At 32.3% G+C, this 143924-nt stretch overlaps 15 protein-coding genes and 3 long non-coding RNA genes across 27 annotated transcripts; 10 read left to right on the top strand and 8 right to left on the bottom strand.

Annotated features, from left to right (window-relative positions):
- The first annotated feature begins 3484 nt into the window (after positions 1-3484).
- Positions 3485-4299, top strand: LOC117129312 (trihelix transcription factor ASIL2-like). The gene is made up of 3 exons (XM_033282882.1): positions 3485-3488; positions 3721-4077; positions 4286-4299. Exons 1-3 carry the CDS (start codon positions 3485-3487, stop codon positions 4297-4299), a joined length of 375 nt encoding a protein of 124 aa, XP_033138773.1.
- A 1995-nt stretch (positions 4300-6294) lies between these two features.
- Positions 6295-7389, top strand: LOC103832641 (ethylene-responsive transcription factor ERF025). Its single transcript, XM_009108703.3, has one exon. The coding sequence runs from the start codon at positions 6406-6408 to the stop codon at positions 7117-7119; it is 714 nt and encodes a 237-aa protein (XP_009106951.1). The 5' UTR covers positions 6295-6405; the 3' UTR covers positions 7120-7389.
- Positions 7390-8587: 1198 nt separating this feature from the next.
- Positions 8588-11443, top strand: LOC103832651 (dehydration-responsive element-binding protein 1D). Its single transcript, XM_033281785.1, has 2 exons — positions 8588-8838; positions 8928-11443. Exon 2 carries the CDS (start codon positions 10447-10449, stop codon positions 11107-11109), a length of 663 nt encoding a protein of 220 aa, XP_033137676.1. The 5' UTR covers positions 8588-8838; positions 8928-10446; the 3' UTR covers positions 11110-11443.
- An 8593-nt stretch (positions 11444-20036) lies between these two features.
- On the top strand, positions 20037-22041 carry LOC103833487 (zinc finger CCCH domain-containing protein 63; the record flags this gene model as incomplete). The annotated part of the gene is made up of 8 exons (XM_033281786.1): positions 20037-20513; positions 20603-20692; positions 20792-20893; positions 20970-21116; positions 21189-21308; positions 21397-21456; positions 21531-21628; positions 21709-22041. Coding segments are annotated over 8 exons (1242 nt in total), but the record flags the coding sequence as incomplete, so codon positions are not given.
- On the bottom strand, positions 22011-23675 carry LOC103832662 (sorbitol dehydrogenase). The gene is made up of 5 exons (XM_009108722.2): positions 23420-23675; positions 23281-23348; positions 22665-23192; positions 22405-22592; positions 22011-22326 (listed from the first exon to the last, which is right to left on the bottom strand). The coding sequence occupies exons 1-5, from the start codon at positions 23535-23537 to the stop codon at positions 22134-22136; spliced, it is 1095 nt and encodes a 364-aa protein (XP_009106970.1). The 5' UTR covers positions 23538-23675; the 3' UTR covers positions 22011-22133.
- Positions 23676-23916: 241 nt separating this feature from the next.
- Positions 23917-25011, bottom strand: LOC103832672. Of its 2 annotated transcripts, none has more exons than XM_009108734.2 (3): positions 24788-25011; positions 24410-24601; positions 23917-24332 (listed from the first exon to the last, which is right to left on the bottom strand). In XM_009108734.2, the coding sequence occupies exons 2-3, from the start codon at positions 24593-24595 to the stop codon at positions 24219-24221; spliced, it is 300 nt and encodes a 99-aa protein (XP_009106982.1). In that variant the 5' UTR covers positions 24596-24601; positions 24788-25011; the 3' UTR covers positions 23917-24218. The 2 variants fall into 2 exon arrangements, with proteins under 2 accessions (XP_009106982.1, XP_018509754.1); XM_018654238.2 differs by having other exon boundaries at positions 24410-24597; positions 24788-24930.
- Positions 25012-28882: 3871 nt separating this feature from the next.
- Positions 28883-36489, top strand: LOC103832682 (protein HOTHEAD-like). 2 transcript variants are annotated; one of them, XM_033282377.1, is made up of 5 exons: positions 28883-31496; positions 31616-32244; positions 33647-34047; positions 34151-34710; positions 34793-36489. In XM_033282377.1, the coding sequence occupies exons 1-5, from the start codon at positions 31432-31434 to the stop codon at positions 34854-34856; spliced, it is 1719 nt and encodes a 572-aa protein (XP_033138268.1). In that variant the 5' UTR covers positions 28883-31431; the 3' UTR covers positions 34857-36489. The 2 variants fall into 2 exon arrangements, with proteins under 2 accessions (XP_033138268.1, XP_009106994.2); XM_009108746.3 differs by having other exon boundaries at positions 28884-31496; positions 31603-32244.
- LOC117129032 lies at positions 35282-43305 on the bottom strand. The gene is made up of 2 exons (XR_004452604.1): positions 43269-43305; positions 35282-40762 (listed from the first exon to the last, which is right to left on the bottom strand). It is a non-coding gene; the product is annotated as an uncharacterized LOC117129032 (long non-coding RNA).
- A 2463-nt stretch (positions 43306-45768) lies between these two features.
- LOC103832692 (peroxidase 66) lies at positions 45769-49989 on the top strand. The gene is made up of 3 exons (XM_009108756.3): positions 45769-48867; positions 48964-49152; positions 49260-49989. The coding sequence occupies exons 1-3, from the start codon at positions 48655-48657 to the stop codon at positions 49824-49826; spliced, it is 969 nt and encodes a 322-aa protein (XP_009107004.1). The 5' UTR covers positions 45769-48654; the 3' UTR covers positions 49827-49989.
- Positions 49962-51226, bottom strand: LOC103832702. The gene is made up of 4 exons (XM_009108768.3): positions 51035-51226; positions 50566-50813; positions 50262-50487; positions 49962-50193 (listed from the first exon to the last, which is right to left on the bottom strand). The coding sequence occupies exons 1-4, from the start codon at positions 51209-51211 to the stop codon at positions 50071-50073; spliced, it is 774 nt and encodes a 257-aa protein (XP_009107016.2). The 5' UTR covers positions 51212-51226; the 3' UTR covers positions 49962-50070.
- Positions 51227-59032: 7806 nt separating this feature from the next.
- Positions 59033-59794, bottom strand: LOC103832712. The gene is made up of 2 exons (XR_626013.3): positions 59705-59794; positions 59033-59419 (listed from the first exon to the last, which is right to left on the bottom strand). It is a non-coding gene; the product is annotated as an uncharacterized LOC103832712 (long non-coding RNA).
- Positions 59795-61169: 1375 nt separating this feature from the next.
- On the top strand, positions 61170-67962 carry LOC103832718 (MADS-box protein AGL71). 5 transcript variants are annotated; one of them, XM_009108785.2, is made up of 8 exons: positions 61170-61494; positions 61722-61915; positions 64813-64897; positions 64993-65054; positions 65144-65243; positions 65312-65353; positions 65445-65486; positions 66262-67962. In XM_009108785.2, exons 1-8 carry the CDS (start codon positions 61393-61395, stop codon positions 66403-66405), a joined length of 771 nt encoding a protein of 256 aa, XP_009107033.1. In that variant the 5' UTR covers positions 61170-61392; the 3' UTR covers positions 66406-67962. The 5 variants fall into 5 exon arrangements, with proteins under 5 accessions (XP_009107033.1, XP_009107038.1, XP_009107045.1 ...); XM_009108797.3 differs by having other exon boundaries at positions 61212-61360; positions 61730-61915; XM_009108792.3 differs by having other exon boundaries at positions 61275-61360.
- Positions 67963-68776: 814 nt separating this feature from the next.
- Positions 68777-72967, top strand: LOC103832740 (MADS-box protein AGL72). 3 transcript variants are annotated; one of them, XM_009108828.2, is made up of 8 exons: positions 68794-70010; positions 70297-70585; positions 71575-71659; positions 71811-71872; positions 71982-72081; positions 72200-72241; positions 72325-72366; positions 72674-72967. In XM_009108828.2, the coding sequence occupies exons 2-8, from the start codon at positions 70404-70406 to the stop codon at positions 72767-72769; spliced, it is 609 nt and encodes a 202-aa protein (XP_009107076.1). In that variant the 5' UTR covers positions 68794-70010; positions 70297-70403; the 3' UTR covers positions 72770-72967. The 3 variants fall into 3 exon arrangements, with proteins under 3 accessions (XP_009107084.1, XP_009107076.1, XP_009107059.1); XM_009108811.2 differs by having other exon boundaries at positions 68795-70585; XM_009108836.2 differs by lacking the exon at positions 72200-72241 and having other exon boundaries at positions 68777-70585.
- Positions 72968-86555: 13588 nt separating this feature from the next.
- On the bottom strand, positions 86556-96646 carry LOC103832778 (muscle M-line assembly protein unc-89). The gene is made up of 3 exons (XM_009108864.3): positions 88232-96646; positions 88066-88133; positions 86556-87974 (listed from the first exon to the last, which is right to left on the bottom strand). Exons 1-3 carry the CDS (start codon positions 88392-88394, stop codon positions 86724-86726), a joined length of 1482 nt encoding a protein of 493 aa, XP_009107112.1. The 5' UTR covers positions 88395-96646; the 3' UTR covers positions 86556-86723.
- Positions 96647-105226: 8580 nt separating this feature from the next.
- Positions 105227-107345, bottom strand: LOC103832788 (probable fructokinase-7). The gene is made up of 7 exons (XM_009108881.3): positions 107096-107345; positions 106646-106851; positions 106364-106576; positions 106089-106286; positions 105867-106007; positions 105663-105779; positions 105227-105582 (listed from the first exon to the last, which is right to left on the bottom strand). Exons 1-7 carry the CDS (start codon positions 107115-107117, stop codon positions 105448-105450), a joined length of 1032 nt encoding a protein of 343 aa, XP_009107129.2. The 5' UTR covers positions 107118-107345; the 3' UTR covers positions 105227-105447.
- Positions 107346-114666: 7321 nt separating this feature from the next.
- On the top strand, positions 114667-119287 carry LOC103832797 (phosphoglucomutase, chloroplastic). 2 transcript variants are annotated; one of them, XM_033282079.1, is made up of 22 exons: positions 114667-115056; positions 115119-115184; positions 115616-115660; positions 115725-115817; positions 115895-115947; positions 116049-116100; positions 116183-116269; positions 116374-116442; positions 116561-116683; positions 116772-116824; positions 116923-117001; positions 117089-117153; positions 117228-117295; positions 117375-117493; positions 117580-117654; positions 117748-117863; positions 118070-118211; positions 118285-118366; positions 118445-118491; positions 118581-118658; positions 118764-118869; positions 118952-119287. In XM_033282079.1, exons 1-22 carry the CDS (start codon positions 114838-114840, stop codon positions 119017-119019), a joined length of 1905 nt encoding a protein of 634 aa, XP_033137970.1. In that variant the 5' UTR covers positions 114667-114837; the 3' UTR covers positions 119020-119287. The 2 variants fall into 2 exon arrangements, with proteins under 2 accessions (XP_033137970.1, XP_009107139.1); XM_009108891.3 differs by having other exon boundaries at positions 114670-115056; positions 116183-116251.
- Positions 119288-126646: 7359 nt separating this feature from the next.
- Positions 126647-128140, bottom strand: LOC117129013. The gene is made up of 2 exons (XR_004452572.1): positions 127697-128140; positions 126647-127655 (listed from the first exon to the last, which is right to left on the bottom strand). It is a non-coding gene; the product is annotated as an uncharacterized LOC117129013 (long non-coding RNA).
- A 9066-nt stretch (positions 128141-137206) lies between these two features.
- On the top strand, positions 137207-140253 carry LOC103832808 (gibberellin 20 oxidase 2). Its single transcript, XM_009108902.3, has 3 exons — positions 137207-139246; positions 139426-139747; positions 139824-140253. The coding sequence occupies exons 1-3, from the start codon at positions 138696-138698 to the stop codon at positions 140091-140093; spliced, it is 1143 nt and encodes a 380-aa protein (XP_009107150.1). The 5' UTR covers positions 137207-138695; the 3' UTR covers positions 140094-140253.
- Positions 140254-143924: the final 3671 nt, after the last annotated feature.

Here is a 143924-nt window from a genome sequence, read left to right as displayed (position 1 = left end):
ATGCATTTATAATTAAGTTTTAATATGTTTTATTAAAAAGTATGAAAATTCTAAAACATGTATTATTTTCAAACGGAGAGAGTAATTCGAGGCTAAGCTGTCCTTTATAAAGATATATCTCAATTTTTTGGTAGAGTGAACAAACATATGGGAACATGTATGCGTTATTGGTGATTTATTGATGAATACAACAAAATTGATTCGACAAGTGATAAGTTTTGTTTTTGAAAAAACACAAGCGATAACTTTGAAATTAGTTTTTATTTTATAGGATCTTTTGAGTTAAAAATGTTAAAATTGGTGTGTACAATAAAATAACACATTAAAATATTTATTTAGATGAGGCTACGATAACACGACTTTCTTTTGTACACTGGATGTGAGCTACCGAAAAGATTAACCAAAAAGATTTAGCTGAGATGTTATATGATTTGTTCACCATTGATCTTAATGTTACATTTATTTATCTTGGAATCAGTTTTTAGTACTGGAATTCAGAATTTGGTCGCATATAGAAACCACTTGCTTCTAAAAATATTTTTTTTTTACACAGTGAGACGAAACACCAACAATCATATGTAGCAAGTATGAGTATTTGTAGTCTTTCTTGAATTTATTTTAGGTTTAGGATTAATTAGGAGATTTCCACTGGAGAAAAAAAAAGGAGCTAAAATATGTAGATCGATTTTGACTATTATTTTTATCAGAATATTTTGTCTACCTTTTAAGTATTTTTTTCTTATTATTCGGTTAGTGTAAGAAGAAGAAAAAAAACATGTTGATTATAACAGTTTCTCAAAAGATACTGTGCTAAACCAAAACATGGTTTATGCAACTAATAAAAAAATTATTGACATTTATTATGTTGACAATCAAAACGTTTGACGTTCGCAAAACGGTTTGATTTTACTGTACAATTAGTATAGAATTAAGTGGTTTGTTTGACAAATTCCAGAAATATGGATTAGGTCCACGATTAGTAAATTAGAGAAAGATGTCGATGTCTGCGTTGCATCTAGCCAGAAATATGTCGATATCGACTTTGCATCTAGCCTAACATCTACAGCCAATGACTATCTCGTTGGTTTTGAGTGATTTTGTGGGCTGTAATTTTACAATAAATAAAAAATATGAAAACAAGCCTATGAGAGAGTCCTACCGTGAATCTCATCGTGTGGGGGACTTTCACACTCATCGTCCTCTGACCAAAGCTTAGCTGGCATTCTTAAGTGCTCAACATTACCCCCATTAAGGCATTAATACTATATTTTGACTTTCATACTTTTTTTTGCCTTTTTGGTTCACCTTAGTAATTTAATTATTATTTTATAAAAAAAGGATGATCATTGTTTTGTTTGTTGTACAGTATTAGTTTAATTTTATTTTAAAATAAATGAAATCGCGCAGAGTACGTGTTCCATTCGCAGCCTCGCTTTTGGATTAATTTTTAAAACTCGTTGGCAAACGTAAAAGTAAATACATTCTGGTACAAGTACAACTCATTGAAGTGGAGTTTATACGGAAGGCTATATCAACAACAAAAAGTTCTGATTTGTTCAATTTATTCATTGTATTCCTTATACAGTATTCCTTTTTTGGTCAAATCCTTAATACTAGATTTAAATACAATTTAGAAAAGCATATGAAAATGTCATAGTTTTTTTTTTGACGTTGATTTATTATGACATTACAATTATGAGAAATATTACATAGACGATTTAACAACCGGCAATACTACCTGCCTTATGAGGATCTACGCCTAATTGCATCACCTGAGCCGTCTTATGAAGATCCATGACTGGGTTTACTTGCACTATGTTGAACATCCTTTGTAAGTCTTTCTTCCGTAGTCTTCAGTATTAAATCGTTTTTTCCGAGACTTAAAATTTGGATTTTCTGTATTCGAACCCCAGATCTGGGTGTAGAAACCTTTAAACCTTAATCATTAAACCTTAACAGTTGAAAATGTAGTTCAATGGCCGTTTTTTGTTTTCATGTTTGCTAAATGCCGTTTTTGTTTAAGCTTTGAATAATGGCATTTTGTTGCTCCTGTTAGAAGTCACCACATCCACAATTATCATCATTAATATTTTATTCAGCTCGTATACTATTTTCTATTTTCTGAACATTATTTTTTTAGGATTTCTAAAGTTTTAATATTCACTTTATATTTTGTTATTATTTTATATTCTATTATTTTGAGATATTTTTTTCTTTTACTTTCCGTAAAAATGTTTCTAAACTATAAAATAATGTGTTCAAAAAGTCAAATGAGTAAAAAAAAAAAATCAAGTACTTCAGTGTACTGAATAGTTTTCTCGACAATTTTGTATATCTAACAAAAAAAGCTATGTTTATCAAAATATTAAATTATTCTAAGTTCGTAGTTATTTATGTGTTATTCTCGTATAAGCTTCGAATGTTACGAACCGCTCTGTTCTGCAACGCAGTTAACAGTAACAAAAATCTTTACATATATCATATATCTATACGTTTTTATAACTGTTAAAACCGCACCGCAGTTAAACCGTTTGTCCCACCCCGCTCAAACCCCAGTTACCATTCGGAGCCATACTTGCTGAAAACAAATGATTATTTTTTCCTTGTTTCCTTTCTTCATGTTATTTCGTACTTCTTCCTCTAATGTATACCATTTGTACTACTACAACCATCGACATTACAAATATATATACTGCAAACATTTTTTTTTTGGTAAAATATACTGCAAACATTTGATCATTCGTAACGTGAAATGTTGTTCTTCTGTCCCATCAATTCTCTATTTGTTAACTAATAACTTTATAACATTAAAATATAATTGTTATTTAGTAACATTTTTCGTTTGGCTGAATAGATAATCAACTCAGTTTAATATACACGATTTAAATTTATTTTTATTTGCGATTTCTCGTTTATTTTATTTGGTACAGCAATAAATTACCTCTAAAGTAGTATAAGTATCGAATCAAGAAGTGTTAAGTTAGCGATTTGGTCATCTTAAGTGGCTGTTCTACATGGGGTTCACATATCTACTTTTAATTGGCAAATCTTGGTTGACATTCTAAGCAATCTATACTATACTAAAAGCCCTATATACTCAATGGTGAGGCTGCCACGTCACCAAAAATAATCAGCCAATGAGAGATAACATTTTTGCCATGTCACTACTGCTTCCGAAGAATAAAGCTCGAAACTGGACTTCCTTTTGGGCTGTCCCTACATTTACGTACGGCTCATATCAAGTCCAATCTTGCCTAGCTCTAACTTTGTCTGAAGCATCCAGAGTTCATCTTCCCGTCTCTTCCACGTCGTCTTCAACCCCGTTACTGCAAGCTCCTATCAATCATTTATGCTCTTTAAATGTCTTCTTTATTGTAAATACCAATTTATCCATTAATCTAAGCATTTACGAGTTCTCCATCACTACTTCTACTCTCTCGCATTAAAGTGGAATTAGCATCCTCCACCGTAGCTCCGCTTATAAATGGGTTCGTTGCCTGCGTTGAACAGCCACACCACTGCGAAATCTCGAAGATCACTCTCTGTCAAGCATCAACTCTATTTATGGCTGATTCGTTCACTCTTCGTCCCGGCCCCATACTATTGGATCGACTTCTATTGATTCCGTATGATGTTATTTATTGCAATTAATCATACCTTTGGTTGTCGACATTTTTTTGGTTGATGAGATTCAGATTTGTGTTTAAATTTTGAAACCAGCATTGAAGAATGCGGCCGGATCTAAATCGAGTGGGAGCTCTTTGGACGATGATGATGAGGATGAGGACGATGACGTCTGTGATTGGGGGTTTGTGGTGAGGAAGAAGAGTGGAGTGGATGAGGTATATCCGACTGGAGGTGAAGGGTCGTCGTGTAGGGAGCTTGCGAGAGTGATTCTGAAGTTGGGAGAGGTGTACGAGAGGATCGAAGGTGCGAAGCAGAGGATGATGGTTGAGTTGGAGAAACAGAGGATGGAAGCTGCTAAGGAGATTGAGTTGCAACGAATGAACATGTTGATGGATATGCAGATGGAGCTTGAAAGATCCAAGCTTGCCAAACGTAGATCTGCTGCTTCAGGTAAAAAAAAACTTAAACTGGATTGGTCTCTGTTTCTACTAAGCAATTGTGAGTATATGGTAAAACTTACATTTATTAATGTACTTATAAAGATTGAAACTTTAAGCTTTTGAGGTTTCAGATTGTTGATTTGGAACCATATCTATGAGCATCTACTCAATCGAGTTACTGAAAACTTGAATTGTGCATTGTTGTTGTTGTTGTACAGTTAAGAAGTTGTAGGATTAAAATTGTGGAGAAGCTATACTGTGGTAGAGCAAGGGAGCAATGGTTGGATCTGAGAGCTCATTTTGAATTGGAGAAACTGTTATTATTCTTACTCACTAGGTTTCATGTTAGAGCAATGCTTTTTTTTTCTTCTTCTTATTTTGTTTCCTTCTCTTAAAGCAGGTTGGTGAAAGAAACTCTGGTAGTATCCCACAGACATATCAACGTGTATTTGACACTGTCAAGTGTTAATATATTATGGTTTCTGTATCAATACCTGCGGAGTGCTCTTTGCTCTTTTTGTGTAATCATGTCTCAGAGTTGCCTACAGATTTCAGAGCCATTCATGTTCTTCCATAATTAACATTTGGAACAGATCAAAACACACCAAGCTATTGATAGAGCACAAGTAGTGTATTATTATTGAATTGGAAGGAGTTATAATCTCAGGAGCACTAATGAGACCTTATCTCAGGATCCCATACACATGAGATTTCTCTCAGTTCATCAACCGGCCTTAGTCACCCGAATAAATATCAAGCTAATCGTCTCATTACTTATTGGTATTATACGGTTTCTTTGAACACTCAGACTCCCATTTCTTAAATAAAAATCATGACGACAAATCAGCGATTATAGTGACTAAATGCCAGGTAGAAAAATGGTTTTCAGAAAATTACTACATTTTCATGTGAAGCTTAAGATACCAGAATTGATGAAAGTTAGGACAAAGATTATGTCAAGACATACAAAATCATATATATAAAGATAAATAGAGAATTAATATCAATATATCGACCCTCATAATAATTAAAAGAAAATTAATTTCAAATTTAATGTATATTTTTATTTATAAAATATTGGTATTAACTATAAATAATTTTATACATTTAGAGTATTTCCACCCCTACCTATTTCTTTTTATAAATTAGCAAAATAACAAATAAAATTTAAAATTAGATAAAAATACATAATAAAGGCCAATACCATAATATAACCTAAAATGTATAAATTTCAAGAATAAACAATGCAATATTAATGAATTACAGTAGTTAAAATGAGATAATTTGAGAACAAATTGTTGCAGAAAGTTTAAAACAAACCAAATAAATATAGAAATAATTGTAACACATCAAAACTAAAAATGAAATTTAAAAAACACAATATCAGCAAAACGAAATACAATGTGAATAGGAAAATTGTCAAATACACCACATTCATAATGCCACTTTTCATATTTACACTAATTATTTTTACCTTCATTTTTAAAAAGGAAAAAAAGACATTTATAACCATAGAGTTAACTAATCTAGACTTGGAGTTTTTAGTTGACGGATGGGGTAGAGTTTTTGGAGTGTGAATTTTAGGATTCTAATAAATATATAAATAAATACTTAAATAATATAAAAAACTTTTAGAAAATAGTTTCAAAAATCATTTCAGTTTTCAAAAATTCAAAAAAATAAGTTCGAATTTCAAAAGTATAATTTGAAACATAAATTTATTTATTTATTTATTATATATAGAGAAAATAAATGTACAAGAGTCTTTTGACTCTTAATAAAGAACATATTTTTCAAGATGTATCTTTAGTAGTGGTAAACATGAATAATTATATCAAAAAAATGGTAAACATGAAAATTTTCCATGTGAATAACACAAATATCAAAGTCATACAACATAATCACAAAACAAACACATCCTCTTTAACATATTTCAAAACAAACTAATACACTACTATCACTAATCAATTATCATATGAATCAAAAAAAAATTTAAATTCATTAGAAACTAAAACATACGAACCCGGCGCTGAACCCGGCGCGTAGCGCCGGAATGCCACTAGTGAGTATAAAAGGGGTTTAAAATTTATACTATATAAAGTTACGATCATAAACAAATCATCTAAATTAGTATTTATGTCTAACAGCTAACATAATCAATCAAACACAAACATAAAACGGATGATCTCACGAATTCCCCACGGGTTTTCTCTCTCTCCTCCAAGAGCACGCATATATATAAATATATAAACACACATTGATCCAAAAAAGCAGAACACAGACACTTTAGTAAGTTTAATTATCAGACAGAACTTTAAGCTTCTTTGTGTTTCTTACTATGTCGAACATTAGCGATTCTCCGACCACGGGGAATAAACAAATGACGACGTTTCCTCTAGCTTCAGTCGCATTGCCTTCCAAACCTTCTGATCATCAGTCTCCTCAATCCTCTCCAGGCTCATCTTCTTCCCCATCTCCGTCACCGAGACCTTCTCACTCCGCCGGTGGATCTTCCACGAAGAGAACGACGACCGGATTATCCGGCCGGCACTCATTTTTCAGGGGGATTCGGCTACGGAACGGAAAATGGGTGTCGGAGATTCGAGAGCCGCGTAAAACGACGCGAATTTGGCTCGGGACTTATCCGGTACCGGAGATGGCTGCCGCCGCTTACGACGTTGCGGCGCTGGCTCTGAAAGGCCCCGACGCCGTTTTGAATTTTCCTGGTTTGGCTTTGACGTATGTGGCTCCGGCTTCGAACTCTGCTGCGGATATAAGAGCTGCCGCCGCGAGAGCCGCCGAGACGAAGCAACCGGACCCGGGTGGAGTCGAGAAGGTAATGGAACCGGGTCAACCCGGAAGGGAGGAGGAGGAAAAAGCAATGCTTTCTTCGTTGGAGTTTATGGACGAGGAAGCCATGTTGGATATGCCGAATTTGTTGACGGAGATGGCGGAAGGGATGCTGATGAGCCCACCCAGAATGATAAATCCGACGATGGAGGATGATTCGCTGGAGAATCATGAAGGAGATAGTCTCTGGAGTTACAAATGATTCCATCTAAGCGGTCATTTTCTTCTTCTCTCTTCCTTTTCAGGTCCTATGAGATTTTTGTTTTTGTTTTTGTTTTTTTTTTGCTTTTTGGGTCGTTGTTGTTGTCAATCAAAACAGGTTATTAAGATCTAATATGCTGCATGCTGAATTGCTCTATGATTGTTATATTTTTTTCTACTTATGATTTATATGAGGCAAATATAGTCACAGAATTATATTTTTGGTAGACTGTGTTTCTTTTTGTGTATAAAAGTTCTACTAAGTTGTGTATGGTGTTTTTGTTTTTGCTGGTCAATTGTTTATGATGCCTCTAGATAGAGAAATGTTTGTTTTAGGAAACAAAAGTATCAAATTCTAGAAGCAACGGTAAATTGTTGTGTACATGGTATAGTTGGATGCTTTGCTATTTTGATTTATTGTATAGGGTGTATAGCAACTCCAGTAAACGAGTTTTCTGGCTGATTAACTCTTACTTGGCTGAATGGACCAAGATAAGTGAATCATTCACGTCTTACTTGAGCCGAGTTAACCAAGTCAAGTGGACTGATCAAGTCTTACCCAGCTAGTGTGTTGATTTTGATAGGACGTTTCAGAGCAATGTGGAGAGCTGAGTAATAACCGTTAAACGGTTACTAGAACCTAAGCAACGCGCAGACACCCCATTAAACGAATGGAATAACACACTTTGCTGAGGGCAATTGCTTGTTATCTTACATTAAATGGACTACAAAATCCTTACCCATCCGCATGCATCCTATCAATTCTAGTTGATAAACTGATAGAAGATTCATTGACGTATTTGGTGTAAATACATCATTTGTTGCATGTGTATTGAAGTGAAAACAATTGGTTCCAGTTGTTAGAATTTTGTCAAACGTCTTCGTTTTTTAGTTATAAAGAAAAAAAAGTACACTTGCTTTTAATTTTAACGAAGAATTATAGATATTTATACAAAAAAATATACTTAGTTGATTTGAACAGTTTGTTATTTTGTAGATATCTTTAGAGAACAGGTCTGTTTCTATGCTCCTCTTGGTTGCACAGTCTTTTTCCCCTCCTAGTGACCTCCTGAGCTTCCGGGAGTCATATTGGTAGTGAGGGCCGGGGGAGGCGGTGAGTCGTTACGGTGGAGAGGTTTTGGTGATGTTTAAACTGCAGGGTCTGATGAGTAAGCTCGTCGTTTGGAGGACGACAATGTTGTGATTTATTAAATCTATGTACAACTCTATATTGTCCGATTAGTACGATATTGTTCACTTTGGGCTTTAGGCAAACCCGCATTGTTTTATTTTTAGTTTCCATCTCAAAAGGTCTCGTACTAATAGAGTTGAACATCTCTTTATATATTAGACTTTCATTTGTCTAATCTCCAATGTGAGACTTTATTTGATATTTCACATTATCCTCCTCAAACTAAGGATCACACTCATCTCGTGTGTTTCTTTCCTTTGAGAATGCGTCTCCCACAATATTTCGGTCCTTTGAGAATGTCATCACAGGTTCCATAATCATCTTGATTGTTTCTGCCGAACCTCCCTTATTCTTACTTAAGAGAATTTTTGGTCTTCTTGCAGATCTTCGTCAACCTAGTATTCTGATACCAATATTGGGATTTATTAAATTCATTTACAACTCTATATTGTCCGATTAGTACAATATTGTCCACTTTGGGCTTTAGGCAAGCCCGCGTGGTTTTACTTTTGGTTTCCATTCCAAAAGGTCTCGTACTAATAAAGTTGGACTTCTCTTTATATATTAGATTTTTTTTGTCTAATCTCCAATGTGAAACTTTGTTTGATATTTCACAGAGAACGGGTTTTGAAAGGGGGCTTCGACAGTGGCTGACTTCAAAGCAGGAAGAGACGACTGGATCGGCACCACCATCTCTTTCCACCTCTTAATGACTCTCCCCATTCACAGTAATTCACTCTCGTTTTTCCTTCTCGTGTATCTTAGGTTGCGGTCCTGTCGGTGTGCTTTTGCGCTGGTTCTACTCATGCTTCATCTCTCCTTGTTTTGATGGTCGTCTTGGTGGTTTCCGTTTTCAAAGGATGTGTACTCTTCGGCGGTGGCTCTGACCAAGGTGATTGTTAGAGTTTTCAAAGTTTTTACTTCTATTTTGTAGGTCATTTCAGTTTAGACCTCATTTTACCTGAGCTTAGTAAGGATTATGTGAGCCTTTTGTATTTTTTAATGTTTTTCTTATGTCTTTTATATAACAATATATAAGCGAAAAAGTTTATATAAAAAACCTATAAAAAATAAATCAAAGCAACATAAAATTTAGAGTAGATATTTATACTCTATATTAACCACAGCGTCAAATTCTAATTAAAATTAATTTAGAGTAAATATTTACTCTATATTAACCACATAGTCAAATTCTAAAGATATAAGAGTAGGTTCTATTTGTATGCTTTTTCCACTTTAGAATATTAAAGCGCCAAATTTAAGCAAAAATAACATAGTTTCATGCGAGCTCAAACCTAATATAATGTTCGAGTGCAAGAAAACAATAGAATGATTTTACCCAAAAAAAAAAACAATAGAATGAAGCCTCAATTCAGAAAGAAAAAAAAAACAATAGAATGGCTTTCTTACCCTAACCAAATAGCACCAAACCAATTTACACGGTCTTATTTCCGGATGTACGTTTCATAAAGGAACTATACAAACTGAAAAGCTCAGTGTCGAGTGTATTCCAGTCTTAACGAAAGAAACTAAAGCAGACCCGTACACGTATTACGTATGTATAGTATGCCAGTTGACTAGATACCAAAAAGATCCATAAAACTAAAATAATATCTCAAAAATAAACATTACGGGTCCCACAAAAAAGCGTGTGGGGTCAGGCTCAAAAAACCAAACCCAAACCGTGGCTTGACAGCGAACACACCGTCCATCTTAACGTGGCGCGCCTCCCGAACCAAAGAGAAGCAGTTACAATCCAACTGTCAAAACCGTGTTCCATGACGTCATTTTCTTTCTTTTCGTTTTAACTAAAGCCTCTTTTGTCCTTTTCTCCAAATCGTCCCCTTTCCACGAACATAACTATTAAATAAACTGAATCATCAAATAGGTGCATCACACAGTGCACAATAACTATATATATATACACAAGACTAAATACATAAAGAACACGTGTAAGCCGATAGACATGGGACAGCTGTCGTTACCAGATACTCCGTGTTCCCCTTTTTAACACCTTATAAAAACAACAAATCTTCCTCTCTTTCTCTATAACTAAAAACACTTTAAAATCCAAAAAAGAAAGAAAGAGAAATTAACACCTTATCCAAAATCAAGACTCTGTTTTCGTTTTACTCGATGGATCCATTTTACACTTCTTTCTCAGACTCGTTCCTCTCGATCCCTGACCACAGATCTCCAGTTTCCGACAGTAGTGAGTGTTCTCCGAAGCTAGCTTCGAGCTGTCCGAAGAAACGAGCAGGGAGGAAGAAGTTTCGTGAGACACGTCATCCGATTTACAGAGGAGTTCGTCAGAGAAACTCAGGGAAATGGGTTTGTGAAGTTAGGGAGCCTAACAAGAAGTCGAGGATTTGGTTAGGGACTTTTCCGACCGTCGAAATGGCCGCTCGTGCTCACGACGTCGCCGCTTTAGCCCTTCGTGGCCGCTCCGCTTGTCTTAATTTCGCCGACTCGGCGTGGCGTCTCCGGATTCCTGAGTCTACTTGTCCTAAAGAAATTCAGAGAGCTGCGGCTGAAGCTGCAATGGCGTTTCAGAAGGAGACGGCTACGACTGAGACGACTATGGTTGAGGCAGTGAAACCGGCGGAGGAGACGGTTGGGCAAACGGGTGGGGAGACCACGGAAGAGAACGGTGTGTTTTATATGGATGAAGAAGCGGGTTTTGGGATGCCAAGGTTTCTTGAGAATATGGCGGAGGAGATGCTCTTGCCGCCGCCGGAACTTGGATGGAATCATAACGACTTGACCGGAGATGCTGACGTGTCACTCTGGAGTTTTTAGAATTTGAATATTCTTTTGTTTTTTTCAATTTTGTAAGATTTTCTGAATTTCTAGGATTGGTCAAAAGTTCAACTACCTATTTTTTATTGGTAGACTAGTAGTACGATACGGATAGAGAATGGAGATATACGAGTCTAATAAATACTATATTATTATTCTTTCTAACACAATTTGAATATCTTCTTGTTTTATGTTAATTAACTGAAACTTTGAAGATAGTTTTCTTGATTTCCATTTAATATTATTCAGAAGTAATGTTACCAACTGGCTTCATGAAGTCTCAAGGGATTAGAGCTAGGCTACGCCTCTGTTTCTTCAAAGATAACATGATTGTAGACTATATATGCTCATCATGGAAGTAACATGAGCCGGAGACTGAGGGATCCAAATCCGATTACTAGTAATAGGGTAAACACAGGAGGATATGGGCAGATGGTCGCTTGTGTGAGGTTGTTGATCAAACAACATACTTACATATTCTTTTTCTTTATACATGCTAATAGTTTGATTCAAACTCAAAAACTATAAATTCTCATTGGCTACAAGTCTACAACACACTTGCACTCTTTATGCCTGCTTTGCTTATAGTTTATTCAGACCACAATTTTGTTTCTTTTGTTAAAATTTATATTGGTTTGGACTAGACGAAGCGTATATTTGTATCCTATAATTTTTTTTGCCGATCGATTGTGTTACTGTTAGATTCATATATTGTTTTGTAACAGGAAGGATAGATCCTACTTTAGAAGCTCACTGAGAATTCAAAGACGTGAGAATCAAAGCATAGAAGACGACTACAATGGATGATGGTGTTTAATGATGATGAGATATAAGAAGATTAGGTAATTAGGTAATGATCCACGCACGGCGCTAAGTGAAATAATTGATTAGATTATTTATTTTACGCTATAATAAATTTGTCGTATATCTTTTTCAAGGGATGAGCATTCAAATATCCGTTCGGATTCAGTTTATCTATTTAGATTTTGATTTTTAGTTTTAGAAATTTAAATATGATTCGTATATTTACAAATTTTTGTTTGAACTTGGATTGGATTTGGTTCGAGTCATTGCAAGTTTGGTTCGGGTTCGAGTCCAGGTATCTATTTTAAGTATGTATTTTTTTTAACAAAAATCCAAATATACTTAATCCTCAAAATCCAAAAATAAAAATAATATAAAACATATAAATTTGAATAATTTAAGACTAAATACTTAAATTTACATAAAAAATAGTTCAATTTAAATATTTAGATGGAGAAAATATATATTTTCAGTATTTTGAACATATTTTGTTATTGTAGATATTTTCATATTAATGAATATTAATAGATATAAAATTTAAAATAGCTACTATATTTAAATATATAATTGTGTGTTTAGATATTTTTGGTATCCAAAATATTTCAGTTTGGATCGGATTCAGGTCTAGTTATCCGGATATTAAACTTTTAGATTCATTTAAGTACTTAATCAGTTTTAGTTTATGTTTAATATTACTTTCAAATCATGTTCGGTCCGGTTCTTCAGATCCAAATATTTTACCCAAACTTACTTTCTTCTACAAATATAAAGAAAAATAAATAAATGTAAAACTGATATGTTAGGCTTATTTTACATACATAATTATTGGAACATACTTTAAGAATACCAATAAAAATGGATAGACGTCATGTCAATATTGTTGGACATATTAAAAACTGACGTAGTCTATAACCAATAAAGTGTATTTTTTTATAAAAGTTCTTGGTAAATATGATAAAAACACGATATAATCGAGTGAAATAAGTTAGAGTTGCGTTAAGAATAATGTGAAATCTTCACTCGGTACATAAATTATGTTTTTCAATTGATTTCGTGAGTTTTCTTTTCTTTTAAAACTTTTATGATTTCTGAGTTTTTTCTGATAATCTCATTATGTTTTTAATTCTTGGTCTGATATGAAATCTCTGTACAGAAAAACAATATTTGGCTAAACTAAAGATCCAACTTTGTGTGTGACATTTTTCATCTTAGTTTTCTTAATTCATAACCAATCACAATTATTTGTTATTTTCGTATGCAAAAACCTCAAACATGGCCAAGTTCGGCAAGATACGAAACTATCAATTTCTAAAAGCATTCTCATTTCGGCATTTTAGTTGAAGTGAATCTTATACAAAGATTAAAAATACGAAAACTAAAAATGAGCTGATTAAAAAAAATAGTGTGTAAACACATTAAATTGTTTGCGATAGAATTAAAAAATTAGTGTGTAAACACATTAAATGATTGTAAAACTGATACGTCAGCATTCAAAAGTTGAAATGGTTGCGAAACTGATACGTAGTTGCCAAAGCCTTACATATACTAGGTTAAACCGTAGCTGAGATAACAAAACCGGCAGACATGTTTAAACCAAATTAAAGAAGTAAACCAAGCATAACTCCTGTTACATGTTAGCAGAATTAACGGGTTTGCTTGCGTTTGTATTTACAAATTATAATGGTGAAGCTTTATTGAGGATGTTAACCAAATTTTATTTGCACTGTACTCTTTAATCTAGAATGTAATCGCAGTACGCCATTCTTATCATTTTTTCCACAAAGCACAACCGGTATGTTCGGAAATAAAACAATCTTACAAGTCCAATGTACTCATATTTCAAACTGAAGGTAAGAAAAATAACTTGTGGTTAAGGAAAAGAAGGTAAGAACAATAACCGGTTTTAACCGACATTCCGACAAACAGACGAGTAAGTAAATTTGTAAAATAAAATAATATCGTTAGGGGTAAAATAGTACCTTAAGTTACTGTCGTCAAGCTGACGCAACTCTTTACTTATTCTCTCTCTCTCTCCTACTTGTGTCCTCCTCTTCAAGAAGATCCGAAGCTTTTTTTTTTTTAACACAAAAACCTACTTTTGTTTGGTAATTTTTTCTACGGTTTCCTCGAATTCATGATCGAATTCTACTGATCAAACTCCGTTTCGTTACGGTAAAAACATTAAACGATAATCTATAGAAAAAGAGCGAGCTAGGCAGATACAAAAGGCCTATGGATTTCGATTTGAACGGAGGCAGCAAGCGAGTCTTCGACCGACTCTGTGAGTGTTTGTCGTCTCATCCAAGCTGGTTTTAGAACTTGGGCCTGTGTCGAGGCCCATCAGCTACACCTGCGAGGAAAAGGTTCAGAGCCCATTAGCAGAAACGACACAGTTTCCTTTAATGAGGATATGTTATCGTCATCATCATCATCGAGCAGAGGAGAGTTTGTTACAGAGGCTAACGAACTAGAGAAACAGAATCGGAGAGAGAAAGAGACTTATCTCGGCGACGATCGCGACGGAGACGGTGGAGAGCTGCTCGCGATCTAGCCAAAGGAGTATCTGATTACCGGTGGTGTATTTCAGAGGTTATCTTTGCACTTGTCACTCGGTGAGATCCGTTTACTTGTGCAGAAAGAAACCGAGTCTTTGTATTGATTCTGAGCTAGTGATTGCTTGAGAGTTTTGATCTCTCCCCAGACAGTAGGCAACGAAGTCTGGGTAAACAATTCTCGTGTTGATTGCGTTTTACTTTTCTCGATAGAACTGAAGTAGAGATACAACGCGAACCAACTTCTCAGTCGAAATCGTATAGATATAATCAAGATAAAACACTAACAAGTGGTATCAGAGCGCAAGGTTGTTGTGCAGGAGGTGATTGCGAGTGATCGTGATCTAGGGCGTCAGTCGATCCTAAGTGTTTTCTGTGGATCTGTGTGTTACGAGCTCGGATCTTGATAATGGAGTCTGTTACGAAGTTCAAGATGGAGAAGTTTGATGGTAAAGGTGATTTTGGGATGTGGAAGTTCAAGATGCTTATGCAGCTTGAGTTACAGGGACTCGGTAAGGTGCTGCAAGCTGAATCAAGTGAAGAATCATCGGAGAAAGATGATGAGGACTTGAAGCTGGAAGCCAAAGAGGAACCTGATCCCAAAGCTAAAGAAAAGGATACTAGAGTGAGAAATCTAATATGCTCTAGCCTTACTAATATTGTGTTGAGGAAAGTGATGAAAGAACAGACGGCCATGGGGGTTTGGAAAGCACTGGAGGCTGATTATCAAACTAAGACTCTGCCAAATAGGATCTACCTGAAGCAAAGCTTTGCAAGCTTCAAGATGTCAGAGCAGAAATCGATTGAAGAAAATTTAGATGGATTTCTAAAGTTGGTGGATGACTTGGCAAGTCTTAACATCATTATATCTGATGAAGATCAAGCCATACAAGTGCTATCAAGCTTACCGTCTCAATACGACTCCCTGGTTCACACCTTGAAGTATGGGAACAGCAAAGAGACACTGACTTTAAAGGAAGTTACAACTTCCGCTTACTCAAAGGAAGCTGAGTTAAGAGAAAAGGGACTAGTTGGAAAGTCAAGTTCAGCTAGTGAGGGACTCATGGCATCTCAAGGAAAAGGTGATAAGCACCAAGGAAAGAAACAAGGGAGAGGAAGAAGTAAGAGCAGAGATAACGGTTCTAGAAAGGGCTTTAGGTCACAGACACCAGCTAAACCAAGAGAGTGTTGGGTCTGTGGCAGAGAAGGTCATTTCAAGAGGGACTGCCCGGAGAGAAAGGAAGGGAACAAACAGCAGAATGCAAATGTTGCTCAGAGACAGGAACCTATGATCTTAACGGCAAGTATTCATGATACGCGTGATCAGTGGGTCCTGGATTCCGGTTGCACATTTCATATCACACCAGATAAAGAAGCTCTGTTTGACTTTAAAGAAGTTAATGGTGGGAAAGTCCTAATGGGGAACAATACTCATAGTGAAGTGGCTGGAATTGGAAAGTTGAAGATAGTGAATCCAGACGGGACAGAAGTGATTCTGACTAATGTGCGGTATATGCCCACGATGGGTAGAAATCTGATATCTTTTGGACAGTTAGAAAAGAGCGGGTGCAGTTATGAAGGAGCTGGATTCAACGTTACTTTCTCTAAAGATGGGAAGAAGGTGATCACAGGGACATACAAGGATGGTTTGTACTTTCTAAATGGAAGTGTGCAAAAGGGAATTGCTGCAGTTGCTAGACCAGATGTTGATACGACAAAGAGATGGCATTCGAGGCTAGGTCACATGGGGTTAAAATGCATGAATGAATTAGTCAAAGGTGGCTATCTTGATGGAAAAGAAGTGCATACGCTTGATTTTTGTGAAGAATGTGTTCTCGGAAAAGCACAGAAGCAGAGTTTTCAGGAAGGAAAGCACACGTCTAAAGGGCCATTAGAGTACATCCATTCAGACTTGTGGGGTTCACCAAGTGTTGAAGAGAGTCTTGCGGGCTGTAAATACTTCATAACATTCATTGATGACTATTCAAGAAAGGTTTGGATTAATTTCCTAAGATCTAAGGATGAAGCATTTCAAAGTTTCAAAGAGTGGAAGCAACTTGTTGAGAATCAAACCGGTAAGCGTGTAAAATGTTTAAGGACAGACAATGGTTTGGAATTCTGCAACAAGGCTTTTGATGGATTGTGCAAGAGCTCAGGGATTAAACGTCATAACACTTGTTCCTATACTCCTCAGCAAAACGGAGTAGCAGAGAGAATGAACAGAACGATTATGAATAAGGTTCGAAGCATGTTAGCTGAGACAGGGTTTGGAAAACAGTTTTGGGCAGAAACGGCATCGACGGCAGTATATCTGATAAATCGATCTCCAACATCGTCATTGAGTTTCAAGATTCCAGAAGAAGTTTGGTCAGGAAAGAAAGTGGTTTTTGATCATCTTAAAAGGTTTGGTTGCGAAGCGTATGTTCATGTGGTTCAAGATAAAGTGAGTCCAAGAGCTTTAAAGGGTTACTTCGTAGGATATCCCCAAGGCGTAAAAGGCTACAGAGTGTGGTTACCAGAGGATGGTAAGTGTACAATTAGCAGAAATGTTATCTTCCATGAAGATAAGGTGTTTAAAGATTCTGTTGAAAAGAGCCTTGAGAAGTCTACAAGAGAAAGGAAGGGAAAGAAAGTTTCCTTTAGCTTTGACAAAACCTTTGAGGATTCTAGTTCAGGTGGAGCTCTGTCAGAAGTAAATGAAGCTCCTAGTTCAGAGTCAGAAGAAGAAAATTCAGAATCTGAAACAGAGGAACAGAATGAAACAGAGGATACGCCAGGGGAAACTTCTACAGAGAACTTGAGTGATTATGTTTTGGCTCGAGACAGAGCTAAGAGAACCATAAAGAAACCGTCAATGTACGAAGAGGGGGGAGATTATGTTGTTGCTTATGCGTTGATGTGTGCAAAAGATGTTGACATACAAGAACCCAAGACTGTGGCGGAAGCAATAAGAGGTAAGCACTGGATACATTGGAAGAAAGCTATGCAAGAAGAAATTGATTCTTTGGCTAAGAACAATACATGGTTGGTTGTTGATAAACCAGGAAGGAAGAAAATTGTTGGTTGTAAGTGGATATTCAAGTACAAGGAGGGGATTCCGGGAGTGGAACTACCCAGATTCAAATCTCGTTTAGTGGCTAAAGGCTTTACTCAGATAGAGGGTATTGATTACAACGAAATTTTCTCTCCAGTGGTAAAGCATGTGTCAATACGGCTGTTGTTGTCAGTGGTTGTTAACTATGACATGGAACTAGAACAGCTAGATGTAAAGACAGCTTTTTTACATGGAACTCTAGATGAGGAAATCTACATGAGTCAGCCTGAAGGATTCATCAGGAAAGGAGATGAGTCGAAAGTGTGTTTGCTCAAGAAATCTTTGTATGGTTTGAAACAGTCTCCTAGACAGTGGAATCAAAGGTTTGATGAGTTTATGAAGAGACAAGGCTACACTCAGAGTATTCATGATCCTTGTGTCTATTTCAAAGGAAAGACATTAGAAGAGAAAGTGTTCTTACTGCTCTACGTGGATGATATGCTAGTGGCATCAAAAGATATGAAGAAGATTCAAAAGTTGAAGGAAAGCTTAAAATCTGAATTTGAAATGAAAGATTTGGGAAGAGCTACTCGTATCTTGGGGATGGACATCATACGTGACAGAAAGAATGGGGTTCTAAAGCTTTCGCAAGAAAAATATTTGAAACAAGTACTGAAAAGTTTCAATATGCAGGGAGCAAAACCAGTTGTTACACCAGTAAGTTCCCAGCATAAATTGAGAAAGTTAACTGATGCAGAGATCAAGGAAGAAGCTAACTACATGGACAAGATTCCGTATGCTAGTGCTGTTGGAAGCTTAATGTATGCAATGATTGGTTCTCGACCTGATTTAGGATTTGCTATTTGTCTGATCAGCAGATACATGTCTCAACCAGGAAGAGCTCACTGGGATGCAGTCAGATGGGTTTTCAAGTACTTAACAGGAGCGTTGAATATGTGTCTAACATTCACTAAGCAAGAAGTGTTTGAAATTGTTGGCTACAGCGATTCAGATTACAATTCAGACTTGGATCGCAGAAGATCAGTTTCAGCCTATCTTTTTCAAGTTGGGGGGAATACTATCAGTTGGCGAGCCACACTGCAGTCTGTAGTTGCGTTATCAACCACAGAAGCTGAGTATATGGCTCTCACTGAAGCAGCTAAGGAAGGTAAATGGTTGATGATAATTTGCGGTGAATTGGGGTTCAATTTTAAGAGTTACAAGCTATACTGTGATGCACAGAGTGCTATATGTCTAGCTAAAAATGCAGTTCATCATGGCAGAACGAAGCATATGGATACTAAGTACCATTTCATTCGAGACAAGGTCCACGAGGGTTCTGTTAACCTAATCAAGGTGCATACTACCCTAAATGCAGCTGATTTCTTGACTAAGTGTCTACCTGGTCCGGCTTTTCAGAAGTGTCTGGAGTTGGCCAAAGTCCTCGCCTGTTAGGTTGAGGTGGAGCTCGGGGTAGTTTTGTCGGTTGAGTTACCTCGAAGATAAAGAAGAAACAGGGGTCAGCTAAAAACGAATCGACTTCAACTCGTGTGGTGAAGTACGAGTAGAAAAAAAAAAGAAAAAAAAGGGAAGCAAAGAAGGCGTCTTACACATGCATACAGAAGATCTGATGGAGATTCAAGTTCTTCGTGTGAGGGGTGTATGGAGAGTCGGAGCTTGGTTCCTTGAAATTTTCTGTCAATAATCTGAAAGGGTTAAGATGGAGGATAAGGTTTTCACGGGTTTATGTGGAAAAGGAAGAAGAAGGTAGAGCAGGATTTAGGTCTACATGTTTCTAAGTCTCGGCGGTAAAAGTTGAGGCGTTTGACTGGTTTAAGTCAAAGAGAAGAGGACTGGAGATGAATCGTCAGGAAACTGATTGGTTTCGGTGGAGCTTTTCATCAAAGGTGAAAGGGGCTAGGGTTTCGTATCGCAGGAGAGAGGTGGAGCTTCAGACAGGAGAACCGACAAAGGTGGAGTTTGTGAGTGTTTGTCGTCTCATCCAAGCTGGTTTTAGAACTTGGGCCTGTGTCGAGGCCCATCAGCTACACCTGCGAGGAAAAGGTTCAGAGCCCATTAGCAGAAACGACACAGTTTCCTTTAATGAGGATATGTTATCGTCATCATCATCATCGAGCAGAGGAGAGTTTGTTACAGAGGCTAACGAACTAGAGAAACAGAATCGGAGAGAGAAAGAGACTCTCGGCGACGATCGCGACGGAGACGGTGGAGAGCTGCTCGCGATCTAGCCAAAGGAGTATCTGATTACCGGTGGTGTATTTCAGAGGTTATCTTTGCACTTGTCACTCGGTGAGATCCGTTTACTTGTGCAGAAAGAAACCGAGTCTTTGTATTGATTCTGAGCTAGTGATTGCTTGAGAGTTTTGATCTCTCCCCAGACAGTAGGCAACGAAGTCTGGGTAAACAATTCTCGTGTTGATTGCGTTTTACTTTTCTCGATAGAACTGAAGTAGAGATACAACGCGAACCAACTTCTCAGTCGAAATCGTATAGATATAATCAAGATAAAACACTAACAGACTCGGCGGGTCGATCGTCCGGCGGCGGCAAAGGGCTCACGTCAGGAGGTTTGTTCCTACTGGCGAGCGGGACGGTGCAATCGGAACCCTTGCCAGTTTCTACACCGAGAGTTACCGGGTCCGGGTTACTCGAACAAAAGGGTCGCCGACGAATCTGGGTTTGCGGGTCCGAGTCACCGGAGAGGACCCGGGTTTAACGGGAACTCTAGTAATAACTGGGGGAGGTTAGGTGGGAACAGGACGGTGACCAAGACGGAGAAGGTTTGCAGATATTGGGTGGATGGGAGCTGTAGTCACGGTGATAAGTGTAGATACTTGCATTGCTGGAGCATAGGAGATAGTTTCTCGCTGCTGACTCAGCTTGATGGGCATGAGAAGCTTGTGACTGGGATTGCTTTGCCTTCTGGATCTGATAAGCTTTACACTGCGAGTAAAGATGAGACCATCCGTCTCTGGGATTGTGCTTCTGGACAGGTCCATTCTTTTTTATTTTCTATCACAGACAGGGAGGGCCTTGATGACTTTTTTGTTTAAGCTTACCTATTGTTTTCTCTTTCGATCAGTGTACAAGCGTACTCAATCTTGGTGCGGAAGTTGGCTGTGTGATTAGTGAAGGTCCATGGCTATTGGTTGGCATGCCAAATCTTGTGAAGGTAAGTTATAAATTTGGATGCTATTAGCATTGTCTTCCTTGACAGTCACGCTTTATTGCTTCGCTTGTTGAGTTATAGTATTGTTGATAAATAATACAGGCTTGGAATATAGAAACCAATGCAGACCAGAGTCTCAGTGGACCTATTGGCCAAGTCTATTCTCTTGTTGTGGGTACGGATCTACACTTTGCAGGCACACAGGTAAAGTTCTAACTCACAAGTGTGTGTTAATGACTTTTTGGTTAAGTAAGTCAGAAGTTGTTTACTTTGCGTGCAGGATGGGTCTATATTGGCATGGAGATATAGTGCTGCCACCAACTGCTTTGAACCAGCGGCATCATTGACTGGCCATACACTTGGTGTTGTTACCCTATATGTTGGGGCCAATAGGCTCTATTCCGGGTCCATGGATAAATCTATTAAAGTCAGTACTAGTATTAAAAGCTTCCATTGTTTTTTGTTTGAGCTAATTTTGTTGGGTCTATTGTGTTTGTAGGTTTGGAGCCTAGATAATCTTCAATGTATACAAACGCTCACGGATCATACATCAGTTGTGATGTCTCTTATTTGCTGGGATCAGTTTCTTTTGTCTTGCTCATTGGACAACACTGTCAAGGTCAGGTTCATTGATAACTATCTATCAGAGAATCTTGTGAACATTCCCCTGTTGACGTTTATTTTTTCTTTCTTTCTCGGCTCTATAGATATGGGCTGCAGTTGAAGGAGGCAACTTAGAAGTTACATACACTCACAAAGAAGAACATGTATAGTTTCTCTTTAAACGTGTTATCCTAGTCTCTATTATGTAATGTAACTGAACAACTTGTGGAAATGTCAGGGAGTGCTAGCTTTATGTGGTGTACATGATGCAGAAGCAAAGCCGGTTTTGTTGTGCTCTTGCAATGACAGTGCCTTACGTCTCTACGACTTGCCATCGTAAGTCTCGCAACACTTGATTGATTTCTGAATCTACAATTCTTCATTCTGTTTGCTGAAAGCTGAGGTGCATTTATTAGATTTACGGAGAGGGGCAAAATCTTTGCAAAGCAAGAGATACGGTCGATCCAGATAGGTCCAGGTGGCATATTTTTCACGGGTGATGGAACCGGCCAAGTTAAAGTATGGAAGTGGTCCACTGCTCCAACAACCGCGGCTATGTCTTGAAGGAGTTCGAAATCTTGTCAGAGTTCTTTCCTATACGATCTTCTTGTACCATTATATATAAGTTTCTCTATGCCATGTTAGGAGACAACTGGGAGAGTTTTGTCCAATTTCAGCATTGTCTATCTTGTAACACTTTGTTTTGTATGGTCATATCTGTCATAATAAAAGATTTATCTATTCAAGAAGAAGGATTACGAAAGTGATGATACAGAAGCATTCTTATTACAGAAACACTGAAATGTTCTTAGAAGAGCAAATAATACTTTTTTTATTTGTTTCAGAGATTGAACATAACTTTAATAGCATTACTTCCACGAGCACTGGTTTCAAAGGCATCTTCCACTTCCTTCTGAGAGAAACCAAATCTGTGGGTTATGAGTGGCTTCACATCAATCTTACCACTTGTAAGGAACTCCAGACATAAAGGCCAGGTGTTCTTGTACCTGAACACACCCACCACATCTACCTCCCTGTCTCAAAACCAAACTGTTTCAGGACCATAATTGTTTTCAAAGTTTCTTAATGTGATGTTCAAAAGAGGTTATTACCTTGCAGCTGCAGGAGTGAGAGGGACAGTCATTATACCGTGACCCATTCCGACAAGGCAGACTTTACCACCGCATCGAGTGGCTGCTAATGCCGTCGACATGGTTTTGTTGAAACCCGCACAATCGAATGTCACATCAATGTTTGACCCCATAGTTTTCTGAATTTGTTCAACCTCAGAACCAACATCCTGCAAAGGTAAAAGGGACAAATTCTTATCATTATGTTTCAGAAAGATTCCAAAAGTAAAAAGAGTAACAACCTCTAAGCTTGTTGTCACTTTAACAATCCCATATGCACCTAGCTGTTTGGCTACAGATAAACGGTTATCATCAACATCCACAATGACAATCTTTGGCACACCAAAAGCCCGAGCAGCCAACATGGTGACAAGTCCAATAGGTCCGGCTCCCATTACCAACACGTTTGTCTCAGGACCAACCTCCGCTCGGCGACAAGCATGCACGCCAACACTTAGTGGCTCACACATTGCTCCTTCCTCAAGACTCACATTCTCAGGCAGTTTGAAGCACAGATCCGCAGGGTGAACCACTTGGTTAGCTAGAGAGCCATGAACCGGTGGGGTTGCAAAAAACTTCATCTCAGGACAAAGATTGTATCTCCCTTCCTTGCAGAGGTTGCATCTCCAGCAACTAATCCCAGGTTCAAGAGCCACTCGGTCACCGACCACTAGATGCTTCACTTCTTCACCTACCTCTTCAATGATCCCAGCACACTCATGTCCAATCACCATGGGTTCTTTCACAATGAAATCCGCACATCTCATGGTCTTTGTTTTGTAACATCAAAAACTAATGTTAAGAAGACCCCATAACCAATCAAGAAATAAAAGATTTAATTCTAATGATTACAAGTACCTTGAGGTAGTGAACATCACTTCCACAAATTCCAACAGCCTTCATCCTAACTCTCACATCATGAGGACCTTCAAGGATTTGAACAAAAGGGTCACATGAAAATCCAATCAGATCCCATGAGAAGAAGAATAGGCTTTACCAAGGGAAGGAAGAGGAAAGGGTTGGATCTTGAGAGTGTTGAGACCAACCAACCAAGCAGCCATGTTCTCTTCTTCCACCTTTGAGCCTTCTCCCTGAGACATTCCTCCTTTTCCCATAACTCTTCTCTGCTCAAAGCACCTGTACTGATCTCACCTTTTAGATTTAAGGGAAACTGAAACCAAACCCACCAGAGCCTTAAAGATTGATTAAAGGTCAGCATCGAAATCACCATCAAATAAATAAATAAAGAAATACTTAAAAATACATTAACCAGAAAAAAAAATTGAAGCGGTGGATGGATGGCTTTTATTTGATTTGGATAAACCCAAAAGTCTTTTTCTCCTTTCTCATCATTATCTCGTAATCTAAACATAGACAGAACGAGAACACGGTTCCTATGTACTATTGGATAACGTTACACATCAGATTAGGATGCTCATAAAAATCAAAGGCTATTTCAAGCACAAAAGGTGGTTTTTGAAGACAAATGAGACGAGTTCGTGATTTGATCATATTATTATATCATCACTTCTTTCATTTTGGTGGTTTGATACAACATATATTGTATATATATCAAGAACCTGAAAATATGTTCTTGGTAACCATATTATTTTGTCCCAAAACGTAAAGTGGTAAAGAACACACAAGGAGAAATTGAAATGAATGCATCTCAGATCTTTGAATGCAAGAGCTGTCGTCTGGCTACAAAGAGGATCACACTTATTCCAAGAAAAAGAAGAAGAAACCAGAGTGGCTGGCTTAAATCCCCGGAAAGAAAAGGAGGAATGTGTAATGATCTAAGGCTGGTAAACCTCGGGAAGACGAAGCCCCACACTAGCTGCAGATTTGCCAAGCACCCGTTTCATTTCTTCAGTTCTATCAACTGCAATGTTGTATGAGAACAACAGCTCCTGCAATAGCCAATTTAGCTATCGACGTGAGAGACTAAACACAAGAAGCAGCCAACTAAGTCGTGTTTCTTTCATACCTTGTGAGAGTGAATGCTATTAAGAAGATAAGTGTAGTTGCGGGCAAGGTGGAGTGAGTTTGAGTTGTTGCGAAACTCGCGCTTGACAAAGTCGGTGAAATGAGACTTGTGGTCTTCTTTCCCAACATGTTTCACCACTGCTTTAAGAATGTCTCGGTAAACTCTAGCAACTTCGCTGCTCATCATCCCTCCCTTAAGGAACAAAATCACGAATTGACCCAAACGCTAAATTGTTAGACATAAGAGGAAGTATCAAAAGAGATGAATAAACCCCCAAATTTTAGAATAACTTCGTTGCATAATGTCTAACAATACACAAAAATGATATCTCGTAACCCATTCGTTATTAATCAATCAATTAAAGATTGGAAAGCGTACCAAAAGGTTCCGAGAGCAAAGCCAGGAGGAGGATGAGAGTGGCGCTGATTCTTCCGGATCGGTCGAGATCAACTAACTCTCTCCTGGTTTAAGACGAGAAAAATGATGAGAGATTGATTAACCTAAATCTTTAACCGGGTCTAAACCGATGAATCAATTTTGGTTCGTCCGATTAAATCAATTGGACCGCGAAGAGTTCATTCTGTGTTTGACTGTGAGTCTCGACCTAGCTAGTTTCGAATCTGTATGGGGAGAGTAGTCGGTAGATTTTTTTTTTGTCACAGGACTAGTGAGTAGATTAGTTTTTATTTTCCACCTTTAATTCAGAACTAGATGCTAACCCCTGCATGGTGCTGTTTTTTTTTTTATACCAATGTTTGTTCTTTAAATGGTTTAAACATTTTGCAACACTACAATCTTTATCGATTGTAAAATGACGAGTACAAATGTTGGTTTCTTAAATATATCATTGATGTTGAAGAACTAATATATTACAATTCATTTTAATTATTTTTAGAACTTATATGCACAAAAAAAATTAAGTTTTGCAGGTGACACAAATCACCAAAACCAAATAGGCAACATCGATTATAAAATGACGAAAGGGGATTACGTTTTCTGCTCTCGATTTGTTTATTATTGACTCTCCATAAGTTATTTCATTTTCCACCTCTATAAAATTGTGCTTCCTTTCTGGTTTCCGAGTCACTGATATGAGTTTTGTTTCTTTTTTAACTTTTGCTGTAAATTCAGTGAATTACATAAGTGTTAATTCAAAAAGATGGACATCTGTAAAAATTAGTTTCACTCCAAATACATATCTAAGAATCAAATATTTGAAGAAAATCATTGGCAATCTATATTCACAAGTAAGTGTTCAAATCTAATATATCAAGCTGTTATAGAATATCAGTACAAACAAATATAAATGTCTGTCTAGTATATATTCACCAGTTTGGTCTAAAAATCATCTAATTCTAGAACAGAAAATTAATTACTTATTTTATTAACGTACACTTTGAGGTTTAGTTACGTAAGAGTATACTAATAAAAAAAAGATAATACTTTACCATTCTAGTATATGTAAACTATGTATAAACTAAGAGCTGTTTGATATATTAAATGATAAACCATAAACTTATAATAAATTGTTCAAATCTCTCATTCTTACAATTATAATAGTTACTAGAGCTTCACCGGTGCGACAGCACGGGTGTTTATGTAACGAGTGTATATCATATATTTTGTTACTGCTACTGTTTCGTGTTATGTATATATTTATTAAATGTGTGTTGGAGCAGTTATGTAACTATACAAAAAGATTGGATACATATATATATATATATATTAATATACTTTGTTGGATCAAATTTATATTGATCTTTTTATATTTAATTGTATAATTGAAATGTATTATTAGTATATCATGCGTTTGGGTCAAACTGAAAATGAGTTACAACTATTCTAAAAATCCAATTGGGCGGGATATAAATTGACCCGCCTATTTTAACTAAATCATGAGAATAAAGTTAATTTTATATTCAAAATATGAAGTTGATGTTGCTGGAATATTCCTTTTTTTATCAAAAAATGATGATTATATTCCAAAAAAATTATAATAAGGAAGGTTGAAACATAAGTGAATCACGTCTAATATATATGCAAAATATTTAATTGGTAAGTTATAGTAATAAACATTAATTTTGTTTATATATGGTAATATATACGTATTATAAGACCAAAGGCGTGGAAACTAACTTTTAAATTGTTTTCATAGTTTATGTTGTTTCAATAGTTTGCTAATATATGTATATTTTAAAGTTGATTTAATTACATTTAATTTAAATTTATTTAAGGAAACAACATTAATCTAACTGAAAAAGACAAACATTAAAATAGGAAATTCAATTTAATTCTCAGTGGCATGATAGTGTAATTAAATTTAAAACTAAGGAGTATTTTTAATGGGTATTTCTCTTTTGATAATATAGATATAGGGTATTAAGGAGAAACAATTATTAGATGATTAACGCCTATAGCTAGTTTCTCTAGATTTGGACCCTGATGGTTTTTCCTATCGGATGTGGATGTTTGTTTCGAGGACGACGAACTGAGCTCGATACAGTGGGCTGTTGGAGGTGGTGGAGGCGAGTGGGTTGCCAGATATGGTCTTTATCTATCCAAACTCATGCTCCATACGGCGATATATACTGGATCCGGTGGTTTCCTTAATCTTGTAGTGTCTTTTCTTTTCTTTTTCAGCTTCTCATCTTTGCTGTGCCTTTCTATTGCGTCTGATAGTCCATGCTCACTACTTTGGTTTTCTGATTTTCTCCCGACGAAAGTTACTCCATCTTTCGGTTTCCTTACCAATGGAAGCTTCTCAATCTACTGGCTTGCTTCAGCTCTGGTGCTCCAATTTATGCGATGAACCGCAGTCGATATAGCGTCTCTGCGGAAGAAGATTCTGGCGGGTTCCATTTGATGGTAGCGATCACTACTTTTGTCCTTCTCTATCGATTAGGGTTTCATGGTCTATTACGGTTTAGCAAACAGATTGTTTAGCGTTTGGTTCTGTTTTTTTTTTTTTTTTTTAAATCTTAATTTTCTGCAGTTGTCATTTAAAAAAAACACACAATTTTTTAATATAAAAACCGTTTAAATATTAAAAAAAACATTGTTTTTTTTCACTTCTTCTTCTTCTTCTTGTAAATATAGAAATCAATATATGCAAGTGAATCGCTCAAAATTTTAAACAGTAAGAACAATTCTAATTTTAATAAAAAGGTTTTATTTTAAATAATACAAAAAATATTCAAAAAAATATTTATTAAATGCTAAAGATAAAAATATACACATATTTTTATGATTAACTAATATATCAAAATAAAAAATAAAAATAATTAATTATACGATAAATATTTAAGGATGTAGATTAGATTTATTATTTAATATTTAAGGATGCAGATTATAATCAAGGTTTAGGGTTTAAGATAGTTAATCTTTTCTTATTTAATTAATACTATTTTCAAATGTTTTAGTGTTATCGACATGATTTGCCGAAAAATAAAAGATAAGAAAAAGAAAACCAAATAAAATATTAAAAAAATTTGGATATTCATATATGATGATGTATTTTCTTATAATTGGTTTACTTTTTTATATTTAAAATTAATTACATAAACCAAATTAAAATTGTATAGGTTAGATATCTCATGAGATATATCCATACTAATAATAATGCTCCAGGACTACGAGGAGTAACAATAATTTTCTCTATTAAAAGAGAAGTACCATTTTTATCTACCATAAAAAAGTCATACTAGCCTTATTTGGTTCATTTCATTAATTATATTTATTTAATTATTTACATTAATTTATTAAATATATAAAGATATTAATAATAAATCAATTTTAACTGTAAATTTAAATTTTATCTTTAGTTATAACAAAATGTTGAGAAAAAATCTAACAAAATTTTTCTAAAAATTTAAAATATTTTATTTAAATTAGTACCATTGATTAATTTCGTAATTAATAATATATATTATTATAAGTTAATTTAAATAAGATTTTATTATAAAACAAAATAAAATAAAAGTGTATGCTATTTTTCAAATTTTATAATTATATTCTATATCATCTTTATTAAAAGAAATACCATAAAAATTCATACTAGGTCTATTTCATCAATTACATATACTTGATTATTTAAGTTAATATATTTAATATATAACAAAATATGTTGGAAAAAATCTAACAAAATCTTAATAAAATTTAAAATATTTTTAAATTAATGCAGTGATTGATTTAATAATTAATAATATAGTATTATTATAATCTATTTACTTATAAAATCCCACAATATACTAAAATAAATAACATAGAAATATAATTTATGCTAAGAAAATATCAGTTCTATAGTAACTAAATAAAATTTTAGAATATGTTGTATTCAGTCTGTAAAAATTATTAATAAAATGAAGGAGATTTTCAATTTGTTTATTTCATACTATGAATTTATTTTACCAAACTCGAAAATATATTAATATATAATAACAATTAATAATAAAGTAAAATGTATAAAACAAATCATTATACATTAATAATATCGAATAATAAACATAACCAATAACATTATAGATTTACACAATATATAACACTAAAATGTAAATTATATCTTTGAAAGTTTTGCGATGGTATCTGTTATATATTAATAAAATGAACCGTGCGGGTGAAAAATCTAGTTATAATTAATTAACTTACGAAATAGAGATTTTGTAATAGAGATTTTCTTACGAAGTTTTATGTATAGAATACATTACAAGCTTTTATTTTAACTCACCTACGAAATCTTCACATGAAATTATAAAGCTCTAGCTGCGGAGAAGAAATAATAACTGGCACTTGTCCCTACTCCCTAGCTTAGGAAGATTATAGGTATCAGACTTATTGAATTCAATTTTTTTTTTTATAAAGCTCGACAACAGAAAACATACGTAGGGTCATAATAAAAACGAGTGTTGCTCCAAGCTCCTCGACCTTTTCAAGTTTACAGCGTACTAGTAATTAAGTAGGCTCATTTATATGTTCCATCATATTTTTTTTTTTGATAAGTATATATGTTCCATCATATTCATAAAAACCCTTCTTTCAATAGAGATAATCAGTTAATGACAGTGTACCATTTCCACCAAATTAAGTATAGTAGTCAACTAAAAGTTGTTGATTATATATACACAAATTTATGGGTAGTTCGCAGTTGGAACTACCTTCTTTCTAGTTGTGACGGTGTTATAAGTTAAAGAATCCTTTTCGTTCTAAAACTTTCAAGAATCAATTAACAATTTTTTTTTTTACTGAAGTTAAAAGCGGAGATGCGGGGGACACCAGATAATTTCTCTTTCTAGATGATGCTAAAACATCTGAAGATTAGGGGTGGACAGACAGACACCATCATTTTAGTATCTGTATTTTTTTTTATTAATTAGTTTTAGCACCTGCCCTTTTGGAAGACAATACTAATAACTAGTTCATTTCCGAGTTTCTAATAAAGTCTTGGACATAATCTCATTTTTGTTGGTTAAACAACTTAAGTAGCCGTAGAATAAAACAACTTAAGTCCACCATGAATCGCTAGAGAAGAGGTGCGAGACTGTGAGTATCTATGTTTGGTTCAATTTTAATGATGATTATAATGTTGATCATTTAATTATTTTGCTAATGGTGATTATAGTTTTTATGATTACTGACTTTAGTATTTCAAGTCTAACAAAGACTATAGTAATAGTCTAATAGAATAGACCAACTCAGTGGCAGATTTAAAAAATATTTTAAGTGGGAGCATAAATTAATTAATATTTTTATTTAATAATATTATATAAATATGTTTTATATTTTTCAATAAGAATACATTTTAAAGAAAAATAAATTAATATCACTAAAACTAAATGAAGAAAAAGAGTGAATTTACTAACAAAACAAAATTAAAGAACTACTGGAACTGAAAATATTTGAAAACAAGGCTTTTTAATGAAAAGATCTTCTTCTTTTTTAACACTAATGAAAAGAACTTAGGAATAAAAAGACCTAGAAGAAAATAATATCAGGAAAAGAATGAAAATAACACCTGGCTAAAAAGAAATCAGAAAGAGGAACGAAGAAAACAAGGGTAATTAAGAGGGCGGAAAGGAATTGAACGTTGGTTCAATGGGGGCAGAAAAAGGGTTTTATCCAACTGGGCTGTAAAATACTTACTTAACAATTCAAACGTAATTAAATTCACTTATAAATTTTATTGGGGGAAGCTGCATCCCTGCTGGGTAACTTAGATCCGCCCCTGGATCAACTGAATGTATATTGCTCTTAAATTAATGCAGAAGTTTTTTTTTGAGAAAAAAATAAATGCAGAAGTTGTTAGCATGATTAACGGGGTTATTAGGGTAGTGTTCTTACTGAAATATAAGAAATCGTCTCTTAACTTTTAACTAAAAAAAAGTTAAGAATCGGTTCTTAAATAAGATATTTAAGAACCTGTTCTTAACTTTTTAGTTAAAAGTTAAGAGACGGTTTCTTATATTCCGTTAAAAATTATATACTAAAAACCCTTATTAATCATGCTCTTATATATCTTTTCGTGCACCTGGGTATTTATAGCTACGTCATTGCGATTTGCGGCAACATCTTTGCAAGTAGAAAAACAAATATATATTTTTTATAAATGTTTTTGTGTTACTACTTTGATCTAATATTAAATAACTTTTTATTATATAAACAAAACATGTAGTCGATCACATTTACTTATGACTGAGTTTTTTTTTTGATAAAACCTTTAACTGTTAGTTTAGCTGTACGTATTAAGCTTGACAAAAACTATAATGCTACGTATCAAATACATACGAGACACAAGAAAATCCCATCTTCATAAAAAATAATTACCAAGAGCCTAAACTCTTTGTATGATGAAGTCTAAGACCAATAAATAAGTGTTGGTGAACCATCAAATCTTCCTCTTATTCATAAAGATGAACGAAAAGAGGCTCATGCTTCATCTTATTATATAAACCCCATCAAACCTACTCATTTTTGGCTCTGATCTAAATATAAAGAACCACACATAATCTATCAATGAGTTTTCAAATATTATGGCTCTGTCGCATTATTCTCATCGTAACATTCATCTCCCATGGCTCGTCTTTTCCAGATCAAGGTACAATATTTATTTGTTTCCTTACGTACCATCATTCACTGTGTTACTAGAATATTTGGATTTTTAGTACTAATTAATATGGTGAGTTTTTTTTTTTCACGTGAAGTTGGGTATTATAGTTTTATGAAAGATGCAACATTCGCACCAATGTTCGCTCGCTTCGATTACATTGTCATCGGAGGAGGAACCTCCGGTTGTGCCTTAGCCGCAACACTCTCTCAAAACGCTACAGTTTTGGTTCTTGAACGCGGCGGCTCGCCTCACGATAACCCGACGGCAACTGATATCGGAAACTTCGCCACAACACTCTCAAACACATCACCTAAATCGTGGTCGCAGCTCTTCGTATCCGAAGACGGCGTCTACAACACACGTGCGCGCGTCCTCGGTGGAGGCTCGGTGCTAAACGCTGGATTCTACACGCGTGCGGGGGATGACTACGTGAAGGAGGCCGACTGGATGAGCGATGAAGTGGAAGCTGCTTACGAGTGGGTTGAGAAGAAAGTAGCGTTTAAACCGCCGATGTTGGGATGGCAAACCGCGTTGAAGGACGGGCTTTTGGAGGTTGGAGAGTTTCCTTACAACGGTTTCACGTACGATCATATCAACGGGACCAAGATCGGTGGTACAATCTTTGATGATGCCGGTCAAAGACATACGGCGGCGAACCTGTTGGAGTATTCTAATCCGAACAGCATTGCTGTCTATTTGCATGCTACTGTTCACAAGATCCTCTTCACCACCAAAGGTATTTGATTTTTTTTTTTTTTTGAGAGAAAAGGTATTGGATTGTTCTACACTACTTGTTCGTTCTTTCTTTCTGTTCTTTGGATTAGAAGGGAACAAACTCCAGTTACTTTGCTTTGTTTTGGCTTAAACATTTCGCATGGCCGAAGTTATAGTTTGACAATATAGGGGCTATTCAACCTATAAAAAATAACTTTATAAAATCTGGGAGCCAAGTCAAATGTTTCTTGTGTCCTAGAACTGGTGAGTTCAGTTTCGATCTAGATATTTTGCTGTCGAATATAAACCGCATGTTTAGAACTTTTTTTGTTGCTGTGGATTATAAGTTGTAAGTTTTCGTAATGTAGTTATAGAAACTGGATTGCGAATTTTTAGTTGTATATAGTCAATTAAATATTAAGTTGTAATTAATTCAAAATTAGAGCCAGAATGATAAAAATTAACAAGCTGAAATATAATTTTTAGTTTTTATTTTAAATGATTATCGTAAATAGATATAATTCGTATATGATATTTAATCAATGAATGTGAAATTTATATTTATGTGCTATACATAATCTTCACAAAGTAATTATAATATTCTAGTCATATACGTACATATATTTTGTATATATTGTAAATATACAATAAAATCTATAAATTAATAATGCCAGGACTATAGTATTTTATTAATTTACAAAATGTTTTATTTTATTTTATTTTTTCTATTTTTCTATTTTTATAAAATAAGAAAATATTCTATTTTACCGTATATACATAAATTAAATTTTAGAAATTTAACTTTCATATTGTTTTTATATTATTTGGTATATATTTTTATGTTTCATAGAATTTATATGTGGTTTTTAATATAATTTTAATAAATATTATAAAAGTATATTGAAATGTTAAGAAAAATAGGGGTATTTTCCTTGTGAATATAAAACCAACAATATAATGTTTAGTTTGTATTTATATAAAATGTATATATATACATATATTATTAAATTATGATTTTAATGGGATCATATATTTGTATAAGACTTTCTAAAAAAACTATTATCTTATTATTTTATCGATTTGTGTCATATTTTGAACCGGCCCAACTTGAGACCAAATTATTTTTTCAATTTCATAGTCTTTATTAATTTATAGAGTTTCTACTGTATTATGATTATTATTTATTAGAGAAAAAGAAAAATATTTGTCAAAGGAAAGAAAAGATCTATTCTCAAAGTACTTGAGATAATGTTTTAAGAAAGTTATTTTTCAAACCCGTAGATTTGTGAAAGAACTAATTATGGCAGCTGTATTTTAATAAAAAAAATATTAGTTTGATTGCTGTAATTTTAGTACCGTGGAAAGAAATGAGGTAGTGCATAGCACCAACGGCTCTCACCAATCATCGCCTATGTTTTTGACAGGAAGGCCAAGGCCAAAATCATACGGAGTGATATTTCAAGACGCAAATGGAGTGTTACACAAAGCGGAGCTGGCGAAAAACACAATGAACGAGGTGATTTTGTCGGCGGGTGCCATTGGGAGCCCGCAGCTGTTGATGCTTAGCGGTGTGGGTCCTATGGCTCATCTTGTGGCTCACGGGATTAAACCGGTGGTCTTAGACCATCCAATGGTCGGGCAAGGGATGGCAGATAATCCGATGAATGCCATCTTTATTCCTTCTCCTACGTCCGTAGAAGTTTCTCTAATACAAGTCGTTGGGATCACAAAGTTTGATAGCTACATCGAAGGAGCTAGTGGTGTAATCTTCTCTTATAGTTGGACTCGTAATTTTTTCGATGGCGTTTTGAATTATCTTAACGAGGTATAATAAACATAACCTTATTACACGTTATTACAACGTTATTATTTACTAATGAAATAACTATATGCTAATGTTTTTTTACCTTGTTTTGTTTTGGATGCAGATAAGCCGTACTACCACTTCCACTTCACTCTCGACTCAGTCCATCACCGACTTTTTTAAATCCATAAATCCATTATTAAATGCAACCATAAAAGCTGGTTTAATCCTCCAGAAAGTCGCGGGACCAGTCTCTAGAGGTCACTTGGAGCTAAGGAACATAAACCCAAATGATAATCCTTCAGTGAGATTTAATTACTATCAGGAGGCAGAGGATCTAGAGAAATGTGTTGAAGGGATTTCAACTATCATTAAAGTGATTAACTCGAAGGCATTTTCCAAATTCAAATACCCGGAAGCGACCATACATGGCTTGCTCGATCTAATACGGAGCGTTCCAACTAATCTGAGACCGAGGCATGCAACCTCGGTGCTTAATTTAAAACAGTTTTGCATCGACACTGTGATGAGCATTTGGCATTACCACGGAGGTTGCCAAGTTGGAAGAGTGGTAGACAAGAATTACAAAGTTTTAGGTATTCATGGTTTAAGGGTTATCGATGGATCAACATTTCTCAAGTCTCCGGGGACTAATCCTCAAGCTACGATTATGATGCTTGGAAGGTAAATGCATAAAATAAATGAAGAAGTGATCCAAAACATTAACCATTAGATTAAGAAATGATAGTTTGATTGTTGTCTGTAGGTATATGGGACAAAAGATTCTTCGAGAGAGGGATGCTTTCCACAATAGGAACGAAGAAACATGAGATATTACTTTTGAGATATATGCTAAAAGAATCATGGACTTGAATTATTTTAATCAATGTATGATGAGCTAAAATAGTCTGAACGTGTACATCAATCCATGTTCTGTTTCTATTATGTATAATAATGGGGGAATCTTTGAAATTCAGATGGTTAGTGTGCATAGTATATGCTTTGATTTTAATCTTGCCTATTACACTTTCAAAGAAGTGGCTTGGAAAGTGAAGCATCTTCTATATGTGAGGATAATACTTAGAGCATATGCGGTTGTTCGAATGGTTTATTCTTGGTTATATAAATTGCATAGACGTTGTTACAAAAATCTCAGGAGAAAATTATTAGATGAAAGAAACGAGTGAAAGGGAAACTCAACATTGGCAAGGAAACTATAATCAGTGAGACAATATTATTGCTCACAAGATTGAAGTTGAGTCTTTGCCAAAGGAGGGTTGCCCTTTTACTGTTTTATCTTTTGAGTGTGTTCATTGTAAATTTGCAAATTGTTACGTATGATTATCCATATAATCCCACGTAGTAGGACACTTTTCCACTCCAAGTTAATTTTGTACATCATCACCTTCTTGTTTTGTCTTTTACTACATATGAGACCGACCTATTGTGCTATAAATAGCACTCATCCTCTTTACTTTATACGTACAACAAGAAGAAGAGTTTATAATCAAAAGAATCATTTGCTCTCATCTCTCATTACTCTCCAGCATAAATATATATATATATATATATATATATATATATATATATATATATATATATATATATATATATATAAAAGCAAAGCTATAGTTATTTGTTTACTCTTTTTTATTTACAACACGTTATCAGCACGAAGCTCTGACCAACTGAGGTTTATTAATCCGAAAGTTTTCAAACCAGTCGAAGTAATGTTTAAATTTATGTGTTCAATAAAATTAATTTATTTAAATTTTATTATTATTCCGGAGTTAGAGGCTAGGCCTTCTCCGTTTATTATTCGGGATGATAGGTGTTACTTTTCCCGACTGATCGTTATGGTAGGCTATTCCTTCACGATCAGAGAAACACGTGGAAGGCTTTGCCTCCATAAATAAAAAGAAAAGGTCAAAAATGGTAGACTAAGTCTCCTCGGACCTTGAAAAAAGTAAAAGTCAAAATGGTAGACCATGTCTCCTCGGACTTTAAAAAATGATCAATATGGTAGTCTATGACTCCTCGGATCATGTGGTAGGCTGAGCCTCCCGATTTATTTATGCTATTTAAATTTAAGCATTTATTTTATGCCTTTAATTTCTGCGTTTAAATTCTCGTCTTTATTATATTATTATTCTATGAATACGGTTATCATGTCAAATTTGACAAAGCTCAAAATAGATGCCCTTGATATTACGAGAAATAATTATAAGACTTGGGCAGTGGGTGCAAAGATGCACGTGAGAGAAAATGAGCTTTGAGAAATCATTGATAAGTTGAAAACTATATCGGATGAGAAAAAGAAAAGCTATGATATTTACACCAATTCAATGATGGTTTAAAAGATGAAGTGTAACATGAGAAAAGATCTAGAAGATCTTTGATGATTAAATCCTTGAAAGAAAGGATCGGAGTTAATGTAAATCTTCCGAATAAACTGGAAAAAAATGAAATCATGATACTAAACCATCAAATCGGTCCTATTAGAAAAGGACGAGGGTGTAGATGCGGTTGAAACCGCTATCGTGGCCGTGGAAGAGGACAAGGAAGGCGATTCCGTCCTTAAAAAAAAAATTAGAACTTCCATGAAAATGAAAGTGGTCGGGTAATAAAAGGCTAACAGAAAAAGTTTGCTATAAATGCGGCCAGAAAGAAAATTGGGTACGTAATTGTCGTACGCTAAATATTTAGCCGATCTATATTGAGAATCAAAAAGAAAAAGAGAAAGGAAGTATATTAGACTTCATCTCTTATGAGCCCGAACCATTTTTCATAGCTTGAATACTCATCTTGATGATTCAGATTTTCTGGTTGATCCAGAAAATGAAAATAAAATATCAATGTGATATGAGAATTATCTTCCTAAATAAGATTTTGAGATTTAGGATGGAGATAGATATACCTGGCTGATATTGGATCATCGTACATGACTACTAAAGGTAACAAATATTTCTCCTCTCTCAAAATAAGTAAGCATAATATATATTACTATAAAAGATACTATTAGCTCTAGAGGAACTTATGATGAAAAGACATGCATAAGAAAAAGATGCCAAAATTATAAATGAGTGGTAAACCTGGAGTTTACTGATATATAGCCATCTCCAATAATGTTATCAACATTATTGTGAAATTCTTTTTCACATATATCATGTCAAGAAAATAAAGAAAACCATCATGGATGATGAATCATCAAACAAATTCATTATATGTGATTTCTTTAAGCAGCCCCCAAATTAAAATCTCACTCAAAGGATTTGAAACATAATTCATCTCAAAATGGGAAAACTGAATATGTTATTGGTTCTAGAGTGGGATTCAGTACGAGATTTTAGACATGGAGTGTCATCATCTCGAGGGGAAGAATTAAAGAATCCTAGTGAGTGGAACATTGAAAAATTATGTTCGCACTTGAAAAAGAACTTGATAAAGTAAATTCAAGTAAGATGATCCCCATGATTAGGTGTAATGCAGTTGTGCATGTAATAAAGACATATACAATCCAGAGGGATAAAGTATATGAATAATTAGAAATATGCTCGCAAGTTTGCTAGAAGCATATGATAAGCTGATGGAATGAGATATGTGAAATGGATTACAATGAAAAGTAGGATAATCCATTTCCAAAATGCATGCCATACATTTTGATGAAATAATGATATCTCATATTCCAGCTGAAAATGCTCCAATATGAAAATGTGTCCTAAAAGGATAATATATGAGTCTATAACACGCTGGAGACGTGATAGACCACTTTGGTTCCAAAGAATCCTCGAAAAGGAGCAAAAATATGAATAAAGGATGAATCTCATGATGAGACCGTTGATATGGTTAATATAATAGTCAAGTACATGAGTAAATCATCGATGATAAAGAGATCTCGATTAACCATATCAGTACGGATAAAAAGATGGAACCAAAGAGAAAATAGATTGTCGATAATAAAATGAAAAAGTGCTATATAAATAAGGATTATGAATCTACCTCTATGTATGAGACTAGAGTGAATTGATTGGCCATCAATTCGATATAAAGCTCGTTAGAAAAACGAGAGATTTTTTGGACCAAAAGTCCAAAGTATAGTTCTCCAGAGAATGAAATGAAAGATGACCTTCAGATATGAAAAAACGGCTTGTTCCAAGGTCACTGGAGAAAATTTAAAATAGATGCAATATATTGAAATGTCTGGCAGGACAAAAATAACTTGAGTTGCATCTTGATGTTTAGTAGTCCCTGGAGAGTTAAAGATAATCTCGGGAATATATAAAACTCTGAAAGTGTTAGAACAAGCTGTATATAAGGTATTTTGAACCAGTAACTGGTGATTTTTTACGGCACGATTTGCCAGAGGATGAATTTCCAGCGTTAGGGGGAGGGATTTGAGAAATTCCTAAAGAGATTACATGGTGTACACATTCGTTGTTACACTTTGTTCCCCTTACAAATCAAAGAGAGCTGGAAGTTCAGGAAATTATGCATTTGCATAATTTGGCAAACCAGTTACCAAATGTGTTCACAGATACGACATGATATACCCGCTGAAAATGTTCCATCAAGAGTTGATGTTCCTAAAGAACAAAGTGATGATAACAAAATAAATGAACCTATGGTTCAGTTAAAAAGGGGGAGACTAGCGGGTTCTAGAGATATAAATCCCCGAAAGAAATTGGTTGAAAGGTTCAAAGAGAACCTGATAGTGAAAGATGTCTGAAAGAAGGCATAAATGGTAAGGTTCCAGAAGAACATGATATTATAATATGTCTGAAAGAAGGCATAAGTGGAAAGGTTCCAGAAAAACCTGATACTGAAAAATGTTTGAAAGAAGGCATAGATGAAAAATGTCAAGATGAACCAAATAAAGATGATCCAGATGACGAAAAGAGAACAAAAAAGTATGAGATTTCCATCAACTACACCCTTGATGAAAAGTTATATGATAAAAGATGTTGATGGAATGTTCTCCTTTTCTGTCCAAAGAGATCGATCATAAAAGTGATGATCCCGATTCAAGGTCTATTTGGAATGTTAAAAAGACATGATTGGGAGGAGTGGCAGAAAGCCAATCAAATTGAATTATTCTCCCTAAATAAAAGGAATGTCTTTGGACCTATAGTCATAACGCCTGAGAATATAAATCTTGTTGGGTATAAGTGGGTATTCGTGAGAAAAGTAACACGATATAAAACCTGATTAGTTGCCCAAAGATTTTTCCAGAGACTGGAAATTGATTTTGAGGAAACGTATTCCCCGGTAATGGATACAATTACGTTTAGATTTTTGATGAGCCTAACAGCATTTAAAAATCTTCAGATGCATCTCATGGACGTTGTGACTGCATATTTGTATGGATCGTTGGATAACGATATATATATGAAACTCCCTGAGGGATTAAAAATACCAAGGGCATTGAAAGAAAAATCCAAAAAGATTTGTTCGGTCAAGTTACAACGATCACTTTACAGAACATTCTCCCGCATAGCATGGTCAATAACTGAAATGACTACATGACCTAGTCACTAGATCTAATTTTAATGATTATTTTCAAAGCTCACAAAACTTCGTATTAAAATTTCTTTTATAATATTTAGGCGGGGGATTGGAAAAGTTGGTAAGTTTTAAGTTATTTGGTACTTGGGTAATTTACATCTTTTATTTGCTAAATAGGTAAATCTTCTTTTAAGTCAAGATGAAAGGTCCTCTAAGGGCTTTGTCAAATCGATTATTTGCAACTATTTCATTACAATCAATTTTTTTATTCCAGTTAATGGTAAATTTACCCACCTAAACTTTCCAACAAATTACCCACTAATTATCGATAACCACAATGCTCAAAACCAAGTCTAAATATACTGATTCTTTGATTTTGTTCCACAAAACCTTCATTTTCCTTTTTGTTTATTCTACTTCAAATTGTTTCCCTAAATTCATTACACTCGTCACACATCCTCCCAAATTACATCGAAGATTATCAAACAAACTAACATTGCCAGGCGAAAGTTCCAAGTATGGTTTCTCAATTGTGAAGCTAAACGGCGATGACTTAGACAACCCATAGAGTCTCATCCGACAAACCCTCCACCTTGATAAGCAGGTAGTATATACCTTTTCCTACACCTCGATATACATGTAAGAAGTCCATTTGTGAGTGTAAAAGTACCCACATTTTTTTATACTTTTTTACGCGCTTCCGCGTGTACAGTTTATCCAAGCGCATGCGCATGTACACTTTACCCAAGTTTTATGGATACAAATTTTTGTTGGACCAATGAAAATAGTGGATACAAGTTTTATGGGTGAAAAACCTAAAACTGGCACATAAATTTTTTTCTCTTATCCTAGTTACGTATTCTTACAATTACAAACTTAAAAATGCCCAAACCTATAATTCACTTAATATTTTTATGATAATTTCCTTAAGTACACTGCTTGCAGTGCAGTACACGTGATAAGCAAAACAAATTATACCCAAAGGAAAAAAATAGTACTACAAATCCTTACCAACCGTACCGCTAAGCCAAGGCATTGAAACCAAATATTGATAGGCATAGCTCAACAGTAGCAACTCTTTTTGACCACCTTCTCTTTTAATTCACTTCTTTATTCATTTTTAATCTTACTCTGTCCTCACGCACACCATTATGCATATTCTAAAGATACCACCTCATCCTGTGGTTGGCGCTACCCGGATTCTATCAGAAAGTCTTTCCATCGTAAGAGTTTCCTATGTCATTTAGGTTCAAGTCACAAAAGAAAAATAATATTATATGCTTTATCAAAGTTTCACGAAACTAGAATTTCTTTTAAGCCAGTCTTTCATTAATTAATTTACAAAAGGTTCGGCTTATCTTAATGTTTTCATAAAGGAGACTAAGTTGTTTTTTTCTTTTTTCTTGTCAACGATATTGTTAAAAACAATATTGTCCATCTTAATCAATATATGGGTGTCACCAACGTCACTGTAAAACGAAAGAGGGAAAAATAAACAATAAATAATATCAATATCACTATTTTAATTATATTAGTTTGAATAAATTGAACCAATACGTTACATGGGTTATAAGAGTTTATCAAAAATGATAAATAATTTTTTTCCTAGTTTTTCAATTCTCTCATTTTTTTTTATCAGTGAATGTATATATTAGAGATTATGAATAACAATAGTCTAAGATTTAAAGGTTTTTTTTCAAATATGACTCCAAACAAAAAGTCAAACACAAAACTAGCCAACGATTTTTTTGGAACTTTTATTTTCCCTATTCATCCAGAAGTTCGGATTATTCACGAAATTGTCATTTTTTTTTGTTTTTTGAAAATAAGTGTTTTACTTTATCATCCTCATCTTCATCAAGTATTTACAATATTGTCATTGCCATCAATACACCAATCCACCGTGAACAACCAATTTGAACCTTTAATGCACCAAAGTTTCGATTTTTACTCTTCATATCTTATTACTTATGCACACAAACTACATCTCTTTAACTTTTTGTCTATATTCATTAAAAAACCAATATTTTGATTCTAAACTTTGTAAGGTTCAAACTCATGATTCTTGGTCATTAGTGGGCCTGTTTTGTGGTGAAGTTCTGTGTGATAGGAGAAGCTAATAAAGTTATCTCACTTGTTGAAAGTATGTAGTTGATTTTTTTCAGATTTGTTCTTTAAACTACTTCCATGTAAGTCTTCTGGTCGTAGAAAACTTACGGAAGTCTTCTGGTCAATACATATGTTAGTTTTGCAATTGACTTTATGTGTGTGTTTTAGAGACGACTTCTCTCGAAGTCTTCCAACTTTTCTTTGTTAAAAAAAGATCTCGAAAATACCAGAGAAGTCGTTTAGGTTATATAAGTTAGTTTTGCAATTGACCGGATTGTGTCAGAAGTTTGACTTTCTCTAGATGACTTACACAGAAGTCTTCCGAACTCTCGGTGGAAGTCTTTTCACTATCTGTGAAAGTCGTCTCGGTTTTTTTTTGCAATTTAAAAATAAAACTTCCTTGTAAGTCTTCCGAATTCTCGGTGAAAGTCGTCTTGGGTTACTTTTGCAAATAAAAATAAAACAAATATTTAATTAAATAATTAGACGACTTCCATGTAAGTCTTCCGGAAGAGGACTTACACAGAAGACTTCCAAAATTTTATTCCGAGATTCTTCTTCCATAATTTTCTTTCTGAAAAATTTTGCATATCCAAAAACGTTCAAATGGCTTCAAAATAAAGAAACTGAGGGGAAATTAGATAGATCTATCTTTATAGAACACAAAAAAATAAATAGATATCCAACATTTTGGAGAGAAAAAAAACGATAAGAGTTTTATGCAACAAGAAGTCACCTAATGAAGAAAAATCAGACATGGAGACTTATCAAAACGCTCAAATCTGTTATGAAGGAGAAAACATGAGAGAAGACTCTGTCAGAAGACTTCCAGGAAATCTTACATGAAGTCAGAAGGTGCATTATATTTTAGAAGACTTTCGAGAAGACTTCCCAGAAGTCTTCCAAAGTTAGATCCAGATGTTAAAAACCTGAATATCCAAATCCAGATATGAAAAATCTGCATATCCAAACCAAGATGTAAAAAACATGCATATCCAACAATGTTTTGATGGCTTCAAAATAGATAAAATGAGTGGAAGATTAGATAGATTTACCTTTATAAAACACACAAATATATATATATATATATCCAAAATTTATAGATTTACTTTTAAATGAATGGAAGATGAGAATCATGTGATAAAAAATCTGCAAAAACAAGATAAATTAGTGAGAAAGACATGAGATAAAAAAGTGAAAATTTGATAAAAATTTTGTTGTTTGTAAGTTCAAAGAGATTAGAAAGATGTTGAAAAGTATTAGTTTGGGAAAAGGTAAGAGGTTTATGCAACAAGGGATTATCAATTAGAAAAAAAATTAGACATGAAGATTTACCAAAACGATCAAAATTGTTATGGAAGAAGACTCCATCAGAAAAATTCCAGGAAGTCTTCCATGAAGTTGGAAGACTTCCATGACGTCTTCTAGCGCATAATATTTTTTTAAAAACTTCCAAGAAGTCTTATAGAGTCTGACCAAGATCTAAAAAATTGCATATCCAAACTCATATCAGAAAAACCAACATATCCAAAAAATGTTCAAATGACTTTAAAGAAAGAAAATGAGCGGAATATTAGATATATCTACCTTTATAGAACAAAAAAAAATAGATATCCAAAATTTATATTTACCTTTAAGAAGTGGAAGATGAGAACCATGTTGTACAAATCTGCAAAAATAAGATAAATTAGTGAGATGAGACAAAACAAAATGAAAAATTCATATAAAGTTTGATATTTTGTAATTCAAAGAGATTAGAGAGAGGTTGGAGAGTTATAGTGAAAATTATTACATTTTTGTTGCAGCCATTTGAAAGAAAAAGAGAAAATGTGTATATTTTCTTTATGTATGGAGACAAAAAAATTTATTTATGTTAAATATTTTCGATTCAGAAGACTTTCAATGAAGTTTTCTATTAGACAACTTCTTGTAAGTCTTCTACATCTAAATATACTACTCTCACAGAAGATTTTTTCTAGACCTTAAATTTATACCATAAAATAAAATAACTAACTAAATAGAAATAAAACACTTCATTAAACTTAAAATAAATTTGAAATTGTTTAATATACACGAAACTAAACACATAAAGATCAAATTTCAATTTTCCAAAAAAAATGTTTAGCTTCCAAAATCTAACCCTAAAAATACAAACAATAATACAATATTTGTTACCAAATCTAAAACCAAGGAATACAATGACTTACTACATCCACTTATCTGTGTTGAAAACTTTTCAAATTTAGTACATCTTAATTTATATCATTTATAAATGTTTATAATTATATTATTTCAATTTTTCCTCAATCAAAACATTTTTTAAAAAATTTAAAAATTATTTTTAAAATCTACAATATGAAAAAACTTCATGGAAATATTATTGCAGAAAACTTCTAGGAGTATTTTCGTAAAAATATTAACTATTAGTTGTAAAAAAATTAAAAAGATATTAATATATTATATAAGTATAATCCTAATATTAAACTAAATATAAATTAAATTAAATAAATCAATACTAATTATTTTATACTAAAGCTAAATTTAAGCAAGTACGTTGACAAGACAAGACAACACACGTTTACTCTTTGCAAATAAACTTAATCTTTTAAAAAGTGTATTATAAGAGAAATATTTAAATTACGATTAATCAAATTGTAATTGTAAAATTAAATATTTGCATTCGATCAACATCTATTTTACTTGAGAAACAAATACGAAAAAATATACTATTTTATTATGAGGTAGGTTGGGTTACAATTGGTTTTATACGAGTGTATATTTTTCCTTCAAACGTATAAAATCTAGAGTATTGTGAAATGAGTTAAAGAACATGTTATCTCATTTAAATTATCAATATGATGTGAGTTAAAACAATGTGAGATAAAGATTTTATCGTTCAACAATATTTTTTCCAATAATATTTTTGTTTTGGTTTTTCCAACCCTGTATTATAATAAGTTACTAGATTTTGGATTATATTATAATACAAAGTTTTATTATATCGAAAAACATATTTTTTAACAGCTATATAATCTACAAATTAGTTTATTTAAAATTTTATATGTACACTTTTACGTAAGTTTCTTTTCGACATGAGAATTATATCTGGATCAAAAAAACAAACCGAACCGACCCAAAATTATAGGTTTAGTTCAGGTCCATAGAAGATAACCTATTGGGTTTTTTTTTTTGACCTGCAGGTCTTTGTTTGAGTCCGGATCCTACCCTAGACCCGATCATAAATATGTGTTTATTAGGTATATTTGGATATTCCAAATATGTTTCCGGTATTATAGATATTATTTTTAAGTTTTTGGTTTACGATTAGAGTTTTGATTTCAGGTAAATTTTTCAAATTAAAAAAAAAAATTGGGTATTTGGATAAAATTTTGGATATTTTTCAGTTCATCGTGTCAGATTTTGAATAAGATTTTAAATTTTTAGGTATTTGAATATTTTTTGGTATTTGTTTGGAGTTTCAAATATTTTTCGTGTTTCGGATATTTTTCAGATTTTTCATATATTTTAAATTCTTTTAGGATCTTAAATACCCGAACAGATGTAGACCCATTATGTACATATCAGGTCCAACAACCTTTTGATATAGATTTTTAACGTTATTATACAAAAATATGGTTGATGAAATATTTTTTTGAGTAAAGGTATCATAAGAAATAATATTAAGATTTGTTAAAAGTATTTAAAATATTGTATGTTTAGAATGATTAATGTATTATCAGAAAAATAATCAATAGTTATACATAACTCCAACAACTTTTTTATATTAGATTTTTTAAAACTCTTTCATTTTTAATAGCATTGATTCGTTTTAAGTGAAAAGTATATAAAAGTATAATATCTAAAAAAATAATTTTCAAAATCTTGAATAATCAATACTGATATCGTGAAGTCATTTTAGCTTTAATAGAACCAATGAATTTCTTCATTTTTGTGAAGGTAACATGAATATTGAGAAATTTTTTTTTAAATATGAAAATATTATCAAACTATAGACGGTTGAAAGTTTAGTATATGATATGATATTTTAGTGGGAAAGTTTATATATGATATGATTACTTTATTATAAACGAAAGAGGAAGTTAGAACGTACACATATATGTCTTGTAATTTATCTTGCTTTAAATCATATATTATATGAAAAAAGTGATAATATAAAACATTAGTTTCAATGCTTTTACAATAAAAAATCAAAATGATAAATATGGTAATAGTAAAGATTAGGATTTAGGAGTGAAATTTAAATAAAAAAAAGAATTGACTAAATTATTGTTAGAGAAATATATGGTAATATATTGTTAGTATAAATTTAAGGAAGACCAAAAAATAGTGAGTTAAATGAAAAGGTCCAAACAACTTTTATAGGTAGATTTTTTTAGACTCCTTCCCTTTTAATAGTATTGATAAATTAATAATTTGAACTTATAATTCTATTAAACACACAATAATTTTTTCATAACAAACTAAACGTTTTTATTATATAAAATCTAAAATTCAAAATAATTAAAATAACGTTGTTAATTAAACTAAATTTTGTTAAAATAATTTCGTGCTTAGAAAGCATAGCTAAATTCGAATTGAATTCTAACTGAATTTTAGGTATATTTTGTACATTTTAATTGAAAGTTAACTTGTTTATATTGGTTACTTATGCACTTTGCCATAAACTAGTTTAACATAATTGTAGTTAAAGCATTAATGTAGTTACAACTTATGACAAATTTACTTAATACTTCAATTAACAAATAATTAAAATGTCAAGATTGTTTAAAGACCATTGAATAATTTTATAGAAAATCTACATTTTTTTTAACTCTTGATAATTATGCTATTTCAAAATATAAAAGACGATTCTACAACCGATAACTCTACGTGTCTTCTGAGGAATCACGTTTGTATCACCTGAGCCTCTCTATCTGATCAACCCTTGACGGTATTCCTTGCGCCATACTGCATAATTTTTGTAAGTTTTTTTCTCCATTAATTCGCATAATTATACTTTATTTGGGATACAAAACTCAAATCTCATAATGTAAAAGCTGTGGAACCGAAATTCGCACTGTCGATTTCCGATAAAAATAGGAAAGCTAAGTAAACTTGACTTTTCCAGAGGTCCCAGATATCTGCTAAACCACACGCCAAGCGATCAAACAATGAGAACAAACAAAATAACAAATCAGTAGAAAACGAAAAGAGAGCAAATAAGATCTTATTCCGAATTGAGCGAAAGAGCGTTACAACATGTAAAGCCTCGGCGGTTAGAGCCGTCGGCGAGTTCGTAGTTCTAACCTTGTGAGACTTGATTAACTTAGTTGAGTCGCAGCTCGTAAATAGAAAAACAGAAATATGCCTAAGTTGCCTTAAATGCTATGCTTTGCTCTGAGTAAAAAATTGCCTCCCTTCAACATCTTCAACCTCGACATCCTTATATACTCCTCCTAGAGACGGTTTTCTCTTTCCCCTTTTTGCCCTCGGTCGAGCTTATCGCTTCGCGGGAATATTTCATTTTTCTTCGATCTTCATGGTTATCTTTGGAAATTTCACATTTATCTTTCGAACTTAACATTTATCTTCTCCTGCAAAATAAAAGATAGACCATCATAATGATTGGGCTTGATTTCGTATAAAACCGCGAGTGGGCTTTTAGCCTCGTTTTGGACCTTCTCGGAGCATTTTTCGACAAGCTTTTTTACGATTTATCGAAATAGCACTTCCGAAACGACGTCGATTCCGAAGAAAATTTGAGTTTCTCGTATAGTCGAGGCAGCTTAGGGTGTTTAGATAACCGTTTCCGTTTTATACAATCAATTCGGGCTTCATACGAGAAAACAAGTTCTTACGATTCGTAAAGTTCCAACGGTAACTCCGATCGAGATGAAACAAGAGCGGGTTTGATCCGATCTCGAAGAAGGAAGCTACGAGGGTGGGATGAAGACGGATCGGTTGATCCAACTCGCCGAGCGGGCGAGTTAGACTGCTCGTTCGGTCCAACTCGCCGAGCAGGCGAATTAGACTGCTCGTTCGGTCCAACTTGCCGAGCAGGCGAGTTGGACTGCTCGTTCGGTATAACTCGCCGAGCGGGCGAGTTGGACTGCTTGTTCGGTCTAACTCGCTCGCTTGGCGAGTTGAACTGATCCAACTCGTCCGTTCGGCGAGTTGATTTCGTTGTGCGTCCAGCTCACCCCGATGGCGAGCCGGATTGATCGAGCCTTATGCTCGTTTCGTAGTTTTGACGCGCAGGATCCATTTGTCCGAGGATTCGGCGAGTTGGACTGCTTGTTCGGTCTAACTCGCCCGCTTGGCGAGTTGAACTGATCCAACTCGTCCGTTTGGCAAGTTGATTTTGTTGTGCGTCCAGCTCGCCTCGATGGCGAGCCGGGTTGATCGAGCCTTATGCTCGTTTCGTAATTTTGACGCGCATGATCCATTTGTTCGAGGATTCGAGTAACCTTTCTCGAATGCCTTATCGTATGAATCCTTTTCCGAATTCATACAAAACTCAATTTCGGTTTTCCCGCTATTTTTAAACTATTGTCTCTTTCTTTTTAAAGAGAGACATTTTCGAGAAGTTTCAGTTATTGATTTCATCGTAACCGATTTTGACTCTAAGAAAAGCATTAATAAACCCTTAGTCAAACCACTAGACCAAAGGGTTTCTGCAACGTTCTTTATAATAGTGATATCAAATAAATACACATTTTTATTGTTTACCAATAAAACAGTATATATTCCGTCCAGCTCGGCTTCACATATTATAAACAAAGTGCATGCTTAGACTCAAAGTACAATTTTATAAGTTAGGAAATTTGGACACCGGAATATATGCACGTTTGCTCCAAATAATTAGAGTAACTTTAAAGCATATTTATACACATAACATTTTCTAGAAAGTTAAACAATATATAAGCCAAATAGTCCAGCATTTTCTTTATCATCAAATCCTCAAACAACTCTAAGAACAAAGAGAAGCTTTTGAGGCTTAAGCACACAAAACTTAAAATGGCATTCTCTAAGAGACTCGTTTTGGCGATGATTTTTACAGTTTTTGTGATAGCTAAGCCCTCAGAAGCTGCTCTTAATGCTCATTACTATGACCGATCGTGCCCTGCGGCCGAGAAAGTCATACTTGAAACGGTTAAGAAGGCTATCTTGCATGATCCCAAAGTGCATGCTCGTCTCCTCAGAATGTTCTTCCACGACTGCTTCATCAGGGTGTGCATCTTTCTTTCTTTGATAGTTGATATTTAATTCAACTAGACACGAAGTTTATGAAGATCGTTTGTAAATGATTTGGTTGGATTGTTGTAGGGGTGTGATGCGTCTATTCTACTAGATTCGACCAAGTCAAACCAAGCTGAGAAGGACGGCCCACCAAACATTTCGGTACGATCATTTTACGTGATTGATAATGCTAAGACAAAGCTTGAAAAGGTTTGTCCACGTACCGTGTCTTGCGCCGACGTGATCGCCATCGCAGCTAGAGATGTAGTCACCTTGGTAAGTCTTCGTAATATAGTGATCCTTTTTATGGTTTAAAAACATTTGGTTCGGTTTGATTTGTTAACACCTCTTACAACATATATGCAATATTTCTTATTTCATAGTCCGGTGGTCCTTACTGGAGCGTACTAAAAGGGCGAAAAGATGGGAGAATGTCGCGAGCCAACGAGACAATCAATCTCCCAGGACCAACATTCAACGTGTCTCAACTGATCCAGAGCTTTGCAGCAAGAGGCTTGTCAGTGAAAGACATGGTTACACTCTCTGGCGGCCACACAATAGGATTCTCTCACTGTTCTTCTTTCGAGGCACGTCTTCATAACTTCAGCAAGTTCCATGACATTGATCCTTCAATGAACTTTGCATTTGCGCAAAGCCTGAAGAAGAAATGCCCGATATCTAACAACCGAGGCAAGAACGCAGGGACTTTCTTGGACTCTACGACCTCGGTTTTTGATAACGATTACTACAAGCAGATACTGTCAAGAAAAGGTGTGTTTGGGTCTGATCAGGCGCTTCTAGGAGATTACCGGACTAGGTGGATCGTTGAGACGTATGCTCGAGACCAGAAGGCCTTCTTCAGAGAGTTTGCAACTTCCATGGTGAAACTTGGGAACTTTGGTGTCAAGGAGACAGGAGAAGTGAGAGTCAACCCTCGATTCGTCAATTAAAAGAAGTATACAGAAAATATATGCAACAGAGAGTTTTCATTTCTGAAAGTTTGATTTCATATAATAATGTATTATTAATAGCATTATAGTTCCCTATGAGTTGCAGCGTTTGCTCGACATGTAAACTTGTTCTGCTTCAGTGAACTTAAAGTTATATGCACCAGCTTAATCGATGGTTCAAAATGTTGAATGAAAGTAATCAGTTTAAGAAACACAAAACACATAGAATTTGAATAATGTTTATTTATGCAAAAACAACATCAGAACGGAACACATACTTGACTCCCTTGGAGACATTTCTTCCTTCGTGCAACATACACTTGTCTCCATGGATATGAAAGAGAGCCATACCTTCCATTGGAGCTACCTGCAACGACAAAACAAGTTTTACACCGAAACAGAAAGGTCAAAGAAAAACTATTTGGGAGTTGTTACCTCAGCTACGATACTGTTCCTTGAACCATAAAAGACAGTTTCTCCACCAACTAAAGGCTCAGCTGAAGCAGAATCATTTGTCTTGCTTGAAGAACTGCTCTTGGATTTTGATTTTGCGTTATTGTTGCCGCTTAGATATATCAACAATGTGTAAAAGGTCCGCTTCCCATCTTCAAGATCAACACTTTCATCAATGTGACGACCAAAATGCTGACCAGCACTATACCTGAAAAATCAACAAAGAAACAAAGAATGAAACTTTTAAAAAGTAAGAAACGTTTATGAATGAGATAATATGCAAAACCTGTAAAAACGAATGTTTGGATTCAAGCCAACAGCTACTTTTCTCCGAATCTTGATATCAGTAAACAAATTAGAAAGCCCGGATTGCCATAAAGTATCGGCAAGGAAAGGATCGTTCACAGAGATCCGATGGTTATCTCTAAACGCTTCACCATAAGCAGGGCCACGGCTTCCTTGGTGAGTGAAACCAAGAGACTCTGCGATTTTAACAAAGCCCTTTGATTCATCACTAGTGAGACAATTCTCCACCTGAAATCAATCATAAATCTATTAACAGAACCACTTCAACAATCAAAGATTCGGACAAAGCTTTAGTTTTTACATGAACTAAACATCTTTTTTTTCTGGTTGGCTTACGAGTAACATAACATGGAATCAACTGAATCAAAATCGTTCTGCAATTCATAACTCATGGGCTTAACCTAAGACTGAATCGAACCAAGTTAACAGCTAATTGATTGTTCATTTACCGTGAAGAGATCAAGATTCTTGAGATACGAGACACTGAGATTGGGTTTGGCTTTGATCTTCGGCCACTTTATTGTTGCAGACAATTCTGCTTTGTCTCCCATCTTCGCGATTTGGGGAGGATGTAACATCAGAGCATCTATATTATTATTTGAGAAATGAATTTGCTGATTTGTCATATTTGATTTTAGTTAATTTGATTATTTGTCATATTTTCCATAATTTTAGGATATTTAGCTGATTTGTCATATTCTCCAAGATTTTAGTTTATTTATTTACTTGTATTTTTTTCCATAATTTTAGGATACGTCATTAGTTTAATTAATATTATTATTTAATTTTATTTTGATATCTATATATTTATCATGATATTTAATATAATTAATAAATATTTAACTATTCAAACGATATATATATATATACAATTTTTTTAAATGTATATTTAATATATAATTATTATGAATAGATATTAACAATATCTAGCGATAATATCATCGTTACTTTTATCTTATATTAATTTTATGAGTTTAATGACTAATATTATAGTCAATTTCTCTGATTTTTATTAGAATTATTGAGCAAATACAGATTATTAAAATATTTATAAATAAGTATAATAATATATCTGAATTAATTGGTTTATTCGGTTTGATTGCTTAATATATTGAACCATATTCATATACTGCACTTTCTTAAAATAACATCCATTTGATTTATTCAGTAGAACTAAATCCAAATTATTTTCTCTATTTCGGTTTGGTTTGGTTTTAAATAGTTCGGTTTTACTATCATCCTTTCAGTACCACATGATTTCATTTCAGTCAAAATACAATATATGTTAATTTCAATACAAATTTCGTAATTTAATTATTACTATAGAAAAGATTTTAATCTAAAATCTACTTCTTATAAATAAAAATATGAAACAAAAGAGAATAATTTAATACATTTATTACCAATATGAATATTAAAATTTTATACTTTATAATAATTTAAATTTTTATCTAATTGAATTATTATTATTATATAAAAATAAAAATAAAAGTTAGAATTAAAAATTGTTAAATATATTAATCCGCACAAAGTGCGGAACATCAACTAGTTTATATGTATCAAATTCATTTTGTTTTTATTTTTGTCAATTTCATTCAATTTTAATGAAAATAATGTTATTCATTTTTTCCAGACACATAGAAGCTTAATGAGCAGGCCCATTCAAAATGTTAAAAGCCCAATTAAATATCTCGGGAACATAGAATCCGGTTTGTTAATCAGTTTATATCTTTTACTAGTTACTAAAAGCTATCAAATTCATTTTATTTTTATTTTTCTCAATTTGATTCAATTTTAATCAAAACTAGATTTTGACATGCACACCTGGATGTATTTTTTTGAAAAAATGTTAATATACTTTTCTTGTTACTATTTAGGATTAGACAAAATATCCGAATTCGAAAAGCCAAACTGATCCCAATCCGAAAAAGTAGTACCAAACTCAAACCAAAATAGATTAAATATTCGAATTATTCAAAATATTGTTATTTAGAGAAGTGAAATCTAATCCAATCTAAACCGAAGTATTTTAGGTATCCGAATGTAACCGAAATAGATTTATATACTATATATATTAATTATTTTTAAATTTAATGTATATAAAAACATCAAGAATATATATGATCCTTTTAAGTTGCTTTAAGTACTTGAAAATATATACAAACTAGATATAAGCCCGTGCGTTGCAACAGTTTTGTTTGATGTTTTAAGGGAAAATCGCATAAAAAACCTTGAAAGTGTCACTTACTAGCACTTTAAACCTTGAAGTTTTTTCGCTAGCACTTTTAACCTTCAAAGTGACATTTTTATCATAAAAAACCTCCAAACAAGAAAAATGACCTGTTGAACAGGTTAAAACAGTTTTTTTTTCAAAAAATAATTATTTAATTAATAAAATAAACAAAAAAATTACTAAAAATCGAAAAAATTTAACAAAAAACTCACAAATTAAAAAATGAGAAAAATAAATAAATATTTAAAAATTAAAATAAAAAATAACAAAAAAATTCAAAAAATAAATAAGATCAAATTAAAATGGAGAAAAATAAAAAAAACATAAATTTAAAAAAAAAAGTGAAATTTTTTGAAACTGTTTTTTAAATTTTTATTTTTAATTTTTTAGTATTTATTTTTTATTTTATAAAATTTTAAACCCTAATTCCAAAACCTCACCCCTTAACTCTAAACCCTAAAGTTTGGATTAATTAACCCAAGGGGTATAAGTGTATATTTACCTCTTTAATGAAACTTATTTTTGTGACTTTGAACCTTGAATACTAGTTTGAGAACAAAAACTTGGTTTGGTGTTATCTTAGTCTTTTTTTTATCAACACATATCTCCAATGATAATTTCCGACATTATATTTGAAAATGAAAAAAAAAACTTTTTGAATTTTCAATTTTTTGAAATTTATTATTATTTTTTCTGTATTTTAATTTCATCTTATTTATTTTTTAATTTTTAGTTATTTTTTATTTAATTTTCTAAATCTTTATTTATTTTTCTCACTTTTTTTTAATTTATGAGTTTTTTGTTAAATTTTTTGATTTTATTATAATTTTTGTTTATTTATTAATTAAATAATTATTTTTTGAAAAAAAAAACTGTTTTTAACCTGTTCAGCAGGTCATTTTTCTTCTTTAGAGGTTTTTTATGATAAAAATGTCACTTTGAAGGTTAAAAGTGTTAGTGAAAAAACTTCAAGGTTTAAAGTGCTAGTAAGTGACACTTTCAAGGTTTTTTATGCGATTTTCCCGATGTTTTAATTTAATAAAGAAATAAAAGTAATAAATCATTTTATTATACTTTTAGGATTGTTTTTGCATATGTTGTATGAGACTTTTATAATTAAGAACTCGTTTTTGCACATAAATTCCAGTTAATATTTGTATTTTATAATCATGGTGCATATGTGAATTTTTATCAACTTTCTACTTAGAGCTAGAAAAAACACTCATACCTATTAATTTAAACCCAAACCAACCCGAATTAAGAATTAGAATGGAAAAAAAATTAAAAGTTAAATACGGCCAATCGAGTCAATGACAACATCATACACTTTCTTATGTAATAATTTAATATTTTATTAAATTTATTTGATGCTTAATAATTTTCTTAATTCATTATTTCTTATGATATATTTTCATAAAAACATTTTAATTAAAAATGAAGTAGATAAATATTACATAGTAAAAACAAAAAAAAATGTAATAAGATGGCGATGAAATTTTATTTTTTGACAAAATACATATAAAAATCACTTCGGTGACAATAATAATAATAATCTTTATCTTATGACCAAACATGAAAATATATATCAAACATGTGTATGATTTGAGTTTACACAAAAAAAACATGTGTATGATTTTCGTATGACCAAACACATATAAATAGCAATCATGAAGACATCCTAATTTTTTATTTTTGTTAATTAAATATTTTTAACAAACACATTTTTTCATATTCATATATACTCATGTACGAAAACACATCATGATTGAAAAACAATTGCGTTAGCATCATAAAATGTAATAAGATTATAAAATAAAATGGAGTTGTATCAAGAAATTAAAAAAAAATACTTAGGTAATATTTTTTTTTGTAAATAATATTTTTTTTGTGAAAATAATATGTGGAAGCTTAAACGTAAAATGTTTGTGAAATATTTGTAGCTATTTTTTGGTTTATAAATTTTTAACATAAAATTATCTATAAAAAGGAAAGGTTTTATTTATAGTAAAATAATAGTAATACTTTTACAATTTTCTTTTGTTTAGGCTCTTAAAAATAAATATTACTTATTTTATAGTTAGTTTTAATTTATGATTTTTATTAAATTCTTGTACTTGTACGATTTTATAATTCGTTTTTTTTAAGATTTTTTTAATATTTTTCTTTCTTTATTATCTTTAAAAACTAAAATTATATTTTTTTAAAGAAAAATATTACTTTCAAATAACTTTTTACAATTATTTACTTGTTTAGGATTTAAGAAAAAAACTTACTATTAAATAAAATTTACAATATATAATTGTAAAAGACTATGTAATAGTAATTGTTATTTTCCAAAATCTTTAAAAGAATCGTAAAAAGATATTTTTTGACACATGTCGCGATCATGTTAATTAGCAACTTTGAAGAACCAAACTTTAAATCCCTTTTAAATCCTAAGAAAATAGATCATATTTTTTTGACACATGTCACAATCTTAAAAAGTTTATTGACACATGTCACGATCATGTTAATTAGTAACTTGGAAGAACCAAGTTTTATATAATAAGATAGTTAAAAGTAAATATCTAAAATAGTTAAAGTACTCAAAACACCAAAAATGCTTAAAATAGTTATTGATTTTCTATCCAATAGTTAAAACAAATCAATTTATATGTTAAATTTAGGTACTCTAACATATGTTATTCAAATTGATATGTAATATATTATTTTAGTTATAGATTTTGAGAAATTTAAAGTATATAATGAATTTTAAAAAGTAAAAATAATCTAAATGGGTTATTCGAATCTGAACCGAACCCGCCGATAGAACATGGATTTGACCCACTTTTACCCATGGTTTATAAGTGTTTTACAATGATGATGCTGACATGCCTGAACTGATTGCGAAGGAATATATGTGTGAAGCATATGCTTTTTGATAATTTTCAGTATTTGTTTGATTTTTAGTTGTTGTGTCCTTTGTTTGTGATTGGTCATTGTTTAACTTGTTGTCTGCTTGTTGTGTCCTTTGTCGATGTGTGTTTAGTTGTTGTATCATTTGTATTTTATGTGTGTTTAGTTGTTATGTCCTCAGTCTGTGATGTGTGTTTGGTTGTTATTATGTTTAACTTGTTGTCTGCTCTTGAGTTATTTGGAATAGAATTAGTTTTTCTTTTCATAATTTGTTTATGGTGAATTGAGATGGGATATCCAAAGAAAGGAAGGAAGAAATCACCAAAGAAAGTAATCCAGACAGATGAAAAGGTTGAATTCGTGTGTACTTTATAACCACTTGCAGTTGAAGAAAATGTAGTATACATAGAAGAACCTATCTAGGCACATGAAGTACCAGAACAAGCACAACCAAATAATGTGCCAGGAGAGCAGCATAATGCCGAAGAGCCTGAAGGTGAAGTCGAACTATGTACAGATCAAGAGCTTGTAGTTGGAAGATCCCGTAAGAGAAAGCATGGACCAACAAGAATGAAAGCCCTAGCAAAAGATCCAAACACCAGAATTTATGTTGATTTCAATTTATTGGGAGAACCTTATGGTGATGGTTCAATGAAGTTGTTTTCATATCTAGGTCTGTTGGTAAGGGAACACATTCATGTGACACTTGAAAGTTGGAAAAAACTAATAGAAGAAGTCAAGACAGTGCTCTGGAAATCGATCCAGGTGACAATTTCTATACACCGAGCACGAATAAATGACAAGAATCAAATAATAGATATTTAATTTGTCTTATATGTGATTGCAGGCGAGGTTTGAAATAGATGATGACTACCAAAGGGATGCATTGCTTAAGCACATGGGAGCCTTGTGGATCATCCAAGTCACGCCTAGTCACTCAAATTAGTGAAGCGGAAAATAACCAACAAAAGATGAAGCTCAGACCTAAGAATGTTACTCCAGTTGAGTGGCGCAAATTTGTTAAGTTGAAAACTAGCCAAGAATTCAAGGTATGGTTGTTGACTTGAGTAAGATATTTGCACTCGAGTGGATTATGTATTAACAATCATATGATAGGTTGTGAGTGATAGCTACAAGGAGAGAAGACGCATACAAATTCCTCACACTTGCAGTTGGAAGGGAATGGTTAGACTTGCAGAAGAAATGGTCAGTATACATTCTTCCTGCTGTTTCCTTTTAAGTGGTTAGTTAAGGATGTTAAGACATACAATATTTGTTCCGGTTGTTTCTTAGAAAAAAAAAAGTTCTGAAAACCCATCTGGAGTGACAAGGCTTAAAATTTGGATCAAGTCACGTACCAGATAAGATGGAACTCCTATCAACACAAATGCGGCTGAGAAGATTGTGAGTTTAAAACAAATATTTACTTGTCGTGATTTTGGTTGAGAGTTTTCTATAACTGAAGATGCTTTTGTTATTGGTTTATCTTCTGATGTGAAGGAAAAGGCAGCTGAGCTTGTTAATGGTGCTAATCCATCATGTGCTAAAGAAAGAGATGAGGATACACTAGTCCAACAGTTAGGACCTGATAATCATGGTCGCTTGAGAGTAATGGACAAAAATATGAGTAAGACAAAATTAGCTTGCTTCCAAGTGAAGAACAAGACTATGTCTGAAATGCAAGAGAAACAAATTGAACTACATGAAACGGTGTATCACTTAAAAGTTGAATTTGCCAAAGTGAAAAACCAGATGGGAGAAGAAAATGAAGTGGGTGAAAACTCAGCTGCTAGAGTAAGTCATTAATATTACATCAATGATTTTTTTTACAATATTGCTATGTCACATTTTAACTCATGACACTATGTAAAAGAGTGTGAATAAAAAATCACTGAAGAGGTGTCTTATTATTGATTGGGCTCATGAAGATGGAAACGTTGGTGAGGGGTGTATTCTCTCTTCCGACCCAAGTGATATAGTTAATGACAGTCGATATTGGGCCCTACGGATGTTAAAGTCTTGGTTGATTCTGCTACTGAACCAGAAGCTTACCTCTGGAGACCTGCGAGAAACATGTTCACCATTAAGGAAGCTGTTGGCCATATTATTGCATGGCCTAAGAATAAATGTGTTGAACTTGGTCAGAGCCTCCAACCAGAAGACATTGCACCAATGGTAAAGTTTTTTCTGCTGTCTTACTAGTATAAGGTTAGACCAAAGTATACTGATTTGGCAATATTATTATATGTCTGTGACAGGGTTCAAGAGCAAATTCTCTCAACAAATGCCAACTACTGGATTTATCCGATGATAGTGTGGTTGTTGGTGAGGGACGTTAGCAAACTACTGAACCAAAAGCATTGGTTAATGGAATTCCACACGGACCCAAAGCAGTTAAAGTCTTTATGGATGTGATACCTGAAATATTTTTATGGAGGCCTACTTCGTAGTTGGCATACCTTGAGGACTGCTTAATGACGTTTATATCATGGCCTGCTCGCAAAGTTGTCTTCGAAAATGCACCAGACGGAACAAGAAAAGTATCTCTTACACGAAACACTGCATCGTCAGTAGGAAACGCAATAAAAACAATTCTAAAAATTCCATCTCTCAGTTCTAAGTATCCTACAGCAACAAGTGTACAAAAAGGTCATAAAGCTCCTACTAAGAAGTATCCTACTGCATCAAGTCGGGTAACATCTTTTGTTTAGCTTTTAAATAATATTGTAACCATTACTGTCTGAGTATGATTTGGATTTGTATGGGTAACATTGCTATATGTCTGTTCCAGCAAAATGATGGATCTGAAGCTATACAAGTGAACCAGAAGTGCAAATTGATGGACATTGGTGGAAGGAAACATGTTGTTGCCGAAGGACGTGTGCATTCAATAGACCCAGATCAAATGGTCCACTTTGTACGATTGGGTCTGAATGCATGGCCAATTGATAAGTTGGTCATCTTTTAAGATGCACATGTAAGTGTCTGATTTCTGGTTTCAATCTTTCATATGCAACTGCTAAACTAATGGGAGTTTTTGATTGTTGCAGCATGGAGGGAATGAAGAACTTTGTTCCAGAATTAGCTAGTTTTAGACTAGGCTAATGAACTTGTTTCTTAAGACTTTGCTTTCTGTTTTCAATATGTGTTTCTGCTCAAACTTATGACTTATGTATTTTCCACTTATGAATGTTGGTTGCTATGAAAAAGGTTGGTTCTTATTGAGGTGTTTCTTATTGAGCAAAAGAAAAAACAACGATCGACAAAAAAAAATGTTATTCTCTAGTAGCATAGCTTTTAAAATGGCCTACGAATTAGATTATCATAACGTATTATAACTCATTACAAAATTAAATATAGCAATTACAAACAGCTATTGTAGATAACCTATAATAGCACGTAATATGAATCGTAATCAATTTTTATAATTAACAAATCGTGTTATAATAATATTAATCACAACGTTCATTTATTGCCATCGTATCTACACTTAACGTAGCGTCAAAAATGCTATCGTAGAGTGGGTACCTATGATGGCTGCCGATGACATAACATTAGCAGTTTCGCTATGAAAGCCCAACGATAGCGTTTATCGTGACTTAAGAATGTACATATTTCTTGTAGTGGCCTCTCCGATTGATATCTCTGAGTAAAGTAGTGAAACACAGAATCATGTAACCACCACGATTATCTCGTCAACCGCCGCCTCCAAAAACCAAAGGTAGGTAACCATTAGAACGTTTCAAAGATGAACCGATGACAACAGAACATGAACACAATTGAAATCGATCTAACACCAAAAACTAGTCGACAAAGCTTATGAGGTAGGCCGGAAATGATAGCCAAGAAGTAAAAACGACATGAGAGAGGATGAGCGCTGGAGAAGCCACAAGGTGGTCGTAGACGACCACTCCGAGAGCAACTCTTCTTGACGCCACACGCCTAAACTTGAAGCACCATCACACAATAGAATACCGCAAGCAGAACTCACCTTAGAAGTAGTATGACCTTCTGAAGCTCTCATGGCGGCGATTACAGTGAACAATACAAGCTGAGACACTAAGGCAAAGTCAACAATCCACGAACCGAAGCCGCCGCAAACCCACCGGGACTGAGCAGATCCAACCGCCTAGACATCGGATCTGAAGACGAAGTCGTCTCTTCGCCATCACGTGTTGTCACTGGTCGAGTGAGTTGAAACCCTATGGATGAAAATGGAGACCCACTCAAAAGCCCAAAAGCCAATTTCTTGACTGTCACCATCACTCCAAACTCACGCTGAAACCAGAAAACCAAGACGAGCACCGGAACCAGCCACGGTTCCTTCGCCAGCGAGGCTCTTCTTCCAGGGTAAAGGGTATATCAAAGGGAGCAAAGGACAACAGAGAAGGAGTAAAGGGGAAAACTGAGTATGAGGAAAGAAGGGACCTCCGGCGACGGCGGAGAAGTCCATATAAGCCAAAAAAAAATTTGTTCAAAAGCTGTGGTCAAGAGAAAAATAAGATAAGGTGAGAGAAAAGTCTATTGTTCTAACTTGTAGTCTTCGAACAACTAATTTATATCTATTCAAATACAGAATTAAGGATGAGTAAAATGACTCTCCTAGAGCAATCAAAATGTGTCTACATTCATGAATTAAGTGACATGAATGAGAAGCAATTTTAACAGAGAGTCCTACGACAAAAACCAAAAACAAAAGAACAAAAAGATGACATTAATATTCCCTTATCACGGATTTAGATTTTGGACACAATACAAGTTACTTTATTCCACTTTATTATGTTTCGACACATACTGTATAGTTTTTCTTTCAACAGAAAAGAGGAGTATTAGTAAAGATTTCAAATAACCGAGTAAAAGAGGAAAAAAAGAAGAGAAAAAGAATCTCCGTAATCTTTAAAAGACGAGGTCGCATTACACAGAAGCTGACTATGATTTGGGAAAGGTGAAAAGGCATACTTGTCGTAAAATAAATGGTTAGCAGTGAACGTCATTGTACGATGATGTTGACACGCCGATCGAAGAACACTATTCTTTGTCGATGTAATAATTATTATTATTATTCCACCCACTCTTCCTTCACACACAAAAGTAAATTATTTTCATTTTCTAATTGCTTAGAGCGTCTTTAAGAGGGTCTTCAACATGTGTTTCAAATATATTTATGTTTTATTGTGAATATTTTAAAATTATAAATTTTTATTTCAAAATATTTAATTTAAATAGTTTGAGGTAGGTTTATAGTTATAGTATTTTGAGAACTTTTGTGAGATCCCAATTATAAAATTTGTTCAAAAAATAAAAGTCTCTTGTATTTCCCAAATTTATTTGAAGAAACATTTCTTTTCTAGTAAATTAAAATGTGTCCTTTTGCTATCAATTCTTAATTTTACCAAAAACAGATAAAGTCATGGAGATTTCTTTAATCAAAACCTAGGACTCACTTTTTATTTTTTTAAACATTATTTTCTCTGTTTTATTGGTGATTAATTATTAAATCTCTGTTGTATTAGTGACTGATTAGTTATTAATCCAACTAGCACCACCAAAAGAAGAAAATAAAAATCTCTTATCTTCCTACTTTCCTTTTTTCTGTCAAGAAAAAGCAAACTTAGACTTTAGGGCTTGTGGCTCTTGTAACACAGAGGTAAACACAGAGCAACACGAGATCTATAGCTCATGCATTTCTCAGAAATTTTCGTTATAGGGTTTTACTTTCCACACCAGTTTTATTCTTCTGTTCTTTATTTTAGTTGTGCTAATTATTCCTCATCTGTAAAGGTAATTTTTCGGCTGATTTTCATCTGAATTTTTGTGTGTCCTTTGGTGTTTCTGATACGAATCTAGATAAATCTGGTCTTGAATCTCCTCAGTTTCCTACATATTCCTCACATTGACTTCTGATTTTGAATCTCCTTGTTTTCTTAAGAATCCATTTCTTGGGTTTGTCTGAAAGAAATATCATTTCTTGGCTTTAGTAAGAGTCTCAATCTCAATCTTGAAATTAGTATTGTAGGAAGATGGTGAGAGGAAAGATCGAGATAAAGAAGATCGAAAACGTGACAAGCAGACAAGTCACGTTCTCAAAGCGAAGAAGTGGTCTATTTAAGAAGGCTCATGAGCTTTCAGTTCTATGCGATGCTCAAGTTGCCGCCATTGTCTTCTCTCAGAACGGAAGATTATATGAATTCTCTAGCTCCGAGTAAGATTCCTTTGCTAATTATTTTCATAATTTACATATGTACTAATTCCAAATCTTTCTCTACATATAAGATTGATTGAGTGCCTAGAACTTCTGTAGTGAATAGTTCTCTCTCTTTCTGTCCAAATCGTACCTAGAGATTTGCAATATACACACGTTAAAGATTTGCCCTTTTTTGCTACCTAGTTTCTGACTTTTCTTAGAAATTCATTATTTCTCAAGTTTTAGTTCTAGATGGTTCTTCTTTTAGTACTTCTGGATTTTATTTAATGAGCTAAAACATAAGGATACCAATTAACTGCCAACTTGAAAAGTTTGACTAAATGTTTGTTCTTCAACCACGAGCAAGTGGATTAGGGTTTTTAGAAAAGAGGTTTCTTGATCAGTGAACATCGTACACCTTGGAACTTAAACAGATTCCCACTTGGCTTCTTAGTTAGAACAATTAGAGAGAGAAAAAATCCGACAGTATAACTACATTGTAAAACAGAAAATCATATAATATAGGTATATATATGTGAATGAGAAAAGATCATAAATTTTCTCTTGGGCTATCCAAAACTTTTCTGTGGGTTATTTCACGATTATATATTCAAGTTTGTCCTACTTTGCAAAGCCATCTAGATTTGATACATTTTCCGTATTATAATTTCCCTTTGTTTTAATAAGTATTCCGTGCTTAACAACCCCTTGTGCATACTTGGATTTGGTGAATAGAGAAACGAATTCATACATATATATATATATATATAATGATATCAAAATTAACATCTAGATTTATTAATCTCCTTTGACAATCATAGTAGTCTGTATTTATATACTTTTGAGAAAATTCACATATACATTCACGTTATCAAAACAAGATACCATCAAATACATGCGGTGTACAGTATATTGTATGCAGTAATAATAAGTAAATAATATATGATCTTTTCTTATTCCAATTGCACATATATATTGTGATAAATGGTATACCATTTTTAACATACTCACGGTTTGAAAATAATGCTATCATTTACCAGTTAAAATCTCCATCAATTTTCACTTTTCCACTATATTTTACAGCGGTTTTACCAAAATTAGCAAACATCACAAATACTAAAATTAATTTTCAATTTTTTTTATCATTATTACGTGAAAACTGTACCTTGTTCATCCGATTATTCCGCTAATTTTCATTTCAGCTAACAGTCAAACCCATAACTAATTTAGATAAACTTCAGTCATCTAATAAATATTTGTTTTTGCGTTATAGCAATATATTTTTATCACAATTCTATTTTTAGTTTATTAAGAATTTTCTATCTCTATTATTAAAAGAGAAGTACCCATTAGAAAATACCCCTTAGTTTTTAAAGTTAATTACACTTCTGTGCCACTAAAAACTAAATTGAATTTCATATTTTAATGTTTGTCTTTTTCAGTTAGATTAATGTGTTTTCTTTATTCAAATATAAACTTAATGTCATTAAATGAACCTACCTATTTTAATGCTTGTCTTTTCCAGTTAAATTAATGAGTTTTTCTTAATCAAATTTAAACTTAATGTCATTAAATGAACATAAAAATACATCATATTTAACGTAGCTTATTACGGACGAATTCAGCCCAATAATGAACTTGAATTTTATTTTTACGAAAACGTGAATCACTTGACATATGTAATATTTAAAATATATTAACTACAATATAACAAATGCATATAACCTAACTATACTTTAGTTTGAAATGATAATGCTCAAGTTTTATATAGTCAACTTACATCATGCATCTATAGATGTACAATATTAAAACCACCTATAGTTTTCGTTTTCTTTATAGGATGTATCAACCAACCAATCATTCTATTGATTTTCTAAGCTTTATAAAAAAACTAATCAATAAATACAAACTCGAAATCCAATATCTTTTATTAATCAAAACAGAATATCTTCAATGTCGTATCTGTAATGTACCTATTAAATATAGAAACTGTAACCATAATTACACTAATTATAAGAATAGATTTGATTCCAACCAATTGATCTATTACTTTGTTAATTGATTTGCTTGCAGAAGAGGAAAAAATAAATTTAAAATTTGTAAGAATATAAAGATATAGAGATTCCAACCAATTGCCTAAATTTGCGTATGATTTTTGAATAATAAGCTTCAAATTGAACATTGAAAAATATATAGAGATTTTTTTTAATCTTTTACCGACACAGAACTTAAACAAAACAAAAAGTTAAAGGTAATTTTTTTTATTACACTTCCCGGAAAAAATGGTTACAACATGGGCTTTCATAATACGGTCTTTTAACATATTAATTTATGGACATTTAATAATTATCTTGACGAAAAACAAAGACTATAAACAATTTATTATTAATAAAATTATGAAATTATTTATAATTTGATGACTAATTCATCGCCCTTTTTATATGTTAAATTTTTCATAGAAGTTTAAAAATCATTGTATTTCTTTTAAACATGTATAACTGATTTATAATCTTTTATAACATACTAAGTCATAATATAATATTTCTTCATATCTTACATTAATAACCATACTTTTTTTTATATATCGTCTACAATTCTCTAATTACACTCTAATTACGTCTATTTGAATATTCGTCGTAAATAGATGGTTTAAGATGCCAAAAAAATATTTAGTTGGTGAATATAATATATCAAACATTACAAATACATCATTTAGTTAAATAAATAACCAAAAACCAAAAATTCATATCCGCGCGGGTCAGGTCTAGTTTCTACTGATTTTGCTGTACTTCGGTTCAGCGTATTTAACCATTATACTATTCATGTAGCATATCAGTTATGCCCATAATACTTCAGCTCATGATTTTATCATCATCACTCGATAATCAAAGCATCACCTGTGAGTTACCTTTCAGGATGGAGAAAACGATAGAAAGATATGGAGATTTTAGTAATGAGTACTTTGTGCTAGGGAGGCCCCAAGTACAACCATACCTGGAGGTACTTTGTGTAAACCAATTCTTGATTTAAGTTTTTTCTTCAGTCAAACAAAATTTGATATATACTAAATACTCCGCATTTTTTGGGATGTGAAGGAGCTGAAGAAGGAAATGGATATAATGGTTAAGAACATTGATCTCCTTGAAGTTCAGCAACGGTTTGTATCTCACTATTACTACGGTTTATTTAAGCTAAAAATATTTTGTTTGAATCCTAAAATCTATTTGAATGCCACTATATATGAAGGAAGTTAATGGGGCAAGGTTTGGGTTCGTGTTCAGTGGCAGAACTTCAAGAGATAGATATTCAGATTGAGAAAAGCCTTCGTATTGTAAGATCAAGAAAGGTACAATTACAAAACACACACACACACCTATTGGAATAATGCCTTCATTGGTTCATTTTGGTACGTAGGCTGAGTTATATGCAGATCAACTAGGAAAGCTAAAAGAAATGGTAAATTTTCACTTAGTAAGATATATAGAGATTTAAATTGATGGGATCGTTTGTATGCAATTTTTATTGATCTTTCTTTATTTGATTCTAGGAGATAAAAGTCTTGGACGAGAGAAGAAGGCTACGTGAAAAGGTAAATACGCATACACTCATCACAAGATACATATTAAAAGTGGTATGAATTTTAACATTTGCACCAAAAAAAAGATACATATAAACTCACATATAACTTATATAGTTTCTACCTCGACGTTTCGCAAGAAGTTTAGTTTCGTAGAAAGTCCCATCTCATTTTTAAACCTTCTTCTTCTTTTTTTTTTATACCTTTTTCTTGTGAGCAGAATCATGGTTTACTTAAAGATTGGTTGGTTTGAGTTTGAGTTTGAGAACTATACAGGCAGTGATTAATGTTTATTTGAGTTTGCTTTTGGGTTTAATTTCATCGTTAATTAACTTATTGAAAACTTAACACTGTATGCAAACGGAAGGAAAAACCTTCCATTGGTGTTTGACATTTGAGTTCGCATATTTCAGAACTGTTTTTGCAAATTGAAGAATATTTTGGTTTTAGAAAAACTATAAAATATTGCGGTAAAAACAACTGAAACCTAGTTTAATCCATATATGACCCTCTATATATAGAGAGAAGGGCTTGATTTCATTAAGAGCTAGTTTTTTACTAACTTCCCACTCTTGATTCTCCTATTTAATCATGATTCGTTTTAGTACTCGCATCAGTTGGCACTTGGCAGTTCCATTGTTAGGAATGCTTCCTCTATATCATAACATATACTAGTTACTCTCTTAAAATTTGATTGTTTCACAAACGCTTGTTTGGTGTTGGTTGAGTTAATAACGTACAGCAGTGTTTTAGCCATACATGTTACGCAAAAATACTATGTTTTCAGGAAATCAGAGAGAGGTTGCTACGACCACTGCTGCCAGTAACATTACATACAGAGAAAGGTGAACCCGAAGGTGGTTACAGAACCAAACATTCATCAGAGGTCGAAACCGATCTATTTATTGGATTGCCTGTGGCTCGACCATAATATTTCACACTTTCCTTAAGTTTGCTTATAGTGTTATAACTTCGATTTGTTGTTTGTAAATTACCCTATAATTTATGAGCGATATCACCATCTCTTGTGTATAAAACTTGAAATAATTTGACCTGTATAACATTTTAAGTTGTCACTTTAGTTTGTTTTTTTGGAAATAATGATACATTTTGTTTCTATGCAGATCCATCGAGAGCCATTAAGATGGTAAGTCCATGTGTATTGGCTGGAAAAATTATTCGGCCCACAAACTAATTTCTCTAGAAATTGTGTCAATCTGGCATCGTTTTAGCTCAAAAACATGAGTGAGTATATGAACTTTTTAGTTAACAGGAGTCCAAATTAGACAACCAAACAAGAGGACAGTGTGACAACCTGTCCCGTGGACCACCCGTTCCGTAGACCTCAGGCTCACAGCACTGCAGCGCATCGACCTCAACTCCTCCCTTATGAGTTTTCACTAACTCCATAATTAGGTTGTTGGTGCGCTTTGAACCTAGGATTTCACCCTTTAACAACTCTCCCACAAGACAAACTGTCACCAATTGAGAGAATATGGTTATATTGGCGAGATTATGCGTGTTAAAGTTGACATCAAATAAGTATTAAGAAAATAAAATGTTAAGAGTCAATAAATTGATGTCAAATAATTTTTATAATTTTAAAATTTTCAAATAAGTATATATCACACAACTAATCAAACTAGTTACAAAACTTTTATTAAAAGTTCATAACAAAAGAGGTTAAAATAATTAAAAACAAAATTAAGTAATATATATTTTAATTTTCATTAATATAAATACAAATAATATAATTATATAGTTTTCAAATATACTAAAATAAAAATGTTATAACATTAATTATCACAGAAATGTCAAAATATATTGATTTTGTGAATGTGATTTTATTTAAAAAAATATTTATGCGCTTTTAAGCGCAGATCAGAATCTGATTTGTCTTAAAACAAGAAATAGATTCACAATACATAAGGAAACGGAAAAAAGAGAGAGAAAATGAGGCCCTTGTGTTTAAAAAATAAAAGGAGGCCCTTCAAGAGAAAAGAGCATAAATGAGTAATAACTTATAGCTTAGATATTTACATATTCAATAAACGAAAGAAAAATATTTGAATTCCTTCTTAGCTTAAGGCAAAATCATTTTTCTACATCTTCAAAGAAGAAGAAAAAAACCATAAATAAACTGAAGACATTTACAACCAACTCCATTTTCTACTCCAAACATCAAAATAGAGTAAAATATGCTATAACCTCATTCTATTTTCAATTACAAAATGACGTTATAATTAGGGTTACTCCATTTTTTGAGTAAACCTACTCTTTACTCTATTTTAGAGTTAAACTTTTTTTTTCATTAATAGGATGCTCTTTTAAATCTGATTTTAGTTCGTACTTAAATAATATTTAAAAATAATACAATAACATGAAAAGAAATATGATATTTCATAAGAGATTATTTACTAATTTTACATAAAATGCATAAATTGATAAAAAAAAATACCAAACTAAACGTGAAAATATAAAATAAAAATAAATAATAAATAACATAATTGATTTAATAATTCGATAAATTATTTCTGGAACCACCATGATCGATGAAGTATTGCACAAACGATGAAAATGTACAATTTTAAATTTTTCTTGCTCACTTTAAGAAAATCATGGTAAAGAAGCTCATTATTCATTATGAAATGAATTAGTTGAGCATTTGTGAGAAAAAATATTTTAATGCTTCATTTTGAGCCAAAATATGCTATACTATATAAATTTTATGATTTATTGTACTTTTTAATAATAAATGTCTGATAAATTATATTTTATAAACATAACATAGTTGGGTTAGTTGATAATCTTTTTATAAATAGAAAGTTTTAGTAACAATTATCCCCTATATATTAATTTAGAATAATTTAAAAAATTGTAACCTTAGGTTTGTACTAATTAAAAAGAAACCATGCTTAGGTGTCACTTAATTAGGATGACAATTTAGCTTACGTGGCATCTTAAGAATCAATTAAAAAAATATTGGTCCAAAATCCAATTACTATGATACATTATATTAACCCAAACTATAAGAAGCGTGTATTGTTTCTTATAATAAAAACTACAAAATTACCTGATATGATTAACATATATATGATAATTAATGATTATGAATAATAAAGATTTGATAACAATAGTTACATCATTCCTTTTAATATTATATTATTAAAAAAATAATTACATTAACCATATAATAAAAAAATTGATTTTTTTCTTATATATTATATTTTGAATTTTTTAAAACGACTTTAAATTACAATAATATTAAAATTATTTTTGAAAATTTTGTGATCAATGGCTTAGTCGTTTTGTTATAACAAGATACAATTGATCATACAATCGTATTAATATGATTTTTTAATTTAATAGATATTAAATAATATATATATATATATATATATGTATATATATATATATATATATATATTAATGATTAACTAAATGAGCAATGTACATAGTAAAATGTGTTTTGGTTTAAAAAACTATTACATACCCAAAATCAATATGAACCATCATCATTTTCGTTTAAAATTTTGTCACAGTAAAAATATAGGATTGGACAAAAAATTCTGAATCCATAAAAACCGAACCAAGGCCGATCCAAAGAATAGTACTGAACATTAACCAAAATTGGTTAGATATTCGAATGGGTTCAAAATTTTGTTATCTATAGAACCAGAACAGAACCCGATCCAAACTATAATACTTTTAGGTATCTGAATATATATGAACAAGATTTATATACTTAAATATATTAATTATTTTTAAATTTGATATCTAAAAGACTATACAAAACGTATAAGACGTTTTTAAGTTATCCAAAATACTTGAAATATATACAAATAGTTATAATTACATGTTTAAAATAGCTAAACGATACTTATACTACCTAACATACTTAAAATATCTATTGATTTTCTATCCAAACATTTAAGCTGAACCAATTTTGATGTTCAGTTTAAATATTTTGGCATACATTATTCAAATTTATATGTCATATATTATTTTTATTTTTAGATTTTGAAAATTTTAAAGTATATATGAACTTTAATTTTTGAAAAAAAAATTAAATAGGTTATCATAACCCAAATCCGAACCAAACCCGCAAAGATCTGAACCAAACTCTCAAAGATCTGAATCGACCCAAATGTTACTCGAATGTTCATCTCTAATCAAATGTATAAAGGTTGTTGATAACAAAATGTATATTGTTATAATATTTAAGTACAATATAATTTTAAAAAAATCACCATATGCAGGGTGAAGATTATCATCTAATTAATTAAATAAAATGGAATCATTTTAGAAACAATTTCTTTGGAATAAAAAATAGAGTAAATACATTGAAATAAAATCCTACTCTATTTTGGCCCGCACCATTTTAGATTAAGAAAATGGAATAATGCATTGAAGTTGCTCTTAATACATTTTCATCTAAACAAAAGCTGATTTTAATTAGAATAGACAGAAAAGAAGAAAAGAAGGAAGATTATTTCTAAAGATTAGGGCTGCGACTCCGCTAAGAGCCCATGAGAGGTAAACACGAAGCTTTCTTGTTCATTGTTTCAAGATTTCACTTTCCATTTATTCTCCTTTTGTCCGATTGCTTTTTCTTTACCTTCTGGTGTAAAATATTCCTTATCCATCCTTTCTTTTCTTCTTTGGTTCAAGCGAATCTCGACAAAAGCCAGCTCTCAAACGGGCTTTGCGAGTTATCTTTAGTTCACCAGATTTTCCCAAAGTTATCATATGAACTAATTTCGATGTGAGTTTTCTAAATCAAGAAACCATTTCTTGATTTTGACTTTTGGTTTCGTTTCAGTGATCTGTTTTTCTTGGTAGACAAAGCAAACTTTCAAACTTTAGTTAGGGTTTCCATCCCTTGAAAGATCTCATTCGTGGGATTCGATTTTGTGAGCACAAATTAAAATGGTAAGAGGAAAGATCCAGATCAAGAAGATCGAGAACACTACAAGCAGACAAGTCACGTTCTCTAAGAGAAGGAAAGGTCTCTTTAAGAAGGCTCATGAGCTTTCTGTTCTTTGTGATGCCCAAGTCGCAGCAATAATCTTCTCTCAGAAGGGAAGATTATATGATTTCGCCAGCTCCGAGTAAGATTCTTAATTTCAGATTGATTAATTACGCCAGTCTATGTACTATTCAGTAAATTTTTATGTTGAATGTGTTGTCTTAAAAAAAAAGATTTTTTTTTGTCAAAAAGGAGTATACTTATGTATTGAATATCTCTCTGACCAAATAGTACTAGAGATTTCTCAATATACTGGTAAAAGATTTTGCTCCTTTTTTTTGTCTATAGCTTTTTTTTTTTGCTGAAGTTTATTGTTTAATAGCTTGTTGCAGTTGATAGATATATTTTCCCAAAATATGCCTCTTTAAAGTCAATCTATAGTTCGACTTCAACATGAGGGCTATCTTATGAATTAATTAGGGTTTTTCTAAATACGATTTTTTGAATATTGAGCCTTTTACCTGCGTTGGAACTCAAAAGTGAAAATTATTGTATTTATCCAAAATGACTTGACTTTAAAAATCAAGAACATAAATCAAACCAAATCAAATTATACATATATGAATCCAAGTGTTGGTGTAAAACAAAAAAGACACCAAATGTTTTTCCCCAAAATTATAAATTTGTCTATATGATTTTTTTTTGAAGTGTGTCGTTGTTTCTGAGTCCAAGTTCGATATTTAATGCTTCCAGTGGTCTAATTCGTTAAAGTCGGACGACTCACTATGTATGCATGGGGTCGGTTGAGAATACTAAGAATAACATATATATATATATATATATATCACTTCATCAATTGTGGATAATTGATTCATTTGTAGCTAGGTTATGTCTAAAATTTGTATATATATACATTTTTTTTTTTGAGAACTGGCATTCTATTATATACATACACATATATGTTGTCCAACAAAAGTCTAGTTTTTCTAAAGAAAGATATAAGACATGTGTATGTACTTATAAAGAGCCGTAATGGAATATGATTAGCTATGGGAGAGAGTATTTCACATATTTTCCAAATAAATTCACAAATCAAACCGTTAATGTCTTGACTATTGAGAATTCTCTTAGTATCCAGAAGACGATCAAGCGATATGCCGAGTATAAGACAGAGTATTTCGTTGCAGAAAGTCACCCCATGGAGCAATACGTGCAGGTTTCTTTTCGTATACCTACACTCCTAATTTTTCGTCTCATTATTTACAAACCTTTTGTATTATGTCAAACTCAAGTTGAAAAATGCGTCGGTCACATTTCATTTGATTTTTGTGACACTTGGACTTGGTACAACCACTTTGGGTTTACAGGGACTAAAGAAAGAAATGGTAACAATGGTGGAAAAGATTGAAATGCTTGAAGTGCATAACCGGTTTGTATCTCAGTTGCCATATATGTTTTCTACATTGTTTATTAACGGCATGGATTTTCAAGTGGTTCCTAAAGGAATTGTGTTGATTTTGAAAATTTGGCTTTCATAGGAAGTTGATGGGGCAAAACCTGGCTTCTTGTTCGGTGAAAGAACTTCAAGAGATAGCCACACAGATAGAGAAAAGCCTTCATATTGTTAGATCAAGAAAGGTAAGAGACAAAACATACATTAAAGAAAAATATATATTCAAATATAAAATGACTGATATGTTTTTTCATTGTATGATAAATTACTTGTCTTTTGGATCCTATGCTGGATTATTCGTAGGCTAAGTTATATGGAGATGAAATAGAGAAACTAAAAGCTAAGGTTATAATAATAACAATTTGATTTTGTTTACTTTTTGTCCTTTGCCGTGTGATATTTATTGATCTCTCTTCTTTGAAAATTAGGAGAGGGAGCTCAAGGACGAGAGAGTCAGGCTTTGTGGAAGGGTATGTACCATATGGTCCATATCACTATATTACCTATATGTGCATATATAGACATAGAGTCGTCAGTACGAGCTTTTCGATTTACGCATTGCAACTTGAACCCACTACAAAATCATAATAACTTGAGAAGACTAAGTGGAATATGACATATTATGCATGTGCTATATCTTTTCACCAAAGAATGTTTGTTTTATGGTTAGTTACTTAAATATATACATGAGAATAGATAATTAGTAATTATGTTTCTCTCTTTTTCTTTCCTTATTAACCCAAGTCAATATAATAATTTATATTGTTCTTATGTCAGGTTGGAGAAAGACCAATGGGGACGCCATCAAGTAGCAAAGAGAAAGAGGATGTGGAAACGGACCTAGTTATCGGATTTCCGAAGAGCCGACGGTAACATCTTTCTTGTTCGTTTAACATGATTTTAGCTACTTATTATCTCAATTAATGTCTGTAAATCAATAATGTATCAATCACATTTATTTATATATAAACCCAAAATAATGTGTCAGAGTGTACTAACTATACTTTTCTTTGTGGATGTATGGTTTAATTACTTATTTCTTTATTTTTGTTGATGGTTTGATTTTATGGTGGTAAAGCAGTTGATGTTTATGGAACACACCAATTTAAAATTGTTCTTTGTGTGAAGAATCAATATAACAGCTCAGTGCTCATTAATTGATGGACGTCAATATCATTAAATATCACACTTTTTTATTGTAGAAAAACAATAGACTAAATATGCCTTTTTTTTTATTAATAACAAGATATGAGCCAGGTTTTTATTTGATATTTTAATTTAATAAAAACTATAAAATAATAAATCATTTTATTATAGTATTATGATTTTTATATGCATATGCTGTTTGAGATTTATTTTATAATTAAAACGTTTTCACACATAATTTTAAGTTAATATTTTTTTTATAATCATAGTGCTTATATGAGTTGTTATAAACTTTATACTAAGGATTAGAGAAAATAATGTACATAAACATTTAAACTGGACATAATCTGAAATAAGAAATGAAAGTTAAATACACCAATCGAATCAATGACAACATTATACATGTTCTTATGAACTAATTTAATGTTTTATTAAATAAATCTTTAAAATTTTATTTTGCTAAGATTTTTTTTTAAAAAAGAAAACATTCTATTTTATAAATCTCCTTTTTATTTACAATTAAAAAATAAAAAAAATATTAAATACTCTTTTACAATTTTGTTTAAGATTTTAGAAAAGGTAAATTATTGTATTATAACCTATTACAATTATCTTATCTTTAGAATTTCAAAAAAAATATTGCTATCAAATAATTATTTTTAGTTATTAATAAATATTTTTAAAATTGCTATTTTTACAGTTCGTATCAATACTAATTTTACACTTTTTTGTTAATTAAATAATTTTTAGTATCATTTTCAGCATCAAACACTCTCTTAAAAATAATATCAAATAAAGTTTTACAATTCTTTTTGGGTTAGGACTTAAAAATATTATACAAATTTCTTTTGTTTAGGATTTTTGTTTTTTTTTTAAGGAAAACAACTATCAAATATTCTTTTACAGTTTTGTAGGATTTTAGAAAAGGAAATTAATATTACATAATCTTTTACTATTATATTTTGTTTAGGATTTAAAAAAATAAAATTTCTATCAAATAACTATTTCCAGTTAATATTAACGATTTTTAAAAGTTGGAATTTTCAAAATTCGTTTTTTCAATATCATTATTATTCTTATAATTTTTCTTGTAAATTGAATAATTATTACTATCATGTTAATCATTAAATTTTTGAAGTAAAAATTACTATTAAATAACACTTTACATTTATCTCTAGTCAAGATTTAAAAAAAAAGAAAAATCTTTAATTGGTTAAGATTAGAAAAGAAATTTCTTTTAGAAATCGCTTTTATTTAAGATTTTAGGAAAAAAATGTTATTTTCATATAATGGAAGTTTTATTGACACATTCACAATCTAATTTTTAAATTGAAACATATCACAATCATATCAGGTGAAATATTTGAAGTTAATTTTGGTTTGTATTTTTTAACACAAAATTATTAAAAAATAAAGTTAGTTAATTATAAGAAAAATAAGATTACTTTTACGTTTTTATTTTATTTAGACTTTTAAAAAGGAAATTAATTATTCTATTTCTTTTAGATTTGTATACAACTATTTTATTTTTAATAATGAAATTTTGTTTAATTATTTATATATTTTATCTTATACATACAAACACATATTTATCATACGCACACATACGACAATAACATCAAAATTTAAAGTTATGCTAGCATCATAAGATGTAATAAGGATAATAAAAAGTTGAGTTGTATCAAGAAATTAAAAGAAAATACCCAGGTAATACTTTTCATGTAAATACTATTGTGTTTTGTAAAAATAATATGTGGAAGCTTAAACCTAAATATAGATGTGAAATATTTGTAGCTAGTTTTTGTCATAATATTTTATAATACAATTATTATCTATTAAAAAGAAAATTTATTTACTTATAAGAAAAGAATAAGAGTGCTTTTACGATTTTCTTTTAATTATGCTTTTAAAAAAGTAATATTAATTATTTTAAAGGTGGTTTTTCTTCATGTTAATTATTTATTGTACTTGTAGGATTTTAGAATTTGTTTTCGTTTAATATTTTTTCTTGAAAGTTAATATTTATATTTTATAATTCTCTATCTTTAATATCTTTTAAAACAATTGTTATAATGAAAAATAATAATAAAAATAATTATAATAATAATAGTAATAATAATAATAAGACTCTTAAATAATATTTATAATTATTCTAGTATATATATTTTAGATTGTGATATAGTTTAACATATATCACATTTTTAAATATATAACTACCATGTGTCACAATAATGTTAATTAGTAATTTTGAAAAACCAATCTCAATACAATCTTTTATAATTATGTTTTCATTAAGAGTTTAGAAAAGAAAAATTATATTAAATAAATTGTTTTCAAATCTATTTTTTAGGATTTTGAAAAGGGAAAATTTCTAAAAAATTACTTCTAAATATTTTTTAAATCGTTTTTACTAATAAATAATTTTTAAAAGTAATTTTTTCAAAATTATTTTTTGTTATCTCATTATATATATTTTTAATCTTTTATATATTTAAACACATGTCACAATATTAGAAGGAAAATTATTATCAAATAATCTTTTGCAATTATCTTTTGATTAGGATTTAAAAAAAAGGAAAATTACTATTAAATAACATATATAATAAGATTTTTAATAAAATTTATTTTTGTTAATATCTTAGTATATATTTTTAATTATGAGATAGATTAATACATGTCACAATCTTAAATATATAATTGCTATGTGTCGCGATCATGTTAGTTAGCAACTTTAAAGATTCAAGCTTTATATAATTAAGATATATCTTTTGATTAGGATTTTAAAAAACGAAAATTACTATTAAATAATATATATATAATAAGATTTTTAATAAAATTTGTTTTTGTTAATATCTTAGTATACATATTTTAATTATGAGATAGATTAACACATGTCACAATCTTAAATATATAATTGTTATGTGTCGCGATCATGTTAATTAGTAACTTTTAAGAACCAAGCTTTATATAATAAGATGATTTCTGGTATTCAATTTATTTATAAAACGTGTAAATGTTTTGTATATATCTTAGCAATACACAATAGTTTGTGTATAAATCAAAATAATAATTTTTTTAATACAAAATTGGTAAATTTGTATGGTACTATGGTCCATTAATGTATGTGTTTTGAGTTTTCCCCTATATGTTATATATAAAGTAACATGATTATCATATAAAAGAACAATTTTGCTATTCAAACAAGCAAGCTTCATGAGCTAGCCTTGCAGGAACCTTATCATCTGAGAAACTGAAGTTTGGAACTAGTGTTCGACCTGCCTTTGCGAGACAGTCTGCACAGACATTATCAGATTTAGGGATAAAACAAATAGAAAACGCTATGAATTCTGAGCTAAGAGAGTCAATCTCATCGAGTTCTGATCCAAGAGCTGGCCAATCCTTTGGATCTTGTATAAGGAGTACCAATTGTTGACAGTCTGACTTGAAGCACTCCTTGGTAGGGGTGGGCATAATAACTGATACCCGAACCCGACCCGAAGTAAATGGTTCGGTTCAGGTTCGGTTAGTGCCAAATACCCGATCGGTTTTTATCCTGGCCGTTTTCGGTTAACCGAACCCGATCGGTTATTACCCGATATCCGAACCTACCCGAACATAACCAAAACTAAATAACCCTAACATAGTCCTTACCTTTTATGATTTTATTTCCTTTCCCAAAATCTAGTCTAGCAATCTACTCCGTCGTTTAGAGTTCCCGAAATTAACGATTCCCAAATCCTTCATCTATTAAATTTAATTTCATAAATTGACAAACTGGAAACCCTTAATAATCTTCCCTCTTCTCCGTCTCACTCGGTGACATCGACATCGAGAAAACAATCTGAGGTTTTCTAATTTTTTTTATTGATTTTGTTTTGATTTTCTATGTATGATGATTAGAGGTATGATTTTGTTTGATTGTGTTGCTGCTTAGAATTTTTATTTACGATGATTAAAGCCTTAGAGTCTGATTCAGTTTTGAACACGTGCGTAAGATTCTGTTCAAGCTTGACTTGTTTCTTGTTTTGTATTTTAGTATTTTTCAGTTAATGGTTTTAAACTTGATGTACTTGTTTTGTTCAGTTTGTTGTGTGTAGAAAGAATCATTTGCACGACTGCTTTGTTTTACATGACTTATTTGTTTTCTTTGACTTATAAAATATTTTAGCGAGTGGAGTGTTTAATTTCTCTGTGATTTAATATTAACAGATGTGTTCATCATCATCTCTTTTTCAAGATAGCAGAGGCTTACATGGAGATGAAGATAGAAATGATTTCATGGCTCAAGATACTGATCATAGAGGGAAAAGGAAGCAATTTGATTTAAATGAAAATAATAGTGAAGCAGAAGCAAGTAAAGCCAAACGTGTACAATAGGGACTAGAAGACACAAGGTACAATAAGCAAGATACAAGGTCAGACGTGTGGAGTCATTTCAAAAGACTAGAAGACAATAGGGACAAATGCATCTGCAATTACTGTATGAAGCCTTTCGCATGTCCAACAAAATCTGGAACAACAAACTTGCGCAATCATCTTCAGAGTTGTAAGCAGTTTAAGGCATGGGAAGATGGTCAAAAACATGGGCAAAACCAACAAGCTATAAGTAAAGAAGGTGGTCTCAAGAGTGCCAAAGTTTCAGAGGCTGTTTTTTGGGAAACAACAAATAAATTGATTGTACTTTCAGAGTTGCCACTCTCTTTTTCAGAGAGTGTAGGATGGAAACACTTCTGTGATAAGGTAAGAAATTACCAAGAAAAAATCATAATGCATTTTATGATTCAATGTGTGATTAATATATATACTAGATTTTGACCCGCGCTTGAAAGCGCGGGTTCTTTTGTTATAACAAATTTTGATATATATTAGTATTTTGTTATTGTTTTATATTATTATATTACAAAGTCGAATTATATAAAAGAACTAATTTTTTAAAAAAATTATATAATTCATGAATTACTTTATTTGAAATTTTGTATACATCTTATGTAATTCTCTCGTACGCATGGGTATTTTACATGGACTCCAAAAACCAAACCAAAATCAACTCAAAAATACTGGTTCACGTCGGGTCCAGAGAAAAATACGTATTTTTTTTTGGAAATGCGGGTCTCTGTTAGCGTCTGAGACCTATCCGAAACCCGTTTGTGAGCAAAAGTACCCAAAATGTTTGTGTATATTAGTTATATTTGTGTATTTTGGATATGTTTTTGATATACATATATTTTAGAGTTTTTGGTTTGAATTTGCGGTTATAGTGATTTCGAGTAAAAATTCAAATTTTAAAAATAAATTTTTGGGCATTCAGATACAATTTTGGGTATTTTTTTGGTTCCTCGGTCAAATTTCGAGTACAATTTTAGGTTTTTTGAGTATTTTCTGATTTTTCAGGTATTTTGTTTAGATTTTGGATATTTTTCGTATTTTTCGTATTTTTATGTTTATCGAGTTTTATTTGAGTCCTAAATATCTGAACGGATCCATACCTGTTACGTACAAAAATAACATATATTTTATAGGTATTTGAATTATGGAGTCGAAACCATCCATATCCGAAAAAATCGATAACCCAAATAATTTTTTTTCTAAATACCTAATTAGGTCCAAAAACCCAAAACCTAGCAAAATTCATTGATTCGTTTTATAAAATTATGGGTGAAAAATACTTTTCAGGTTTGATCAATAATGTTTAATAGGACATAGCTCATTTATATTTCAAAAGTTGATTTCGTAAGAAAATTTTGATCTAATGGAGGAGGATGGTATATATGACAATGACTCCTACATATTGAAATTTCGATACTGTTTATATGTATATATGTTAAATTGAAGGAAGTTGATTTAAGTAAAATAACCATTTGAAACATTCCATATATGTTGTTATGATCTTACTAAAGTGGGTGAGATTTATTTAAATGTTAGAAGATATTATTTAGTTGTTATATAATAGGGGATAGTTATTAATATTTAGTTGTATACAATAGATTAGAGTAAAAAATAAATAGGTGCAACAACCTTGTATAAGTAGATTTTTTAGGACTCCTTCCCTTTTAATAGTATTGATGTGCTTTGTGTTTAGATGAACTTGGATGATCCTCAATCACGAAGGACAGTGACAAGAAAAATTGTGGAGATGTATAGTAAGAGAAAGGCTGCTCTTAAACAATGGTTCAAATCTAGCAAGCAAAGAGTGTCATTGACCACAGACATTTGGACAGCAAAAGTAACAGGTAATGTTTCTCAGTCACCAAAAACAATTTTTATATGTTTCTAATTTTTATTAATGGTTTTACAGGTTGTAACTATATGGTTATAACAGGCCATTACATCGATGTTTACTGGCGCTTAAAGAAATTGATCATCGGGTTCAAGTATGTCACGGATCACAAAGGTAAAACCATCTCATCTACTCTTTCAGAATGCCTAGCTGAGTGGGGAATAGATAAGGTTTTCTGTGTGACAGTCGACAATGCTACAGCCAACATCAATGGTTTGTTGCATTTTGAACATAGTTTCTCTTCTCTCTCGGATGAAGCATTGGTCATGAAAGGAGAGTTTATGCATATGAGGTGTGCTGGTCACATAAGTAATTTGATCGTGAAGGATGGATTAACTGAAGTAGATGAAAGTATTGCTGCAATTCGCAATGGTATTGCCTATGTTAGATCAGGGCCAATTAGGCAGCAGACTTTTGAAGTAAAGGTGGACTCTGGTAAGATGAAAAGGGGAAGCTTGCCACTAGATGTTCCTACTAGGTGGAACTCCACATACTTGATGATGCAAAGGGCACTGAAGTTTAAGGTTGCATTTGATAAGATGGGTTTTGAGGACAAACCGTACAATGATCATTTCATGGAGTTTGATAAAGGCAAAAAGAGAGTTGGACCTCCTACCATGGATGATAGAGAAGTTTCTCATTATTTTCTACAACTCCACCTTAGTAGTCTCAGCTTCTACAACTCTAAATGCCCACAAGTGTTATAGTGAGATAGTTAACATCACATCAAGTTTGAAGCTGCTTTGTAATAGCTATGATGCTCAGTTAAAGGTCAAAGCTGAAGAGATGAGTAAGAAGTTTGAGAAGTATTGGGATGGGGTGAAAAATATAAACAAGATGTTGATCGTGGCTAGTATCTTTGATCCTTCTAGAAAGATGAAGTTTACAAAGCTGTGTTTTGAGGAGCTTTAAGGGGAAGATACTGTAGAGGCTAAGCTGCTCCATGATTCAGTTCTGACCCTTATGAGTGACTTATTTTCTGAGTATAGTGAGAGGAGTAAGAAGGCCGAAGGGGACCATCTCCTTCTCAGTCTCAGTCTTATCAATCTTCACAGTCTTCTCAAGAACAGTCAGCACACATTGTTGAAGATGAAATCGGCTATAATAGAATAAAGAAAAGGTACAGCAATATGTTAAAGGAGATCAGAGTGAGAGACTTAAACGAGTTAGATGTTTATCTTAAAGCTGATGTTGAGGTACCTAACCTGATGTTGGGAACAGATTATGATGTGCTTTCTTGGTGGAAAGTCAACAGTGGCAAGTATCCAATTCTTTCACAGATTGCTCGAGATGTATTCGCTATGCAAGTTTCATTAGTTGTATCTGAAAGTGCATTCAGCACTGGTGGCAGAATAATAGAACCATATAGGAGTTGTTTGACTCACTACATGGTGGAGGTTTTGATGTGTACAGAGCAGTGGCTGAAACAAGACCTTAAACTGGAATCAAAGATTCTAACAAATGCTCAAATACTTGCAGAAGTTGAAGCAGAAGATAAGCTTCAGAGAGGTTTGTATATTTACTATTTTGTGCTTTGCTTTTCCTTGTTGTATAAGTTAACAACTTTTTTATTGTTTTAATAAAATATTGCAGAGTATGAACCTGCAACACATCAGGATGAATAGAAGAACAAAGAAAATTATTGCTTGGTTTTGAAGGTATTACAAAAGTTACATGAATTTGTTACTAATTTGTGCTTATTGTTCAGTTTTATAATTTGACAAATCTGTTTTTTTTTTCACTTACAGTGTGAAGGATACAAGGAAGCTTTTTGGTTTGTATCATCATTTATGCTTGGAAGTAGAACTTTTTTAGCTTGTTTTGGTTTGTTTGCTTAATCTAGGAATTTTTTGATGTTTTCACTATGTTTATGGACGTATTACTGTTGTTTTTTTTTTCATTTCATGTGTGTTTTAGACTATTTATATTATCAGGAATGATTTGAAGGAAAAACAAAATATGCATTTCAAATTTTTTTTTTTATGTATGGAATTCGGATATATCCGAAATTATCCGAACCCGAAGTGAAAATACCCGAACGGGTTTTATATCCCTTTACTGAAATACCCTAATATCCGAAATACCCGATCCGAACCCGAACGGGTACCCAAACGCCCACCCCTACTCCTTGGTAAGGCCATGCGTCTCGTCTCTTTCATTGCCCAGCTCAATCCTTCTGCTTTGGCGTGGAACAATGTTGTTGTACAATATAAAATAACTGTACTGCACCAGCCGAGAACACATCTTTCATAATATAACAATGAAATTACACAGTTTTGGTTGAGATGTTCTTAATCAGTTAAACTTATTTTAAAGAGTCAAAAGAGAATCTTTTTTGTTAAACCATGATTGTTTTTTTCGAACAACATTTTCATTGAAAAAATGGTCTAATTACCCTGCAATGGAGACATAAAGTGCATGTTTCGCAAGAGTATCAGCTAGAATGTTGATTGTGTGAGGTATGAAGATAAAAGAGATAGAAGAAAAACAACAAAATGGCTCATAAATGTCTTGGAGAATCCCCACAAGTTCCTTGATGAAGTCTTTCTTTTGGATGACTTTGGTTAGGGTGTGAGAGTCTGAGTTGTGGGGAAAGTTAGCAATGCCAAGTCCCGAGCTACCCTCAATCCATGTATAATAAGCTAGTGCTTTTTCCATGAGTGGTGAAACAACGAATTCCTCAAGTTTGTTGTCTTGAGATATAACAAGGTTTTTGTTGGTCAGAAAAGGCCCATTCCAACCCTGCAATCAATCCTGATTCATTCCAAGTCGCATCAGTACATACCATTTTCTTAAGAAGATATGTTTTTATGTGTGGTGTAACCATTTTAACGAGGCCATAGCTACGTAGCGACCGAGCGGGACGGACGTTCGGTCGCTGCGTAACGACCTGTTTCGAGCTTTCGTCGAACATCTCGATTCTTTCTTCCGTAAAGCTTTTTCGTAAGGAAGAATCTTTTTCGAAAAGTACTCTTCGGAGAAATTGTTATTTTCTTCCTCTGACGTTTTGAATGTTAAATTTGTCGTAACCGTTTTTGACCCTAACATAGTTACTTATTAAAATCGAGTTCTAGAATTGAATCTATAAACCATTAGCATCCTTGAACTGTAGTTTTGAATCTCTTGATTGATAAATCCCTAGATCTAGCTATTTCCATAATTGCTTACAAACTTTAATTAACCAATCGAACAACTGCGTTGTTCACCTTGCTTTCATTAATTTACTTCTTATTAAACTGTTTGCCTAACTTAACCTTTATTTCTATAGTTTATTGTGTGCATATGCTCCCTGTGGATTCGATCTCTAAGTACTACAATTGAACATCTTATTTGACAGAGTAAAATCACTCCTTCGCGTAATTTGAGTGATATAAGTTAGATAAGTGACCACTAATCTCTTTTAACAAATGGTTACACCACACATAAAAACATATCTTCTTAAGAAAATGCTACGTAGCGACCGAGCTCAAGCCAAAGCTCGGTCGCTACGTAGCGACCGGGCTCGAACCGAAGTTCGGTCGCTGTGTAGCGACTGAACTCTTCCGAACATCGACAGACATCAATCCATGCATTCTCGTTAAACCTTCGAATGCTATCTCCCGAAGACCGTAGCAAGCTCAGTTCATGTTTTCCGCTATCAAAATTCATTGATCAAACTTCGCGGATTAGAAACCGCGGAAAGTTCGTCCTTTATCAAAAAGATATCGTAGTAAACGTGTCGAGTCGGAAGACGGCCCAAAGGGACCTAAAACACGACTCGAGGCCCACCCTACGATTTCTTAACCAAAAGCCCGTAAACCGCAGCACGGTTTACGCTTGGCCCACAAGGAAGGATAAATGTCAAGTTTTCGCAGATAAATACGGAAGTTTTGAAGATAATTGTGAAGATCGGGAAAATGGAATATCTCCATTTTTATGCTATGACGGCTTAAGGGCAGAAGAGTAAAAGCGTAAACCGACCTTGGAGCTAGTATATAAGGAGTCCTAGGCGAGGAGCATGAGGAGAGAACTTTTTCAGAGCAAACTTAGCACTTAGAGCAATTTAGGCAATTTTCCGTTTTTGTTATTTCGAGCTGCGACTCAATTAGGTTTAGCCGTCTTAGGGTTACTAGAACTAGGAATATCGCCGACAGCTCTCGAGCCCAGGCTTATACCTTGTTGTAAACGCTCATACGCAAATTCGGAATAAGATCTTCTTTGCTCTCTTTTTCTCGATTTATTATACTTTGTCATTGTTATTCTCGTGTTCTGATTGCTTGACGTGTGGTAATTAGCAGATATCCGGGTCCTCTGGGAAATTAGGATTTTCCTAGTTTCCTTATTTAAACGGAAATCGACAGTGTGAATTTCGGTTCCCACAAACTAATCCATCTCTCACATGCAATTACTAATCAGATGTCTAAGTCTTTGTTCCAGCTTTCGCATGTGAACAAGGAGTGAGCGTCAATCGATGCTATGGCCTGAGTGTCGATCGATGCTTCCTCAGACAAGCATTAACCCCCTAATCGATTATGTTCAACTAGATTCCTAGACCAACTATCATATGCGCCTAGGTATCTAATCCAGCAGAGTTCGGGTTCCGTTAATTGACTGCACTTTTTGCATGTCAATTGTCATATGATTCTAGGTTCAAGCAATCAATCATACTGTCGTGCTTTCTAACTACTCCAGATCCTAGTATTACAAATCATCCTGGTATAGAGATCTATAGATATTCTAGCAATCCTAATTGATTATCAGTTTGACATTAAGCTCATGAAATCCCTAAACCTAACAAGATGACTACTCAGACATAGAATCAATAACACAAATCATAGTCTGAATAATATAATAGATAAATAAATCAATGATAAAACCAATGGAGTTTCATTAAATCTCTGAATGAAAATTGATCTTCTCTCCAAACCTAATAGAAAACAATAGAATAGGATAATAGAAAGCTTGTAGCCGTCAACAATGGATTAAAAATAAATAAATAGGGTTTCTGGTCGTCCATGTGTATTTTGGTAACTTTGTGTGGCTTATGGGCTTATGTTGGTCTTAAAATATGCTTGGCGCGCGTTCTGGCATTACCGTCGATCGACACCAAGGGTGCACCGTCGATCGACAGTCCTTCATTTCCTCGACAGCTTCGTCTCACGAGACAGACTGACAACTCTTCATTAAAACAAGCATAACTTCTGCTATATGATGCTGATTAACCTCAAACCCGCGGAATTGGAAAGCTAACTAAAATATCTATCTTTTGTCAAAAGATGGGCTCAATCTAACGGTAGAAAGGTCTCCATCCATAGATAAATATCTGATGCGTATGTGCAGCTCTGCACTCAAAAGGTTCCAAAAGACACCAAAATCATCACTTTCCTCCAAATCGTCTTTGAACCTGTAAACACTCTAAATAGACTCTATATCGTAGTAAATCTATCTTAAAACACCTATATACCATTGCTAATAATGAGTAAAATCCATGGTATATCATTAACCAACTGATAATTTGAATTCAGTGATTTCTGTATATCATTAACCAGCTGATAATTTGAATTTAGTGATTTCTGATCATTATAAATAAACCCGTTAAGTACCAAACATGTTACACTATTTCAAATATCGCCTAAGAAAATAGTATTCGTTTTGATATGGGATATTGGCCATGTTATTTTGTGTGTCACGACTTACGACTTTAACCTTATACGATCAAATGTTGTTCGTTTAGTTATCACAAGTTTCTGCGACCAACGACCTTATTTGTTTTGTTGTTGCTGATTCCTGTGATTTGTGATTCTATTTTTTAAGAAAATTATTCGCTATTTTCAGCAATTGAAATTGCGACTTGCAACTGGTTGCGGACCAGTTGTGCGACAACAAAATGAACAACAATCTGTGACTTGTGATATGCAACTTGATCGCGCGACAACCAAACAGGCAACAACCTGCGACATGCGACTGGTAGCAAGTCGCAGATTGAGGTCGCATGTCACAACAACACGTAAACGGAAAAAAAAAGCTATTATGGCTCTTATAAATTAAGGATTTGTAATGTTCGCTTACTCTTTATGTTTTAAAATGATACATGTTTTAGATTATTCAGAAGAAGTAATAAAACATAATCCCTTTGTTTCCAAGTAATGCATGTTATTGAATTTTCACACATATTAAATCTTAGTTATAAATGCATTTTTGTGATTATCTATTTTCAGTAATTCTAAGCAAATAAGAATTCAAAAATGTTATTAATGTTTTTGAATTTTACAATATATCATTATAAGTTTACAAAACCTGCATTAAACACACAAAAATATATTTTTGAAATTCTTTTTTCTCTAAAATGTACATCTTTATAAAAACGCATAATTGTAGCTATAAATGCATAATTGTTTGATTATCTATTTTCAATAAATCTAAACCAATAAAAGTAAATAAATGTAAATATTATTTTTTGAATTTTACAACTAGTTATTATTAGTTTTATTAAAATACACTAAAAATATAAAATATATCTTTTTGAAATAATAAATTTAAAATTTTATCTTTTGAAATGATTTTTTTTTTCTAAAACATGTATCTTGATGAAACTGAGAGAGTATCTTTTAACTTTCATTTCTTCTTTCTAGAGAAATATACTGATTCAATTTTGTAAAAAAAAAATATATAAATGATTAATGGCCTCAGTGAATTACAAAATTAATACAAATGGTCCAAATAAAGGTTTTGTCTTAGTGAATTTAGAAGCTGTTATTCAATTAGTGATTAAATGATTTAAAATCAGTTATTAATATTTTGTAATCTATCAAATTTTGAAATAGTTTAAGTTGATGGATTTTAAAATCTCTGCAGTATATATGGGATTTAGAGTTCAATCATTTATTCATGAGACTCCATAAGAAATTATTTGAAATCAATCCAAAATACAAAAAAAAATATTCTTAAAAGTTGTTACACTGAATTTTAAAAAATGAATTTAAATCATTCATTGAATAAAAGTAGATTTTTAAATAGAATTTATAATCATTATTCCAATAATAATAAATTGTGTTTAGATTAAAATACATGATTGAATAACACCAATTAAAACCATCTCTAATGGTTCGTTCTATTTTTCCAAAATAGAGTAATTCTTAATAGCATTGGATTCTACTCCAAAATGTTCTATTTTAGAGTGAACACTAGAACGATGAACAAAAAAATAAATAAATTATTCTATTTATAGTGTAAATCTATTTTTATTCTATTATAAAGTGAAAATAAAATAGTAATAAAATATTTTTACTCCAAACTTTAATTTATAATGAAAAATAGAGTGGGTGCTAGTTACGGGCGAATCATATAAGAAACAGATAATCCTTATAAGCCCATACATTTAAAGTTTTAAACCACCGAATAACTAAGTCTTTTCTCCGATGTCGTTTAGCTTCGTCTCCGCTGAATATTCAATTCAGACACCGTTTCTCGCACGAGCGCTTCAACAATATCCCGCTCAAACTCTGCGACGATCTCTTCTCCTTCTTCTTCGAGCTTCTCTGTCTCTAGAAGACTATCAATATCCACTGCAGCAATCTCTCGGATATTCCAACAACGCTTATTGCTAACGACGGAACAGAGCTTGCCTTTTTCCTCCGATCCATGATAGTTCCTCGCTGCAGCTTCTGGACCAATCTCCTCAGTTTCATTCGCTTTTATTCCAGCTTCTTCGTTTATATCTTGAGAAGGTACACGATGTACGTGTTTCTGAGGAGGTTTTGTGACAAAGATGTTGTTGTCAACATCACTTGACTTTAGTATTTTCTTGAACTTCTTCTTGTGTAAGGGATTGGTAGCTTTAGAGCCTGTTGTAGATTCAGACAAGAAAGCCTTGTTTCGAGTATCTGGTGTCTGAGAAGGTTTTAAGGGACGTTGAGTGAACCTTGTTTCGCTCTTTGCCTTCTTGCATTGTTTGATGGGTCTTAGCTCCTTCTGTGTTACTCTCTTCTTGCTATGTTTCTCTCCAGGGGGTTCTGACACGGGAACAAGGATCACCTTCGTTTTCTTTGGCTCCGGCTTTGGCTTTGGCTTATGTGTGGTTTGTTCTGGTCTGAAAGAAGATGAGGTGCTTGGTTTGTTTTCTTTATTTGAAAACCTGGTTCTTGGTGAGCAAGAAATTGACGTGTCTCTTCGAAGCTCGTTAATGTCTTGTAATGGTCTTGCTTCTTTGTTCTTCACCGAGTTTGTAATATCCATACCCACGACTCTTCTGGTGACGATTCTCTCTTTGATTTGTTTCAGAATCTGCCTTGGACTCTGAATCTCCTCTTGATCTTGCTGTTTCATTAGTTTCAGCCTTGAACAGCTAAACTCTTCACGCTTGCTCTCTTTGTTCAGCTGGAGAGAGAGGCGATGGATGTCGAAATCAGATTTTCGAGCAGAGGAGACTCTGGGACTCTCCGGTAAAGATCTGGTCCCACCTAGGCGTGTGCCTTTCTTGGAAAGTGTGTGGCTTGTGAGACGACTTGGGAGTGACTTGTTAAGGTCTGTTTTCTCAGGAAGAAGATCAAGACCCATTAGTCTAGCCACCAAGCTTGGTGTTTTGCTGCCTGGTGAGTTGCACATTTCAGATGAAGTATCGGTCGCAATGAGTCTTGAACTCCTTGTCCCTGTCTCTATTCTCACTCGTATGCTTACCTGCAATTTTCAAGATCCTAATCAGATACATTAGCTCTATAAAGACTAATTACTAAAGTTAAATCCATTTTTTTTTAAATGTTTGACTTACAGGAATGTTCAAACTTTGTTTCTCCTTGTAGACTGTTAATGGTGGAGACTCTTCTATTAACTTCAAGCCTACAAATTTCACAACAATAACAACTACTTTCTTTAGTATCTTCTGCTCTAATCATCTCCCAAGTGAACTTATGTTTTGAGAGAGAAGGAGCAAATACCTTTTGACCTGGAAGGAGAATCAATGGTGAGATTATGATGAGAAGGGAAGTAGAGATGTTGGAAATCAAACAAGTGATAAAAAGCAGCCATGCATCCATTTGCTTTTCTCTTTGACTTAGTGGAAAAGATTGCTCCACCGCCTTGGCCGCAGTTTCGTCCCATTTGCAGTAAAGAAAAAGCTTACTACAACCTTCAAAGCTTTAACCTTATTTCACCTCCTTCAACGCAGTGAAAAGTGACTGTCAGATAAAAGTTTACAAAAGAATCAAGAGCTCTGCCTGAGCAAAGAGTGGTTTTTGTATTTGTGCAAGCCTACCTCTTCCTTCTCTCTCTCTCTCTCTTACATTGGGAATCGGATAGAAGAAGGTGGTGAAGAATATTTAATGTGACAGAAATGTTAGTATTTCAAATAGTTACTGATAATGAAGCTGTAGATAGTTAGGAGTCTAGTGTATTTATTAGATAACGATGGCCACGCATCTCTCTATGAACAGACAGCTTGAGTGTTTACAATATCATTATCCTTCCACATTTCATATATCTCTCTCTTATAATTTTTGAACTTAAAATCTTTTTGACAAAAAAATGAATAAATAAATATTTTTAATTATTCTTTGGGATTTTCAAACTCGTGAACCCTTTTTCTTTCTTAACATTGTATATTGGAGAATTTTTGTTGGGCATACGTAACAGAATATTCTCACTATATGTAAGCAGTTTGTTTCGCGGTACCAAGATATAGATAGTTAGGTTAATGTACAATACATCACCACTATTTTTCAACTATTGTAGAGCTTCGATGACTTTGTAATTTCTAGTCTCTGTCTTTTTTTATTATCCATATTTTGAGTGTTTTGGGTTGATCCTTTTGTTTTCTTTGGAACACAAGTTCTATTACTCTTAAAAAAAAAAAAGTTCTATTACTCTTTAATATTCATACCAGAAAAGGTTCTCTTACACATACTTAGATATAATAAGTGTTTTAGCCTTTTAGGCTCTTTTGCTAGGTGTATATAAAAATCAAAATGATATCAGTTCGTCCACTGTACTATTGAACTATTAATGATCGAATTGAGAGCGTTGACAATAATCAAAGCTGTGTCTAAATCATATTTAACCTTTGAATCTAGTTTCCACGCTTTTAGAAATATTAAACAAATATTTTTAGAAAAGAAATCACAATCTTAATTCATGTGTGATTCACCTAAACAAAGAATTCACAGGGTTAAATGGGAGAAAATGTATGCACCTCAAAAGAAAGGAGGGATTGGTTTACGCATGATCCATGAATTTAACTTAGCTTTTTTAGCGAAGCAGCTTTGGCGTCTTGTTCAACTTCCAGATTCGTTAGTGGCAAGAAATCTTCGGGAAAGATATTACCGTCTGAGTTCGTCTTTACGAATTGGCGCACTGGATACTCCATCTTATGTGTGGACGAGTATTATAACCGCGAGGAAGCTATTACTTTTGAGTATTATGAGCAAAGTACATTCATGATGTGAAATTAATGTATGGCAGGATCCATGGATTCCCTCAACGCCAGCAAGGCCAGCTCGACCCCGAGCTCCAGTAGTACATCCAAAGATGACCGTCAGCAGTTTATTAATTTTGAATCAAAGGAGTGGGATGCTCAATTATTGGAACAGTATGTAGATCAGGAGGACATATAATTGATTCAGAGTTTGGCCATAAGTCATACCCATCGACGAGATACATTTTGCTGGAGCTACACCAAAAATAGTCAATTTACAGTCAAGTCTGGACATTGGGTTGCTACAAATTTGATGAAAGCTGAGTAGGAAATAGAAGTTCTGCAACCCAGTTTGACCAAACTTCAAGCATTTGCTTGGGAAGTTAATGCACCACAAAAGATTTTTCATCTTATATGGCAATTAATCTCAGGACAGGTAGCAGTAACAAGGAATCTGGTACGCCATAATATGTGATGCGATAACTACTGTCCAAAATGTGGAGAGCCGGAAGAAACTGTCACTCATGCGATCTTCGAATGCCCACCGACTTTTCAAGCATGGGTATTATCATCAACACCGTCAAGCTCTCAGAATTTTCCTATATCGAGTATATACGCCAATATGGACTATCTCTTTTGGAGGAAGAATAGTATTATGAAGCGAGAAGATGACAGAGATCCTTATCCTTCGATAATCTGGTATATTTGGAAGGCTAGGAATGATAAGCTATTTAGAAGTATAGATAGAGACCCTTTGGAACTTGTCAAGTATGTAGAGAGTGAATGTCAAGCTTGGTATAATGCAAAGGATACCATACATGTTCTTCCATAGGCACAGACTGTTGAAGAAGCACAAGCCTTATACTTAGGTAATATTTGTATGGTGGATGGTTCATGGACCTCCATAGCTCAATTTAGTGGATTTGGATTGGTTTGGAAAGATAGCATGGGGAAGATTCAAGTTATGGGGACACGAAACATGAGGAGGCGTGAGACAGCATTAGACTCGGAACTGGAAGCGTTAAAATGGGCGATGGAGAGCATGATACAACATTCGACCTTTCAGAGATTTGGAACAGACTGCAAGGACATGATTGCAATGATAACGGACCCACAAGCTTGGCCAAACTTCTCAACTGAGCTGGAGGTCATTCAAACTCTTCAGCTGTGTTTTTCGGACTTTAAGATCAGCTATTTCCCAAGGACGCAAAATGAGATTGCTGATTCGCTAGCTAGGAATGCCTGTTCTTTTCATAGATCTCTTTGTTTTATTGGTTGTTATATTCCGGTCTGGTTATCCAGACCACCTCAAATTTGAGTAATAGAATAACCGTTTGTTGCCAAAAAAACAAATTCATGTGTGATTTTTTATAAAAATGGACCTATTACTAGAAAGTCCTTTTAGATTTAATCTTTAATCTTATCAGTATCATAAGTCTAAATAACTCACTTTCTAGATTATAGAAACTAAATAACTATCAATCATTTTCAAGCAAACAAACGTGATTTGGAAACCATGTTATCAATTTTTACTTCCATATCCTGTACCATCGTGTTTGAAAGAAACTGCAAGGAGCAGAAATATTTCTCGAGACTTCTACACCTAATCAAGTACATTTTTAAAACTAAATTGATTTCACATTGATTTGTGTTTTGTATATAGTTCATTTACAAAATATAATTAAATGTTTAATTAAATTCTTTATAAAATTTACACATGAAGCTTTAAGTTTAGTTTTTGTTAACTTTCTTATTTTGTGAAATGTTTGATTATCTTTGGAGATGATAATATTTTAATATTTTCCAAATTATATTTCTATTTATTTAATCAATAATGAAATACTAATCCAACAAACAAATATATATATATATAAGAAGAAATAAACATGTGAAAGTTTGAAACAATCTATTTGATGGAGAACAAGTATAATCTAATATTATTATGTTTGAACAACCTTAATATACTCGACAGTATAAATTTATGAAGCTAAAAGTTTAATTTTTTTAATAACTTGTGAAAATTTGAAACAACCAATTCAATATAAAATATGGTAAAATTATTATGTTTTAAAAGTGATGACACACCTCATATATATATATATATATATATATATATTATAATATATACCAATTAAGAAATGAAAACAAAATGTTCATATAAAAATAACTGAAAACAAACATCCGCGCAGTTGCGCGGGTCGAGATCTATTACATTAGTTATAAAATTTGTATGAAAATAAATTGATTTTTCAACTTATTTCAAATTTGTAACATATAACCAATAAAATTTTAAAATATAAAGAAAATAATACGAAAAAATCAATTTAATTTATCTGATACATACATTAATGATGGGATTTAGTTTCTATACACTTCATTTAACAATTTTGTAAAACCAATCATTGTTAATGGCTCATTAGTTCAAAACCTATTAATAACAAAACGTGTCTTGGCAACGTGCTAACAACCACATCTATCTATGTTTTCTTTTTTTATATGTCGGTGAATCCCTTTGCTATCTCTCTATATTTTTCGATGAAGTCGATGTTAATCAATACACGAAACAACCATGAAATCCGTTAATTATCTAATCACTAATTATTATAAAGTCAATATTGGGCTTTACTTTTCCAGCAACTTTTCAATAGGAAGGTTACATTGTGTCCGAAATACATGAATTTTTGTGCATGATGCATGTATTTTACCATCCTGAAAAAATTTGAAAGCGTATTAGAAACCATAATTATGAAAAGCATACAAAAATTAAATGGCTGTAGAACTTACTGCTTCATAAAGACTATTTCAAGTGTCTCGTCAGGGGTACGGGGGTTTTGTTTCGGGGAGTGAGTGAGTTTAACTTGCACACGCCATCCGTTTTTGTAAGGTTTAGTCTTGTAAAGTAATGTAAAACTTTTATTTGTTGACATGATGGTTTGTCTTTGCTATAAAAAGTGATATTGAAAGGCTTTGGAAATAAAACTATACTAGGTGATAACCCGCATCCTGCACGGAGTGAGTAGATTTAAAGATATTATCACTTTGAATTTGTAGATATTATAAAATTAAAAGTCATAGAAAAATACTATATGTTATAAAGTATTGCTTCCACAATCGAACAATACTCACCATCACTCTCCATATACTCTTAAAGGGTTTCAAGTCGGCAACGGAGTTAAAACAATTTTTGTGATTGCTAGAATGTAAAGCTAAAAGTGTTTTGAGAAGGAGACAATGGTGAGGAGATGTAGAATAACACGTCTAGTATTCATATATGAAAGGCGCCTAGATATAGGATCTGCACGATATCATTAATTACGAAACGATATTTCAGTATTCAAAATAAGGCGCAAATATATTACTTGACATGTTACATAGCAGTATATGTTTGCTAAAGTAAAATAGGAATGCTACATTCGATCTGGTCACACCAATTAAGAGTAAGAATCAAATATGGACTATTACATATTTGTTTTCAATTTGTCATGATGATATCGTATCAATCAGCAAAGAAAACATATCTGTCAAGGGCCATATATAGAAAGCTCCTCTTTTCACGTCCACCATGTTTTGTCACGTAATTCTTGGTGATTGGCAATAATTTATTTCATCCGTGATCGACAATTCACATTTGATTCAGGAATTATGGCAAATAACGTATCAACGTATTTAAGTAGCGTGCCTTTGATGCTCAGTATTGACACAAAACTATAATAAAACGATCTCTAATGGTATATTGCATTTATAATTATGGAAATGATAAATCATGGTTAACGTGTACGAACATTTGAAATTGTAATCGACCTCTGGAAAAATATATTGGACGTATTAAAAATGTGGACGTATTAAAAAAGTTCTTGAACTTTCTCATATAAAACTTCTTAAATTAGTCATATAAAAATGTGATTTTGGCATTAAGAAATTTCTATTGCATTTATATATATGCAGTCAAAATTGTTTCAAAAAATAAAATATATATATATGTGGGCTAACTATATAGAAAATGCTATATGATGCATGATAATGAAATAAACTATGAAGAATCTCTGTGTATTCCGTAATGAAATAGTTGTGTATATTCTCAGCGAAGTTAAAGCTGCTTACGTTTAAACAATGAAAGCGTATGTAGTTTCCATGTAGGTATGCATTTTGTTAGTCAACGTTTAAGCATTAAATGTTAGGGTGGTAAGGTTATTTATTTTGTTAGTCACGAATCTTATAGTATATCTCGTTTTTGTAATGTAATGAGCAATGACAAATATCGTAATTAATCTAGTTAACTAAGGGTTCTTGCATATATCATGTGAGAGAACTTGTGGACCTGCCACGTAAAAAATGACATTGTTGAACTAAACACATGAAGTAAATGTTAGTTCTCTAGAATGCTCCTCAAATAATAATAAGGGGATAATGGCAAACTAAACTCCTTGGGCAATGTAATATTTGCTAACCACGTGAATTAAATTGCACAATATATTGGGTGTATTAAATATTATGGTTAGCAAAATTTTAGTCAATAGTTTGGATTCTAATGATTCACAATATTCGATATAGATATTTGGAGAATTAATTATTTGGTGTAATTGGACAAAAAAATTGGATATTTATTTTACATTTAATCCTTAGAATTATTCTAGATTGGAGAGCAAGTGAACGCAGAAAGAATTATTCTATTCAAACAAATTAGGTGTTTCAGTTTCTATATCTTATAGCGATATCAAATATTTCTCATTGATTACATATGATAGACTTATAAAGATATTATTGTTCTGATTTTGAATTTATTTATTTATTTTTGTTAAAAAGGTAGAACAATCAAATTGAGGCTAATAATAACAAAACAAATAATAAATTGATCTTTGAGGATAATAATAACAAAACAAATAATTTTGTTTGATTATAAAAGGTAGATAATTTAGTAAATAGTAAATTGATTTTTGGTAAATAGTAATGAAATTAATACAAACTTATGAACATACTAAATCAATAATTGGTTTGAATTTTAGTTAAATAAAAAAAAACGTAAACCTCCATTTTTTAATTTGTCATGTTTGTCTATCTATATTAATAAAATAAAAACTAATGGTAATTCTTCATTGCTTTGTATACATATGGATTAGCTATAGGTAAGAAGAACAAATATATTTTTATAGGTTATATTAAAAGAAAACTGGAGGTTATATAGTTAAGTGATGCCATAATATTACCGATTGTTTTTCATTGTTTCCGTTTTTGTTGGTTAAATTAAAATTAGAAAAATGCATTTATTAATCGGAAAAGACAATATTAATTTAGGGAAAGACTATTTATAACCTCAGTAGCATTATAGTGTAAATAACTTTCAAAACTAAAGGGTAATTTAAATTTGTACTCTCCTTTTAATAGATTAGATGTAGTAAAAGAAGAAGATAACTTTCATTTTTCTAACTGCTAATCTTTTTATGATTAGAAAAATGGCAATTTTGAGAATTCTGCTTTACAAAAAGTTTAATAGAGGAAATTTAAGTTTGTATTTATATATGTAAAAAAAATTAGATATATCATGAGAGAATGATTCTTAACCAACGTTTAAACAATTTTAATTAAGAACTAGAGCTCGACCCCCGCCCGATCTTCAAAATTTTATATAAATATTTATTTCTTATGATTAATGTTATATATTTTAATATTTACTATATAACTAATTGTAAACCGGATCACTCGGGGAGACCAGCCGGATAAAGACTTACTCTTTAATCGGTTTGAAATTGTGTTAATAACATGATTCGAGATAACCCAAAAAAATCGACCAAATATGGTCATCCGATTCAATATTAAAATCTAGTTTTCTCAAATCTAGTTTCAAAAAAAAAATCAAATTAAAAAATGATTTAAAAAAACTAGTTTTAAAATATTTTATATGATTTTAAAATTCTAACAATGAAATAAAGTTTTTAAAAACTAACTATATAGTTATATATATTATCATATTAAAAATAAAATTAAATATATTAAAACTCTGTTGGAGCGGTTCGATCATTGACCCTATAATTACACCGAGTCAATATCCGATTTAGTTTTCATAAGATTGAATGGAAGGAAAATAAAGGAAATGGAAATTGATCCTCAAATTCTGTTTAGATTAGTTTTATTATATCATCTTTGAACATAAATATTACTAGATTTTGACCTGCGCGGACGCGCGAATATATTTTTAAAAAAAATATGATGGTATTTGTTTTTTATGTCACTATTTAGGGTTGGGCCAAAACTCGAATTCAAAGAATCGAACCGATCCTAATCCAAATAAGTAGTACCAAATCCGAATCGAAATTTATTAAATATCTGAATTATTCAAATTTTGGCATTTGAAGAACTGAAACCTAATCCGATCCGAACCGAAGTATTTTTGGTATCTCAAATAGATTTATATACTTATATATATATATATATATATTAACTATTTTAATATTTAATATATATATAAAAACATCCCGAATATATATGATACTTTTAATTTCGTTTAAATACTTGAAAATATATACAAATAATCAAACGTAAATATCTAAAATAGTTAAAATATACTCAAAACTCCAAAAATAGTTAATTAATTATTAATTCTCTATCCAAATATTTAAACCAAACCTCTTTAAATTGGTTATCCAAATCCGAACCGAATCATCAAAAATCTGAACCGAACACGAAGTCCCAAACATACCTGGAAACGAACCCGAACGCGTACCCCTAATCATTATTATATATCTTATATGAGTCATCATAGGTTACAAAAATATGTGTTATCATATAATTAATCGTATTTTATGCGTACCATCAAATAAATTTTCTTATAATTAATAATATTTTAATCGTACAGTTCTATAAATAATCACATATATTATATTTTTGAATTTTTAATATGAAATATAAATACCATAATTTAAGTTGGTGTTTGAAATTGGGCTTAGTATTGTATTTTTCTTAAATATATTGAAAACATTTTTATAATGGTTATCGGTAAATATGTTAGTAAAATTCAAATTTTGAATATATGTATATTTTTTATATAAATCAGTTTTAAATTATTATTTTGATTTGAATATGTATATCAAGTAACATAAATTTATTACTTTTTAATATAATCTAATGGACTTCTAATTTTTTAATAACATAAGCTCATTGCTTTTTTTTCTAACTTACTACTATACATGTTTCCAAACAACACTATTTTTTTTAATTGCTATCTATGTTGCGAAACAAAAGTTTAAAGTACTTATACTTTAATAAGATAGATATCAACTTTGAAACCGCGAACTATATGCCACTTGGGGATTGCCACAATTCAAATAATCAAATATTCTTTCTAATATATCATGTTGTATAAACCCTTCACAATAATGTTTTAGGAGTTTGCAGGTATTAAGATTTTTTGTTTTATGTATATGAAAGTGAATGAGTATTAGACATTGATTAATCTTGAAAAATTAAAATGACACATTTATAATAAAAAGTGTGGTGCAGAAGTCAGAGAATATCTATGTTATTAGAGTAAAAATACTTTAAGCTTTTGTTTGCCAACATAGATATCAGTTAAAAAGATATAGCGATGTTTGGAAACATAGATAACAGTAAATTAGGAAAAAAATAATGGGCTTATGCTATTAAAAAAATTAGAAGTCCATTACATTATATTAAAATTATTGGGCTTATGTTACTTGATATACATATTCAAATCAAAATAAGAATTTAAAATTGGTTTATATAAATTTATTCAAAAACATACATATATTCAAAATTTGATTTTTACTAACATATTTTTCAATAAGAATTTTTTTAAAGAAAATCTGATTAATTATGCTATTCCAACATGAGAAATATTACAAATTCTACAGTCGGCAATTTCACCATCATATGAGAATGCACGCCTGACTGCATCATATGAAAATGCATGTCTGACTGCATCACTTCGAGCCGCCCTATGAGATCCATGTTCGATGATACGCATTGCATCATGATGAAGACCTCTCGTAACTTTTTTTCTCCATAATCTTCATAACTTGCATTTTCTGGGATTTGAACCCCAAACCTCCTCTTGTAGAAACATTAATGAACTTTTAGTCAAACCAATGGACTAAGAGGGCTTCCACAAATTTTCCAATAACCATTATTAAAAAAATTTTAATATATATAAGAAAAATACAATATAAAGCTCAATTTCAAACACCAAATTAAATTATGGTTTTTATATTTCACATTAAAATTTAAAAATATATGTGATTATTTATATGATTGTACGTATAAAATATTATTAATTATAAGATTACTTATTTGATGGTACATAAAAAATACGATTAATTATATGATAACACATATTTTTGTAACCTATGATGATACATATAGGATCTATAATAGTGATTAAGGATGGACGTTCGGGTTCAATTTCGGGTCTGTTTGGAATTTTGTGTTTAATTCAGATATTTGAGGATTCAGTTCAGATTTGGATAACTTTTTTAATTATTTTTTAAAAAATAAATTTTATTATATTCTTTAATTTTTAAAAAAAATTATAAACAATAGAATATATTACATATAAATTTGAATAACATACGGAATATCCCAAAATCAATTTTAATGTCTTTAAATATAATATTATATTATTAAAAATTAAAACTAATTATATTAAAATTATTTAGTATATTAATAATATGGTGCCCCGATTAAAAAATTCTAGATCGGCCACTGTCAAATACGAAAAGAAGAAAGGCCCTAAAGATGGGAAGCAAACTACCACTAACAGAGCTTAAACAAAGAGATCAAGGGACAAGAGGCTTTAGCCAAGAATCTAAACTCTTAACCATTGGTATTAGCTACGAACTTACGTACTTGAATTTTATCCATTGGTATTATACTTTGTTATGGGTTTTTATTAAGAGTTGGCCACCTTCTATCCTATATAATCGAAGAGCTGCGCATAATGGATTTGCATACATTTATATGAATTTGTAAATTACGTAATTGTCTTTCCAAAAAACGTACACTGAACCTCTGTATTACTTAACAACAAAGATACAAGAAGAAATTGCTTAAAATAACTTAAGTTAGATACCATTTAAAAAAAAATACATTCAATCAAAAATATTCTAATATTTGGGTAGTGTTTAATGATTACTTGGTAATAACACGCGCTTTGTCCAAGATGAGAATATTAATTTTGTTATTTTTAAGATAAGAAAATATTATGTATGTCTAATTTGGATATTGATTCCGTTTTAGGTTGTTTTTTCAGTTTTAATCTACTAAAATATAACTACTATTTTAAATCATATTTATTTGGTTTATTCCGTTAAAATGCTTGAAGTTTTTAGTTTTTCTGGTGATAACCAAAAACTATTATTTTTTTTGTTTCATGTTACATGAATTTTAGACAGTTCTGATTTTAAACCAAAAGTTTCATATTATAATTTCTAAATGCATTAAAAATCAAATCAAATCTAGATAATAGTTGAAGAAAAATAAAATTATTAAGATAAATCATTTCATTACAATTTGGTCGATGGTGAATAGAAAAAGTAAAAAAATATTTCAACTTCCAAGAGAATAGAATCCTCACTTGTGGTGAATATTTAGTTATTTAAGTGTTCATGTCGATATGCATGCATGTAAAAGTATATAAAGGTGGTTGATAAATATATAACGAAATCATTAATTAATTACGACATTTTGTTCAAAATAACACATAAAATATAAAATTTTAAAAATAAAATTAAGTAAAAATAAAATAGATCTTGACATTTGTGATTTTTTTGCAAATTGTATTTATATGTGGAACCTTTGTATAACTCATTGAACCTTGCATGTGAGTTTTATATTTTAAAAACTCGTAAAGTACTTCATAGTGTGAACACATTTATTTAGAATTTGGTTGAAAAGTTCTCTACACGTGACACGTATACGTATTCATTTTCAAATCGCTGTGAAGCTGACACGTAACGAATATAGTGTGAGCACATTAATGTCAAATGTTTCTTTTTTAATACGTAAGGGATTGTTTAGAGTTTAATATTTAAGAGGTGGATTGAGTTTATAAACTTTTATAATTTTGTTTTTTTTAATATTCTTAAACATTTATAAATGATTTAGAAAATCTAATTTAATATTTTTTATCACAAATTTAAATATTTATGAAAATGGTTATCCTTTTAGACTTGTGGTAAAATTGATATTCCTCCGAGACATAATGTGTCTTATAAGTTTTTTATCAAGTGGATTATTGTTGTTATTTTTCTGAGTTTAAAAGCATTTCAAGCGCATGAGTTCTACTAAGTATAGCAGCAGTAAACTGATAAAAAGTAGAAAAGACATTAAAAAAAAGTTTTTTTATAAGAACATGTGAAATTTTCTGAAAACTCTTCAGTCACATGTCTATATGTAAGTAGAATTTTAGTTAAATATTAATTATTTAATCAAATATACTGAAAAAATAATATTATGTACTGAAATCATCATTTTGAGTTTCTGGCCATTCTCTAAAACATAGGCACTCACTGCGTCTCATCATTTCTTCTCTGAAAATTAAATGGCATCTGATTAACTGTCAAATGTCGTTCTATCTTTGTCTTTTCTTTAATTCCAAATTAAATGTTGCTCTACCTAATTGACGACATATTTGAAAGACCATGTAATGAGCATCAGAAGCGTTAATAACCAGATCCCATGTGCCAAAAACATAAGTTTGAGACCTGTTGTTCTAGCCATGCTTATATATCTAGACAAAGATAAGTTTTTTTTTTTTTGCTTAATAGAAAAAGATAAGTTTTGTGACATGTGTGTTATATGATCTGTATAATTAGCAAAATCACAACCCATTAACGTATACGGTTTCTTATCCATAACCGTAATGCTTTATTTTGATGAAATTAGAAGTGCTATTTTTGTAAATTTTGATTAAAAGATGATTTCCATCAAACATGTTATATCTTTGATTAACAAAATATTTTCTAAACAAATTTAAAAAATAAATATCTTCTTTTTTTTTTCTTAACAGGGATGTTCCGTAGCCGGTAGCCATTCAGAAGGAGCTGTCCGTAATCCGTAATCACCCTTAACCCGGAGCTAACCTGCGGTAATACCTTTAAGTAGCGTAAAGTACTCCGTGTCCATATAAGGTTTAGGAACAAGTCGAACCCAGAAACGCGCAGCCAAACAGCTTGACGCTTAACTCAACTGGGTACCACTAGCCCACCACTACGTAGTTAAAAAAAAATATATATATATCGTTAAGCGAATGAATATCCAGAGCGCTCGAAGAATTATTTGAGCGAATGATCATACCGTTGAATCTATTTGAACAAAAATATTTGTCTCCACGTCCACCAACCAGCATGTCACTAACACTAGTCACCATCGACAGCTGACCATTGGCGATAAGAACGAAAAACGTTAAATTTATAAAAGAGATGACACAAAATATTGCAAAATGCAACGATGTTTATAATACTTAATATGTTTCGAGCTGTTATAATAACGAATTTGTTACACCACTATTTGTTACAATCCGTCAATATTTTACCATAACCCACGTAAAGCAGTAACTAATATATAGAATATAATTTTTCAAAAATAAAAATTAAATAAGACCAATCTCAATGAGGAGTTCTCTCCTTGAGTTCTCAAATAATATATATAAAGTTTAAATACTTTCGGTTGAATTTTCCGTAATTATTAAAAATTCATAATAAAATATTAATATTTATATATTTATATATACATATATATATATATATATATATATATATTTTGAGAATTCCAAAATTCCAAGGAGAGAACTCTCCGTTGGAGAAGCTCAAATACATGTAATGTAAGAGCCCTATGTTAATAAATAGGGTTTTGAGGTTAAATCAAATCTATCGACCTCAAACAAGAAAGGTTTGAAAACGATACTGATAGAAGCTGCCCATTGCTAAATTTCAAAAAACAAATTAAAATATCCAACTTGGAGGAGAAGGAGATGTGCATCAGAGTACTTCTGGGGTCAGATCCCATAAGTGAAGACACATGAGTTATTAAACAATTAATGGGACCACTCTAACTTAAATAAATTAGTGATTAATTGTATAATATATAGTTTGGGAGGTCATGGGGGCAAAGCATGATTTGTCTCGTTGCTCAAACCGTGTCCCAATAGTAGAAGGGTTGTTTTGTAGGAAAGTCAGTGTTTAGAGTATTGTCGAGGGCAAATCAAGATAAAAGCTCCGTCACTGTACTGCAGGTTTCGCGATGGTCCTATATATTTCATCCCGCCATATTCGCGTTTCAATAACTTTTGAACAGATCCTATTCCTCGTGTTTTATGTTACAACAAAACAAAACAAAAAAAAAAACAATTGAAAGAATGGTGTACATCATCATTATTATTTATTTTGTTTTCTCCCCAATATTAATTAATTAGTGCATATTCGATATTTGGAACCATATACTTCATTTCTCGTCAGAAAAATAAAACATAAGGGTAACCAATCATACATCTAAGTAGTGCCTGCGCTAAAACATATGGCATCTAAAGCTAACTAAGAAAATAACCTCATATTTGAAGGGGGTGACGTTTGAACTCGTTACCTCTAAGAGGCATAGTCAAAAGCTCAAAGCCACTATACTAAAGGAGCTAAATTTGGAGTTTTAAAACTTTGATTTATGGGTTTTAGGCTTTTAGCACATGACCGGTTATGTATCTTAAGGTTCTTTAAAAACAGCAGATTAATAATTGGAGACTCGACAGTTTGACCTGTATATTCGAGACATAACCTGGTCTGGCCGGATCCATTACTAACGCTCACGACTTGCACAGACAGTTAAACCCAAAAAAAGATTGCGAATAACTGGTGATCCAGGATACGGTTCACAAGAAGACGTGAATATATTTAGACGAGTTGATTTCAAGACCCTTAATGCAGGGCCGGCTCAACACAGCTAGGGGTCCTAGGGTAAAAAAAAAATTTTTTACTCTCTAAAATTTATATAGAGATAATGTTTAAAATATTTTTAAAATTTAATTAATAATATTTTGTATATTTTGTAATGAAAATAAAACTATATACATATCAAATAATTTTGGGCCCTTTTCAATTTTATTTATTGTATTTATAATTTTTTTTATATATAAAAATATAGATTTATAAAAAATTTAGCCCCTTATTTATCATTACACGGGGGACACGGACTCGGACCCGGGGCGGTCGCACCGTTTGTCCCCCTTGTAAGCCGGCCCTGCCTTAATGCCACCTAGGTTGTTTGCACTGGAACTTTTGGAGGTTAAAAATACGCTTTTCTTAACTCTTTTCTATCTTTTTCTACAACGACTAAGACGATTGGGGATCAATTTTAAGACGAACCATTTTAGAGTTTGGACGAGTTCGGTTGGGTGAGCCACATCAACATTCGGCAAGCTTACTTTTGGGTTTGGATTCATAACCATTGCATCAAATCCACAAAAATCCATCGTACTTTTCTCATGAGATTTCAAAATGATGAATCTAAAGTAGAGACGAGAAAATGACATTAAAACAGCATGCAATGGAATCAAAAAGTTAGTAGTTAGAGAAGATCAGACATATTATAAATGAAACCATTATTGCATATGAGATGAAGACACGAGTAGAAGAAATTAAAAGAGACAAAGACACATTTGTGTTTTTTAACTACAAAACAAAAACTTGTTAATACTAGAAAACAAAGTTTTTGAGTGGACTGGGTCTCACTTATGGACTCCCCTGACACAGATCGGTCACAGTTCACTTATTCCTAGAGAAAACACTATTATTTGATATACAGAGGAAGAGAAGGAACGCATTTAAGTATCCACTGTTACTCTTTTGACCCTTTTCATTTACAATAATACTATTCATCAATCTAACATCAGTTCCAGTTATCTCTGGCAGGCTTCTATTAATATTTACACAACTTCATTTATTTTTAAATTCAAATATTATGATTACTAGTCATATGAAACATACCATTAGGTTCATTATCAATCAAACCCCAGTCTAAACATCTTAAGACTGTTCTCAAATCAATAACACAACATTAGAACCTAAACTCAAGATGATGATTAAAGAAGCCAAGTATATGATTGAATAATTTTTCTTTTCAGTAAGTAAATGAGAAAGGTCGCAGTAGCTACAGGAAGCTACATGTCCATGTATATAATATTTCAATTTTTAAGTTCTACAGTCGACATCGAATCCAGCACCAGTCCAACCTCCTCTGCCTTTGTTGTTCATGATTCCAGTTCCTCTTCCCCTTCCTTGAATCTGAGGTTTCTTTCTCGATTTTGATTCTCCTTCCGCTGTGGCTGGTCTCTGTCCATGTTCTTTACCTCCCTTCTCCTTCCCTTTAGTTTTTTCCGGGTGAGTCTGATTAGCATTGGCTGCTGCTGGTGAGCAACTGTCTAGTACAGATTTAGTCTCCGGTTCATGGACCTAATAATATTAGGCTAATATGGAACACAGTCAGAAATATTTAACATCTTTCATGCATCTACTTATCGCCAAGCAAATAGAACTGATACTCATGCACCGTGTGCGAAGAATTAGCCATTGTTAGCAACATATTCATGCAGGAATTGATCAGTTCCTCTATTCTAAGAATAAGTTGAATTATGAGAAACAAATGGAATGTAAACTAAGAAGAAGAGAGTAAATCAAACCAGCCGTTGCATGATGGAAACCACTAAGAAGTGAAACTTGCTTTGCCAGCTTTCTTAGGACCAGCAAGCAGTGAGTTTCATTTCCATGGTGAGGTTTCCAAATTCCCTTTCGACCATCTCTTATTTTTGAATAGTTCTCCTCAATGTATCGAAGTATCAAGAAAGCTCACTAACAATAAGTTTCATCTTCTCAATAAACAAGTACATCCAGATTGCCAGTATTATCTACGACACAGTGAGAAGAATGCTACATTGATAGAGAGAGATCTCAGATTCGCAATATGCACACTACATTCCTTTCAGAGACAACCAAATCAATCAAGCATATTAGAGAAAAAGAAAATCAGAAACCACTGAAGAACAACACATAGATCGAGAGAGAGAGAGAGTAATTGCTAGGATTACCTTCTCTGGTGTAGGCAATAACTGGCGCTTCTTTTGCAAGTCCATCCGGACCTATCTCTGCCTTCAGCTTTGGATCCGAAGCCATCATCTACTCCTCGTAATCAAATTTCTTCACATTATTCAGACTCTGGATCCAGGAAAGTACTGTGCTACTGGATGAACCTGAGAATTCTCGTCCCGTATTCTGACCGCGAAACAAATGTTTAAAGTTCGTTAAATTTCCACCCAAGACTCAACGTTCCCTTCTTAACGCCGTTATTACTGTGAAATGTCGGTTATACTCCACCTCCTATTCATTCCCATTTAAAATCTGACTTGGGTATATTTTTACGGAGGTGTCACGTGCTACTCACGTTCTGTTCAACCCTAAACCGGTTTGACTAATAACTAGTACTTCGCTTCGGTATATACGCCCACTAGTTTTGTTCAGAAAACAAAACGGCAAGCAGTTTAAAACCAAGATTATCCTCGGCAACAAGAAACGACAAGCAGTTTAAAACCAAATCAAAACTCCAGAAGATCAATCAACAAACTAAAAACACACACACACACACACAACATTCTTGAGTTCCTACAAACTGGGAAAAAGATTGAAAAAAAAAACACAAAGATACAGTGAGAAAGGTAATGAAGTGATTCACTCAAAAGAGACTTTATGAGCATTTTCAGGAGCGAGAAGATTTGAGAAGCTCTTGAACAGCATCCATGGTGGGCATCGCTGGAATAGCTCCTCTCTCTGTTACTGTGATGGCTCCACAAGCGTTTGCGAATAGAAGCGCCTCTCTTAGTTTCTTCTCATCCTGCACATCTCACAAAATGTACGTACCTTAGTTCACAAGCCATAGAAGAAGATATTTAAATGAAAGAGATAAGTAAGTACAGTGAGAAGAGTGAGATCAGAAGCTAAGCTGTTTAATAGACCGCTCACGAATGCATCTCCTGCACCGGTTGTATCAACCGCTTTCACTTTCACTCCACCAACTCTACCTTTAAACTCCTACAAGATAATAAAGCTACCAAAAATAAGTAACCTAATAATATATACACAGCCTGAGTGTATGTAAAATGATATAGACAAGCAAACCTTAGTGTAGTATCTACAGCCATTAGGTCCTTCTGACACAACAAGAAGCTTAAGATTGGGATGAAAGAGCTTTTGCAACACAACTTCATCACTATAAGGATCATCTCCACCAGTCAGGAATGTAATCTCGTCCTCACTGATCTGAAAAAACTCCCAGACAAGACTTCGTTTGTCATTTTCAGTACTAGTAATGATCTGAAACGTGGGAGTGCATCATCATACCTTAATAACATCAGCTAGATCCCAGATACTCATGATCTCTTTCCTTGCAGCTTCCTCTGATGGCCACAATGGTAACCTCAAGTTGGGGTCATAAGACAAGAGACTCCCTGCGGCTTTAGCGATTTTCATAGCTGCAAGATGAGTCGAGCGGCAAGGTTCCTTGATCAAACTGATTGATCCGTAGTGAAAGATCTTGGCCTGTAAGAAGCCACCGGACTTAGTCCTCATTGGTATAAATATGGATCAAAAGAGGGATGGAGCTCCATAACCTTTACCTTTTGGATTAGGTTCTTGTCAAGCTCAGACTCGGTAAGAAGCATATCAGCACTCGGGTGTCTGAAGAACAGAAACTCCCTCTCTCCATCAGCTCTTAACGTAACAAAGGCGAGAGCAGTACGTGCTTTGTGGTCGAATCTCATCCCAGAGTTATCCACATTGTTGAGCTTTAGAATCTCAGCTAACATTTTTCCAAACTCATCATCACCAACCTAGATTTTGAAAACGAAGATTAGATTTCAAACAGCGATTTGGATTTGGTTGATAAAATCATCAAAAACCTTTCCAACGAAAGCAGAGGAGCCACCGAGTCTAGAGACACCAACAGCAACATTGGCAGGTGCACCTCCTGGAGCTTTCTTGAAAGCTGGTGCTTCAGCGAGCGAAACACCTCCCACCGTTGGCACAAAATCGATCAGCATTTCACCGAAACAGACCACGAGAGTCTCTGAACGTCCTGTCTCGATCGTTAGTTTCTTGAGATTACCTGTTATCAGAAACAAAGTAAAGATTAAACACTTGTCGCGGTACAGAGACATATATAACCCAAGGACAGAGAGATCTATAGAAGCATAACCCAAGAAGAGATATATCATCAAAGATCAAAGCTTTATAGAGACACAATCAAACCCAGAAACTTAAAAAATTCCATTAACCCAGTTCGATAAAGATCATTCAACGGCGTCAGATCAAGAACAGAAGAAGAGTGAACAAAAAGATCTCAAACGAACCTGAGATGCCTTTCTCACCCATGATCTTCAGATTCGAACACACAGAAAGGGATCTACGAGGAAAACAGAGAGAGAGAGAGGAGAAAGATTTGAAAATTCGTGTGCTTTGGTTTTCGGTAATTGTTAGTAGAGATCAAGAGACGAAGTTGGTTATGTATTAGCTACGTTGCACGGAAGCTTCATCGGACGTCCGCTTCCCGCTTCGGAACCGGAATCGGAATCGGAACCTTGTGGAAGCTTACGGAATCTCGCTTCCAAAACACTTCTAAAATATTCTCTTTAAAAACACATTGGAAGCTTACGATTCCGTTTTGGAATCACGCTTACATTTAAAAAAAAACAATGTCTTATATCAATAAAAATATAAAATTATAGTTTTTAATTTATATATAATCCAAATTTTAATAGTATTGAATAGAGAGAATAAAAATATATAAATATTAAAACTAATACTATAAATTATCTTTATGCATTGAGGTTTTTATTAAAGATAAATCATATATTCAAATATATTATGTCAATTAATTATAAGGAATTAAAAAAATATAATATAATATTATTTAATTTAATTTATGTGTATTTTCACAGTTTAAATATGAAGTCATTTGAAAATTATTATAAGAATAAATGCTTTATTTTAAATTTAAATCATATAATTTTTAGTTTTAGATTTTAAAAAATAATCTTACATAAGTATATATATTCATATATATATATATATGATACGCTTCCAACACGTATCCGCTTCCTAATTTTTTAAAAAATCTCGCTTCTGCGCTTCCATACGCTTCCGCTTCCACGTACCCGCTTCCGTTTCCATGTAACATAGTGTATTAGTCTATAATAATGACGTCACCACATTTGTGAATATTAATCCTGTCTAATACCCAAAATTAAAAATAAACACTTTACAGCTCGTGTGACGACGGTGTGTGTGTGTGTGTGTGTGTGTGTGTGAGTGTCAAATTTAATATGGGACCGACAAAATAGATTAGAAGGGTTAAATCTCTTTGGTAAATGGAAAGGACATAAATGTTAAATATTTTGCTACGTGCTCTCCAAGTGAAATTCTTAAAAACCTAATACGGTATTCTTTATATATGTATTTAAAATAAAATGTTTCTGTTTTAGATTTCTTATATTTAAATGATTAATATTTCAATTTTAGTTAATATTTATGTATTTACTCTTTATAATAAGAAATTTTCAGATAATGTGAAAAATATTAATATTAAAAAGGAAAAGGAAAATTATGTTATGTTACTGAAATAAAAGAAAAATAAAGTTAAAGGTAATTAGTAAAGAAAATAGTTATTATATTTTACTAGGTATGAAATAGTCAAACCACCAATTTGGTTATATAATTAATTATATATAAAATTCATTAAGGGTATTATAGATATTAACCGCTCTAACTTTTAACGTGAGAGCTCGATTCCAAAAATTTACTTCGCAAATAATAGTATAATTAATTAAAATTTATTAAAGATAACATTGATTTTAACCACTGAATTTATTATAATTGTTTTATAGTTTATTTTTAAATTTTATAATTGAAAAATATGTTTTAAGATAACAACACAATATATAAGACTTATCTTATTTTCCAAAAAGTTAATATTATTAATTAAAATTCGTTTTTGATTATATAATTAATTATTTAGAAAATTCATTAAGGGTATTATAGATATTAGCCGCTCTAACTTTTAACGTGAGAGCTCGATTCCAAAAATTTACTTCGCAAATAATAGTATAGATACCCTTAATGAATTTTATATATAATTAATTATATAACCAAAAACGAATTTTTATTAATAATATTAACTTTTTTAAAAATAAGATAAGTCTTATATATTGTGTTGTTATCTTAAAACATATTTTTTAATTATAAAATTTAAAAATAAACTATAAAACAATTATAATAAATTCAGTGGTTAAAGTCAATGTTATCTTTAATAAATTTTAATTAAACATATATATTTAATTAGATTTTGGTCATATATATATATATGTTTGATTTAATTTTTTTGAAAACATAAATAATAAGTTATTATGATGGTTTTTAAATTAATAAAAAATAAACTAATAAATATTTGTTAAACGATTAAGCCCGCATATGCGGGCAAGACACCTAGTTATGATTATATATACAGAGGTGAAAATTACGTGTTTAATATGGCATGCAACATGTTTTGGATGTTTTTCTATTTTCCCGCCAACTCCGATCAGAAAGGAGTAATCCTCGATCTTTGAATGATATATACAAACTTTACGTTCCTGATTTCTCTTTGTAGTTGTTGTCATGTCTTTTGTGTTAATTGGGTATTCCTTTTTATTAATTTTCATGAAATCGAATGAGGGGACAATTTTGCAAGATAATTACATGCTGATAGTTGCTTTTATTAAACTAATAATAGCAACGAGAGCAATTGATAGGGACAATACCTTTATTTCTTAAAAACTTGAAAAACGCCTGCCAGAGTTGACTTGCTGCAAAGAGGCAAAGTAGGTGTGACTGGGTGCGTGTAAGCTTGATTCCGGTTTATCTCAGTCTAATACGGGTTACCTACTTGTAGTTAACCGGTTGCGATAAAAAAAGACAATTACATGATGATAGTTGGTTTATTGAATTAATAGAAACGAAAGCAATTGATGGAGGCAATACCCTAATTTTTTAATAATTGAAAAACTAATTATACTACCTGCCATGCCCTGCCAAAGTTGACTTGCTGCAAAGTGACTAAGGGGGCGACTGGTTTTCCCGCTACCACCCGCAAACGCAGCTTTTGCGGTTGGTAGCGGTTGTCGGCGGTTTGCAACAATCACTCAAATCGCTCTAAACCGCTTCAAACCGTTTAAAATCTCATAAATTCAAAAGCTGGTTCCAGCTAGCGTTTGCGGTTGCGGGCGGTTGCAGGAGGGTAAAAAAATTTTCTTTTTTTTAAAACAATATATATATAAAAGTAAAAATATTTAATAAAAATTTTAAAATTGAAATTATGAAAATATTAAAATATATCTATTATATTTTAATTAATATTATAAAATTTTATAATAAAAACAATTTCAATAAATTTTCAAAAATTAAAATTATAACTTTCTAAATATAAATTTTATATTTATTATAATTTTATGATTTTTGATATTTTTATGATTATATTAAACGTAAATATTGTTAATTTATTATTTGACTGTTATCACATTTGATAGTTAACCAGTCATAAGTCACCCGCAAACGCACCAATTTTTAACCGCAGTACCAATCGTACAAATCTCTTAAAACCGCTAGAAACCGTAACCGCCCGCATCCACAAACTTCCGCAATCGCAACCGCAACCGCTGCGTTTGAACCAGTCAGACTCTAAGTGGGATAAAAGAGGTGAGACTAGGTGAGGGTGAGTCTTATAAGCGCGCCAACTCAGCAACACAAAATCAATGTGGGCCTTAACGACAAGCCACTAACTCTTAAGCTCAATTTGATCCCACGATCACCCCAGTCACATTAAACAAAGAGGGAACGTATCTGCGTGCTCTGGGGTTCTTTCGGACTCGATGGTGACTGGCAGGCCCGGCCCATGGCACAAGCAGAATAAGTCACTGCTTAGGACCCAAAAAATTTAGTCTTTTTTGGCTTTGAATTTTTTTAATAAAATATTCAATATATTTTTACAAAAGAAAAGTAACACATTTTGTAATTTGGAGTAGAACCTCTACTAGATATGGACTTTTCCTGGTGACTGGACATACGGCTACAAGAGATTGAAACTTTGGTTTCTCGAGGAGGTTCAACTTGGCTTGAGTTGATTTTTTTTTCCTTTTTAGGTTGCGGGAGTACTGAGCTTTCTTGTGCCAATGTTGGTATGGGCTGCATTGGTGGCCTTTGACATGTAAGCAAAAAGGAGCTACATGTGATGGATCTCGAAAGTTTCATTGTTGCTGCGGATGCACCTTCGCTATGTGGTGTTGATCACAAATGGTCAGCCATCGTCGAATTACTTCTTGCGTAGAGAGATTTCTAATTTGTTTTTGAGATGGGGCAAGTGTAAAAGTAAAATGCGACCAAATATTTAATGAATTAATTAGGGATAAAACTTGTCAGAAATTTCATTTATTTAGAAGTTAATCGAGGCTGATTATGAATCGAAAGAGGTTACAAATATAAAACGGCGTCGCTATTAAGTCAATCTCACATTACATGAGAAGGGGTCAGGTATTGATTTTGATATTTGACAAGACAAGTAAGGAAACGGATAATAAGTGCTTGGCTTGGTGAGCAAGTCTAAGAATCCTATAAAAAGAACCTTGGGTTCTTATTTCTCTCATAGTTCATAAACATTCTAGAAAGAAGTTAGAGCATAAATGAGTTTGTTGAGAGAGGGTTCGACAAGGGAGGATCAAGCAAAAAAGATCACAAGAGGTGTCGCCAGAAATTGCATCAAGGTTCAAAGTTTCCGATCTTTTGAGATCAATCAATGCGAGGACGTGATTCGTGACAATCCAGTATTGTAGGATGTTATCGAATTTGAGATTATGTGAAAGAGTAATGTGTTTTATATATGGAATTTTGTTCTTTGTTATTCGAAGTTAATCTTCAAGGGTCGAAGAACTTTCTTAGGATATTTCTTGCAAGATTGTGTGCGATCATGGCCTGAGAAAATGGATATGTCTGTGTGGAAACATGGAATTGGACCTAGAAATGAATTGGCATGACTAGTGGAAAGTGTTATAGAAACAAATTAAAAACAAGACTGATTTAGGAAAGTACGAGATTAAGCGAATGAATTTATATAATGTCTCGACCACCACAAATGATATATATATATATATGTATATATTCAATACTTATTATCAACCCGTAGATTTCACTAGTCTCCCATATAATTTTAAAATCCAAAATTCTTCAACAGAAACTATGATGATTAAAAAATATTTATAAAATACTATAAAAACTTTAGTAATTATATTTTTAGCTTGTGTTTAACTAATAATTATATTATATTTGAAATTTAGGTAATAGAAAAGATATGTTACATTTTTTATTTTCGTTTTCAACTATAATATAAAACTAGACTTTTTTTCATCAACGTATAAAACTAGAATTTAACCCATGTTTTCAGTAAATATTGTTTTAAACCAAATTTTAGTTTTTCTAATTTTTAGTCATTTAGGTAATTATTATTGTAGATGTAAAATTTAAAATATGTTGACTATTTTATTTTTTTGTATAAATGTATTATATAGTATAATAATTTTATGGTGGATGATAGTTAATTTATTCATAGTATAGAAATTATATATAAAAATATAGAATATAATTATTTTTAATATTTTAGTTGTTATGAATTTAATTAGTTATTTGAATAATAAAAATAAATTTCGTACGATTTTGTTATAGTAAATTAGAAAATAATTAAAATTGAAAATTATTTAAATAATAGAATAATTTCATGATGGTGCATTATATTTAAATGGTCATGTAAGTAGCAAAAAATTTATCTTTAATCAGACTACTATGTATAGTTAGAAGAACAATGGTATTTTCAGTAAATTATACAAAAATACAATGTTACTTTCAAACAATATTCATGTTTCAATGACAGTAAATATTTACAATTGGCAATATACATCTGAACTAGAGAAGAGCCATTTATTTTAAGCCATTGTTTTATTTTCCATTCCACAAGTCACCAAATAATCTTACAAGTAAAATGATGGATAACACTTTACACTTATGAGTGTTAAAATTACACTAGCACATTTTTGTGTGTTAAATTACGCTAGCACATTTTTGTGTGTTAAAATTACACTTAGACATACTTTGTTTCTTAAGAGCACTTTGTAGCTATTTTTAAAAATTTTGGATCATTTTGCCCCTAGCTAACTAACTAATAAATGAATTATTTCTTTATTTTTTCATCGATTTCTCCCATAATCAAATACATATTTTTCATTTATCTAAGAGAACACGATGATAGCATCGTCAAACTTCTACCATGTTATGACGCGATCATACTATAGCTATGATCCTCACTTACAGCACTGCCAAATAGTGGAATATTTTCACACAAAACCAATGTATTAGTATCAACCGTTTTGTCACTCTTTTGTCGTCCCTTTCATGTCTTTCCACTTCACTGATTCCATTTTCTCATAACACCACTGTTTTTATTAAACTCGTTGTTGCCACCATAAATATCGTAAATCTTGCAGTCGGACGTGCTGATCTCGTTGTTTACTCCACTGCTCTCACCAAATCTTGTTGTCATCTCTATTGAGGTTGCTATTACCTCCGACCCTTCTATGTGGATGCATTACACTAACAATCTACATATTGACCCCATGTGGCGGAATCAGACTAGATAGCATCATCGGATCAAGGACTAAATTAACATGTAAAATGTATCGAAGGACTTGTTCTAAGTGGACGTAATCCTTACATATGAGTTCACATGGATGGTTCGTCTTGAACGGATACATCGCGTATGAGAGTATCATGGATGTGTGCATGGTGGATGGGTGAATTGTGGCCGTGGATGTGAACGACAATAAAGGAAGAGAGTGACAAAGCTTTATACAATTAGGTATGAAGGGCAGAGTTTAAAAAGTCGGAAGAGAGCATGAATATTCATTTTCGTTGGAATCATGATTATATGGAGGATTTTGTCAGAAATCGAGAGTGGAGTGAATATTTTCTAAAGATTAGATTTGATGTTGTCGGATTAAAATCAAAAGAATCAATCGTGAAAATGAGAATCTTTTTAATAGAGTCGTCGTCGAAAATTAACAATGAGAAGTTGAGAAAGATGTGGATTAGTTTTACGTTTAGTCAGAAGTAAATTAGTTGTTTTATTAGGCACAAAGTATGCAAACCAACTTTAGGGTGTTCTAGGAGTAATTAGACAGTAGGAAAATGTGTGATCAACGTAATTTTCTCACAGATAAAAATGCTTTTTGTTGCAGAAGTCCACAAAAAAAAAGAGAGAGTAGAATATACCATCGAATAAGTAGATGAGGACCTCCAATTCTCGGAAGGTGTATACGGTCCCGGGATTAGAGGTTTGGTGACAGCAATCTCCAATCTCAGTCTCGAACGACGGCACCGCCTGTTAGTGGATTCTTCTTCGTGCTGTCAGTGAGGCGATTTCGAACATCTTGGCGGTCCCGTGATGTGTTTCTTTGTGATGGTATTAATGATTGGGATTCTCGGAAGCTGTAGGGTTTTCCGTTGCTTCAATGTTTGAACTGCCTTTTTCTCCGAGAACTCGCGGCAACTGAGGTCTCAGTTCGCTTATCCTTTCTCTTTGGACCATCGATGCTACGCTAACTCCAGTTCGCCTCTACGGTCTCAGTCTGTCGTAATAGAGTCTACTTGTTCACTAAATGCTCTGTTTAGATTTCATTTCTGCATTCTGCTGCTTGTATTCTCTGTGTCTTTGTCAAAAAATGAAAAGTTGGTATAATAATTTAACATTTTACAAAAAAAAAAAAAAAAAAGTCGACAAAAAAAGAGAGTAGAATATACCATGGAATAAGTAGATGAGGTGGATCCTTCCTTCACTGAAACTTGAAACACAGAAGAATAAAAAGAAAAAGAAAAAAAAAAATAGTGTCTCTAGATAAGTGAAGCAAGTACATGTGGCAATCCTACACTTGCGATCTTCACCTTTCTCTCTCTCTCACACTCACTCTTAAACGCACACTTTCCCGAGTACCAATACTCGCGGCCTGAGCCAATCTCAGCAATGTCGTCGACCTATGCGAGATTCGACACCGTTTTTCTCCTTTCTAGATTCGCCGGCGCTAAGTACTCGCCGCTGTGGCCTTCTTCTTCATCATCGTCGTCGTCGCACTCTTCTCTCTTATCTTCCGGGACTCACCTTAGAGCCAAGCCGAATTCGCGTTTGCGATCGGTTACAGCAGCATCGTCTGGTCCTATCATCGCCGGAAGCGAAAGCATTGAGGTTTATTATCTCTTTCCCTCTGAATCCATCCGAATGATAGTTTTCTGAATTCGTTTTCACAGATCAAATCGTTGCCGACGAAGCCTATCGAGGGGCAGAAGACTGGAACTAGCGGCCTCCGCAAGAAGGTCCTAGTCTTACTTACTCACTCATTGGTTTTTTAGGGTCTTACCAAGCGTTTTTGTGATCATACTACCATTCCTACTTGTTAGTCCTGTTCCTTTGGTTGACGCAGCTACCTGCCACTGCGTCGGCGTCAATTTTTTTAATAAATTCTTGTTCGTTTCATTGAGGCCGGTACTGCTTCGGCGTCTAAACGCTGCTGCATCCTCGCGTCGATCGTCGAAAAAATCTGCGTCTGTGATTTAAACTGCATCGGCATCGGCGTCGGCATCTACAAAACTAACAACAACTATTTTCATTGACGCCGACGCTGACGCCGAAAACTGCGGCAACCAAACGAACATAACTGTTGTCTAATTTATCCAAAGCCTTGTAGTGTATGTGATTGGTTTGGTGTTGAAGAGCCAAGTTAAGTCTCGAATTTTCATGAATGCAGGTGAAAGTTTTCATGCAAGATAATTACCTAGCCAACTGGATCCAGGTGCTGCTTACTTCGATTGCTATTCTGAAAGGGTGACTTTTGCTAATCTTCTTGTGGTTTTTAGGCACTGTTTAATTCATTGCCCCTGGAGGACTATAAGGACGCCACATTGGTTTTAGGAGGTGATGGTCGTTACTTCAACAAAGAGGCCTCCCAGGTTATTTTTCAATCCCTTCCAAAAGTTATCTTACTCTCTACTCATTTCATTCTTCAAGCCCTACGCTTTTCTTGCAGATCATAATCAAAATTGCCGCTGGGAATGGAGTTGGAAAAATTTTAGTCGGACAGTTTGTTTCCTTACCCATTTAAAGTTTCTTGAAAGATTGGTACCATTGTTTATACGAATGAAACTTTGGCATCAGATTAACCTTAAACGTAATACTTGTAGGGAAGGCATTTTGTCAACCCCAGCGGTTTCCGCTGTAATCAGGAAACGAAAGGTAATCGTTTCTATTTATTTCTTCTTAGAGAGAGCTCAACATCATTTTTCCCCACAACTCATACTGATAATTATTCTCACAGGCAAATGGAGGATTTATTATGAGTGCAAGTCATAATCCTGGTGGACCTGAATATGACTGGGGTATCAAGGTGAATTATCAGTGGCATGTGTGGAGATTTCTGTCTTGAACAACGATGAATTATACTTGATAATATTTCTAGACGATGATGATGAATCACCTAACTTATCTGATCGTTATATTAATTTCCAGTTCAATTACAGCAGTGGTCAGCCAGCTCCTGAATCCATTACTGACAAAATTTATGGAAATACACTTTCAGTAAGTATCTGCTTAAGTTTGCTTGAGCTCTCTCTAGCTATGTTTTCCCTTGATGATCACTTTTGTATTCTCTCTCTTTTTTTTTGTTTAATGATCAAGTCTCTGCTACACATTTTAGATCTCTGAGATTAAGGTGGCAGAGATTCCCGACATTGATCTTTCTCATGTTGGAGTTACTAAATATGGGAATTTCAGTGTGGAAGTTATAGATCCTGTTTCCGATTACTTGGAGCTCATGGAGGTAAGAATATACTCCCATGCGTTTTCTATTTCATTGTTATGATCTTGGTATGCTTTGACACTGAATAGGTCCATGGTGTTTTATGCAGGATGTGTTTGACTTTGATCTCATTAGAGGTCTTCTTTCAAGATCAGATTTTGGGTATGTTCTTACATCTAGAGCCAAATAGGCTAGAAGTTTTCAGTGTCTTCTTTTTAGGTGCTGATGTTTTTGTTGTTGTTTCTTTGCTTTGCCTTTAGGTTCATGTTTGATGCCATGCATGCTGTTACTGGTGCTTATGCGAAACCAATTTTTGTCGATAATCTTGGAGCCAAACCGGTATGTCTTGGACATTAAGATAAATGTTACATTTTGTTTTTGAACTTTTAGAATTTTCAGATGATTGATGTAAATTATATATTGTAGGATTCAATTTCCAACGGAGTTCCCCTGGAAGATTTTGGGCATGGCCATCCAGATCCTAATTTGACGTAAGAAACAAACGTCAGAGATGTTTGACAATACTCACTTGGTATATAACCTCTATAAACCTTCTTACATACAGATACGCAAAGGATTTGGTTGATGTCATGTATCGTGACGATGGACCTGATTTCGGAGCAGCAAGTGATGGTATGATTGTGGACATACATCTTTCCATTGTTCTGGTTCGTTTAGCATAGTTACTGTAATAGTTTTTTTTTTCTGACAGGTGATGGTGACAGAAATATGGTCTTAGGAAACAAATTCTTTGTCACTCCTTCAGACTCTGTTGCTATCATTGCAGCCAATGCACAAGAAGCAATTCCATATTTCCGTGCTGGTCCTAAGGTGAGATTGCTATGCATAAGTTCTATTTCATCATTTTCTTAGATATAATGCCGGTTAAAGTTAATGGATGTTAATCTTATTCTCAGGGTCTAGCACGTTCTATGCCAACTAGTGGTGCTCTGGATCGTGTTGCCGAGAAGTTGAAGCTTCCTTTCTTCGAGGTAAATCAGTTTTTAGTCAACATATGTTTTATTTTTTTCAGGTGTACAACCAGATAAATGATCATGATATATTTCTTGATAATGTACTTGTAGGTTCCCACCGGATGGAAATTTTTTGGGAATCTTATGGATGCTGGAAAATTGTCAATCTGTGGAGAAGAGAGCTTTGGCACAGGTTCTGATCACATCCGTGAGAAGGATGGCATATGGTACGCTCTTTCTTAAACCTAATGCTAGATAGAAACTTTGTGAATATGCGACATGACAATCTTGATGCAATGTATGAAGATTATCGAGATGGTCGTCTTTACTTCATCATTTAAAAATTAGGTTTAAGGTGTCACTCGGAATTGTTCCCTACTCGCATTTCTTTATAAACTCACATTTTAGAATGACTCTTAACCTTAAATGACAGGGCTGTATTAGCGTGGCTTTCGATCCTAGCTCATCGCAACAAGGACAAGAAACCAGGGGAGAAGTTGGTTTCTGTTGCAGATGTTGTGAACGAGTACTGGGCGACATATGGAAGGAACTTTTTTTCCAGATACGACTATGAAGTAAGATTGTGTATGATTTTTGTAACAGGTCTCAAAATAATTAACTTTATTTTTTCCATGACTGTTGAATCAGGAATGTGAATCTGAAGGAGCCAATAAAATGATCGAATATCTTAGAGATATCGTGGCTAAGAGCAAGGCCGGTGAAAATTATGGTTAGGTTCAACCTAGTTCTTTTTGGCCGTACTTAAATTAATTTATTTCAAATGTTCATAACAATTTTCATCTCTCAGGAAACTATGTCCTCCAGTTTGCAGATGACTTTTCATACACGGACCCTGTAAGTCTGATAATAAATAATATTGATTATGGGGATCCAACCATGCCTGTACATACCTTTTATGGGAAAGTTTATATAATTGTGGGCAGGTTGATGGAAGTGTTGCATCCAAGCAAGGTGTTCGGTTTGTCTTCACGGATGGATCCAGAATCATATTTCGTTTATCCGTATGTTTTAAATCATATTAAGAGTTTCATATGTACAGAGAGACTCATTGTCCCCTAACACATTGTCCTTATATATATATATTATATTTTTTTTTTTGGTTCCAGGGAACTGGTTCAGCTGGTGCCACGGTTCGAATATACATTGAACAGTTTGAGCCAGACGTTTCAAAGCATGATGTGGATGCACAGATAGCTCTAAAACCTTTGATAGGCTCGTTCCTGTTTTTTTTCGTTTGACATAAAAATGTCAGTCATGAGTTTAGTAATGATTTATTCTTGGTTTCATGCTACAGATCTTGCATTGTCTGTATCAAAGCTGGAGGAGTTTACAGGGAGGGAGAAGCCCACTGTCATTACATGAGGGAAAAAAACTATTCTGTGTCACATGGTCCTTATGAAAGGCGAGTTGGGTTCCTGACTTCAGTTTTGTCTGCCATGTTTTTATTCGAAATTTCCAGAGCAATGAACTGCTTATCTATGTAACATATATATAACTTGATACGTCTAAAGGATATATTTTCTTTCATTGGTCGAGTCATGTTCGATGATTCATGACTATGTCTAGGAAATGAACTGCTTATTGGAAGATATTTGGTATGAGAACCAAAGTCCATTTTAAGATTTGTTTTCTCGGTGTATGTAATCATTTGCTACCATCCGGACCACTTTGTGATGAGAACAGTCGTCTCTTAGGCTGCTTGTAATTGGATGTTTCAACTCAATTATTTATATCTTCCATACATCCTCTTCACTGGTCTGTCCTGTTCCTCAGAGGAGACCAAGTGAATATTTGGTTGCAGGGTAAACAAGGTAGATAAGAAAGCAAAGAAGCTGCACTTGTTTATTTCGTCTATTAGAGGCTCCTTTAGCTGACAAATTTTCATGATAGAGACTATCTCCCGATGGCCCTTCAAAGACCAGTCCATTTGCTGTACAAGTAAAGACTTCTACACACATTATTATCAAATTTCTTGGATATTTTTTTTTCAATCTAGAAAGAACAATGAATATAGGGGTTATACTTATATTCTATGTCTCTGTCTCTGTCTTTCCCACATATTTACACAGATTATTGGTAATTAAGGATCTTTGTTTATTTTTTCTCATCTTGTCCTATTCCAAAGTTCTGTTCTGAGCACAAACGCCTGGTCGTATTCATATATCATAAACAGTGAGACATGCTTTTGGCGTTATTTAGCGATAAAGTCATGTCTTTTTCTAGAGAAATCAAGAAACAAAGATCTATAAGAGATCATCTCTGTTCCCTGATGTCTAGTGTCATCAGTTAAGACATACACACTCTCTCTCTCTCTCTCTCTGTCCACTCAAATAATGCCACAAGAGAAGAAAAAAGAAGGTAACCTTTTCAAAGTGGAAAAACAAGAGAATGAAACGGAACTATGTTATGTGTCCTTATTTTATGAACGAGTGACGAACCAGATGCTGAAACGTAGTCCATTGTGTTATGGTCGAGCATTGTAGTGGGTCTATCAATATCGTTGTAGTGATTTTCTTATCTTTTTAAAAGTAGAATGACATATGTCCTTTGTTCCCCACCTTCTTTTTATCTGTTGTGTCGCATAATGTATTGTTTTTTTTTTTTTTTGAAAAAAGTCGCATAATGTATTGTTGTTAGTATTTACATTGGTATCCACTGTATGAGTGACGAGTTCTCAACATATATATAATTAAAAAACAATAAAATATAGAATAAATATCTCGAAGTATTTCAAGTTTTCAGACACTGATTCTATATTTTATTTTAGTTCTTATTATATATTTGTTAAGATACCTTCTCTCATACTTCCAACTAGGTTGTTTTTAGATCCTTTAAGCGTACCTTTGACCTACATGCTGATCAGTTTGTTCTCCCTCTGGGATAACGGGTTTTTTCCAGCTGACCCGTCCGGATCTGATCATAGGTTACCAGAACATGACTTGTACGGGACTCTTAAGAAGAGAAGAGGCCCCGCCCCTCCTTTTCTTTTGTTTGTTTTCACTTTTGGAGATACATACACTTACCTGCAATTTTCCTGTTATGTGTGACAAGAATAAGAGAAAGTTATGGTTTGATAGTGAGATTGTCATGTCAAAAGCATCGTTATTTTTGTCGATTAGTGAAGAGGAGGGACCCCTCTTAGTGGTTTTATAAAGTAGAAACGCCAAGTGACAAGACAGGATTGGTTTTGTTTGATTCTCATAGTTTTCACTCGTAAAGATTTTTCTATCTTTTTCTTCAGGTTTTTCTTTTCATCCGTGCATGGAAAGTTGAATAGAAAAAACAAAAATGGGGCGCTTTTACTTCTCTTTGACGTAGCTTTTTCTTCCCATTCTACATCATTTCGCCTTTTTTTTGTTTCCTCTTTATGTCAATTGTTTTATAATCATTTTGATTTGAATTCCAAAAATAGAAATTGTCTTTAACAAAGTGTACCACCAGTATCTTTTAAATACATCTTTCTATGACTGGGAATGAGTTTGTGACTGAATTCAAAATTTGAATATAATCAGTAATGTAAAAACTGTCGAACGGATCATGTAAGGCAGTATTTTTAGTTTCACGTATTATCCAAACTTCATTAGAATCCAAATGGATATCTGAAAATCCTATTTTTATAATAAAACTGAATTGAAAAACTGAATTCATGATGACAAAAAAAAAGAAGTAATATTCAAAGGCGTATTTTAATTTAGATAAATACGTTTAATTCTCAACTTTATGTATTTTGGTCCTATCGTGAAAATAACTGATCTTAAGGCAAAATATTATTAACCAAATTCAAAATGAGTTTGGATCTAAACCAGAACTAAGAATAGGAAAGAACTTAGGTTCACCCCCTAGGGTGAATCTTTAAATTCACCCCACCCTTTATGACCAATCAATTTTCCACATAGATAATTAATTAAAAAATATTAAATTAAACAAAAAATAGTTACAAAAAATAAAAAATGCTAATTTTAACGACGATAACGCTTCCAGCGAAACCCTAAACCCTAAATTTTAAATTCTAAACCCTAAATTTTAAATTCTAAACTCAAATCTAAACCTCTAAACCAAAACACTATACCCTAAACTCTAATCCTAGACCCTAAACCCAAATCCTATATCCTAAACTCTAATCCTAGACCCTAAACCCAAATTATATACCTTAAACTCAAAAATAGACTATAAACCTAAACCCTATACCCTAAACCTAAGTCTTAGACCCTAAACCTAAACCGTAAACCTTAACCCAAACCCTATAACATCTAAGCTCGGGGTTGGGTTTAGGGTTTACCGTTTGGATTTTAGATCTAGGATTTGGGTTTAGGGTATAAGCTTTGAGTTTAGGATTTACGGTTTGGGTTTAGGATTTACGGTTTGGGTTTAGGGTCTAGGATTAGAGTTTAGGGTATAGGGTTTAGGATTTACGGTTTGGGTTTAGGATTTACGGTTTGGGTTTAGGGTCTAGGATTAGAGTTTAGGGTATAGGGTTTTGGTTTAGGAGTTTGAATTTGGGTTTCCAATTTAGGGTATAGAGTTTAGAATTTAATATTTTGGGTTTAGGGTTTCGCTGGAAGCGTTAGCGTCGTTAAAATTAGCATTTTTTATTTTTTTTAACTATTTTTTGTTTAATTTAATATTTTTTAATTAATTATCTATGTGGAAAGTTAATTGGTCATAAATGGTGGGGTGAATTTAAAGGTTCAATGTCCCTAAGAATAGTCATAACTCATAAGAATTACTCGAAATGGGAATATTATTAACCAAAGCCGACCTACACATATATATAAATCCAGATGAAGTCTAAGTGGGTGTTAGTACTTGAGATTCATGCGTGCTAGACGGTAACTAACCAATAGAAATTGATGTTAAGAACTTGATTAACATAGGAATTATTGTTATGGAAGTTGATTAGCTTAACTTAGTGACCGTATGCCTAAGGATTATAAATGGTTGATTATTTAAGCATCCTAGGTTAGTACCTGTTCATCCTAGCCAATAACCTTGAACCATGAATTTACCTTTCTTTTATTTTTATTGGTTTGACTTTGAGTAAACTTTTGTTGATGTTTCTATTTTTATTTTAACTTTAAAACCTTCTTTTATTTTTTCGTAGTTTAGGGCATTTTCTTAATTCCTAGTGTTCATTATGTCTCTAGTTCTATATAGATTCGATTCTAAAATGCTACAATAATATACCATTTGATTGTAGTATTGTTTACATCAAGTTAATTGGTATGTGCTTAAACGCTTAGTCACTTAGAGGCCAAGCATTAACATGGTTCTGGAGGCTTCAATCAAATTCTCTCGATAGTTTTCACCAACTATCAACATAATTTCTGAAAACTCCTCAATGTTCAATGTTTATTAGACAAGGATCATTTGCCACCAACTTCTGAAGGATGACACATGGTCCGAAAGAGTATCTTAAGAGTCTTCATGGAGCGATTTAAAATCTTAGTACCAAAAGTAATATTTTCCGACGCAGCTGCAGTAAAAGAACTACACAATACATTACAAATATAGTTGCTGTTCAAACGGACATACAAAAGAACACCAACATTACGTTGGAATATTCTCTCCATCGAAAAAACTGCTTCATCATCATGAAAGAGGGAAAATATTATTTCCTCTCTAGGCATAACACAATGAAGTCTCTCACAACAAGAAAGACGGCTGACCCTTATCAGGAGCCAAAATCAAGTTACGATAAACAAGACATGAAAAAATAATCCAATTATGTTATTAATGATTCAAAAACAAAGTGGAATGACTTCAACATGTCAATAGAAACCATCGAATAAGTGGGACAACAAGCGGAGGAGTCGAGTTACCTTTCATACACCGATAACAAATATTTCACTTTTCATAAACAAAACGACATGACACTGCATAATCCTCTCACCTCATGGATGCACTTATGTCCACATCGAATACATGCACAATAAAACCAGAAGCACTCCCAAACACTGGAAAACATAAGAAGCCATGGAATAAATCTCGATATCATTCTCAATAGAAGTCCCAAGACGGTCCTCTTAGTGACCGACAAGCTGATCAGGAAGGATCTGCCCGCCACGCCAACACGACAAACCTGACACTGATAAATAAAGACCACAAGTATTTCACCGTTATGGGTGGATCCGCTAACTCATCCCACGATAATCTAGAATGCGGCGACCTACACAATAAACTCAAAAGATCTTGGTCAGACCACAACAAATTCAAAATTAATAATGTTGGTTTACAAAGCAAACTTGATAGATCTTATAAGAGTAAACTTGGAACCATTGACCTTCATCACAAAATCAAACATTACACCAAAGACGATCATCCTAGTTAGCCTTCCGACCAGAGTAGCTGAATAACATTTACCTCAACAAACATGAATCTATCCAAGCAATCAAATAAACACAAAAGTGGAAAAACAAGAAAGGGGTGAATCCAACCGAGAGGATATAATACCTGAATTGAACAGTTGAAGCACCTGACATTCATAGCAAAACGTTGGGCTTGAAGGAGGCAGCAACTTAAAACATGAGCTTCAGAACCTGCAAAAGAGAGGTAATGCACTCTACCAAATCGACCAAGGAGCCAATCCAGTACTCGGATGACAACAATCCAAGAAAGTCTCCTCGCCGGAAGAAGAACCAAAAGACATCAATGGAGCCTCAAAATGAAACATTTCTCCGAGAGAAGAGAACATGAAACCGGTCTCTTCTGCGCCTCATCGGGTAACAACTCTGGACAGACGAGCGACCTAAGACAAAGAAAAACTGGACGAGCTCAAAACCCTCATCGAAGGCTAGAGCAATGCAAGATAAGGCAAGCGAGAAGGACATACAAAGCAAAAGCTGTCACCGGAGGAGAAGACACCACAACCATATAAAACAAAGCTAACCTACTAATCTTAGACAAAAAACACAAATTAAACCATAAAGCAAAAGCATCCTCGCGACCACCACCAACCTGTACACGCACTTACAAAATGAAACCGTCGCCTTTCCTGAGAAAAAAACTAGACTTGCTACCATGACAAAACGCCGAGGCGTGGTGAGGACTCCACTCCGCGATGAACAACAACTTTGGAAAAACTATAGAGCGGAGAGAAGAGAGCCCACCACATAGACTCACATGCCTCCGAACATGAAGAAAATCACCATATCTAAAAGGGAGAAAAAATCTATGAGGCCAACATCCAAGAAAAACCTGACACCTTTGGAACCTTGGCCCTCGCTGCCTTGTCAGAAATTCAGAAGAGAGCAACAATCGGCGTATCTACCTTGCCCCGGAGCATATGCTGACGAACACTGGCGAAGAAACCTCTGGAGCCCCCAAACATATCAACAGCTAGTAGGAAAAATGCGACAGAGAAGCAAGGGGAGAAAAGAGATAAGGAACAAGAGAAGCCTTCGGCGCCGGAGATACTGTTCACCGAATGTTGGAGCTAACTTTCACTGGATGCCGGAGCTAACTTTCACTGGATGCCGGAGCAAGCGGAGATAGATTAGTTTCTCACTTAAGAAAAGATGGATGGAGAGATGAGAAAAAAAATATTTTTAGTAAGAAAAAAGTTATTTTCCTTTTTTTTTTAATAAGAAAAAGTTCTCTGTTTTAATAAACTGACTTCTATTCCATTCAGTTTCAGATACTAATTTAAGTTGATAATATCAAATTTATTATATATATATCCCCTATAATCCTTGAACATTACAACATGTTTTCGTAGCCACGTGTCATCACGAGAATGATTCTTGGAATTTTTAGAAAAATAAGTTAGTCCATATAAATATATATTATACTTTTTATTAAACTAACTATCAAATTGATTAGTAGTGTACAAAAGAATGTTCTTTTTTTCATTAAATAAAAGTTACGGAGTTACCTAATATGATTAACATATATATGATAATTAATGATTATGAATAATACATATTTGATAACAATTTTTGTATTCTCTCTCTTTTTTGTTTAATTTTATATTATTAAAAGAAAATAAACAATCACACTAACCATATAATTAAAAATTTTAGATTTTTTCTTATATGTTATATTTTGAATTTTTTTTAAATGACTATAAATTACTAAAAATGGTAAAAGTCCCACACTGAAAATTTTGTGATCAATGGTTTAACTTTTTATGTTTAATCAAGATAAAAATGATCATAAGTCGTATGAATATGAAGTCTCATTAATAGATATTCATATTATATAAATATATATTAATTTCATTTAAATTAAATTATATACTATATAAAATATATTAGTTTCAAAATTTGCAGTGAGAAATTATTGAGATCTTAATATTTTAATTTTGAAATTTGTATTGAAAAGTCTCACAATAAATTTTTGTGATTAACGGTTTAAATTTTTGTTACAGAAAATATACAAATGTTAATAAAATCACATTAGTAGGAAGTGTCAATAATAAATATTTATATTATATGTATCTATGTCAATATCACTATAAATTAATTATATACCATATAAAGTAAATAAATTGATTGTTTTGATTTATTTACCAAAATCATGATTATAAATTAACAAAAAGAATTAGTTTTGATTTATGCGTTAACTCTAATGTATATAATTTTATGTATACATATTATTTTTTAAATATGTGGTTTCTAATATTGAAAGCCCTATATATATATATATTATTTCATTCAGATTAAATAATTTAGTCTTGATTTTAAGCTTTTAATGAAATATCATGACAAGATTTCAATCATCTCCTTTTGAGTTTATTCGAAGAATGAGAGATTTGATCATTCATCTAATATTTGTTTATCCATAATACACTATCTAGCTATTATAATTGTAAGAATGAGATATTTGAATTATTTATTATGTTTTTTTTGTTTTATCATTCAATAAATCAAACAGTTCTTAGTTTCCATATACTAGAATGGTAAAGTAGTATATATATTTTTATTTCTATATTCTTAAGTAACTAAACCTCAAAAGCATAGGTTAATAAAATAAGTAATTTGTTTTGTTGTTCTAGACATAGATGATTTTTAGACCGAACTGTGAATATATACTAGACAAACATTTATATTTCGAGTCTGCACTTACATTATTTAACAGCTTGATATATTAGATATGAACACTAACCTGTGAATATAGGTTGTAGGTGATGTCTTCAAAATTTTGATTCTTATATATGTAACTGGAGTGGAACTAATTTTACAGATGTCCATATTTTAAAATTGACACTTAGGTAATTCAGCGAATTCATAGAAGAAGTTAAAAAAAAATTAAACTCATATCAATGAGTAGTCAATAGTAAATAAATCGAGAACAGAAAACATAATGAATGTTGTCTATATGGTTTTGGTGATTTGTGTTAGCTGTAAAATTTATTTTATTTTGTGCATATGAAGTCTTAAAAATAATTAAAATGAGCTGTATACGTTAATTCTTCAACAACGATGATATATTTAAGAGACCAACATTCGAACACACATTAGTATTAAAAAATAATTACAATCGATAAAAATTTTATTATTACAAAATGTTAAAATCATTTAATAAACACACATTAATATTAAAATTCACTCCGTGCATGCGCGCGTATTATCATCTAGTATATAAATAACAAGTTTGCAATAAAAGATAAAATGCTATATGAGTGAATGGACGGGACTATTTGATTTAAAGTGACCATTTATTTATACGCTGTTTAACTTTTTACTTTTCTAATATATTTTCTAAAATGAGGTTTTTTTTTGATAAAGATTGCCTAGCATGAGTTATTATACCGATTATTTCATTTATTTTTGATTGATGGTATTTTTAAAATATATGAATTTTTTTGAAAGAGCAAAGGATCCAAAATTTGGACATCTTTTTTTTTGGGTGTAATTTTAGACGTCTTTGTTTGTTGGGAATTAGTTATTTTTTATATTTTGGGTTTTAATTATTTGGAGATTATTTGACTTATAAGTTATAACGACATGATGTATCATACTGCGACTAGATTTCAAAATAAAATTTTGTATAATACATACCTCTATATAATATAAGGGCTTGGATGATTTAGTATACATACCTTTTAAGATAAAGAAAAGTCTGTCAAAAAAAAAGATAAAGAAAAGTATTTTTAGAAAATAAAGATGTTTTCTTAAAAAGAAATTGAATGGCCAGTCTTGAGATAGTATGAATACAAATATGAAAAATTGTAAATTATTCATTCGTATAACCAGTATACAAAAAATAAAATGAATATTTTCCTATCATGTGTTTCCTTTTTTAAAATTTCTTTGTTTCCTTAGATGTTATTAGCGTTTGTTCTAGGGCTGTTCAATATGGTAAAACCGAACCGTACTGAACCGAACCGAACCAAAATAGACAATATGGTTTGGTTTTGGTATATACCATATAAACCGAATGGATATAATTTTATAAAAACCGTAGGATTTGGATATGGTTTGGTATATAACCGATTAAACCGAATAAACCGAACAAAACCGATTAAAAGTATAAACATGTAAATATGTATCTATTTTATAACAATACATGAAAATCTATTTGTTACATAAGTTAAATTTGTGTTAATAACTATTACCATAATTTTATAGTAATAAAAAACTTTAATTTGTAAAACGTTTGAACTATAGCTAAATAACAATACATCGCAATTCATACATCTTATTTTCTAAGTCTTTTTTGATCTTTTTTATTTATTTTAGTCTTCACTAAATTAATATGAAGATTATAAATTTGATAGACAATAATTAATGGAAAATTTTCAATTGAAAAAGTATAACTTTAATGAACACTAAATATGGAAGAGTGGAAAAACTTTTCTTTCATGTTTCTATTTTGTTTCATATTTTTATTTTCAAAATTTCAAGCTTTGATTTTAGTTATAGATTTGATTATTTTATTTGATGGTAGAGGCATTTTTACTTTTTTGTTCATTTATTTGAACATGTAATATATTTTTAATAAATGGCTGTATTGACAATATGACTCTAAAATTCATATAATATGATCTCAAACAAAATAATTATGTTTTTGGTATAAAACCGAATAAAACCGACAGTATATAAACCGAACCGAAGTAAATATGGATTTAGAATGGTAGTTATATTTTACTAACCGAAATACCGAAAACGGAAAAAAACCGAACCGAAACCGAACCGATATCCGGATTGAACACTTGTTCACATCACTCTGAGACAAAGAGACTAGGACTCAAGCTCTTTCCCCACGAAGAATACCTATACATCTTCCCCGACTCTAAAGATTATATGCAGTCCAGATTGTGATCTACAGTTGTTAAAGAAAGTTAAGAAGTAATGGTTGGGATGGGCTCTAACTAAAACTGCTATCCAGTGCCTTCTTACTTTTTTTTTGAATTATACAAAAGTATCCTGGTCCCACAGAAGTAATCCAGACTAGTCACGTGTTGCCACGTGTCGGTTCTCTGTCCTTGGTGATGCTGAAATGTTAATTTTCAAGTGGCCGAAATGTTAATTCTCCAGTGTCCGAAATTCAAACCCAGATGGCGGTACTCACAACTGTAATCCCTTTACCACTAGAGCTAGAAGCTCCGGTTAATACCACATGTCGCCCACAGTGGGGTTCGAACCCACGACCACAAGGTCCAGTGCCTTCTTAACATTATTAACATTATTAAATTCTACTCAAAGCCTTTAAACCCAGTGCGAAACCGAACAAACCGAAGGAAGAAACCAAATTTGATTCTTGGGTTCATCCTAATACAAACAAAAAATGGGTCCCACTACCACCACCTCCAGATCGATCAATCCTCCATCCCAATTGTCTTCTCTGGAACCCTAATCATCCTAATCGGATTCATGTTCTTCCCCCAATCCCCCAAATTGATTTCGGCATTTTGAAATTTACATACAAACGTTCGATCCCCCAGCCTAATTCGTGTTAACTTTGGCTTCTTCTCCAAATCCCCCAATTCATTTTCTTGGATTTGACCAATTGGGGCTTGAAATCCGTAACAAATGATCGATCGTTTGGTTCATGTCATGTTTTGTAGAAAATATTGTGGTGGAAATCAATTTTAGATATGTCTATCTATCGATCCTCGAATTGATACAATTCGATAGATGTGTAACTACATATAACTGGGTCAACTTAGTAGAAATAATATTTGTTCTCATTAAGTATAACACTGCTTTACGTGTTTCTGAAAATTGGTGTATAACATAGTTACACTTTAAGCAACTGATTCGCAGTGTTTTGAAAGTCAGGGCATAACAGAGAAATATTTTGAACAACTTTTTCATTGTGTTTTGAAAATCGTTGTATAACAGAGCAATACATTGAACAACTACTTATATTATCAATAAGAGTTTGAAATTACGTAATTTGATTAAGAAGAAACATAAACTTAACAAAAATTTGGAATTACATAATTTGATAGAAGAAACATAAACTTATAGATTGCATCCGAGTTTTCACGACGATAACGCTCCGCGCAAAATACAACTTTTTGCAAGTATGTAAAACTAGAATACTAGGAACAACGTTTTGCAAGCTAAGTAACACATGTCAATTTTTACCGACAAATTTAGTGTAAACCCATAGTGTGAATGCATAGTGTAAACGTATAGTGTGAACATATATGGGTCTGACTGGTGACCGATTGGGAAACAAGAGAAACAGATAGAAAATCAAGAATGAAAAGAAATGGTTGTTCCTTCTCAAATTTAACAAAGAATAATTTTGTTCTTTAATTCTCTACAAAAAAAAAGAATGAGAGAAAATGAGAGAAAATTATTATTCATTGTGAATGGGAATTTTTTATAGAAACGTTATGGAATGCATTATTCATCATCTTTCCTTAGTCACCATTCATATCCATAGTGTGTTTTGTGAATTTTTAGTTTTGTTAACAATTGTGCTTGTAATGTTTTATATTGTAATTTATTTTATCCTAACATGAAAAGTATATATTTGTTGAAATTAAATTAGTTTTACCAATACGCCTATGTAGTGAATATATATATATATATATATGTTGTTTTGAAAAATTATAACTTATTAAAATACATTTTTTTTTTACTTTTTTTCAACTCAACTTACTAATCATAGGCTTAGCTGATGAATGTAATGATTACACAGAGATAGACTAGTATTAATATGCAGACATTAAAAGAAGATGGTTATCAAAAAGACATATCCTTTAAATAATATCCGTTCCACTCCTTAATAATAATACTATCATTATGAGAAACTTTTCATCACAACTCTATCTCTCTCATTGTCGAAAATCGGAACCCTCACTCTCTCTCTCAAACTCTTTCATAATCAAATAGAGATAATGGAAGAATTTCCAATCCTTTCTCTGCCTGAAGAAAACCAAGCGTTAGTGGTGCACAGTGTATCCACTAACTCATTCGGATTTCTATAGGCTGAGAGCTATATGCAAGTCTATGATGGCATTAAAAGAGCGTCCCAGAGTTTACGCATCTTTTGATGTGTTTAACTTCTCTTGGTATATACAAACGCCTCACTTGTTGTTACAAATTTGCTACTTGACGGAAACTTGAGTATACTTTACATCAAAGATGTACAATTTTTCTTCACATTCGACCTCAAAAAAAACTTGCTTTTATGAAGATGATTCGTGTGTGCTTTGTACACCTACGCTATATCACACAAGATGTTTTGGGATGATGAGGAGTATTTCTCACATTTCATAGGAAATTCGTTGACAGGATAGGCATGGTGGTTACATATGTAAGTTGGGGTTGTGTATAGCTCACAACGATGTTTGCAACAAAGAGGGATGAGTTCATGTCATCCATCATTCCCTTATTTTATAGTTGCCAATGTACTCCTTTTTTGGTCCGAGATTTGTATCTTTGTACATTGGTAACAATAATGGTAACAACATGTGTAACCACTGATTTTGGATAAGAGACGTTGGTCTTTTTTACTGTAATTTTTAGCCGATGATAGCTTTTTTGGACAGTAAGCTTTGGTGACTGACCTAATTTCAGTTTCAAGTTTCCTTCTTATGTTTGTGGAATATGCTAATTTAGCAAACATAAGCAGTTTTACAAAGTGGCACTTTTTTATATCCAGTACTACAAGGCTATACTTAGTGCGACTATGTAAACCCAATAAAACTAAAACACTAGGTATTACCAACTGGTTAAGATAATATCGTAATGAATTAAAGTTCATACAAAATTCTGAAATTTTTCCAGTTTTTCCTAATTATTACCGAACTCGGTGAATGCCACCGAAGGAACCACCCAGACAGGAACCACCGAAAAGTATTTTGCGAAATCGATCGTGTTTGTGTAGATAAGGGAGAGACAATACGGAGAAAGAGAAATCTGGATTTTGATCCGTGTTCTTCATTTGAAAAATCTTATTATGATCCTCAATTTGATTTGATTTGATTCTCAAACTATTTCTTTTTAAGTTTTAACCCGTTTAAGTCGAATATATCTGAATACGTCGGATTGGTCCGGTCTAAATTTAAATAACCCACGTCTGGTTAACCATCAAATAACCAAATGGGTTGGTTTTCAAAAATTGTTCGATAATTTGACTCAATAGTTGGTTCACTTAGACCATCTCCAATGAGACTATTTTTCCCTCTATAATTTACACCAAAAATATATAGAGTAACTCTATTATAATGTAACTCTTGCTCCAATGGTGTTACTCTATGATAGAGTTACTCTATTATAGAGTGAAATATGGAGAAATGTCACTTTTCCACTCCAAATATAGAGTAAAATATGACATTCATCTATATTTCATTCTATAATAGAGTAACTCTATTATAAGTAACACCATTGGAGCAAAAGTTACATTATAATAGAGTTATTCTATTTTTGGTGTAAATTATAGAGGAAAAAATAGAGTGTTACTGGAGATGCCCTTAAGGTAATTCTTTCAGAGTTTACAAGAAAAAACGGTATTTTGCTATCTATTTTGAATTAAAGTAAATAACATTTTTTACATTAGAAGTATATCAGATAGCATCTTTAGTTTAAGGTCTATTTCCAGCGGATCGCCCAAGTTCAGATGACTTTGATTTGGTAGGCAGCGAGCAAAATATTTGCCTGTCGCAGAAGTTGTTACTTTTGGTAGTAGCAAAATGTTTTTACTTCATCGTCTTCATTCTTGTCTCGACTGGTAAATTATGCTGCTTCACTTGCCTCGTCCTCATGCCATCTTTGTAATTGTCATTTCGAATACTGAAAACAAGCCAATCAAACTTTGACTTTATTTACATTTTCGGGTCAGTGATTTTCTGAATAAATTTCGAGTTTATGGTCTTGGTTCTACGGAGATGGGAAAAATGCAAAAGAAATTCAAATCTACAGAAAAGGACTTGAGAGTTTTGTTGATGGCTCTAGAATGAGAAAGTGACCTCATCATAAGCCAATTCAGACAAGCACCACTACAATCTTTGTAACCAACGTGCATCTTGTCTTATTGTCGCACTACGGAGTTGACATTTTTGGTGGTTAAGTCTTTATCACTCATCAATATCCACAGTCACTTACAGATTTTCTTAGGAAATGTGAAATAAATTATCTTCACTAGTATTGGAACTAATTTTCTCATTTTGTCAATGAAACTGGTGACCTTATGAACAGTTTATCGTTGAAAAGTTACCGAGGTTTACCAGTTGGTCAAAATCATATTCCCTCTGTTTCTAAAAGATGCATGTTATAGTTTTTTGACACATATTAAAAAAATATAAAATTGTATTTTCTAATACATTGTTTTTCTTAATTAACTATTTTCAATAACTTTTAACCAATGAGATTTTATTAAATATAATTGTATCTTTTTTAAAATTATAATTTTTCATTAATTAATGTATTGAAAATGTAAAAATGTATCTTTTTGAAACAATTTTTTTTTTCTAAAACATGGATCTTTTAGGAATAGAGAGAGTATTTACTAGTGTTAGTGTTGGAGCACGTTACGGATGTAGTGATCATATATTATTGAACTCGTTTATTATGGTTATAGATTTTTAGTATTATACTTGATTCGAGAAAATGGGTAATTATTTACTGTTGAGCACGTAACGGACACTTGTTCCAAGTTCCAACTCATTTATTACTGGTAATAATACGGAACGTTCTTGTTTTTTTTGTAAACTGGCTTAAAACAGAACGTTCTTGTTGCTCAGAAATAAAAAATACAGAACGTTCTTCGTTCAAAAGATAGTATATAACGTCCTGAAACTAATTCACATCTCGTCTTTCACCACCTACCAGGCATTCCTTCCAGTCGAGAGACTGGCGTTCCTCAAAAAAATCTACTACATAAAAAACTATCTAGGAAAAAAAATCCTGAGTCTTTCTTATTGTCTGGTCTTACGTAATTATTTGTAAAAATTAGTTAACCAAATAATTAAAATATTTGAATTGGACAAATCAGATTCAAATAATTTAATATTTCATTATCCGCTACACGATTTCATTGTATTCTTAAAAATTAGTTGTTTTTATATTTTGATCCCAAGTAACGAAATACTACTAAAAATGGAATTTAAATAGATCTTTTCATTTGCAATAGCAATCATTTCGTTATCAGTTTTTGTTCTGAGCCATGTACTGTAGTTTTATAAAAGGGATGGACTACTTAATTTTTTGATTCATTTATTGGTTGGACATGCCCATGTGTGATGATTTTGACTGAATTTTCTATTTTGAGATTAGACCAATAGAATCTAAGAGCATCTTTACAATGAATGTTCTGAAAAACAAAATTGACATCAAAAACTCCATAATTTTATTAATTACTCCCTCTGTTTTTTTTTAAATGACGTTCTATAAGTTTCACACAAATTAAGGCACCTAATACAATATCTGTTCTATCCTCTCCATCAATTAATTATCATCTCTCGTTACACACATTCTTTTTAAAAAAAGAAAATATAATAAGGGTAAATAAAGTCTTATTTCACTATATCTTGCATTGTTTTCCGAGGACGTCAACTATAATGATACAAAACAAATATTCTAAAACGTCTTTTAAAAGAAAACAGAGGGAGTAGATTCTAAGAGGGTGGTTTGAAGAACCATTAAATTTGGAATCTGTGTTTCTACATAAAACAAAAAACAAGACCTCGAGCACGAAAACAGCTCGGACATTCAAAGAATGAGGAAAAAAATATATGGAGCAGAAATTAATATAAAACGGATAAGCGATAATTCTTCCAATTCGGCCAAAAAGGATGCTCATTCTTCTTCATCTTCTTCATTATATGTCTCGTAATTTTCATTTTTCTTTGAGATCCAATAGAAAATAAACGCACAACTTGATAAATTAAAATTGAAAAAGTTTAAATTCTTACATATGATGTGGAACTAAAATTTCTCCTAACACAGCCAAAACACAACCTCGGGAACCTCTGCCCCCTGCCAACTATAAAAACAGACACCACGAAAAGAATCCATTGATTTAATTAACTTGTTTTTGCCCATTAAAATACCCAATTAGTTCCTGTTCCCATGCAATTTGTTTGTTGGAACGAAGCTAAAATTGATTCCGGAGGATGTATTGATATTGTAAATTTTTAGTGACCAAATACGGATCGATTTCATACGCGTAGGCATCCATTTAAAACAAATTGAACTAGTTGTTAATTGACCGAACGAAAAACTCAAATGTTGTTATACACTGAACGTAAACGAATTTTAAGATGATGTAAATAAATAAAATCTGATTACGTTGTTGATAATGGCTGAAAATTTGGGTTTTAACCACGTGAATGTGCCCGGGTGGCGCATAGTATCTCAGTGTCCCTAAGAAACATGGTTCGAATCTGCGTCAACTCAGATTTATACATCTATATAGGCAGGCGACATGGGTACTAATTCCCCTTGTGAGCTTACCGGGTCTGCCTGGGGCCGTAGTCAAACTCTCAGCGGACTAGTCGGTTGGGTCTCGACCCACCGGATATCCCCGAATTATCAGAAAAAAAAAATTGGTTCTTAAATCTTCTTTAAGAGTTTTGATTTCCCAATAATAGATGAGAATTACTGTATAACTCTTAAATCTAATTATTGAAAATGGATAAAAAAAAACCTCAAAATTCATTAAACAGAAAAGATAATTTCGTCTCAGAATAAAATGGGTGGAGGTCTTTCAAAAAAAGGGAGTTGTGGCGCTATCATGTCTATGTTGCATGTAAACTCGGTTGATAATCTGTCTTTTATTTGTTTTTCTGGAAAACATTTTTAAATCAAAATCTCTTGGAAACCCACTGAACATATTTCTTGAAATTTTTATTATGAAAACGCTATTTAAAAACACAAGATTCTTTTTTTGAGAATGCAAAGGATATTCTTTTTTTTCTTTAAAGATAATCTATTTATATTTAATGAATATAAGGATAAATCTTTTATTTCCTAATTTTATCGAAAGAAACATGCTTTATTTTCTACTCTTTGATAATTTTTTTATAGAATCTACAAAGAAAAATAATACTATTTCATTACTTGATTTTTTTTATCTTAGATAAAACAAATATAGAAATTAATAAATTTATATATTGATCAATCATATATATATATATATATATATATATGTAATATTTTAAATGTTTGTATTTCTAAAAAAAATTAAATATCATGTTTTCATGTTTCAAAATATTTTGTTTTCGTGTATCCATTTCCGGTTCCACGAAAGCTAGATCAAGATCCTTCTTAGTTTAAAGAGATTTTCATTAATAAATTTTAAAAATTTAATAGTTATATTTGAATACTATTTAGTTTTCTTCATTTTAAAAAGTTTTCAAATGAATATTTCTTTCATTTAATAAATAGGTTTTGTATTTGATAAAGAACAACATATAACTTTTTTGTAAGGTTAAATTTTAAATATTTCTTAATCAATGGTTAGACATTCTTAAAATTTTGTTGTATTCTGTACACACATTTGACACTATTCGGTATCATCTCTAAAAGTATCTCCAAAAATATCACCATTTTGAAATTTCTAAAAATCTATATTTGAAGTTTCAAGGTGCTCTTCTCCACAAAAAAAACTTCAAATTTAACTTCAAAATTATTTATATTTTACACTATAGTTTTATATTGGTCATAATTAATAAAAATCCATAATATTTTTATATATGTACTAGTTATTAAACTACAAGAAAAATACCATACTATTTCATAAAATTATTTTTGTAATGCTACATCTTCGGTTACACCGAATTTGTTTGGACAATATTTTGGAGATTTTAGAGGTTCCGGGGAAAATTTATCAGACTGTTTGTTTTGTTGTAATATTTAAATTTATGCAATAATTATGTCTTCATGTATCCCTTTTTTATTAAGTTTGTTTTGTAATATTCTTGTTATTTAATTCTAGTTGAAAATATTAAAAATCTTATTTTCAGATTTTTATTAATTTTATGAGTAAAACTTGAATTTATAAAAAACAAATTTGAAATATTTATGAGATACCAAAATTTTAAGGATTAAAACGATAAACGAGAAAATACTTAAGAATTATAAATGTGATATTTAATTAATTTTAAGAACCAAATGCAAATAAAAAGACAAAACTTCAAATTTTAAGTTTTGATTAGTGAAACTTCAAGTTTGAAGTTTCCTTCTTAAAACTTCAAATTTGAAGTCTTAAATTTTCTTTTTGGAGAGCAAAAAAATTATATATTTGAAGTTATGGAGTTTCTTTTGGAGATGCTTTTATATATTAATTGAGAAACATTTTTAAGTTATACATTCTTAAGAAACATATATATTTTTTAAGTTGTAACGTTGACTACAATGCTTATATGTAAATATCATAACTCTTATCACTAATCATATTAAAAAAAAACAATTACTTGAAAATATTACACGACTTCCATCATATATAATAAAATGGACCGCTCATTAATCAAATGCTCAAAAAAGTTTTTTTTCTCATTCTTTCTTTAAATAAATGCTACTAAATTACCTAATGTGATTTACAATTAATATTAAGTTAATGATACTGAACAATAAAGATTTGATAACAATTTATATTATTAAAATAAATTTTAAAATCATATTAATCATATACTAAACTTTTTCTGTTGCATATGTTACATTTAAATATTTGAAAACGATTATAATTAAACTACCAAAGCTGTCAAAAGTCTCATATAAAAAATTGTGATCAGTAATTTAAAAATTTTGTTATAGAAAGATACAAATGATCATAAATCCATACGAAGATTAAGCATAATTTAATAGATACTATTAAATATTCATACTAAAATCTTCTGTCTATCTATTTACACATCAGTTAAATTTAACTATCTACCATATAAAATTTTATAAATGATGACAACAAAAATTGATAAATATTTTAGTTAAATTTTTTAAATATATATCATATGTTAATTGATAAAAATTCAAACACTTTTATAAATTTAACTTGATCAAATCATAAAAATATATTTTACATATCTTTTGTTATTATTTAATACATGTTTTATAAAATATCCCATTCTAGGTGCGTGGATTGTTTTTTTTTTATAACTAAAAAAGTGTTTTCACCTCTTTGCCGGAAACCCAAGCATTGTAAATAGTCTCTCCCACCGTGAATTGAATCCAAGTGGCGAAAGTTACAACCGCAACCCCTTTACCACTAGGCCAACTCAACGTTATATGAAATGATTGCAAGATTCCGTAGGAAAGTATTACTATTGTATAGGATAAAGGCTGAATCCAACATGCAGGAATACCATGCACATGAGCAAAGGCGCATTTAATTTAGGGATTACTTGTCGTCTAGTTTTTTTTTGTCTTATTGATTGAGACCAAATGTTGAGTTCAATATTTCCAATTTTGAACTACTATTATATTTACTTAAACAAGATACTAGATTAGTATAAATCCCAAACTCCTCTACAAAATGCTGGAAACAAAAAATGGAACCAAATTATTGTGAAGAAAAACAAATGTACACTAACTAGACTTGAAACTTGCTTATATAAAGACTTAAGGACCACATTTGTTTCCCCATCTCCTCAACAACAAAACTCAGAACAAGACAACAAAAACACAAAAACTCTCCCCTAAAAGATGGCGATAATTTGCACAACACCAACGACATCTCCTGCAGAGAAAGAACAAGAACCAAAACAAGATCTTGAAAACGACCAAACTCCTCCCTTAATCTTCAACCCTTCTCTTCTTAACGTCCAATCTCAAATCCCAAACCAATTCATTTGGCCTGACAAAGAGAAACCTTCAATTGACATTCCCGAGCTCAACGTCCCTTTCATCGATCTTTCGAGCCAAGACACAACTCTAGAGGCTTCTAGACTCATCGCAGAAGCTTGCACCAAACACGGTTTCTTCCTCGTCGTCAATCATGGAGTCAGCGAGTCGCTCATATCCGATGCTCACCGTTACATGGAAAGTTTCTTCGACATGCCTCTCGCCGGGAAACAGAGAGCCCAAAGAAAACCTGGTGAGAGCTGGGGCTACGCCAGTAGCTTCACCGGAAGATTCTCCACCAAGCTCCCATGGAAGGAGACTCTCTCTTTCCCGTTTTCCAACGAAATAAGTGGATCAAGAACCGTTCAAGATTACTTCTCCGGTACATTAGGACAAGAGTTTGAACAGTTTGGGTACGTGTCCTAAACCAGAACAAAGAAATATAAAACAGAGCAAAAAAAACAAATATGTCATGTATATGTTCCTCTGTTTTCTAGCCTTGAGTAAACCGGTTTCTTATAACGGAATTATTAAACCGGAAATAAATTTGACCGGCTTTGTTAATGTTTTACCCCGGTTAATATGTTTACAGGAGGGTGTATCAAAACTACTGTGAAGCAATGAGCAGCCTGTCACTCGAAATCATGGAGCTTCTTGGTCTTAGTTTAGGCATAAAGACAGATCATTTCAGGGAATTTTTTGAGGAGAATGATTCGATAATGAGGCTAAATCATTATCCTCCATGCCAAACACCAGATCTCACATTAGGTACAGGACCACATTGTGATCCAAGCTCTTTGACTATTCTTCACCAAGACCAAGTCAATGGCCTTCAAGTCTTTGTTGAAAATCAATGGCAATCCATTCTCCCCAATCCTAAAGCTTTCGTCGTCAATATTGGTGACACTTTCATGGTATAGTTAATGATCTAAAATGGAAATACATTTTGGTTACTTCTATAAAGATAGTTGATAAATTTTGGTTATGTAGGCTCTATCGAACGGGATATTCAAGAGTTGTTTGCATAGAGCGGTTGTGAACAGAGAGAGCGCGAGGACATCAATGGCTTTTTTCTTGTGTCCAAAGAAAGACAAAGTTGTGAAGCCACCAAGTAAGATTTTGGAGAAGATGACACCAAGAAGATACCCTGATTTTACTTGGCCTATGTTCCTTGAGTTCACTCAAAAGCATTACCGAGCAGATGTCAATACTCTCGATTCCTTTACAAATTGGATCATTACCAACAAATTCACCGTCTAAGAAACCAAGTTACCATCGAAATCAATATTCATTCTTAGTTACTGGCTCTTTTGTTCTCATGGTGAAATGCATTCCCATGGTTTCAAATTTCAAAACGTTTGTATATTTTTCCAAGAATCACAGTGTGGAATATGAATGCTTGTTAAACCAAAAACCTAAACATACTAAGTCCAACGATCAGTAGACAGTAAACAAGACAAAATAATTTAAAGGGAAACAATAAAAATAGAAGAAAAGAAGATGGAAAGATAGAAGATGCAAAGATGATAGAATACCAGTTCCAGAGATTTCTTTGATACCAATTGACAAGCCCCTGGATAGAACCGGATCTCTGGAAGGGCAGATGGATAATCCAAGATAACTTGATCAAGCGTGAAACCTTAACCAAGGGTATATTAAACCCTTGACTCAATGCTCGACACGTTGAATCTGGGGAATGCACAGGCTTATAACGTTGGTGATGGTCGTTGGATTCATAGAATGGCGACATAAGTAAAGATGGAGATTCACTTGATACTACCGGTTTTATCTCAGTTTTACACCAAATTAAATATCGAAAAGTTCCCGAATGAACAAACATGAGAATCACTCTCAAAAAGGGTTTCCAAGAATAACAAGAAAAGTCTGTATTTCAATGGAGATTACAACTTATTTATTGGACTGCTAGTCCTGTAAAGTAAAACTATTTAAGTGTACTGAAGTTAAGCAAAGACTAAACTAAAAACAATGCTGCTATTTATGTAATATTTCTAATAAATGTAATGTCATAATAAGTCAACGTTATAAAAAAACAATGCTACTAAATGTTTGTTGAACATCTCTTGGTCTTATTTGACTAATTCACTCCAATGTTCATCACTTTTGACCAGAAATTGAACAACTATTTTTTACTATTCTTCGACTTGTATCGCCTCCAAAATGGGCTCAACTATCCTCTAGACATTATTTGAAAAGTGATTTGCCACGTGTCATCACCACATTGATTTTGAAAGAAAAATAGTGACATGACATACTACTAATGATGACATAGCTTGAATTTAATTGTGACATGAACATTTACATTTAGGGGGCGACTGGTTTTTCCGCTACCACCCGCAAACGCAGCTTTTGCGGTTAGTAGCTGTTGTCGGCGGTTTACAACAATCACTCAAATCGCTCTAAACCGCTTCAAACCGCTCTGAATCTCATAAATTCAAAAGCTGGCTCCAGTTAGCGTTTGCGGTTGCGGGAGGGTAAATTTTTTTTCTGTTTTTTTAAAACAATATATATACAAAAGTAAAAATATTTAATAAAAATTTTAAAATTGAAATTATGAAAATATTAAAATATATCTATTATATTTTAATTAATAATATAAAATTTTATAATAAAAAAAATTTCAATAAATTTTCAAAAATTAAAATTATAACTTTCTAAATATAAATTTTATATTTATTATAATTTTATGATTTTTGATATTTTTATAATTATATTAAATGTAAATATTGTTAATTTATTATTTGACTGTTACCGCATTTGGTAGTTAACCAGTCATAAGTCACCCGCAAACGCACCAATTTTTAACCGCAGTACCAGTCGTACAAATCTATTAAAACCGCTAGAAACCGCAACTGCCCGCATCCACAAACTCCCGCAACCGCAACCGTAACCGCTGCGTTTGAACCAGTCAGGCCCTTAATGTCTTTTATAATTTTGCTAAACTTTTTAGAATATGATAATAACTCATATATCATCATTAATATAATAAAAATAATATAATAGTTGAAACAGAAATATAGTCATAATTTAAAAATTTTAAAATATTCTTGAATTCTATTTTTTATAATTATATAAATTTTATTAAAACAATTCTTCAAAATTTTAGGTAGTTGTTTTAAAAAAAAAAATAATGTAATTTTCTAATCTCAATACCATTAGTTTCATTATAATATATACAAATTTTTTAAATTTTATTTAGTTTTACGTTTTGATAATTATATAACTAACAAAAATTTCTCTTAATTGTTTAGAATTTGATTTAATATATTTTAATCAAAAGAAATAGATAAAAAATCTTTCCGAGATTAAAATTTAATATATACACATCTTATTAAATATACATTTAAATAAAAATATTTATTGTTATTTTTATCTTAATTTTACATTTAATTTTAAAAGTAAATTCTAGAAAATAATAAATCTAAAATTAACAAAGCTTTATTTTAAATATATTATAAAATTTAAAATTTTGATTTATGAACATGGTGCAGGAAAACACCTAGTATATATAACATATCCAATGTATATATTTCATTGTTCTCCATGTCCAAAATTTCATATATAAGCTCAATGAGTGCATCTTTGATTTGCTTGAGTCGTGAGTTACCAATATGATTTTTGAGCTTTGATATTTTTCTTCTTAATCATCTTGATGATTTCTAGGATCATATCATCAACAGTGGCCGGACTTCAAATCAGAAAGCATAAGATGGTGGAGAAATCATTGCTGTTGGCTGAGTATGAAAGTGTTAGTTAGGAAAAACTTGGATGCAGTGATATTCACCACTGTGTACATTTTATAGGATGAAAAGATCGGAATCCCAAATCAACAAGGGTAGGGAAATTTAATGTTACATAGTGGGAGAGGTTTGGGTTGAAACCCATAAATGAGAAGCTTTATTACTTGGTGTGAAAGACAGTAGAGGTGTTACGAAGGCGGTATCAGAGAGGGTGTGGAAGCAAAGTTTTCCTAGCCGAGGAAGAAGATGGAAGCTGATATGGGCTTTTGGTGGGCTAAGATTGGTTAGTTCTGGGTCACATCAATTATATAGCCTTGTAAACGACTAACAAAGGACGTTAAACCTCGTTTGTAAGAATATCAAGTGTCAAAAGAAGGAACATTCAATGTTGAGATGGCTTCCTTAGAAGAGAGAGAGAAAAAAACTTTATTAGTATAGATATGATTTATGTGAAATTCTTATTCGAGATGCAGGTTGTGTCACACATTTTTTTTAATACCCTCATGAACAAAATCGATAACCTATGTTACATATAAACATTGACTGCTTCGTTATTGTTACATTTACCTTTATAACATCATGAGAATCTGATAAGGTCTTTTTAGGATCCTAGTATCAAAGTAGAATAAAAGTGTCAATCCAAATTCTAAGTCATTTTGAAGCAAAGAGAATGCAAGTAATGCTTAATCTAAGTGCAATCAAGGTAGTTAAGTGATTTTAATTCAAGAACCAAACAAACAAGAGCAATAACTAGAGTTTTCAGTCAAATGATAAGGTAAAAACCACATGATTAAAGCAATTTAAGGTAATTAAATCCAAGTCAAGGTGTTAACTTAAAGCAATCACAAGTTCCTATAGGTCTAGAATACAAATAAAGATCAATCCTTTCCCAAGGTAGAGATCACTATGCAATCATGAATCAAACATCAATGCCATTGGTTTAAATCATTCAAGCATGCATTATATTCAAGTCTACTACTCATCTAGCAATCCTAACATCAAATCCCTTTGCTTATTCAAGCTAGAGCAATATTAAGTTCAGTCAAGCATTTTAACAAACACCTTCCAGTTATAAAATAATTTATTATCAAAATGAGAGTGATCAATTCAAATCAAGCATTAATAACACTCAATATGCATATAAACAAAGAGATTTAATCATTAAACACCTTAAATCTTCATTAACCATCCAAGATCTACCTCACTCATGGATTCAAAAGGTAACTACTCACTAATAGACATGATAAACCCAATGGTGATTTAAGGTCAATCATTGATTAGCGATCAACAGAATCCAATAAACACAAGATATATATGTGAAAAGAAGGTTTAT

Source organism: Brassica rapa, chromosome A10 (genome assembly GCF_000309985.2).
Source record: "Brassica rapa cultivar Chiifu-401-42 chromosome A10, CAAS_Brap_v3.01, whole genome shotgun sequence".
NCBI classification, from domain to species: Eukaryota; Viridiplantae; Streptophyta; class Magnoliopsida; order Brassicales; family Brassicaceae; genus Brassica; species Brassica rapa.
This window is presented reverse-complemented; position numbering and strand designations above follow the sequence as displayed.

Coding starts and splice junctions, on each gene's coding strand:
- LOC103832641 (XM_009108703.3), top strand. CDS start 6,406: ATGTCGAACATTAGCGATTCTCCGACCACGGGGAATAAACAAATGACG.
- LOC103832651 (XM_033281785.1), top strand. CDS start 10,447: ATGGATCCATTTTACACTTCTTTCTCAGACTCGTTCCTCTCGATCCCT.
- LOC103832662 (XM_009108722.2), bottom strand. CDS start 23,537: ATGGGAAAAGGAGGAATGTCTCAGGGAGAAGGCTCAAAGGTGGAAGAA. Junction 23,193..23,280: donor GTGATGTTCACTACCTCAAG/GTACTTGTAATC, acceptor TACAAAACAAAG/ACCATGAGATGTGCGGATTT. Junction 22,327..22,404: donor CTCACTCCTGCAGCTGCAAG/GTAATAACCTCT, acceptor GTTTTGAGACAG/GGAGGTAGATGTGGTGGGTG.
- LOC103832672 (XM_009108734.2), bottom strand. CDS start 24,595: ATGATGAGCAGCGAAGTTGCTAGAGTTTACCGAGACATTCTTAAAGCA. Junction 24,333..24,409: donor ATAGCATTCACTCTCACAAG/GTATGAAAGAAA, acceptor TGGCTATTGCAG/GAGCTGTTGTTCTCATACAA.
- LOC103832682 (XM_009108746.3), top strand. CDS start 31,415: ATGAGTTTTCAAATATTATGGCTCTGTCGCATTATTCTCATCGTAACA. Junction 31,497..31,602: donor CTCGTCTTTTCCAGATCAAG/GTACAATATTTA, acceptor TTTCACGTGAAG/TTGGGTATTATAGTTTTATG. Junction 34,048..34,150: donor TTTTGAATTATCTTAACGAG/GTATAATAAACA, acceptor TTTTGGATGCAG/ATAAGCCGTACTACCACTTC.
- LOC103832692 (XM_009108756.3), top strand. CDS start 48,655: ATGGCATTCTCTAAGAGACTCGTTTTGGCGATGATTTTTACAGTTTTT. Junction 48,868..48,963: donor TCCACGACTGCTTCATCAGG/GTGTGCATCTTT, acceptor GGATTGTTGTAG/GGGTGTGATGCGTCTATTCT. Junction 49,153..49,259: donor CTAGAGATGTAGTCACCTTG/GTAAGTCTTCGT, acceptor CTTATTTCATAG/TCCGGTGGTCCTTACTGGAG.
- LOC103832702 (XM_009108768.3), bottom strand. CDS start 51,211: ATGACAAATCAGCAAATTCATTTCTCAAATAATAATATAGATGCTCTG. Junction 50,814..51,034: donor AGAATCTTGATCTCTTCACG/GTAAATGAACAA, acceptor GATTGATTTCAG/GTGGAGAATTGTCTCACTAG. Junction 50,488..50,565: donor CCAAACATTCGTTTTTACAG/GTTTTGCATATT, acceptor TTGATTTTTCAG/GTATAGTGCTGGTCAGCATT.
- LOC103832718 (XM_009108785.2), top strand. CDS start 61,393: ATGCATTTCTCAGAAATTTTCGTTATAGGGTTTTACTTTCCACACCAG. Junction 61,916..64,812: donor TATGAATTCTCTAGCTCCGA/GTAAGATTCCTT, acceptor GTTACCTTTCAG/GATGGAGAAAACGATAGAAA. Junction 65,487..66,261: donor GAAGAAGGCTACGTGAAAAG/GTAAATACGCAT, acceptor CTATGTTTTCAG/GAAATCAGAGAGAGGTTGCT.
- LOC103832740 (XM_009108828.2), top strand. CDS start 70,404: ATGGTAAGAGGAAAGATCCAGATCAAGAAGATCGAGAACACTACAAGC. Junction 71,660..71,810: donor CCATGGAGCAATACGTGCAG/GTTTCTTTTCGT, acceptor TTGGGTTTACAG/GGACTAAAGAAAGAAATGGT. Junction 72,367..72,673: donor GAGTCAGGCTTTGTGGAAGG/GTATGTACCATA, acceptor TTCTTATGTCAG/GTTGGAGAAAGACCAATGGG.
- LOC103832778 (XM_009108864.3), bottom strand. CDS start 88,394: ATGGGACGAAACTGCGGCCAAGGCGGTGGAGCAATCTTTTCCACTAAG. Junction 88,134..88,231: donor TTCTCCTTCCAGGTCAAAAG/GTATTTGCTCCT, acceptor TGAAATTTGTAG/GCTTGAAGTTAATAGAAGAG. Junction 87,975..88,065: donor AACAAAGTTTGAACATTCCT/GTAAGTCAAACA, acceptor TGAAAATTGCAG/GTAAGCATACGAGTGAGAAT.
- LOC103832788 (XM_009108881.3), bottom strand. CDS start 107,117: ATGGGTGAGAAAGGCATCTCAG. Junction 106,287..106,363: donor ACAAGAACCTAATCCAAAAG/GTAAAGGTTATG, acceptor GGCTTCTTACAG/GCCAAGATCTTTCACTACGG. Junction 106,008..106,088: donor ATCTAGCTGATGTTATTAAG/GTATGATGATGC, acceptor GAGTTTTTTCAG/ATCAGTGAGGACGAGATTAC.
- LOC103832797 (XM_033282079.1), top strand. CDS start 114,838: ATGTCGTCGACCTATGCGAGATTCGACACCGTTTTTCTCCTTTCTAGA. Junction 116,825..116,922: donor CTTTCAAGATCAGATTTTGG/GTATGTTCTTAC, acceptor CTTTGCCTTTAG/GTTCATGTTTGATGCCATGC. Junction 117,655..117,747: donor TGAAGCTTCCTTTCTTCGAG/GTAAATCAGTTT, acceptor ATGTACTTGTAG/GTTCCCACCGGATGGAAATT.
- LOC103832808 (XM_009108902.3), top strand. CDS start 138,696: ATGGCGATAATTTGCACAACACCAACGACATCTCCTGCAGAGAAAGAA. Junction 139,247..139,425: donor CAAGAGTTTGAACAGTTTGG/GTACGTGTCCTA, acceptor ATATGTTTACAG/GAGGGTGTATCAAAACTACT. Junction 139,748..139,823: donor ATATTGGTGACACTTTCATG/GTATAGTTAATG, acceptor TTGGTTATGTAG/GCTCTATCGAACGGGATATT.